Below are 144,179 nucleotides of genomic sequence, written 5' to 3' on the forward strand. Positions count from 1 at the left end.
AGAGTAAGTGACAGAGGCAGGGATCAAAGGAGCATTCTCTGGTGAGATCATGGGAGCACATGAATGGTATAAAGAACTAAGTCATTACCAGATAGAGAGCGAGCAAGCATTCCAGTCTAAAGGCCCTGAGGAGTTTGCTTAACATGTCCAAAATAAATAAATAAATAAATAAATAAATAAATAAATAGCAAAAATGAGCTGGGAAAAACATAGTAGAATTGTAGGCTGGGGCACCTGGGTGGCTCAGTCAGTTAAGCGTCCGACTTCGGCTCAGGTCATGATCTCGCGGTCCGTGAGTTCGAGCCCCCCGTCGGGCTCTGTGCTGACCGCTCAGAGCCTGGAGCCTGTTTCAGATTCTGTGTCTCCCTCTCTCTGACCCTCCCCCATTCATGCTCTGTCTCTCTCTGTCTCAAAAATAAATAAATGTTAAAAATAATTTTTAAAAAATGTAGGCTAATGAACTAAACTGAGTCTAGATTATGAGAGGTTTTGTACTCCATAATAAGCTTTATGTAGCTTAATTTTTCTTTATGTAGTTGATTAATCTCTCCCAGTGAAGAAAGCCAATTCATTGAAAACAGTTTCCTTAATCAGTGTTGTAAAGGGAATGAATTCATTAACTGGCTTGGTACCTAAACCAGATGATCATTAAATTCTTTCTAACCCTTGGTATTCTATTTCTTACGGGCCTTTTTATGGAGTCCAAATATGCAATCCTGTTTGTCAAGTAAGAGTTTTCATTAAATCTGCAATTTCAGTAGCCAGCATCACAGCATTTAGCACAGAGTCTGTGGTTCAGTACATCTGATTTCTGACTTGCAAGTGAAGACACTTTAAACAGATTTAGGACTATTAATATGGGCAGTTTTTAAAACTAATGCCTGTGGATTCATTTTAACTAAAAAGAAAACAAAAATTAGGTTTAGATTTTCTCTCTCTCTTTTAAATGTATTTCTCCATTCCCTTTGCTGTCCTCCTGGCAAAGCCAGAGGTTATGAAGCTCAGGATGAAAATTGCTGTAAATGAAACATGGGCAGAAAAGTTACCAAAAAGAATATTTTGCAGCTGCAAAAACACGTCTAGGCTTTTCTCTGACACGATGCTGCCTCTGCTCATAATGGGCTACTAGGTGACAGCATCCAAAAGCCCTCCAGGAGAAAGCCTGCTGGCAGCTTTGTTGAAATTTCCAGTAATTAGAAAAATTCTTCTCTCATCGAAAAATCATAGCTGAGACTCTTCACATTGAAAATACCAGGTGCTTAGACCAGGTAGACAAGCCATTGTAGCTAAGGGGTGATCGCTTGGGTCCAGGAACCAAAGTTGATGCCGGTGAAATACAGGAAACACTTTAGACGCATGGAATTAGTGGATTGCTGGGCTGCTGTGGAGATGTTCACTAGGTAATCCCATACAATGACTTGGGTTAAATAATCTGGAGGTTGGTCTAGATCAGCAGTTCTTGAACTTTGGCATATATCAGAATCAGCTGGTGGATTTGCTCAGCACAGCTATCTGGGCCCCACCCCTAGTCTTCTAGTCAGTAGGGAAGGGCTGGAGCTGGATAATTTGCATCTGTAATGAATTCCCAAGTGCTGCAGCTGCAGAATTAGAAGCTGCTGTTTGACAATCGCTAATCTAGAGACAATGACTTGAGGAATCGGAACTTTATCCTCAATGAAATAGATTTGCCTACTCAATCAACTAAATTTTATTTAATAGGAATTGGGAGGCTGAATGCTACAGTTACGTGCCTTCGTTCTAAGATTCTTCTATGGAAACCTGGACTCCAGACAAATGTTTTCTTAACAATATTATTTGTGATGGCTAATATTTATAGAGGCTTGGACTTACCAGGAAATTTATAGATCTGGAATTATTTAGTCCTCACAAAACTTCTAAGACTTAGGCAATATGATCCCAGTTTTGGATGAAAAAACAGCCTATTGTAGGTTAAGTGAATTGTATAAGATTAAAATGAAATGCCTGTTTGGTTCAGTTGATAGAGCACATGACTCTGGATCTTGGGGTTGTGAGTTGGAGGCCCATATTGGGGGTAGAGGTTACTTTAAACAATAAATAAATAAAATATATTTAAAAGAGCTACCAAGTGACAAAGAACGACAGCATTCAAATCTGGGTTCTACTCATTACTTTCCCTATAGCAGGGAATTTCATAATTTAATGTGCATATAAATCATCTGAGATCTTATTAAAATGCACACTCTGTTGATCGCATGATGAATACATAATGACCAAAAAGGTCAATATTGCTGCAATATTTTAAATGAATTTATATTATTCTAATCATAATATTGTTTATATAACTTTAAAAAGTGGTACATAAACAACATTCATTCCACCAAAACAAACTGTGTCTACCTCAGGTGAAGTTCAGTCCTTAAAAAAACTATGATCTTCCAATTATATAAGGCACATAAGTCATATAAACACAAAACACAATAAAACCTTATAATTTTCTTTTTTGTTTAACAGAAAATTGAATTCTATTTTACAACTGTCCTTATGTCTCAATATGCAATCAAAATAGCAATGGTACAAATTTCCTCTTGAAAGAATCATCAAGCAGCCCATCTTACTCTAGCTAAATAGACCATGCTTAAGTTTCAGTTATTTCTAATCAGGAGATTTTTTTTATATATAATTTTCTTCCATGAAATTACTTGAGGGCTACATTGTAGCCAGTTCTTTTAATACATCTCTCAAATATATTTTATTTAACTTTTCAACTTTTATTTTAAACCATAATATATCTCTTCCAATATTATCTCACAATATAGAAACAGGTTTTCTTTTTTTAATTTGAATATCTCAAAGAAATATCCAAAACTTGAAAATCAAAAGGGTGTCAAACTGAAACATACAAAAGATTTTTTAGGAGAATTACGTTTGCTGTTTATTAGTTGGCAAGACACCGGATACTGTGATATTATGTGTCAGCATATAGATTTCTGTTCAATAGAAAAACTAACCCAAAGTTAATCATTTGCTGTCTTATAGGATATTAACCTGTTTTGTATCAAGCTAGAGATTTTATGCTGACATTTCTTCTCTCAAAATGTCGATAAAGAGCCATCCTTCAAAATGATGTTTTAATCTGTTTGTAGCCATTTAATCGGCATTCTTATTAATTAATGAGTTGAATGAAATTTTTGACATGTGTTTATTCAATATTTGTATAAGTCCTATTTTTTAACTTTTTCAAAATTATACTTAAACAGTTTTGGAGGTTATTCACAAGATGCCCAAGTGGACTCATCTGCCAGAAAAAATTTCACTGTGCTGCCAGAGGACTGGAATTCATTCATCGCTCTTCAGGCCTAACCACATACTTTCTTGCTCTCGGAATCCCAAGTGGCAGCAGGACTTTACCTTTGATAACTCTCTGCTTTCTAGGTTCCCCTCCCCTCAATTTTATTTGCTTGCTTCTAGTTCTTGGCCAAGTCTATTAGGCTGTGCATTATCTAACTCACGGCTTGAGTTCCTTTTCCACGACCAGAGGCAAGGACCATGAACCATCAGACTTGCCTCGATGGCATAGCCAGGATGACAGAAGTCTATTCCATCAGGTGAAAGTAACAGAAAATCTGCTTTCTTAACTTTCTTCTGTTTGTTCGTTTTACTATATGTGAGCTCCAATCAATGACAAAAATATTTTTTGAACAATGGAAAATAGAACAGATCTGTGAGAATTGTGTTTTTTTCTTGACCTGTAACCAAGGTTGTAGAATTGAAGCTGAGAGCTGTCTGTGTGTCTGCAATTGAGAAAATCCCTTACCTCTCATTGTTTTAGTTTGAACTATTTTCCTACCTCTAGGGAATATTATTACCCTAGATTATAAAAATTCCCAAAGAAGTTCTGTGTTAATTGGTTGTTTTGAGAAAATTGCACACCATGTATTTCTAATATTTTCAGGACAATCATGAAACCAAACTTTTAATACTTTAAATATGCTAGCCTTTTAAGAAAAAAAAATTCTTGCAGAAATCATTAACTAGAAACATTTTTATATAAAAATTCAAGCTCACAAACTTAAAGTGAATCTTTGAACAAACAAGACTGGCTTTATAATTTTGCCTTAAAAAAGTAAATAAAGAGCTATATATAATTTTCTGACTTTATCGGCATGTGGTACCAAGCAAGGGCGCATTTTATTTTTTAATAGGATTTGGGTTTGTTATTTTATGAAGAAACTAGTTAATCTGGACTGCATACATTTTTTTTATACTGGTTTACTCTACAGAATATATCATGACTTCCACAGACTGCTTAGGATTCTGAAAAGAGAAAAGTAGTGTTCAATCAAATCGAATCATAATCCTGCCAATGTTTTTAGATCAACAATAATTTTGATCTACAGTGTGTCAGCTTAAATAAAAGCTTAACATCTTCAGTTACCCAAACTCATTAACAAATAATCTTTAGATAAATACTTGTTAAATAAGAGAGAATACTGAAGCCTGATCATATTAAAGAACTTGTCTAATCTGACTTCTTGAAGAAATTGCACAAGTGATATAGGCGGCTACAGGGAGTTGTGGAAGGTATGGTTGTGCTTTGCTAGACTGCCAGCAGCAACCTGTGTATACCAGACAGTATTCAGGGAACCATCTCCCAGTGTGGTCTGTGAATTAGAAGCCAGTTCATTTGGATCAGAGTATTTTTGACTATTCTAGAAGTAATCGTGGTAAAATAGTATAACTTTACGAGAGACATGGATACGTTTCTGTTTACCAAGTGAAAAACTGAGAGAAGTTTGTTTGACAACTAAAGTGTTTCATTATTCCAAAGTGGAAAAAAATATATGTGGCAAAGATAAGACCTGAATGAAGAAGTTGAAGAAGGTTTACAGAAATTTTATTTGTCCTAGGTTATCCTCATTATCTATAGATAATGGATGTGAAAAAAGCAATGAAATGTGTTAAATTTTTGCGTAAAAGTTGTCTTAGTTGATGGTCTTATTAAGATGTTTTTGAAGAGTGGTCTGCAAGTCTCCTACAGTGAGATGTTATGTTAATACAAAACCAGAATAGTTGTCTTTCTTGCTGTGAAAATAAAACCAATTTTGAAGTATTTTGTTTTCTTTTACCAATGCCGTTATTTATTTTGCTTGAAATCAGCTCAGGCAACAGAAATTCCATAACATATCCGAATAATTTTTGGTGCTATGCATTGATTTTGGCATGTCCTTGTTATTACAAACAAACAGACAAAAAGCAAAAGAAAGTAATAAAGGTTTCTTACTTCTGAAAGAACGAAGTTTTCTTATAATTAAGGAAACTTCTATATTTACTATGTGTTGTCACCTTAATTCATAGGTAGCTAAATATTGTTTCTGAGGTACATGTGACCATGTATACAAGTGTTTGAAAATTTTACTTTGACAATAAATACGCTAGCACCTATGCATTGTAACCACCTTGCAGAAGGTTCTCGATTGAATTTACTTGTGTACTGTAGGCCTCATTGTTTTCCATTGCTCAAGATCCACGTTGTGCTCAGTTGAGCTCAACAAGGATAGAAATGCCATCATTCTAAATTCCACCTCTGCCAGCTTTGATGTCCAAAAAAATTTGTAAGTATTTCTTTTCAAGTGATAGGTCAAATGGCATGCCCTGACTTGACATGATATAACCAAATACAGAAGTTAATGCAATAAGCTAGGAAACTTTGTTAAAACTGACATGTGAATTTAAGAGTTTATATTTGTCACAGAATGACTTACTTCTCTTAATCCTCCTCATTTTGGAGGATTAAGTCTTCTGAGAGCTGTAGATTTTTTAGAGTTTATAAGGGTTTTAAAGACTTTTTTAAAAAAATTAAGCACTACACACACATACAATTGTGTGTGTGTGTGTGTGTGTGTGTGTGTGTGTATTGATGTGTCTTCTTGGTTTATAAAGATATGAACCAACTCTTCACTGTCATTTTTTTCTGTGGAGTGGAGTTCGTGAATATGGAATTTTAGCCTTTGCCATCTCACTGTTGGCATTTTCACCCGAGACTTTTTTTTTTTTAACATGGATGCCTCCAGTGAAGGAATTACACTTTTTAGAAATATCCAAATTCCAACAAAGGAAAATCAATGTGCATAACATTTCCATGGATTTTTACCTATTCCCCTTGACAATGTGTCAATGGAAATAATGGAGATGATGATGGTCCATTTCTCTCAGCTCATTACTGTCAAATTATTTTCTACAATATTTAGTTTCCTTCCTCCATATTCCCATAGCAACAATTTAGAAGTACTGCTTCAGAATTAATTGCTTCATACTCATCCAGTGCAAATCGCTGGCCAGGAGTGGGAGTTCCCTCCTCTATGGAGCTGCCGACATTGAGGCTTTTCTTGCAAGCTGTGGCGAGCCATCTCGAGCCTAAAAAGAGCCACCACAGAAAGTGTTCTCTCAAGAGAGGAGAGCATGGCAGCTCCCAGGAAGTGGGCCCCCAGGGGGAAGCGTCTTTGCTGTGCCTGTGGGCCCCCTGTCACTTGCTTTTATTGGTGCTCAGTTCACCCAAGTGCTCATGTTGGTTTTCTCATTATTTTAAGCCATATATCCCAAAATAGCTTCTGGCATGCTGTCCTGAGCACAGAAGCTCATAAAAACTCAGCAAGAGGAGTATTGGCTGCATTATTCTTCTCTATATGACTGAAGCTTTAAAAAAGGAAAAAGAAGAGCCTGAGGTAGAAACTTGTGACAAGGCCTGGGGGCTGAAGATCTTAAAAATGAGGCCACATGCCTATAGTTAGTCCCTAGTCACTCAATGAGCAAGAATTCAGCTTACTTACCATGCAGGGTTAGAAGGTGCTGATCTAGTCCTCCCTTTCTGAGTGCTCCTACTCAGCATCCTGACCGCCCTCCGATCTCTGCTGAAGCCAGAGATCAATACAAAAAGTTCAAGAAGTTCATCCAGCACCAGTCAGACCCTTGTGTCAAATTTAAGCGCAACTGGCAGAAACCCAGAGGCACTGACAATAGGGTGCGCAGAAGATTCAAGAGCCAGATCTTGATGCCCAACATTGGTTAGGGGAGCAACACGAAAACAAAGCACATGCTGCCAGTGGTTTCCAGACGTTCCTAGTCCACGACGTCAAGGGATTTGAAGTATTGATAACGTGCAACCAATCGCACAGCAGAGGTTGTTCGCGTCTCCTCTAAGAACTGCAAGGCCATTGTGTAAAGAGCAGCCTAGCTGGCCATCAGAGTCACCAATCACAATGCCAGGCTGCTCAGCGAAGAAAATGAATAGGCAGACAGATTACGTGTTCATCGTGTTTGTGTTAATAAAACCATCAAACTACAAGAAGAAGAAGGAGAAGGAGGAGGAGGAGGAGGAGGAGGAGGAGGAGGAGGAGGAGGAGGAGGAGGAAGAGCAGCAGCAACAGCTGATCTAGAGCAGGCTTTAACCAGATAAAGAGCAGACCAAGAACTGGAAGTTGAGACATCTGGAATATTTTCTTTAATACTGGCAGTAGTTACCACGTGGTTTCCCTCCATTTAGCCCTTTTGGATATTCATTAAACTACCTGTTAAAAAGAAGGAGGAGGTGGACAAAGAGGGACGATTTGTCTAGAGAAACAGGTATAAAACTTTTAAAACGTGGTTAGTACAGAATACAAGTAAAATACATGCTGATTATTATCATGAAATACTTGGTAAGTTTCCTTCTTGATCTAAAATTTAATTTTCCAAAATGAGCACTGGGTGTTGTACGCAAGCCAATTTGACAATAAATTATATAAAAATAGGGGCGCCTGGGTGGCTTGGTCGGTTAAGCTCAGGTCATGATCTCACGGTCCGTGGGTTCGAGCCCTGTGTCGGGCTCTGTGCTGACAGCTCGGAGCCTGGAGCCTGTTTCAGATTCTGTGTCTCCCTCTCTCTGACCCTCCCCTGTTCATGCTCTGTCTCTCCCTGTCTCAAAAATAAATACAACGTTAAAAAAAAAAAATTTTAATAAATAAATAAAATAAAATAAAATGTCTTGGGGAGGGGCGCCTGGGTGGCTCAGTCGGTTAAGCGGCCGACTTCGGCTCAGGTCATGATCTCGCGGTCCGTGAGTTTGAGCCTCGCGTCGGGCTCTGTGCTGATGGCCCGGAGCCTGGAGCCTGCTTCCGGTTCTGTGTCTCCCTCTCTGTCTGCTCCTCCCCTGTTCATGCTCTGTCTCTCTCTGTCTCAAAAATAAATAAACGTTAAAAAAAAATTTTTTTTTAAATAAATTATATAAAAATAAATAAATAAAATTTAATTTTCCATAACTTCTGAGAAAGTATAAGTTGTCCATATATTTAAGGATCCAAGAGTAATATGCATGTGATGACTTAAAAAGGGAGACAAGACTATGCATTTCTGTGCTTAATTGAAAGAGAAACTCAGGAAAATCATCAAGAAGAAAAAACAAGCGGCTCCCACTTACCCCTCTCTCTGTTCTAAAATATCTCAGTTATCTCCACCTTTTCTTCCTCTGCTCCTGCAGAGGCATACAGGATCTTTCTCCTCGTCGAGGACATTCATTGCACCTGCACCCCAAACCCCACTTTCTCTGCCTTTCTCTAGACTAATGCTCCAAAATAAACATCTTTTCTTTGCGCATCACTAACTCTGCTTTTCTCCTAGTTCTTTCTCCCTGAATTAACAACAGTCTCAGGTCTCTCCTGAGCAACTGTGTTGATTTAAACTCTGCTACCACCAAGCCTGCCACCATTTCCTACAAAACTACCTGCTTATTTGTTGTGTGTCGTTTTAAGAATCTTGTGTGCCAAGAATCGCAGTTCTCTACAAATTCTGTTTTCTTTCTTTCTTTCTTTAGGTATGTTTTCTTGTGCGAAGTATGTTCTGTCAATGCAACTTTTTTATTTCCTTTTTTAAATATGCATAAAACCTTTAAAATGCACTATCCTGTGGACATTTATGTATTTAAGATTCACATAGTTTAGGATTAGTAATCTTTTTACTTTGCTTGCCGTTTTTTGTTTAACGCAATGTTATGCTTTTGGTGTCCGTCTATATACTGATCTATCTAACACAACTTGAATAGGTATATAAATCAAGTTAGCTACTCGTCTGCATAGAATCCTTCTTCTGAGTACATTATATTTTCTATAAAGACAAGAAACCCCCTGTTGTTTACATTGCTTTGCTACACTGCATTGACCATCCTCCTAGAGGTCACTGTGTGAATCTCAGCTATGTTCTCTGACAGGCATAATCCAAAAGTGGAATTGCTGAATCATGGGAGAAATAAGAACAATATTACTGCTTTCTGGAATGGTTACATCTGTAGATATTTCAGCATTGCTTGAGGGTCCTTGTTTATCACATGATCACATTTTCTAATATTGAGCCTTCTGACTGTTACCAGTAGAAAGTTAACAGGTATTTCCTTATCTGAATTTCCCTCTTTTCTGGCTACTAGTGACATTGGGCACTTACATATACATTAGTCTTTCAGATTTTTCTTCTCCAATTGTCTATTAAAATTTTTGGCCTAGTTTTCTATTGGACTTTATGCCTCTCTCGTCAGTTTAGAGGAGTTCCATGTATAATAGGTATATTAACCTCATGTTGGCTTTAGATATTAACTATATTTATGCAGTCTAACACTAATCCTTAAACTTTGTCTATGGCATTCTTAATTAAAAAGAAATTTCTCATTTTGATGAAGTCGAAGACACAAACAGATCCACAAAGAAAGCTTTCACTCACCCACTTCCAGTTTTCGATACAGCCAGTATTCAGTCGCCATTGTCTCCTGAGGTGATTTTCATAATGTCTGCATTCGTCTGCATTTGGGATTTATCATCCTTCTATTATTTCTTCCAAAATTCTAGGCACGAAAAGTGAACATTGTATGCTAGTTTGCTATCTTGTCCCCCAAATGTCTTAGGATCATAAGATTTACCATCTATTTTCCTTTCCTCTACATTATCTGAAATTAAAATTGAAATTGTTTTCTTACAGGGGCGCCTGGGTGGTTCAGTCGGTTAAGGGTCAGACTTTGGCTCCGGTCATGATCTCATGGTTCGTGGGTTGGAGCCCCATGTCGGGCTCTGGGCTGACAGCTCAGAGTCTGGAGCCTGCTTCAGATTCTGTGTCTCCCTCTCTTTCTGCCCCTCCCCTGCTCATGCTTCTTTCTCTCTTTCTCCCAAAATTAGAGATTAAAAAAAAAATTTTTAACTAAAAAAATAAATTGTTTTGTTACAGAACATCAACAATGTCAGAATTTCAGAACTTCCCAAGATTGAATAATACAAAATTTGGGTTGGCATTTGCTGCTATTTGACTACATACTCTCTTTCTAGTCAAGTGATCTATCTTCCTAGCTGTTTTTTTTGTTTGTTTGTTTTCCTCAACAAATAGCTTTCCTAAGCACTAGATATATGCACTGCTCTAAGTTTTGAACACAAGACAATTGTCTTTTTCCTTTTTCATTCTTTTGTCTAAAGACCTCAACTACTGCCATGCTTTCAAATTTCTCATTACATATAACTTTGAAATCTACATGTGTCATCCTAACCTCTTTCTTGAGCTTTAAATAGGTGTTCTATAATTTTTTAAATCACCCCCAATTAGATGACCTACTAGAAAGTTAAATATAAAATATCAAACACCTTTTCTATTCCTAGGTTTCTTATTTCTCTTGGAGTTCCTGTGATTCAGTTATCCACTTTTCAAATGTAATCATTTCGGTTTTTCTTCTCCATAAACCCATTAAGCAGAGAGCAGTCAAGAAGTAGAGACAATTTCCGTGTTTCTTCTGACACTTTTTTTTCCCACTGTATTGTTAGTTTAAACCCCTAGAGTAGGCTGTCTACTCATTCAGTAGCTGATGTATAACTTTGAAAATTAAATATTTTATTTAAATAGTTATGCATCCACGTGAAGAGATTTCTATGTACACTTTATCCAGTTTCCCCTAATGGTAACTTTTTTGCAAAACTGTAATTTGTACATTTGTTATAATTGATTAGCCTACATTGACACATCATCATCCTTCAAAGTCTTGAGTTTTCATTAGGGCTCACTTTTGGTGTTGTGCAATTATGAACCGCACCATGTACAAAGACATGTGTCCATCCATCATTGTAGCATTGTACAGAATAGTTTCACTGCGCTAAAAATTCTCTGTGCTCTGACTATTCATCCCTCCCTCCCACCTAACTCTTGGTAACCACTGATCTTTTTACTGTCTCTATCCTTTTGCCTTTTCCAGAATGACATAGATTTGAAATCATACAGTATGTCACCTTTCAGATTCACTTCTTTTACTTAGTAATATTCATTTAAGCTTTCTCCATTTCTTTCACGGCTTGATAGCTCATTTATTTATCTCATTTCTTTTCAACACCAAATAAAGTTCCATTGCCTAGATGTACTATAGTTTATTTACCCATTCATTAACTGAAGGATGTCATGATGGCTTCTAAGTTTTCGCAATTATGAATAAAGCTATAAACTGTAACTATAAAGCTATAAACATCCATGTGCAGGTTTTTTTGTGAACATAACTTTCCAACTCCTTTGAGTCAATACCACAGAGCATGTTGCTGCATCACATGAAAAGATACTGCCAAACTCTCTTCCAAAGTGGCTGTACCATTTTGCAATCCCAAGAGCAAAATGAATGAGAGTTCCTGTTGCTCCACACCCTCACTAGCATTTGATATTGTCAGTGTTTGGGTTTTGGCTGTTCTAATAGGTATTAGTCATATCTCACTGTAGTTTTAATCTGTAATTCCCTAATAATGTATGTATGGAGTATCTCTTCATATGCTTACTTGCCATCTGTGTATCTTCTTGTTCAGATCGTTTGCCCATTTATAATTCAGGCTATTTTTTTTCTTATCAATGAGTTTCAAAAGTCTTTGGATTTTAACTAACACTTATCAGATGGGTCTTTGTGAATATTTTCTTCAGGTCTGTGTACCGTCTTCTTTTTCCTTTGATGTGCCCTTTGGTGGAATAGTTTTTAATTTTAGTGAAATCTAGTTTATAGTTAATTTCTTTGATAGACTTTGCCTTCAGAATTTTATCTAACAAGGCATTATTATACTCAGTCATCTAGGTTTTCTCCTGTTATCTTCTGGGAATTTCATAGTTTTGCATTTTACTTCTAGGTCAATGACCCATTTGGAGTTAATTTTTGTGAAATGTGTAACATCTGTGTCTAGGTTTGCTCTGTGTGTGTGTGTGTGTGTGTGTGCGTGCATGCGTGTGTGTGTCCACTTGTTCCAGTATGTATGTTGCAGAGACGATCTTTGCTCTATATAATTGCCTTCGCTTCTTTGGCCAAGATCATTCGAATATATTTATATGTGAGTCTGTTTCTGGGTTCTCTTTTCTTTTCCACTGAGCTATTCCTCTACTCTTTAGCTAATACCACACTGTCTTCATTACTGTAGCTTTCTGGTAATTCTTGAAGTCTCTGGTAGTGTCAGTGTTCTGATTCCTTCAATATTGAATTTGTTCTTCTGGATCTTTTGCTTCTACATGTAAACTTTAGAATCAGTTTGTCGATATGCATAAAATAACTTGTTGGGATTTTGATTGGGACTTGGTTGAATCTATAATCAAGTTAGAAAGAGCTGATAGCTTGACAAAATTGAGCTTTCTTATCCATGAATATGCAATGCAACATCTTTCCATTTATTTAGTTCCTTGATATCTTTCATCAGAGATTTGCAGGTGTCCTCATATAGATCTTGTACATATTTTTGTTACTCTTTTATCTAAGTAATTAATGGGGTGGGCTGCTAACATAAATGCCATTGTGTTTTTAATATCAAATTTCACTTAGTCATTGATAGTATACAGGAAAGCACTGACTTTGTATATTAGCTTTGAATTCCGCAACCTTATTATAATTGTTTATTAATTCCAGAAGCTTTTATGCCAATTCTCTCAGATTTTCTATTTAGAAAACCATACTATTTGCACACAAATTTATTTCTTCCTTTCCAATCTGGGCATGACTTATTTCCTTTTTTCTTTTTCTTTTTCTTTTTTTTCATCTTAATGCATTACCTAGGATTCCTGTTATGATGTTGGAAAGGAGTGGTAAGAGGAGAAATTCTTGTTTTGATCCTGTTCTTAGCAGAAAAGCTTTAAGTTTTTCACCATTAAGCATGATGTTATTTGTAGGTTTTTATAGGTTTTCTTTATTGAATTTAAGAAATTCCATTATATTCCTAATTTGTTGAGAATTTATATCATAAATATGTGTTGGATTTTGTCAAACACTTTTTCTGCATCTATTGATATGATCATGTGTTTTTTCTTCTTTAGCTTCTATATGTGGTATATTACATTAATTGATTTTTGAATGCTGAATCAGGCTTGCCTACCTGGTATATATCTTACTTGGTCATGGCATGTAACTCTTTTCATACACTGTTGGATTCAATTTGTTAATATTTTGTTGAGGACTTTTGCATCTCATTCCTGGAAGATATTGGTCTATAGTTTTCTTCTATGTCTTTATCTGGGTTTTGTGTCAAGGAAATGCTTACCTCAGAATGAGTTAGGATGTATTCTATGCTCTGGGAGAGATTATAGAGAAGTGATATGATTTCTCCCTTAATGTTTGCTAGAATTCACCAGTAAGCTCATGTGGGCCCAGTGTTTTATGTTTGGAAAGGTTATTAATCATTGATTCAATTTCTTTAGTAAATATAGAACTAGACCTTGACCCTGTGTGAGTTTTGGCAGTTTGTGTCCTTCAAAGAATTGGTCCATTTCATCCAGTTTATCAAATTTGTGGACATAGACTTGTTCACAAAATTCTTTTATTAATCTTTTAATACCAATGGGATCTACAGTGATGTCTCCTTTTTCATTTCTAATATTAGCAGTTTGTGTCTCTCAGATTTTCTATTTAGAAAACCATACTATTTGCACACAAATTTATTTCTTCCTTTCCAATCTGGGCATGACTTATTTCCTTTTTTCTTTTTCTTTTTCTTTTTTTTCATCTTAATGCATTACCTAGGATTCCTGTTATGATGTTGGAAAGGAGTGGTAAGAGGAGAAATTCTTGTTTTGATCCTGTTCTTAGCAGAAAAGCTTTAAGTTAGCTTAAAAAAAAAGCTCTTAGTTAGCCTAACAAAAAGCTCATGCTTTTATTGATCTTTTCAAAGAATTGGCTTTTGGTTTTATTGATTTTCTTTATTGATTTCATGTTTAGTTTTACTGATTTCTGCTCTAATTTATATTATTTCCTTTTTACTTTTGCTTATTTTGGTTTTAATTTTTTCTTCTTTTTCTTGTTTCCAAATGTGGAAGCTTAGATTATGGATTTTAGATTTTCTTCTCTTCTAACATATTCACTCAATGTTATAAATTTTACTCTTATCATTTCTCTTATTGCCTATCCTGTCTCTCCAGTTTTGGAGGCAGTGGGTTGCCCTATGACCTCACTTCTTGACAGAACAGAAAGGGTTGTTGATTTTTCAGTTTGTTCAGTTCTTTACTTATTATTAATACAGAGTAAAGACTTCTACACTCCTTATATTCCAGATAGAAAACTGCAAGTCTATAACTTTTAACATATATACATTAACTTTTGTCTGTTGATTCCACCTTCGTATTTCCTCATTCTACCTGTCAAAATCCTGTCCAGATTTCATGGTTAATTTTAAAACATATCTATATGACAGTTGGTTAACAGAATTTTTTTTTTAATTTTTAAATTTGTATCTGGTACATTTTAAGACACTCTTTTATTCATTTTGGACTCCATAAAAAGCACACATGTAACTAAATATGTTTTAATATTAAGTGCTAGTTAAACAAATACTTCATAGAAGAGGTAGGATTTGAACTGGATCTGAAGAATCGTCAGAAACTGACCAAATGACCTATGTCAAACAAGTAGATTGTTTTGATGTCTTGGTAATCCTGTACTCAAAATGCAAATTTAAATAGGTTTTCTCTTATTTACCTGGGTGCTTTACAAAAGATATGAACACAATATGGTTGGTGAGCCAAATACATTTGCCACCTATTTTTTGTAAAAATTTAATTGGAATATAACCAGTCCCATTTATTTGCATATTTTTACTCCACAATGACAGAGCTGAGTATTTGGGCACAACATGGTATGACCTGTAAACCTGAAAATCGTTTATATCTTGCCCTTTATAGAATACTCACAAGGACCTCTGCTTTAAAAGTATAAAAGGGATATAGATTGAGAGCTTTTGGGGATCTAAAGAAAAGCAGAACAAAACAAACTGCAAGTTTTTAATAGTTTTCTCATCTATGCTAACCTAAATACTTTAAGACTTTGCTACTCAAAGTGTGATCCACTGAACAGCAGCATTGACAAAATCTGTTAATTCATTTAAAATGCAGAATCTGAAGCCCCATGCCCGTTCTACAGAAATAGAATCTGTATCTTAAAATGCAACTTATATGCACATACTAGTTTGAAAAATTGCACTTTAAAAGAGTGTCGATTGTTGAATCGGATTTCAAACCCAGACTTAAGCCACCTGCCTGACTGACTCTTGTTGCTACTACTTACTGTATGGCTTTCGATAAACGAATTAAATTCTCTGTGTCTTGACTCCCTCATCTGTAAAATGGGTTAATGTTGTCATACATCTCTCTTAGTATCATTGTGATGCTAAATGTTAGTATATATGAAACACTTAGAACAATGTTCTTAATATTTAATCTGGCGTACAAATATGGTCAATAAATCATTATTGTCATTATTATATTAGAAGCAATGACATATGCAATCTTTAGCTTTAAAATATCACTGAGAAGCTACTGATTTAGATCAATTAGCAAATTTTTGGCTAATTAATAATGCCTCAGAAGAAGTTAGTAGATACAGGTCTAAATCAATGCCTTTAATTTTTTTTTCAACAATAACCAACCAGCATGATTTTTTTTTCAACTTTCTTATGAATTTTCAATATTAGTTTTTCCAAAAGCTTATATCTGAGGTATATTTAATGGAGGAATGATAATATACCCAATTTTTCTTACTTAATTTTGACAAGGGAGAATGTTTCCAGAGTGTTTGCTTTCATCAGCCATAATCACTACCTTTCTGTAACATGTTCACATCTAATGTCACCTTGGCTGACAATAAATGGCCCCCACCTCAATTAGAACTGCTGAAGAACAATGCCCCCAAAAGTGACTGCTCTTGGGAAACTTCTAGAACATGTGTTTAGTTTACTTATAGGTTAAGAGGTTATTTCATGGACACCTGTAGATAGTTAAAAGGATAAGTAATTCAACCAGAAGCCATTTAAAATATAAACCCATGATTGACTGGGGATTTGGATGAGTCTTTACATCTGGAAGGAAGGAAAAGAAATGTACTCATTTTTGTGTGTGAAATAAATCAGCTTTTAAATCTGGGATCAGCAAAGAATTTGCTATATAGAAGAGAGAGTGCTAGCTAACACCATTTTCTTAGAACTGTCATGTTCAAATATATTATTTATTTGAATAATGTTCAACTTATGTTCCTGAAAATGTGGGCTTTATTTAAAACCACAAGATCTAAGGTGTGATATCTCAAAGGAGACATGTTTTTAAATTGTGTTGTTTTGAGGGAAGAAAGAGTAGATTTGGGGACACCAGGCATTTAAGGACCCTAATACGGTTTCTAGAATCACAGTGTCCAATATGATAGGAACTAGTTATATATGACTAGTTCAATTTCAGTTAAAAAATCACAATTCAATTCAATTCAATTAAAATTTTGCTCCTTAGGCACACTGGCTACATTCAAATGATCAGTAGCTACATGCAGCTAGTGACTTAATTTGGGGACAGCACAGAAACATTGCCATTATTTAAGAACATTCTACTGAACAATGCTGCTACAGAATATAGCAAAGAATATAAACATACAGACTTAAAATAATTTGTTTTGGAATAGGAAAGCCGCATTCACTGTATTAGAATTTAAAAGAGCATCTATCCTATTTTATAGAAAACTAAATAAATAGCAGGATGTTTGTTTAGACTATAACTTCATTGCATCAGTGTGAGATCTCAGATTCTGTGGAATAGTGACAGTAGACTTCTTATTTTCCTTGAAACTAAAGGCTTCTTCAGAATTTGGGGGGGATTTCTAATTTGACCTTGAACGTTGTAATAGAAATACCATAGACATTATTATTACATTATTACATGTTCATAGTGTTCAGCAACCTTGAGGTAAGTGGCAGGCCAGTGTTTTGGACTTTAGTTCCTATAGTTTGATTTAGATATTTGAAGGTAACTCAACTCAGCTAAAACTAGAATAATATCATCAGGGAAATAGGTATTGAAATCCAGTCTGATTTTTCAAAACATTCATTTGGCGACCAAAATAAAACAAAAGGATAATGAGTATATGGGTCAGATATAAGTCGTGTTATAGCTGGACTCCATTTTGGAGCAAACATGTTTTATTTTGGGTCTTCTTGGAAACAACCAGAATCAGGCAGGTGAGAAACAACAAGAAGCTCTCGTCCTCCTCTGTCTTCCTCTGCTGCATCCTTTTCCCGATCCTTCCAATCCACAGTCCTCCCGGGACATCCTGAGAAACTTTAGGATCAGAGCATCAGGAAGCCATGTTTGATACCTACCTGTTTTTTTAAAAAACGTGAACGTTTTACATATATGGGAGTTTCATGATGTCGCATAGCACTTAAGAATTCTTGTTCTCAATAATATGCTGTCTTGAAGAAAAGTCACTTTATCAAAGTCATTTGATCATGGAATGATCAAATTCTTCCATGACTTGGTGTGTTAGGACAATACATTAGACGTATTAATTATCTTTATGGCTACCCCCACCCATGCCGCAGAATGCATAATTTCTACTGCGGTGTGATGGTGATTTAATATCTAGCACTTTGTAGTTTACAAAATCCTTACAAAAGACATTTTTCTTTATCAAAGAAAAGGGGGAGGTGGAGGATGGGTAAGAAACCTTGTGGTCCTTATTAAAACATATTATCTTAAGTAAAAGCCATGAAAAATTGCTCAAGGAGACTTTTTCATCCACTGAGAATGGCCACAAAATATTGTGGCAAAGAAATATACTGTGTGATATTTGTACCTTTTGGCTAGCAATGACATTTTATACTCAATGGTTCAAAATGAATGCATAATAAAAATATAAAAACCCCTCAAAGACTTTCTTTGTTACCAGAATTACTATGGTTCACTTTTTAAACTTACCTGATGAATTAAGCTTGATCATGCTTAATTTCATTTTATTGACTTTTTTTTTTTTCAACCTCAACTGCTGATATTTACTGATAAGGCTGGTTCTATTTAGTCCAAAGAACAAACAAACCAAACAAAATATCAGAGTTAAATATATCCAGGATCAAATTGATTTGGGAATCTGCCATAATTGTCTAAAATAGCCCTAATTAGGGGCACCTGGATAGCTCAGTCCGTTAAACATCTGACTCTGGATTTCAGCTCAGGTCATGATCTCACAGTTCGTGGGTTTGAGCCCCTTGTCGGGCTCCGTACTATCAGCACGGAGCCTCCTTGGGATTCTGTCTCTCTCTCTCTGGCCCTCCCCCACTCATGCTCTATAAATAAATAAATAGATAGATAATAAATAAATAGATAAATATTTATTTATATATATATTATTTATTTATTTATATTTTATATATATTTTATTTATATATTTATATATATAGATAATATATATATATATTTATTTATATATATTTTATATATATTTTTATTTATATATATTTATATATATAAATAATATATATATTTTATTTATTTACATATATTTATTATTAATATAGATTAATATTAATATTAAATAGATAGATAATAAATAAATAAATAGATAAATAAACAAACATATAAAATTGTCCTAATTAGTCCAACAGAGAACACACCTGCAAAATTCCATTTAAAACATATGCGCCTAAAAAGGCACAGTAAAGGCAAGTTGAGGTTTCAACAACTTTGGATATGTGTTTGTGTACTCTTTACGCAGGCTGCTGCACCAAAATATGCTCCAGGCCAAATATCCTGAGGAAGACCTGTGCCAACTTAAAAGGGCAATGGAGTGACAGTGACTCCTATGGGTCACTGCCTACTGTAACTTCAACATTAATCACTGGCTTCTAGAATAAGAACAAGAAAGGGAGGATAAATGATAAACTTCTGCCATTTCTTATTAAAACTAGCAGAAACTTTTCTTCAGAATTCAATTCTTCTAGAATTCTTCAAAATTCTAGAATAAGGCAAAAGTCCTGCAAGTCCTTTCCACTTCTGAAAATATAAGAGCTCCACCTTGAGGCAAAATTATTTCATCATACTCAAGAGTTTCCATCTGAAATAGAAGGCTGTATCTGTGATGACCAGTGACCCCTGGAAAAATAGACAAATAAAAGAACTCTAAAATAACATGACGGATTTGGAAGCTCACCTTGGGTTCCCACTTTTGGTCAATAGGCATTAGTTCCCCAAGGAAAACAAATTACTGTAATCTTAATGGCCATTTTCAGACTGGAATTTCATTTGGCCAAATCGACGTTGATGAAATTGTATTTGAGGTTGTTCAAAAGGCAAACTAAAAATTTGAAAATCTTTTTACTCCTCTGGTCTCTACTGGTAAGAAAATAGCTAAATGGAACTCTCCCTAGAACCTCCTATTTATATCTTACTGTTGGCAAAATGTTTCTGCTTGAATGAGAAAGAAGGTGGAAGCCACAGATAAAATTCCATAATTCACTCACTTTCTGCAATTTAGCCTAAGGCTGTTTTGTTTTGTTTTGGTTTTGTTTTCATTTCTTTTTTTTTTTTTCATTTTGATCCACCTATCAAAGGTCACGCTTGAAGCTGGGGAAACTGAAATCTGCCCCAAGCAAAGAATAGAATAATTGTCACTACCTCACCTGTGCTTTTCTCCTGGTTACAAATATGCTGGGAAGCACTGCCACTGTGATTGGAACAAAATATTTTTCTATATTTTCTTGATTCTTTCATAACTTCATATAACGTATTTAACCAATTGGAATAGTTTGCACTTTTGTGCATGTGTGCACGAATGATACCATAAGCTAATTTTCTAGGTTAATAGCCAATTGGCCCCTCGCTGCTTGTGTTTAAGTGTTTGTTCCAGATATATGGGCAAGTTATTTATCATTTGTGTTGATCTTGTATTACTTTCCCCTCTTATGCATTGGAACATTTTTTCAGCAGGGTCGCCCAGATTGTTGAGGTAGACATTCATATCATCCACGGATAACGCTACTCTCTTCATCAATGTTGGAAATTGCTTTTTCCTAGAAAACCAAGGATTTATTACAGAGTATCCTTGATCTCAGGAAATTTTCACTGCTCTTACATCTCCCTTATGTACCAGGAGTCGAGATTCACTCTATTTTTGAGTCTCCGGTTAGTTTCCCAAGGAGCTACAAGTGCCCCAGGCACACTGCATGAGATTAGCATTCACTGGTACAGCTGAGCCTGCCATGGCCCTTGGGTGAATTAGCTTAGGGCCACTTATCCCAGTTTGCTGCTCACCAAGAGTGCATCTGGTCACAGTCCGGAAAGACTTGAAAAGGAAGAAAGGAAAGAGGAGGCAGCCTCTAGCACTAGAGCTCACACTTTCTTACTCTCCACTTACAGTCCAAGGGAGGCAGCTGCTTGCTGAGGAGGCAAGGCTCATAAGAAACTCACTCCCTTATGAAAGCTACTGCCCTCCAGCAGTTACATCCTCTCAAAGCACCCTTGTTCTTGCAGTCCATCCTTAACACCTTCTCCAGAGAGCCGTAGATGCTGTCTCAGAGACTGGGTAGATGAGGAAACTATTATATAAAGAGAAAAAGTAAAAACATTTTTGGTGAATATTCTCAAAATAAAGGAACAGGGAATATTTATTTTTTTAACGCTTATTTATTTTTGAGAGAGAGGGAGAGCACAGGGGAGGGGCAGAGAGAGAGAGGGAGACACAGATCTGAAACGGGCTCCAGGCTCTGAGCTGTCAGCACAGAGCCCGACGTGGGATTCGAACTCACAAACCGTGAGATCGTCACCTGAGCCAAAATGGGATGCTTCACCAACTGAGCCACCCAGCTGCCCTGGAAGAGGAAATATTTAAATAAACATCAAAGATGGGCTTCAATTTGAGAATAAGGGTGTTTTGAGCAGGAGCTCTTATAAGGGAGAAATTAATAAAACACATTTCTTTGGGATTGAGATCCATACTCTTATACCATATTAAAACGTGAGAATTCTTTTTTTTTTTTCCCTTCCCCTCCCCCATGGGTTTCTGTTAAAAAGAGGTTAGAGTGGGAGAGAGCCAAAGCATAAGAGACTGTTAAAAACTGAGAACAAACTGAGGGTTGATGGGGGGTGGGAGGGAGGGCAGGGTGGGTGATGGGTATTGAGGAGGGCACCTTTTGGGATGAGCACTGGGTGTTGTATGGAAACCAATTTGACAGTAAATTTCATATATTAAAAAATAAATAAATAAATAAATAAATTAAAAAAAAAAAAAGAAAAAAAAAGAAATAAAAAAATAAAAATAAAAAACGTGAGAATTCTATGGGAATATAAAATGCATTTATTTATTTATTTTTTATTTTTTTTAACGTTTATTTATTTTTGAGACAGAGAGAGACAGAGCATGAACGGGGGAGGGTCAGAGAGAGGGAGACACAGAATCTGAAACAGGCTCCAGGCTCCAAGCTGTCAGCACACAGAGCCCGACGGGGGGCTCGAACTCACGGACCTCGAGATCATGACCTGAGCCGAAGTCGGCCGCTTAACCGACTGAGCCACCCAGGCGCCCCTAAAATGCATTTAAACATATGGTGCATGCAGTCAGATTAAAACGTACTTTACAAAATATTGGGGCCTAGGTGGCTAGGTAGTTTAAGCGTCTAACTTCAGCTCAGGCCATGATCTCGCTGTTGGTTTCAGTCCTGCATCAGGATCTCTGCTGACAGCACTGAGCCCACTCCAGATTCTCTGTCCCCCTCTCTCTCTACCACTCCTCCACTTGTGCTCTCTGTCTCTCTCTCTGTCAAAAATAAATAAAACGTTAAAAAAAATTTTTTTGGAAGTCCTTTCCATTAAGATTTTTAGAAACCACCTTATAATGATGGCATTATTTGGAAATTGGGAAGAAGAACCATACATAATTTGGGATATTAGGAGAGATGGGCAAACCTACAATTCTTGGTTTCTTTGGACATAAAGAATGTAAAGGAGCCAAATCCTAGCTATTTTTTGAGATTAAAAACTAATGTGGCTCCAGGCAAGAAACCCATGTGTCTCAGGTTTTCTAGATGCAAAAAGAAGATAGTAAGTATAGCTGCCAGGTGACAAAATGTACAAAGTGATTAAAGACTCAGGGTTGAAAGATGCCGTTAAGGAAAGCATGTGTCAAGCCTCGATGCCTAACAAGGAGCCCGTGAGAATTCTTGATGGAAATGTGTACACTTCAGCTTTTTGCTTGATGCCAAATTAATATGTTTTATAAAACCTGAGAGACATTTGCCTCAAAGCAAAAATTCCTAAAAGGGTTTTTTTTTTTTTCTAATTATTTGTTAGCTTCAAAATAAACAGCTCTCCAAGCCCCTTCCCTGAAATGCAGTAACTTGGGTGGTATTTGTATATAAAAGAAGAAAAAAATGCAAGTCTTTGTGCTTTCTATATGGAACAGAGCCACATAAGAAATTTAAACTACATTTTTGATCTTCAGTAAATGAATATCCCTTTAAAAGGACTGAGGGGTGAGAGGGCAGTGTGGGAATGTGTCAGAGCAAATGACAGTGGCAGAAGGCGTGGCCCTTCCATGTTCTGGCTTAGTTGGTAGAATTTGTAGCACCAACATGAGGTAGAGCAGACAAGGACCAAAGGGGCCCAGGAAACAGACCTCATCAAGGACCATAAGAAAATTGAGGCCAGCAACTCTTTCTGGCTCCATGGCCAAACTCAGGATGTTGCTACCAATATTCCCCTCCATCTGAGGCTGCTCAGGGCTAATCCATTATGAGTTCTCCTTCAGAAACCAAGAAAACCCTTGCATTCCGACCCTTGCTTCAAACTATATCACTTATGTGTTGATTAGAGTTTAATTATTATTATTTTTTTAAATTTCCTGATGCTTTGACATGTTGGGGCCTTGCTAACCCTGGAAGGATGGCCCCTCCCAGGGTCAGCTAATTCCCAGAGATGGCAAACATTTGCCAGGAAGCTTGCTGTCCTGTGCAAACCAACAAATCCAGAGCTCATACCTCCAAACTACCTCCTGATCAGGCTTTTATAATCCTGGGCCACTACCCCTCCCTGCCCCCCGCCCCACCAATCACCCCAGGGCCAGGTACCAAACCACTAGCCACAGCCCTTTTACCCCACAGCCTGCTGAAATTATTCAAAATGGCTAATCCTAAACCTGTTTAGAACCACAACAAAGGTTTCGCCCACATCACACACACACACACACACACACACACACACACACACATCTTCTTTTACTGAGGCTCTGTTTTTATTACCCATTTTGCCTGACATCGTCACACTTTCAGATTTACAAAAATTTCACCTCTGCCACTTGAAAAGAATTCCTAACTTCTCTCAGCAGAGTTGTAACTTTCTCTTTGGAACCCTGCAATATAATATTAATGCCTTAGTGGTAGCATTTATACCGTTGAATTATGATTGCTTACTTCTCTGATCTTTTTTGCTGTAAGGACCACTGTGTTATTTCATTTGGGTATTCCTAATGTCTGGAACCTCTCCCCATTATTCATCGTGCTCACTAAATATTTATTGTGTGAGTTAAGTTTTTTAACCAGTAGAACCTTTCTTGATCGCCTTTGCTGAAAATGACATCCTCTTTTTGCAAAGTCCTGATCAATATCATTCCTTTGCCCATTGCTCACTGCGTGGAATATGTGTGACGTTCATATGCCACCTCCTAAACGAGGCTGTAAATTGCTGAGGTTAAAACACCACGCTTTGTGCATTTTTGCACCCCCACTACTGAGTCAAGTGTTTGCCAATAATGCTAACAGCTGGCTAAAGATTGCTCGCTTCTGTTTAGGTATAACTAGTAATTCAATGTTATTCACATTCTCTTTATTATAGAACAATAAATAAGCAAGAAAGCAATCTGCATAAATGCCCTGAAATAGAGATCATTGATTGCATTATGTAGGACCCTTTCGCATTATATTTCTCGGTCTCTTAAGGCATCCTTCAAACTCTTGGTTCTTTAAGTGTCAGCTGGGCTCTCTGAATATTAACTAAGGCCCATATGAAAACTTACAAAATAGGATTGTCTGTGACAGAAAAATGAGAAAACTAGTATCCACGTAAATAAATCATATTGTTCTGTTTAGGGAGACTCATCTAGGAGCAAGTGGGTGGCTCAGTTGGCTAAAAGTCCATCGCTTGATTTTGGCTGGGGTCCTGATCTCATGGTTAGTGAGATTAAGCCATGTGTCAGGCTCTGTGCTGACAGCATGGAGCCTGCTTGGGACTCTGTGTCTCCCTGTCTCTCTACCTGCCCCTCCCCTGCTCATTCACTGTCTCTCTCTCAAAATAAATAAATAAACATTTAAAAAAAAAAAAAGGAACACTTAGTCTACAAGGATTTTAAAGGCCCTACAATTTGTGCAAGAAATAAAAAAGGATCTTCTCGGAGAATTTGCTAGTATCTTGTGGAACCCAAGGACAAAAGCTACAGATGGGCTGAAATTAAGACATTATCAGAAACCAAAGGAATGTTTCATCTCTGTCTCTATTTCTTTGTCTCTGACTCTCTCTGGTCTCCTGGGGTTTTGTTTTGTTTTGTTTTGTTTTCTTTATCTGTTTCATTCTTTCCCCTGATCGCCTCTCCCTGTGTTTCATCAGTGTACCTGGCTCTAAAACACCACTCTGGCCCAGAAAGATGTATTACCTTTCAGTTCACAATGTGCATTCACATTGCTTTTGTGTCTCCACACAAAAGGGAGAAAACTGGGTCAGGCATGTTCACAAGTCCCTCAGGCTAGAGTAGAGGGTCGGATCCAGGCTATATCCAGGATTGCCTTCTGGACTGGGGACAGAACTCATTAGCAAGACCCAAAACTCTGGACTCCTCTCTGATTCCTTGTGTGTCCTTTCCACTCCTGATACAGATTGTGTAAATATCTGTGCCCTAATTTCCTTAAAAATATTATTAGAAGTATCTTAATAAAAAGGTATAATCTGTAAGCCATGGCTTATGAATAAATTCAGATTTTGGGTTAAGCATGCCCATTTGAGGCGCCATTTACAGAACCACTTCCTTATGCCCTGTCTCTTTCTTTTTCTCCACGGCCACACCGCTGCCTGTCACTTTGGCAAGCTGCACAAGCTTTGCTTTTCCGCTTTGGAGCTGTCACAAATCCCCTAACTAAAAGAATAGTTCTCTCACATAATTGAAAATAGACTTGCCAGAAATGAAACACTTTTGGAGACTTTGTGTCAGGGGTTTGTACCAGGTTTGGAGTCTAAGAGGAGGCTCTAAAGTTCAAATTTCGTTGTATCCTCATAAAAAGAGAGAGAGAGAGAGAGAGAGAGACTTGACAAGTGATAAAAGAGCATCCATAATATACGAATATTTTGGAAAGTGAGTAATTTGTTGTCATTTGAGAAGAATATTCCGATAGTATTAAAAGGAAGTAAACCTCACTGCTCACTTAGTAGAGAGGCCAGAATCCGAAACAATGACAACACCAAATGCGGACAGGGATACGGAGTGATGGGAGTATTACTCAGCACTAAATAGAAATGAACTGCCTAGCCATGAAAAAGCATGGAGGAACCTTGAATGCATATTACTGAGTGAAAGTAGCCAATCTGGAAAGACAAAACTATGTAGACAGTAAAAAGATCAGTGGTTGCTGGGGTGGTGTTGGGGGACATAAATGAATAGGCAGAGCACAGAGTATTTTTATGGCAGTGAAATTATTCTGTATGATATTAAAATGATGGGAATATGTCATTATACATTTGTCCAAAGCCATAGAATATATACCAATAAAATCTAAGGTAAACTATGGACTTTGGGTGATTATGATGTGTCAGTGTAGGTTCATTCGTGGTAAATAACAAAAAAAAAAATTAACATTCTCATGAGTGATGTGGATAATGAGGGAGGCTATGCATGAGTGGGTGAAGTAATATATGGGAAATCTCTGTATCCCCCTAACAATTTTCTTGTAACAAAGCTGTTCTCAAATAATAGTTTTTTAAAAAAGAAGTAAACCATAATTGTTGTAAGTGCCTAAATTTATCAACTACCCTAAATTATTTCTTTAGTTCAGATCAAGAATAAAGAAATGCAATCTACCCACCAGAATGCTCAAATTCTATTGAAAATGGGAAGTTTTAAATGGATAATTTGTTTCAAATTTTTCAATTTCCATATATTTTAGTTTCATTGTAAAACAGAGATGTCTTTTATTTTTAGGAGAGAGAGAGAGGGAGGGAGGGAGATAAAGTGTGTGTGTTTAGGAGAGGAGCAGATGGAGAGGGAGAGAGAGAATCTCAACAGGTTCCCCTCCCAGCAGGAAGCCCAACCCTGGGCTCAATCTCATGACTGTGAGATCATGACCTAAACAATCAAGAGTTGGATACTTAACTGACTGAGCCACCTAGGCACCCCAACAGAGATGTCTTTTAGCAAAAGATATCTTAGAAAGAAAGAAAGAAAGAAAGAAAGAAAGAAAGAAAGAAAGAAAGAAAGAAAGAAAATGAGTTTGACCCTTATTTTTGGTGTCTATAATAGGAAAAGCCAGTGATACAAACCACTGCATTACAATGCATTCACCTTTCCTTCATATGTAACAAGCAAAGAGTAGAGAGGACTGAGTCAATAATTGGTCAGAAACTTCCCTTTCATCAATACTTCAAAGGTATCTTGTCTTTCACTATGAATAAATCTGTTAGTAAAACTAAAACACTGTGAAGTTTAAGAGTAAAAACACCAAGATTGTTTGTAACCTGTCTTCTAGGTATTAAAGACTGAAATGGTACATTTAAATATAATTTTGAGTTAAAAGAAAAGGATTTATGTTTATTTCTGTAACAGATATCTATATAACTTGTGGTATAATCCATTTTACAGTTTATTAGCATGCATTAATGAAGACTTTTTAAATTTCATACAGCTGAATTGTCTCACATAAAATTATGAGCTTAACAGATGTTTTCTCTGGCACATTTGGACCGTTTTGCCCAACATTCTCCTCTGCTGATGAGTTGCTGTTTCTATTACAAGGAATGCTTTAAACATAATTGTAGTGCAGCTGTAGTCATAAATGGTTTTGATGGTGTTTAAGCTCCACAATACTTTAAGTGGCTTCTCAAGCCTCAATCAAGATGGTTTTAAGTGATTAAGTCAGTGTTTTGTAGATAATGATTTGTGTCTTAGAGATAATATTCAGTGGTCACCATATTGTAACTTTAAAAGATGTAAACTTTTGTATCATCGTGTAATTTTGTTTTACTACTAAAAACAAACTACTGAAATATGCAATTTGTTGAATTCAAAATGAGTACCAAAGTACTTTTTTAGGTGGAATCAGAGTGCATTTTAACTTATTAATTACATCAAATGCTCCAAATTTAGAACATCGTATCCTTACTTTCTTACTCCAAGGCCATCTGCCTATAGGACCCAGGTGCCCAGAACTACTTTCACCTTTACTGCCCTTGGCGCAACAATATCTGATGAGACCTCTTTGTCCCATTTCCTATCTTTATGTTAATTAAAGACTTTACTTTTGGGGCGCCTGGGTGGCTCAGTCGGTTGAGCGTCCGGCTTAGGCTCAGGTCATGATCTTGCAGTTCGTGAGTTTGAGCCCCGCGTCGGGCTCTGGGCTGACGGCTCAGAGCCTGGAGCCTGCTTCCGATTCTGTGTCTCCCTCTCTCTCTGACCCTCCCCCACTCATGCTCTGTCTCTCTCTGTCTCAGAAATAAATAAACATTAAAAAAAGGTAAAAAAAAAAAAAAAGACTTTACTTTTTAGAGTATTGAAATGGTTCATTCTTTGCAATTGATGAACCCACACCAACATGCAATAATCACACAAAGTCCATAGCTTACCTTAGGGTTTACTCATGGTATTGTATATTCTATGGGTTTGTTTAAATGCACACTGCATGTATCCATCATTATAATACCAAACAGAGCATGTTCATGGCCTTAAAAGTAGTCTGTGCTCTACCTACTCATCCCCCCCAACACTACCCACGGAGACCACTGATCTTTTTACTGTCCACATAATTTTACCTTTTCCACAATGATAGTTGGAATCATGCAGTGGGTAGCCTTCTCAGATGGGCTTCTTTCCCTCTGCAATATGCATTCAAGGTTCCTTCATGTTTTTTTCATGGCTAGGTAGCTCATGTCTTTTTAGGGCTGAATAGTATTCCCTTGTCTGAATGTACCACAGTTTACCTATGGACCTACTGAAGGTCACCTTAGTGGCTTCCAGTTTGGGCAATTATGAATAAAGCTGTAATAAATATCTGTGTGCAACTTTTTGGGTGGACACAAGTTTTCAAGTCCTATAGCTAAATACCAAGGAGTGTGACTGCTGGATCATGTGATAAGAGAACATAGAGATTTGTAAGAAACTGCCAAACTGTCTCCCAAAATGACTGCATCACTCTACATTCCCACCAGCAAGGACGAGAGTTTCTGTTGCTCCCTGTCCTTGTCAGCATTTGGTGTTGTCAGTGTTTTGGATTTTGGCCATTCTAATAGGTCTATAGTGCTATTTGCATTATCTTGATGACATATAAAGTGGACCATCTTTTCATAGGCTTGTTTGCTATTTGTATATCCTTAGTGAGGTATCTGTGAAGGTCGTTGACCCATTTTCTATATGGGTTATTTCTATTCTTATTGATGAGTTTGAATAGTTCTTGGTATATTGTGGATAACAGTCATTTACCAGATGTTTCCTTTACACATATTTTCTTTCACTCTGTAACTTGTCTTCTCACTCTGGTGACAGTGTGTTTAGCAAAGCATAAGTGTATAACACTTTAATGACATCCAGCATATCAGCTATTTCTTTGAGATTGTGCCTTTGTGTTGTAGCTACAAAGTCATTGCCATATTTAAGGCCATCTATGTAGATTGTTTGATGACATATGCAGCCATAGTAGTGATACAATTAGTAACGTGAGTACCAATCACTTAGGCTTTACACATTCTTGTCAGTGGGTTTCCAATAATAAGCTACTTAAAGAGTAATGCTATGTCATCAATAGGGCTCATCAGCTTACTCTCACATTTCCCTCCAGATTTTGATATGGGGAAGCATAGAATTTTCTTATATCATACTTCATAATCACTTTCCAAAAAGAAAGGCAAATAGAGAAAAAGCAGATAACAAAGCACACGGTTGTTTCCTGTGGTCATTTTCAGACCACAGTTTAAAACAAAACAGGGGTGCCTGGATGGCTCGGACAGTTAGTGGTCAATGCTTGATTTTGGTTCAGGTCATGATCCTAGGGTTGTGAGATCAAGCCTGGCATCGGGGCCTGTGCTAAGCTTAGAGTCTGCTTGAGATTCTTTCTCTCTCTCCTTCTCTCTCTCCCCCTCTCTCTTAAAATAAATAAATAAACATTAAAAAATAAAAACAAAAGAAAATATGAAACAACCTTCAAGCCAATAGAAAAGCATACTTGAATTTTCAGTTTGGCTTTCAGTACTCTGATGCTTATGTTAAGAAAAAAAAAAGCATGAAATAATCCCTTTGATAATACCAGTTACCCTTTAAAATGAACCTAACAGGGGCGCCTGTGTGGCTCAGTTGGTTAAACGTCTGACTTCGGCTCAGGTCACGATCTCGCGGTCCGTGAGTTCGAGCCCCGCGTCGGACTCTGGGCTGATGGCTCAGACCCTGGAGCCTGCCTCCAATTCTGTGTCTCCCTCTCTCTCTGCCCCTCCCCCGTTCATGCTCTGTCTCTCTCTGTCTCAAAAATAAATAAACGTTAAAAATTTTTTTTAAAAAATAAAATGAACCTAACAGGAGATAGAAATTCACTTTATTCTCTCACTTACTCCTCCAAAAAGAGATAAAGCTGGGGCACCTGGGTGGCTCAGTCAGTTAAGCATCCAACTCTTGGTTTTGGCTCAGGTCATAATCTCACGGTTTCATGAGTCTGAGCCCTGCATCGAGTGCTGGAAGTGTGGAGCCTGCTTGGGATTCTCTCTCTCTCTCTTTCTCTCTCTCTCTCTCTCTCTCCTTCTTTCTCTGTACCCCCCATTTATGCTCTCTCTGTCTTCCATAAATAAATAAATAAATAAATAAATAAATAAATAAAAAGAAAGAGTAAAAGTTCATTATATATAAGAGGCAACAGTGCAATGGTTGGAATATACAGCAAAACCCTGGATTATGAGCAACCTGTTCTGTGAATGTTCCACAAGATGGGCAAACATTTCTAATAATAATTTTAACTTGATACACAAGTGATGTCTCGCAGTAAGAGTAGTATGTGACACAAAATGTCACACAATCATAACGGAGCCAATGGTTCTTCTCCCTCTCTCTCTTTCTCTCTCTCTCTCTCTCTCTCTCTCTCTCTCTCTGAGGGATTGTGGGTGATCATCTCCCATGCTCCGATGCTCAGGCTGTGGTGTTTGGCAGAAATCAGTGATTTTTTTCAGAATGTCGGAACTGCTCATGACTGGCACTAGTGGATTTTTTGTCACTTCAAAGCACCTTTGGAGAGTCCCTTGCTTTTCCACACAAGAGTAAGCTCAGGAATGCTTTGCTTCATTCTAGGTCAGGCTGCCTGCAGATATAGACCCTTTCCTCTGCTGCCTTATTGCCCATTGCATTAAATACAGTATATGACAAGAGTTTAGTAATACTGTACTGTAGTCAGCATCCATGGGAGCATATACAATGGCCCCCATGCAGAAAAAGATTCCATTGGAGGCACCTAGGTAGCTTAGATGGTTGAGCATCTAACTTCTGCTCAGGTCATGACCTCACGGCTGGTGAGTTTGAGCCCCACATTGAGCTCTGTGCTGACAGGTCAGAGCCCAGAAGCCTGTTTCAGATTCTGTGTCTCCCTCTCTTTTTGCCCCTTCCCTGCTTGCACTCTATCTCTCTCTCAGAAGTAAATAAACACACACACACACACACACACACACACACAAAAGGAATGCTTTGCTTCATTCTAGGTCAGGCTGCCTGCAGATATAGACCCTCTCCTCTGCTGACTTACTGTCAGTTACATTAAGTTACAATATATGACAAGGGCTTATTAATATTGTACTGTAGTCAACATCCATGGGAGTGTATACAATGACCCCCATGCAGAAAAAGATTCAATTGAGCCGATAGCAGTGATCCCATTAGTGATACTGAAAGTTGTCCTTCTCAATAACGCTCCTCTCTCTTATCTCATTCACACGGGTCAAGAAGGTTTTCAAATGTAAATGCAGGTTAATCTCTTTATTTTTCTTCATATGTTGTATTTTATTCATTATTTTGTATTATATTACAGTATTGTAATCATTTTTATATGAATATTGTTAGGCTGTAGAATGAATCATTTGAGTTTCCATTATTTCTTATGGGGAAATTCACTTTGATATACAAGTGCTTTGGATTACAAACTTGCTTCTGGAATGAATTATGCTTGCAAACCAAGGTTTTACTGTATTTTAATTGGCTTTAATGATGTAACCTGAAAATAAATGTCAGTGCCTTCTTCTTCAGGTTTCATTTTTAATGCATCTTAATCTTACATTTAATTTGCATTCTTTAATAAGTATATATAATATGGAAACTTGTTTGAGAGTGGTCTGGTATGTTGGAAAGGAGGCAGTGTTGGAGCAGAAAGGCCTGGGTGAATCTTGCACCTCTTTTCCTGATGTCCAGATCCTAGAATCTTACCCAGCTTCCTACTGCCCATTTCTTCCATGTCTGCAATGGCGGAATCACAAAGCTGTGGCAGAGGCCTTATGTTAATTAAGTGAGCTAATACCTGTCAAGCACCTCACACAGTGACTAGCACATTTGATAAATACTAATTTTCTACTTGGGTGTTTTGTTTCTTGGGACCTAAGTGGAAGCTTTCTTTGAAGTTGACTCGTATGGATGAAATATGGATTATTAATTCAGAAACCTAAATGTGTCAACATTAAAGTAACAAAGACCTATAAACTTCTAACGATTAAGAGTTTGAGGACATTTTTTATCAGTCAGTCTATGAACGATCTTTCTTTCAGTTAACAAAGTATGTATTCTTAGACCTCAGGCTTTAAAGCTGAAGGTTCTAGTATCTTAGAAAATGCAGCAAACAATTACTAAACTTAACCCACCTGAAAGCTACGTTTCCAGGCTTCATTAGTTAACCTTGCTCCATTGCAATCATAGAATCACATTCTAACAGCAGGCCCTCAGCTTTTATCAAAGATCACAATTACAAAATTGCCATAAAACACACACACACACACACAACAACAACAACAATAATAACAAAACAAACAAAGAACTACTTCTGTCAAAGATAGTGCTCACTGGGCTCATTCCATGTTCCTTGGTTAAGGACTCAAGGGAAAACTCCCTTACATTTTGGAACTTAGAAAATTAATCTCTTTTAAAACAGTAGCAAGCCTCTTTGATCAGGTAGTTATTATTGTATAAACCATGTGTCTGTTATTACTCTTAGCTGCCAGTAAGTTTAGACCTCATTTTAGTAAGTTATAGTAAATACATACTAGAGTAAGCCTGGGTCATTGATCATTCACGTTCTCTTTATTATAGACTTTTGAAAAAGTAAATATCCTCTTCAATATTATAGATAATAATTTGAAATTTGCCTTTTCAAAGCGTGAATATTAGATAGATGTTGGAAGTTGGTTCTTCAGCTGAATTCTAGACGGAATTGGAAGCTACTTAACTCTCTCATTCCAAGGAAGGCATGACTCACATTGTCATTCAGAATACTCTAATCTCATGATTACAATGTTTATAGCTGGCGAAATCTGATCATTATTTTGTGGCCCAGGGAAAGTAATGTAATCTTTTTATAACTTTTCACTTTGGTCTGTCAAGTTTCTATCAGGAGGTACTTATATATGGTAGAAGCTATGGCATTTGGTCAAATTAAGTCACTTTCAACTTCCCAAAACAAGATCCCAGAATAGAGGGAAAAATGGACTTTAAAATTATGAAATATATATCCCCAAGCATAAGGTGAGAATAATTTTAAACAAATCAAAAGACAATTTTTACAAGAATTCTAACCACAAGATCTGTGTTTAGTCAAGAAGTCTTCAGATAAAATGTGCTACTATCTACTTCTCTGCCCAGAATTTGTGTAAAAAGAGAAAAAGTGTTTTAATAGCAAAAAAACCAAATATTTAGTAAAGCTAGAGACAGATACAATTTTTAAACTCAAAAAATATGTGGGAAGGTTTGCAAAAGCAGCGAAAATAGCGCAGAAGTGATTCAAGAGGAAGTAAAGGTAAAACATTGTGGACAATGGCTGAAAGCAGATCTCAGCATGTGCCAGTAGAAAATGGATTTCTTGAAAGTAAAGATCTAATCCTACATGACACAGTCATATGTATTCTTTGCAATAATGCAGGAAGGAAGTATTGGATCAGGGGATTGGAAGATGTCTTCTAGGCACAGCTTTTATTCAGAGGCAAAAGAGGCCAGGCAGCATGAAGAATTACCAAGAAAACCACTTCTGTAGGCAGCCGTGTGACTCTGACAGAGCACGTGGAGGCCTTTACACTGTCCAGTCCAGACGGCTACGCTTGTCCCTCACTCTCCATAGGAATCTCTAACTGGTGGCTGGTTCTGTGAAAGGCAACTTATTTAAGGGTAGATTTAAAAACATCATCTGACATAACCTCCAAAATACCAAGAGGAGAAAAAACTGGAAAAGAGAAAAAAAATGAGAAATTATAATAAAAATTGACTTAAAAAAAAAAGAAAAAAAGAAAAAAAATTGCCAGGAAGCCAGTTTAAAAAAAAAAAAAAAAAAAAAAAAAACAACTCTGTCCAAATAGTTTGGCATGAATTAAAACATCTTGATGCATTGATTATGCTAAATGAAGAAGACCATTGCTCAGAAACACAAAAACTCCAGAAGGTGGTATAAAGAAAACAGGAGAAATTGAAGCATGGGCTGGTAGTCTCAGGGGAAAAAAAGGAAGAAAAATAAAGCATAACAAAAATAACGTTGATATTGTAAGAACATAAAAAACAATAGATTTTATTGAAAACACAGTAAAGGACATTGGGTCTGGAAATGAAAATAATAAAATGAAGTGGGAAAACATATTTAGAAAGAATATGATATATGTAAAAGATAGGCAAGAGAGATCCAACATAAATATAGTTTAAGCCCCAAAGCAAGCATAGAAATAGAAAAAAATAAATAGTCAGAGACTAGGAAAAACAATATTATTTACAAAAATAGGGTGGTAATAGACAAAAAAGAAAAAAAAAGGAAAATGAAATATGCTATTTTAACTTTATTCATAGTAGGGAACTAATAGAGATTATCCCTAACAACCCAACATTTAAGAGAAAGGTATCGTTATAAAGAACAATAATAAAAAAGCAAAATGTTTCAAAGCAGAGTAAAAACCTTTCAAAACAGAAGAAAACATACAAACACAGAGCAAAGAAATAGACCACAAAGCAAAATGCTTTCAATAGCTATATGCAGGGAACCATAAAATAACACAAAAGATCAAATATGATTCATATTAATAAATGTGAACAGCTTAACTCTCCTATTAAGATTTTAAAAAGATGTTTAAGTCTGATAACCAAGCAAAATTTAACTTTATGCTATACACAAATCTCATGAAAATTGGTCATATACTGAGCCACAAAGAACATCTAAATAAATTTAAAAAGAAGTAAAACATAGCCCCAAAATACTTCCTAATCACAATTCAATAAAACAGAGGTCCCTGCGTGATTCAGTCAATTAAGTTTCAACTCTTGGTTTCAGCTCAGGTCACAATCTCACAGTTTGGTGAGTTTGAGCCCCACATTGGGCTCTGCATTGGCAGCGTGGGGTCTGCTTGGAATTCTCTCTCTCTCCCTCTTTCTTTGCCCCTCCCCTGCTTGTGCTGTCTCAGTCTCTTTCAAAATAAATAAATAAAAGAAAATTCAATAAAACAAAAAAAAATTAACAGAATCATAAAATAAAATGCCTCTTCCATCATAAAACTTAAGAAATCTTTCTTAGATACTGGTTCAAAGAAAAAGATGTAAGTTTCTAAATGCAATAATAATGAAAATATCAAAACCTATGAGATTTAACTAAAAGAGTGCTTTCATTGAAAAATTCATAGGGGTATCTGGGTGGTTCAGTTGGTTAAGCATCCAACTCTTGGTTTCAGCTCAGGTCATGAGCTCACGGTTCTGGGTTCAAGCCCTGCAATGGGCTCTCACTGACATCACGGAGCCTACTTGAGATTCTCTTTCCCCCTATCTCTCTACTCCTCTGCTCTCTCACTCTCTCTCTCTCTAAAAGTAAATAAATAAACTTAAAAAAAAAAAGAAAAGTTCAGAGTTTATATACTTAACATTAATAAAAAAGAGTGAGCACAAATTATTTAACCTGATTCACCTGAAGAAAAAAAGGGAAGGGATTAATAACATTATAAATATAACTAGAATATATCATGAAACTTAAAAACATGTATGAGAACAGAAAAATCTGGATAAACAAATAAACAATAATAAAGAATTAATAGTAATATTATGAGATGTCTAATCATTAAAAATGAAGGTAGAGCAAGTAGATGAAATAAGGTGATGAGTGAAATATATACATAAAATCTAACAAAATTAAAATTATCCAAGGTCACTATCTCCCTCTCCACACAAACAGTGCAAATGGCAACAAATCATGTGAATTATTGAAACAGGATATTTTCACCATTGTGATAATCATTGGGCTAAAATTAGGTCTTCAAAGTCCTCAAAACATTTGTCATTTTTATGGTTTTATGTACACAGAATGTGATGTGTGATTCTTTGCACACTGACATTCCTAAGCACGTCAGAGCTATAAGAGAATCTCAGTGTTTTGGGCACAAAAATGTCGTCACTTATACAGAAAATGACTTGGGGGAAATAAATGGGCGCGTTTAAAAAATAATAGTGTAATTTAATTTACGCAGAAACAGACATTGTTTCAGGTTAAGTTATTCATAGGGATAAATCAATATAAACATTGAAGTGATTTCAACTTATGATGAATGACTTTGTTCTTCATCCACTGTTTAATATCCATAGTTTTGCATTTTGATATCACTCCCTTTCTAAGAGAAGGGCATTAAAATAATGAGAAGGCAATGTCATCCGTTTCATACATAAGCTGAGAACTCAAATACGCATTCAAAGCCAGATTTCTTACAGTAGTCACCAGGCCCTATATGAGGTGCCCACCTCCTTCCCCCAGCCCAGCCGTCTACCTCCGTGACACTATCCCCGGATAGTGAGATCTCTTACTGTTCACTCTGCTGTAGGCTCTCTGGTCTCAATCTTCCTTCTAACATGGCAGGTGAGTTCCTCCCATGGAGCTTTTGTACTTGCTGTTTTTGCTACCTAAAATTGTCTTCCCAATATTTTCAGAGATCATATTTTAGCACCTTCAAGCTTGGGTTGAAATCTCAATTTTTTTTTCATGAGATACAGTAATAATCATATTTAAAAGTTTGACACACACACCCACAGCTCCCCATTCCCCACCCATCCTCCACACCCACCCAGGCACTACCTATTTAATTTTTCTGCCCCACTTCCCAACACTTAGCATCAGCTGGTATACTTATTTCATTCATGTATTTGTTTAATCCCTCATAAGTTCTTGGGTTTTACCTTTTCCATGTCCTGATTTATTCCCAAAGGTTTTAATGGCATGTAGCACGCATTCAACAAATATTTATTGAGTAGACGAATTAAACACTAGATAAACAGATGAATGTTCCTACCAGAGCACCTTCATGAAAGTTCTACTTTCTGGTTATTATATTCTCAGTGCTATACTCTCAATGATTTTGAAAATATATTCAGGGGCTCCTGGGTGGCTCTGATGTTAAGCATCTGACTCTTGATTTCAGCTCAGGTCGTGATCTCACAGTTCCTGGGATACAGCCCCACCTTCCGCTTTCCACTGGGCCCAGAGCCTGCTTAAGATTTTCTCTCTCTCCCTCTGCCCACCCCCCGCCCCCACTCACACACATGTTTTCTCTCGGAAAAAAAAAAAAAAAAAAGTTATAAAATATACTCATAGGGGCGCCTGGGTGGCTCATCGGTTGAGTGTCCAACTTCAGCTCAGGTCATGATCTTGAGGTCTTTGAGTTCGAACCCCGCCTCCGGCTCTGTGCTGACAGCTCGCAGCCTGGAGCCTGCTTCGGATTCTGTGTCTCCCTCTCTCTCTGCCCCTCCCCCACTCATACTCTGTCTCTGTATGTCTCAAAAATAAATAGACATTAATTTTTTTTAAATAGATGCATATTTTACAGGAAAATGTCCACATTAATATATTCTATACTTCTTTGATTTATTAATTGCATTAAATTTTTACTAAGTTATAAAAGCCACTAATAAAATAATACAGCTTTCAAGGTGAATTACTCAATATTTATGAACTATAAGTTTTTCTGTGGTCTGCCCGTCCCAAGACGCTGGAAAAAAAAATAGTGACTTCCAGACCTCAAAGAGCTCATAGTCTGGCTATAAGACTATGTCCTTCAATACATACTTTCTGAGAGCCTTCTAAAAAATGAAACACCTCTTTAATTTGTGTACCTTCATTTAAAGAATGTATGATAAGAAAGGGATGTATAGTGTATTTAAGGAATCCCTATTAAAAATATATCTTTTTAGTGACCTAGAACATTAAAGTAATGATACTTTAACTGAATGGATTTCTAAATTTTAAAATATATTAAGTGAAATACAGGAAATATGGCAAATGTTTATATATGTTACATAAGAACATTTAATATAAAGCTAAATCTGTATATTCCTATAGCAATTTCAATGGCCTTTAATCATTAGGAAAATCTGTATTGATGAAAAACCCGCATAATGTGTTTGTTCAAAATATAATTGATCCCTTATGTGTTGTATTAATAATAAAAATTATAATCCCTGAAGTATATTCTATGAATTCCTTGGAAATAGAACCTTTCTATTCTATTATTAAATATGAAACATCCTCCATATTTCAAAATATCTTTAAATAATCAAGACATCAAATACATACTTGAAATTTACTATATTTGGGAGGAGATTTTCAAATCTATTGGAACTATGAGCTTACAAAATACAGTGAATCTTCTTTTTTCTTGAATACTTTTCTCCCTTTCAAAAAGAAACAATGCAGGGACACCTGGGTGGTTCAGTCAGTTAAGCTTCTGACTTTGATTCAGATGGTGTTCTCATACTTCGTGAGTTCGAGTCCTGCATTGGGCTCTGTGCTGACAGCTCAGACCATGGAACCCGCTTCAGGTTCTGTGTCTCCCTCTCTCTCTACCCCTCCCCTGCTTGCACTCTGTCTCTCTGTCTCAAAAATAAATAAACATTAAAAAATTTTTTAAAAAGAAACAATGCATACATACAAATAAACCCTTCAAAACATAATTTCACTTATTTCTTTTTTTATATTTATTTATTTTTCCATTCAAAATTTTTACTTAAAAAATTTTCAATCCTGGAAATATTGCAATAAGTTAAAATAAATTCTCAAATTATTTACCCAAATTCATCACTTTTTCATATTTGCTAAATTCGGTGTGTGTGTGTGTTTGTGTGTGTGTGTGTGTGTGTGTGTGTGTGTGTGCGCACGTCCATCTAGCTATAAATTAAAGCTTTCGAATGACTTGAAGACATAATGACACATGACACTTTGCCCCTAAATATTTGACAGGACATCCTTAATAAAATAAAATGAAAATATCACACTCAGGCAATTTAACATAAATATAACAATATTATGTAATATGCTAATTTCCCTATTCAAATTTCTCTAATTCTTCAAATAATGACTTGTATGACAGCTTTTTCGTTCAGTTAAGAATCCATTGAAAGAACATCCATTGATTACATTTAGATATCATGTCTCTTTAATCTCCTTTAATCTAGAACAGGGTCTACCTTTTTATGGTTTTCATAATATTGATGTTTTTGAAGGTTTCGAGCAGCAGGTTGGCAGAATTTCCCACACTTTGCATACTTTTGATTGTTCACTTAGCAAGAGATTCAAGTTAAACATATCATCAGGATTACTACATAGGTGATGCAAGACATGGTTACCTCAATACAGTTGACAGCAGATGTTGTTTGAGCGCTTATTTTGTGAAAATCGAGTGCTCTGAGAATTCTATGTGGTTCTGGTACTGTCTTCACCTGCCTTCTGTAAACTCACAGCTTCTTAGGAGCCTTGCAGCAAGTGAACAGCTAGGCAACCAAAAAAGGTCCAACCAGCAGTGATAAATGCTGAAGGAAATTTCTTCCCGCTTGAAGGAAAATGATCTCCGAAAATAGAATCACCCCATAAGCCAAGTGTTCTAATAACCACAGAATTGCACCTGTTGCTACTATCACATTTTAAGAGCATTTTTCCCTGTTATCCCAGACTGCATGCTTGGTAGCTGCACCCAAGATTAGGAAGCAGAAAGTTTACTGTATAACCGTGCTCATCTTCTCTCTAGTTCACTTACCTTTGTTACTTATTTTACACGTTCCATAAACCTCACAGAATGTAGGTTTGTCATGTGGGTTCAAGTCTTGTTTCTATCTTCATCTTCTTTTCAGAGCTCCCCGTCCCCTTCCATCTTAGACCAGGAAAGGGCAAGGATTCCATAACAACAAAAATAGCATGACCCAGACGGTCTATCCCATCATTCGGCAGTATTTGTTAAGCACATATTATAAACTAGATCCTTCTCCAGCAAAGTGAATACAAAAGTGAACAATCGTTCCCTACTTTGTTGGGAGTCCATATTATGAGGGGTGGAAATGAGGCAATCGGTAAACAAATAAATTAAAAGTATTAGGAGGAACATCAGCAAAATGGAGGAAGAACAAGTCACTGCCATCATGACCCCAACAGAAACACTGATGAAACAACAGTATTTAGAGTATAGTACCAGTATGAGAACTCCGGATTCCAGTTAAGAACACCTTAGAAAAGCCCAAAACTTGGGGCGCCTGGGTGGCTCAGTCGGTTGAGCGCCCGATTTCGGCTCAGGTCATGATCTCGTGGTCTGTGAGTTCAAGCCCCACATCAGGCTCTGTGCTGACAGCTCAGAGCCTGGAGCCTGTTTTGGATTCTGTGTCTCCCTCTCTCTCTCTGCCCCTCCCCTGTTCATGCTCTGTCTCTCTCTGTCTCAAAAATAAATAAACGTTAAAAAATTTTTTTTTTTTTTTAAAAAGAAAAGCCCCAAACCATGCAATCTCTTAGAAATGGGTAAGGGGAATGGTTTCACTTTATCTGTGTCAGACTCTCCCACAAATTGCCACAAGCTCAGTGCTCAGAGAGATCCATCGAGCCCACAATTGCTCCCTTGGTAGAGAGAATGACTGAAGCATCTATCTAATATCCCAGCCTCTGCGGACACTGCTCAAGAGATCTACTTCTGGCTCACCTCGTTCAGAGCACTGAAGCAGCTGGTATAATGAGAAAGCCTGGGGACAACTCAAAATGAGGAAAAGGGACAGGAGCTCTCAGCCACTTGCATGGTGTTGGGAGATGCTACGCAACCTTGAGACTTGTCCTTCAGGAAGAAGGGAGAGAGTTGGAGCTCAGGCCCAGGCTCCCAGCACTCTATGTTCTTTCTTGTGGAAGAGGGGAAAGTGCCTTACAGCAGTCAGAACAGCTGGGGAGCTTGGGGAAGTCATACCAACCGGAAACTCCTCCACTGGGAGGGACAAAGGGAGTGGAGTATGCACAACCCCAGAAAACTTTTGAAAAGCTCCCAAAATTTCTAGCTGGGCTGATTGGCCATGTTTTTCCTTCCTCTAAAATCAGTCTGAAAAGACTGGAGGAGATGGCCGCTTCTTCAAATGGGCAGACAACAGGATACTATAAGGAACACAAAAAATCAGGGAAATAGAATACTGTCAAAGGAGCAAAACAGATTTCCAGTAACTAGCCCTAAAGAAATCGATAATCATGAATTCTCTGACAAAGAATTCAAAATAATTGGTTTAAAGAAACTCAGTTGAGTTAACAAGAGAACACAGACCAGTAACAAAGTCAAGAAGATGATACTTAAACAAAATCAACAAAGGTATAGAACCCATAAAAAAAAAAAAAAAAGCCAAACAGAAATTCCTGAACTGAAAAATACAGTAACTGAAATGCAAAGGAAACAATCACCAAAATGAAAAAGTGGCTTATGGAATGGGAGAAAATATTTGCAAACCATGTATCCAATAGTAGGTTAATTCTCAAAACATATAAGGAACTCCTGCAACTCAATAGCAAAAATACACATAGCTTGGTTAAAAATGGACAAAGGGAAAAAAAAAAAAAAAAAGGTTAGAGTGGGAGAGAGCCAAAGCATAAGAGACTTAAAAACTGAGAACAAACTGAGGGTTGATGGAGGGTGGGAGGGAGGGGAGGGCAGGTGATGGGCATTGAAGAGGGCATCTTTTGGGATGAGCACTGGGTGTTGTATGGAAACCAATTTGACAATAATTTCATATATTAAAAAAAATGAACAAAGGACTTGCACCGACATTTCTTTAAAATTTTTATTTTTAACGTTTATTTATTTTTGAGACAGAGAGAGACAGAGCATGAACAGGGGAGGGGCAGAGAGAGAGGGAGACACAGAATCTGAAACAGGTTCCAGGCTCTGAGCAGTCAGCACAGAGCCCGACGCGGGGCTCGAACTCACGGACCGTGAGATCATGACCTGAGCCGAAGTCGGACGCTTAACCGACCAAGCCACCCAGGCACCCCGCACCGACATTTCTTTAAAGGAGACATGCAAATGGCCAACAAGCATGTGAAAAGATCTTCAACACCATTATCAGAAAATTGCATATCAAGACTCTAATGAAATGCCACCTCATCACTGTCAGGATGGCTATCATTAAAAAGAAATTAAGTGTTGGCAAGATTGGGAAGAAAGTGAAAGTGGAACGCTTGTATGCTGTTGGCAAGAATGTAAAGTGGTGCAGCAGCTATGGAGAGAAAATAGTATAAAGCTTCCTCCAAACATTAAAAATAAAACTACCATATGATCTAGCAATCCTACTTCTAGGTATATATCTGAAAGATTTGAAATCAGGATATTGAAAAGATATTTGCACTCTTGCGTTCATTGTGGCACTATTCATAACAACCATGGCAGGGAAACAGCCCTGATGTCCAACAACCGATGAATGGATAAAGAAAATGTTGCATATACATACAATGGGATATCATCCAGCTTTAAAAGAAAGAAAATCCTGCCATCTGCTACAACATGGATTAACCTAGAACAATATGCTAAGTGAAATAAGCCAGTCACAGAAGGACAAATACTGCATGAGTCCACTTACATAAGGTATCTAATGTAGTCAAAACTATAGAAACAGAGAATAAAATAGAAGTTTCCAGGGACTGGGTGGTGGGAGAAATGGAGAGCTGTTTTCAGCAGGTATAAAATTTCAGTTGTGCTAGATGAATAAATTCTAGAGTTCTGCTCTACAATACAGTGCCTATAATTAACAGTATGATATTGTGCACTTCTAAACTTATCAAGAGGATATATCTTTTGGGATTAAATGTTCTTACTAACACACACACACTTATACACACACACACCCCTGCACACACACGCACACAAAGGGACCCAAGAAGCTATGGGAGATCACAGATATGTCTATTACCTTGATTATGGTAATAGCATCACAGTTGTGTGCAGATGTCCCAAACCATCAAATTGTACACCCTAAATATAAGCAGTTCTTTGCTCATCAATAGTACCTCAATAAGGTTGTTAAAAGACAATATTCAATGATGATAAATGCTACAAACATTTTTTTAAAGAATGATATGGGGGCATCTGGTGAGTCAATTAGTTGAGCGGCGACTTCAGCTCAGGTCACGATCTCACGACTTGTGAGTTTGAGCCCCACGTCGGGCTCAGTGCTGACAGTTCAGAGCTTGGAGCCTGCTTTGGATTCTGTGTCTCCTTCTCTCTCTGCCCTTCCTAGCTGGCCATCCTAGCTTCATCTAGAATATAGACAAGAAGAAACAAAGCAGAATCGTGAACAGTTCAATTCCAAACAAGATTCCTTCAACAGATCTTTATTTTTTTTAATGTTTATTCATTTTTGAGAGACAGAGAGAGACAGAGTACGAGCAGGGTAGGGGCAGAGAGACAGGGAGGCACAGAATCCGAAGCAGGCTCCAGGGTCTGAACTGTCAGCACAGAGCCTGACGCGGGGTTTGAACACATGAACCGTGAGATCACGAGCTAGGCCGAAGTCAGATATTTTACCGACTGAGCCACCCAGGCATCCTCAACATATCTTTAAAATAGCAAGTAAAAATGGAGAGGGAGTTGCTCCAAATGGTTGTAAAAATACAGGAAAGGTTTATGAGCACCCAAATGTTATTAATCTATTGGAAGAGAGGAGTCATTCCAAAGCATCAGCGCTCTAGTCATCATTCTTTCATTCATTCATTCATTCATTCATTCATCTATTCTAGTTACATTTATGGGGTTCTCACTATACCAACATGGAGAGAGAAACTGGGCATGGACCCTGTTTTTAAAGAATTTACAATCTTCCAACAGAGACAGAAGACAATAATCCTTGATAACACCGCAGAGTAAGAAGTGTTACACAGAGGTAGGCAGACAGTGCTCTGGAAATAAAAAGAAGAAAACCAGAGTTGAGGCACCTAACTCCTCTTGTGGTGCTCAAGGAAGACCAGGTAAAAAAGACATTTGTTATACCTGAGCTGGCTCTCTGAGGATAGTGAGTATGACAAGAAAGACCTTAAATGGTGGAGACTCTGAATGTGCAAAAAATATAGAACAAACCTATATGTTTATATACACATGATTGTGTCGTATCAGTATCATATCATGTCACATTGTATTACATAGATCAGGTGGAAAGAAGAAAAAGTGTATGGTTTATATAAGCTAAGGAATCTAAATATCATCTTGAGAATGACAGATTGATAGAATGATGAAGAAGTCTGAGCAAAAATGTAACCTGATTCGATTGCATTTTAAAATAATGGAGAGTTGCTGATGGATTTGAAGGTAATGAAAGAGGTGATCTGCACAGATCTTGGTGCAGGGGTGAGAGGGAAAGGTCCAGGAGGACCCCACACCCACATTCCTGATTTGGGGCTTGGAAAGTTGGGAGCATTCACGAGGGGGAATAGAAGCAGGCGTTTGAAGGGAAATGATTGAGTAACCTCTTCTTTTCTACTTTCCATTCCTGTTCTTAGAATTAAACAAAAGAACAACAGATACCTCTTATTGTTAGTATAGACATACTAGCCTGCATTTTACTTATTTCCCAAAAACAAAATAGTCAGAAAAAGAAATAAAAGATGTTGAGAAGCATTGTTTTAAGGGAATGATGGTTTTCCAGCTTGGAACATTGAAAGGTGAACTGGTCTCCAGGGAATCATGCTCACTTTACTGCGGCATAAACAAGGCTGCCACTAAAACAGTTTAGGAGGAAGGTGGCAAAGCGTCTTAATTCACCTCTAGTTTGTCTGCTATGGAGAGTTACAGCCCGATATTTCTGCTGTAGCTGAATAAATCGTTAAACAAAATCCTGAGAACAGATTGAAAATTACAGACAGCTTATAATCAAAGAAGAAATCAGATAGTGAATGGTGCTACCCAGTTAAACACACACGCGCGCGCGCACACACACACACACACACACACACACTGGAGCACATCTGCAGCCTTTCTGAGCCACCTGCCAGCCTCTGGGCTACTTCCACGAGGGCCTGGAGAATAGGGATGCAGCTTGAATGAGAAGCAAGCAAATTAGTACTGTGCAAATTAAAGTTGGATACTGCAGTCACACCAAACAGAGGCATGGGGAGAGGTGCTATGAACGCTACCCATCTCATTTATGTGTTCTCTCCCTGGGGGGAGAAGGAACAGAGTGAGATGAGGCGGGGCTTGATTCAGAACAAGACGACTCCATGCCCTCCTGCCTCATCTGTTCAAGGCAACTCACTCCTCCCTCTTCTACTACCCTGAGATTTCATTCCAAGAGACTGTTAGGCAGAGGTGGAACCCCCTTTTGGCAGAATCTGGGGGATGAGGGTTTCATGTCCTCAAGATGGTGCCACCAGCATTTCTCCCTACTGGTTGCTTGCTAGGATGATTCAGCAAAATGGCCCTGGCCTTACTTTTTATTACCTTAAGTTGTGCAGAATTGTAGGTCTCCTCTTGGGGTTCATGGTGAGACACATTAATAGTATAAAGTAATGATATTTAAATGTGATAGAAAGTTTCAACTTCACAGAAAGCCTATTTTATGAGTGTAAGTCTCATTTCATGGCACATATCATCTCAACTAGGACAGAGGAAATAGACCCTTGAGTATCAGTTTGAGATGATGAATTCAATATGTGATAGACAAAGCAAACGGCTTACTTAACACCACCGTCTATAGCAGGTCAAGGGTTAAAACCCCAGGCCTCTGAGTCAGAGCTAAGATGTGTTTTATTCTTAGTTAAATTACACTAAAAAAAAGGGAAATCTTTGCTGTTCTGTGAAAACCTCCTTCTGTTGGCAAAACATGTTGCAAGATGTCAGACAGCATAAACACCAGAGGGAGATGTGTTCTTGACCCATTCTGCTGTTAGCAAGTGTCAAACATGTCTTTCAGCAGAATAATTATAAGGTTATAGTCCACGGATAGTCATTTGTGAATAATGTGCACCTGCTGACTAGAATCTGGGATTTAAAAAGTTCATCCACTTTGTGAAAACAGAAACTTTCGCTTCAACATGAAAATAGAGACAAAGGGACACTTTAACACTTGTTTTAAAATATTCTAGTTTGCTATTAATAGCCTAGTTAGAGGAGAAGCCCCATGACCATTCTGCAATGAATTCTATGAATTTAAATGTCTCTAAGGAAAGCTCAAAAATGAAAAAAGAAAACATAATTTAATAATACCAATTCAATTAGCAGTTGTAACACAGTCTAATTTATCGGAAAAGCCAGAGGCTATAATTGCATGATCCCTTAGAAAAAGCACACCACATCATATCCTCTCTTCTTTTATTTGTATTCAGATCACAGAGTGACTATATTTAGATTTTCACATACAATGTTTTAACCAAATGTCCCTGAAAAGGTAACTAGAAAGACAATTTCACATCAAATAGTCGTATTCAAACTTCAATCAGAGCATATTAAAGAGAGGATTTCTTTCCAAGTAGGATGTTACAGGGGTTCATTGTCTGCTAGGAAAGGCTACACATGAAAAGACTATGTGATTTATGCTGAAATAAATCCTATCATTCCATACAGACCAGGAGGCCACAGTTGCTATGGTAACTGCTTACTTACAAGACCAGTTACACATAGTAATTTCCTAGCTTTTTGAAATCCAATCAATGTAGCATCCATGTATCCTTTTTGAATGACATGCTTACATGCTTGGTGTTCCCCAAAAAAGGAAAGATCCATTATTTGCAAGTAACTTTGCTGATCTTTGATTTTTCCATATTCTTATAACCTCACTGATACCTTATTTTAATTTGTATCAACCATGAGACAAATCAACTACAGGCAATCAGAAATGAGCTTTTCTACAAGGCTACTATAAGTGAGCTTTTCTACAAGGTACTATAAAGTACCTCGAATAAGCTTTATCGTTTTCTGCTAAAGATTGTATGCACACATTTCTTGCTTAGTGATTCTTTAAATGCTGTCTCGTTTTTTAAGAAATGGCCCTAGGGGCGCCTGGGTGGCGCAGTCGGTTAAGCGTCCGACTTCAGCCAGGTCACGATCTCGCGGTCCGTGAGTTCGAGCCCCGCATCAGGCTCTGGGCTGATGGCTCGGAGCCTGGAGCCTGCTTCCGATTCTGTGTCTCCCTCTCTGCCCCTCCCCCGTTCATGCTCTGTCTCTCTCTGTCCCAAAAATAAATAAAAAAAACGTTGGAAAAAAAAAAATTAAAAAAAAAAAAAAAAAAAGAAATGGCCCTAGGGCAAAAGGTGGGGGAGAATCAACAATTTGTTTTAATAGCTTCTGAAGTCTATGTGTGGGGGGGAAAAAAAAAAAGTATGTGTGCATGAGGAGTGTTACTCCATAAAGTAGAATTCAGAAGTAGATTAGAATAAAATGTTAAATTCACTGTCGGTGCTAATTTTTCACTTCACATTCAGAGACTGCCTACCCTGTGTCAGGCACTGTCCTAGGCACTGGGGATAGGGCCTAAGCAAATCCCAGTGCTGTAGTCATTGGATTTATATGCCACCCGAGGATATGAGCAGTGGGAATGAGTCCTCCCCCCACTCCTGCAAGTTCTCAGAGTAGTCGAAGAGTAGACTTTGGAACTAAACCAAACCTATGAATCCTCCTTTTATCCTGTAATTATGTGATTTGGAGCAAGTTAATTTAGCTCTCTGACTTTCCACTCTTCTATTTTCAAAATGGATTATGTGTTCATGTGAGTTTATTGGGAGGATAATGTATGATAAAATACATAAGAGCGTAGAATGTAGTTATTTCTCAGCAACTGTTTGCGAAATCTGCTTCTTTCTATAAAAGGCAAAACTGCTGTGAAATTGTCTTGCCTTTATCCTAGAAATTCGGAAAAGCAGACAATCAGAAAAAGGGATAATTCCTAGGAAAGAGATCACTGTGGCTTACATTGGAAAAGAAATTAAAGAACATATTCCCCGTAGCAGCATTGCACGGTCCTGAGAAGTAGCCGGTAAAAACCCGAAATAGCCAGCTATAGATAGAAATATACCAACAGGAGAAGCAGTTTAAAGGTATGCAGTTATATGTAAAGGACTTAACACGCAACTGGCAAATAATAAATATCCAAAAAAGTTATTATATATGTTATACAAGTACATAAACGTAGGGGCGCCTGGGTGGTTCAGTCTATTAGGCGTCTGACTCTTGATTTTGCTCAGGTCATGATCTCACTGTGCATGGGTTTGAGCCCTACATCAGGCTCTGCATTGACAGCAAGAAGCCTGCTTGGGATTCTCTCTCTTCCTGTCTCTCTCTCTCTCTCTGCCCCTCCCATGCACACTCGCTCTGAAGATAAATAAACTTGAAAAAACTGTCAAGTCTTGGGGTACCTGGGTGACTCAGTCAGTTAAGTGTCAGGTCACAATCTCACCATCAGTGAGTTTGAGCCCCGTGTTAGACTCTGTGCTGACAGCTCAGAGCCTAGAGCCTGCTTTGGATTCTGTCTCCTTCTCTCTGCCTCTTCCCACTCACACTCTGTCTCTGTCTCTGTCTCTGTCTCTCTCTCTCAAAAATAAACAAACATTAAAAAAATTTTTAACAATAAAAAATAAATTAAAAATTGGGGCGCCTGGGTGGCTCAGTCGGTTGGGCGGCCGACTTCGGCTCAGGTCATGATCTTGCGGTCCGTGAGTTCGAGCCCCGTGTCAGGCTCTGTGCTGATAGCTCAGAGCCTGGAGCCTGTTTCGGATTCTGTGTCTCCCTCTCTCTGACCCTCCCCCGTTCATGCTCTGTCTCTCTCTGTCTCAAAAATAAATAAATGTTAAAAAAAATTGTTTTTAATAAAAAAAAATAATAAATTAAAAATTTAAAAACCTCTCAAATCTTTTAAAATAGATATTGTATCATATGGAAGTTATGTTATATCAATCATACAATGTGCTAAATATCTTAATATATAATCTCACTTAATCCACACAATAATTATGTGGTTCATACTTCATAAAAGAGAATTTTTAATTCAGAAAAATTAAACTGAATGTTCAAGGTTACACTAAGAAGTGAAGAGTTAAAATATAGGCCAAGAAAAAATAATGAGTAATAATACAGGATGGAAAGAAAGTCTCCGTGATTAATACAATATTAATATTAAGAAAAACTATCCTACCCAGTACAAAATATATTTTTTTAATATGGATCACAATGGAGCACAGTTAAGGACCACTGAATGACAGCGATATAAAGGAGGATCCAAGGAGACTATGCCAAAGGCAATTTCCTTGGCCACAAGAAAGACTTGTCAGTAAGATAAGGTTGGAAGTTAACATCACTATTCTCTATTTGTAATTTGACCACATACATAACCACTATTAAATTCATTCTATTCATTCTCAGTGCTATTTAAATCACTACAAAATTGTGGGGTTTTTCAAACAACTTTTTGAAATAATGTTGGGAGGGGTGTGTGGGTGGCTCAGTGAGTTGATCATCTGACTTGGTTTTGGCGCAGGTCATGATCCCAGAGTCATGGGATCAAGTCCCACGTTTGTGCTCCATACTGAGAGCAGAACATGCTTAAGATTCTCTCTCTCTCTCTCTCTCTCTCTCTCTCTCTCTTCCTCTGTCCCTCTCCCCAACTCATGCTCTCTCTCTCTCTGCATTTCTCTCTCTAAAATAAAAAAATGAAATGAAATGAAATGAAATGAAATGAAATGAAATGAAATGATGAAATGAAATGATATGATATGAAATGATGTTGAGATGAGATTCATGAACCCAATGGACCTTAAATGACAATAGTAGTCAGAATTCAAGTACTCCCTGAGGGACAGACCAGGCTAGTAATTGCTATTATATATAGAATGATGCTTCAACCAAGCCTATTGTCTTTTTATTTCTGTATTTCACTACTAATTATGTTTGAGTCTTGTAAGTATCCATAGGTTTTCAAGTTTATTTAAAATGCATCACATCTCCCCAGACTTTTTCAGCTTATATCTAAATACTGCCTAATATAAGACTTGAACAGCGTGAGTCTATATTTTTCATGTGAATTTGTGTTAAAGAACCAACTTAATGACTCAAAATCACTGCAATATTGAGTACATAAATTTTATATCCTAATTAAAATTAGTATTCAGAACCTATCAAATAACATGGTTATTTTTTTTTTTACCAACAGTGAAAGTTTACAGATTCAAAACTCAATAAAATTAATGATTTTATGGTGAAAAATCAGCTTAATTAGCAATGAACTTCAATAGATTAACAGCTGGCTTCTAACAGAAATAAGTAGGTGAGAAGGCAGTAGGGTACAGATTCAAGGTGAAAAAAAAAAAAAGAATGTCATACAAGAATCTTATGTCCAGCAATGTTATCCTTTAAAAATGAAGGAGAAATTAGTACATCCCCAGATAAGCAAAAACTGAGAATTCTTTACTAGTTGACCTACCCTACAAGATATACTAAAAGGGATTCCTTTAGGTGGAAATCAAAGGACGCTAGAAAGAAACTCAAATATACCTAAGTAAATAAATAGCATTGGTAAAGGTAATGAAGAAATAAAGGAAGCACCAAGGAAGGTAACTATATAAATAATATGCTGTATAAAGGACAGTATAAATGTAACATGATTTTTAAGTGGGCAAAGGATTTGAATAGACATTTTTCTAAGAAGTTATAGAAAATGGCCAAATAATACATGAAACCATGCTCAGCATCACATCTTTAGGGAAATGTGAATACAAACTACAAGGAGATACCATTCTTAGCCAGAGGGAAATAAAAAAAGATAAACAATATAACAAGTGTTGTCAAGATGTGAAAAAAAGGAACACCTTGCTTCATCGCTGATGGGTACATAAAACTGTGCAGTCACTTTGGAAAACATTTTGCCAGTTCCTCAAGATGTTAAAAATAAAGTTTCTATATGACCCATGAATTCTAATGCTATATTCAAGAAAAATACAAATATATGTTCGTATGAAACTTATATGCAAATGTCCAAAGAAGCATTATTCTAAATGGGCAGAAAGAAGAAACACCCCACATATCTATCAACTAGTGAATGACTGAACAGATGTATTTGGCAGTAAAAGGATGTTACATTGATGTTTGATACAATATGGATGAACTTTGAAAAAAATTCCTCAAAGAAGCCTGTCGCAAAATGCTACAAATTGCATGATTTCATTTTTATGATATATCCAGAAAAGACAAATCCATAGTGACAGAAAGTAGGCTATTGATTGCCAAGGGCTGAGAGAAGGAAGGAATGGGATGTGACTGGTAATAAAGTGATGGTAAACATAGAATTACATAGTGGTAATGGTTGCGTAACTCTATGGATATATTTTCAAAATCACTAAATTTTAAAAAATCACTAAATTGTGCACTTCAAATAAGCTAATTTTATGGTAGGCCAACGTCTTTGTTACTCCTCTCTCCATTAGTGCTGACTTCCACTTTGTTCCCATTGACTCTGCAGCCACTCCACCTAAGAAGTTACATGATTAGGATGTTCAAAGGAAGGGAGATGTTCAACTGAATCATCGGTATAGTATTTCGATATTCAATATTTTTGCATCTGTATGCAAAAAATAAAACCAGAAAGAAAGCTTGGGAGCAAAGACTCGAATCTATTGTGTGTGGTCCTCATAGATTAATATGATTTTCTTCGACTGTTTATCATTTCTTATTGTTTCGGAATCACCACATTCTCTAGATTGGATTCGTTCATATCTCTCTGTGATAAATATAATATTTCATGGAATCATACTGATAAGAAGTAATCAAGACACTGAGACGAGGAAAGGGAATTATCCTTTGCTAGGACCGGAATGTCATCCCATGCAATCCTCTAAAGACCTAGGTGGTAGGCATTAGTATTCTAACTTCATATGAATGAAAACTCTCTGACTCAGAGGGTCATAAGAGCACATGGCTAATAGATGGCAGAATAAGAAGGCATAGTTTCTGCCCTTGAAACTAATATCTTTACAACACATGCATGCTCCAAAATTTTCTTGATAAGAGAAAAATAGATTTGTCTAAATTGCAAAACTGATACTCTTTCTACTACACAGTGCTGCTTTACTTTGAACGAACTATGACAGCAAGAAGAAAGTATATTATAGTGCCAAGGACAAGTTAAAATATCATTAATATCTTAGATGTTAAGATTCAGATCAAAAGTGTTGAGAAAGTCATGCAGATATGCACCAGATTCTTTAAATTGGAACACCATAGGGTTAAGTCATTGCGGCTGGAGGTAAACTAGTTTCCTAGTTTCCATTGCCTCACATGACAAACTTCATTACAAATTTCAGATCTATCTCTTATTAGCTATGTGACTTGGGGCTTAACACTCCAAAGACTCCATTTCCTCGCAGGACTGGTGCAAGATTTTGATTAAATGTTTATGAAGTATTTTTTTCTCTGTCAGACACATATTGGGGTCTCATTAAGAGGAATTCCTTTCCTCTCTCCTTATTTTCTTTGCCCTCCTTAAAATATAAGTACTTCTGGGAAGTATGGAGCACTAAACAAATTTTAATAAGATATGAATTCTCACATATATTACCTCTTAACGGTGAGGGGTATTAAAAGTTATAAAGGCTTTAGCTCCTTAAGTGGAGACAGAGTGAGAGGGTGGAGGGGAGAGAAAGAGACAGAGAGACAGAGACAGAAAGAGAGAAAGGGTCAAGAATTATGCAGCATAAATGGAGGGCAAACAGAGTACGGAATACCTCAATTTAGATTGTAGGGTATCGGGGGATACCTCTTCTTTTGAAGAAATATGTCTTATTCATGCCTTCAAGACCTCATCAAATCTTTGTTTCTTCTTTTGTAAAAACAGGAACTAATGCTGACTCTGGAAAACCAGAGATTAGAGTACATACCCTACCTAAAATATTGAAATTAAATATAAATAGATAACTATAACTATGCTGATCAGGAGAAACAATTTTATGTGTGGAGAGAAGGAACTGCAATGTGTCTTCCAGCTCATGCATATGTCATATACTCTGTGTTGTTTAGCCCCTAATGAGACGCGTACCTATAACAGTATGTAGCATTATTAACATGCTCACCTATTCACTCTGTGTTAACTAACCATCTAGTTAATATAAAGCCCTGAGCTATCCTGGGGTAGATGGCAATAGTAGAGAGTAAAGAGATTCATAAAATACTGTTTTTACCCTTAAGGAGCTAATGCTCCAATAGATATAAAATGCCTTATCACGACCTCTTTATGACAATTGCCGAGTCCAGTTTAATTTTAGGCTGAGAATTACAACCATGAGATATAGACCACATTTGTACAGTTCTTCAGTTGAGCCTAAATTCTGTGGCCAGATCCACACTTCAGGCTTTTAAAAATTGCTATTTCTATTTAGTATGAAGTTGTCTGTGTCCTTTGTATTTAGGAAAAATGTTTTCTTAATTAATAAAAGAAAAATAAAACTCAAAACATCACTTTAAGATATCGACATGGAGTTTATGTAACTCACCAGAAGTAAAAATTCTTTGCTACAGGGGTGCTGGGTAGCTCAGTCAGTTAAGCATCCGATTTCGGGTCAGGTCATGATCTCGCAGTTCGTGAGTTCGAGTCCTACGTCTGGCTCTGTGCTGACAGGTTAGAGCTTGGAGTCTGCTTCGGCTTCTGTGTCTCCCTCTCTTTCTGTCTCCGCCCCTCCCCAGCTTGTGCTCTGTCTCTCTCTCTGTCTCTCAAAAATAAATAAACATTAAAATTTTTTTTGAAAATTAAAAAAAATAAATAAATAAAAACCTCTTTGCTACGAAAGACCTCCCCCAGCACCCAGAGAGAGCACCAGCCAAGAGAATTGGTTGGAAGATGGTAAGGCTCACACGTGTCATGTTGATCAAGAACTTACAGACCAAGGGAACTTTCTCCAGAAGAATACCTAAAAAGTTTTAAAGTAAAAACAAGCAAATAAACAACAAAACATAATAAAAAAAAATTCTTCCTGGAAAATTCTAAGAAAGTTAGGTAACAGAAAGAATTTGGCTTGAACTTCAGCATTCTCATTTTATTAGTCTAATCTTCTGTAATGAAATAGTTTTCTGAAATGATGATTTTTTTTTCTCTTTGGAGAAAAAAATCACAAGTGCAGTTAAGTTATATATATGAGATCCTTGACTAAAAATCTACTGGATTCTTCAAAGTGATTGGAAAATTATTTCAGGCTACTTAATTTCAGAGAACGGAGTTTATAGTTTTTCCAACTTAAAAATAATTTGGTTGACTTATGACTTTTTAGGTTAAACTGTCAGCTCTCATCAGATGAGTTTGCTACCTTTAAATTCAACCGGAGGGGATTTTTTTGTCAAAATATTTGCTATTAAGTAGTTCTGGTGAAGGAGAGATGATAGGGTACATTTTTTCTTCTGATAATACATGGAAAAAAGAACCAGGGAAGAGAAACACAATGCAAAACAAAAAACAAACAAAACAAAGATAAAACAGTGTACAAAGCACATGATTCACCACCTTTTAGTTGTAGATTAATAAATTCCTTAGGGGAACTGTTTTCAATATAAGCCCTTTTTATCATTAAATATTAAAATTTTAAAGAAACTTTCCAAGGCACCTTGAATTTTCATTAAAATGTTTCAAATTGATGACATATATTAAGCTATCAATACACAAACACTAATGCTGTTTAAAACAAAATCTAGCAATTGTTTTGAAACCTTTGGAGTAATAAAAAGAGAAAAAAAGAACCATAATACAAAGTACTGCCACATTCTAAGTGCTATGAACTGAAAGTAAAATAAAAATGCAAGTGTCTGTAGTGAGTATCTTGAGGTTCAACTAGCCTTAGTATATAGCCAAGGTTCTAGCTATTTGGCAATTAATTTCTAACCTAGCTCCATTAATTTATTTACTGAAATTCTGCTCTCAAAACAAATCCTCCTTCCATCTCAAGGTACAAGAGAGGGTGTTATCCCATGTTGTCTCATAACCTTTCTTTACCTCCTTATATCCTACCTGGCTTCTGACTCACTGAAATAATGCCCGTTGGCTCCCAGTAAGTTTTCATAATGCTGCTGGTTTGTCAGTGCAGTTGCCCTGATAACTGAGAATCTATAGATCTATAGTGTTCCTGTCTCCAAAGCAAGGGCTCTCTCTGCCCCAAATCTTGAAACTGTAGGCGGGACCTAACAGTGAGAAAAACTTATAAACAAACTTTTAAGAGGTTGTGGTCATTTACAAATGCTAAAGGACAGCTCTTTGGCAGCTATCTTTTGTGAGAAAATTAGATACATTTGAAACCTTAATATGTACATGTGAACTGTTAAAGACTAACTCTCATGGAATTTGCACCCTCGATTTCAATATGGGAAAGGAAAAAATTACTAATTCACAGCAGATACTACAATAAAATTCTAAAATATCCTCAATTTCAGATTAAAATTAATAGGAATTTGCTAAAGCTATTCCATATTGCTCTACTTTTTTCTTCTAAAATTTATTTTAATTGTGGTGAACTATACGTGACATAAAATTTAACATTTTTATCATTTTTAAGCGTATTGTCCTGTGATGTTGGGTCCATTCACAATATTGTGCAATCATTACTGCTATCCATTTCTAGAATGGGTTTTTTTATTATCCCAAACTAAAACTCTTTGTCCATTAAATAGTATCTCCTCATTCTTTACTCCCTCCAGCCCCTAGAAACCTCTAACATACTTTCTTCTCTATGAATTGCTTTTCCTAGGTACCCGGGATAAGAAGAATCATACAATATTTGGACTTTTGTGACTGTCTTATTTTATATAGAACAATGTTTCCAAAGTCATTCATGTTGTAGCATGTTTCAGAATTTCACTTATTTAGCCTTTATTAAGGCTAAATAATATTCCATTGTGTGTACATATCACACGTTGCCTATTCACTCATTTGTTGATGCACATTTGTGTTTGCACCATGTTGCTTGATGTTAGGCAAGAAGAGTTTATCAGGATGGTACAATTATCTTTCATCTTGTAGCCCTCCCCTCTCTCCCCACAACCCTTTCACAGAGGACCCTGGAGGAAGTATAGTCACCCTGCACACCCTAGCATAGGCCAGAATGTTCCTTTCACTGCTAAGTCACTTGTATGGCAACTTATGAGTAGAACAGAGGCTTATATAACTTGCCTCCCCCCCCATTTCTTCTTCTGTGCCACTAATGAGTGGACCTGCTTCCTGCTTCTAACCTGCTTCTTAGAAAACATTTCCACCAAAGTTGTTCAGCAGATGCAACTTAAATCTTGTATCTTTCTTCTAAACTTTGACTCAGTAAGGTCAATCTTTTATTTTACATCCTTTCAATCACATAAAGGATCTTTGATAACTTCTGACCCTTAATAAAATTGAAAAAATTGGAGTTTGCTCTGCCTTAGTTAATTGCATTTGTACCATCTCCAATTGCTGATCAAAAGAAAATGAAGTTCTGTATTTTGCTGCACTCCAAATTAAGAAAATATAATTCTAACATAAGTAGTGAGAGTTATCTTCCCTGATTCAGAATACAAATGATGGTTAAGAAATTTTCTTTGTAACTTATGCCTTCCACCAAAAAAGACTCCTCTCTAATCCATTTTCAGATACAGGATTTCTAAAGTACAGCAGCTATAACTCTGAATACCTAAGATTCCAAATTGTGTCTGCCCATCTTGACACTGTGAGCATACACTTCAACCCTGCAAAGGTAGTTTACTCAAAGGATAGGACATATATTATTTGTGGTCTAAAGTCTGTCATAAGAATTACCACTTTGGGCATTGGTCAAGTGATTGTCGGAACTTCCCTTAAGATCTTTTCTCCCTCCTTCTTTTGTAATATTTCAAATTAATTAACGAAATAGAGCACTATAAAAATATACAAGTTATACTCACAGAACTGAAGAGGTCATTCTGAATCCATGATGGTCCAAGTTACTGAGATTTCTATCTTTTTTTTTTTAAGTTCATTTTTTTTATTTATTGAGAGAGAGAGAGACCACGTGAGGGAGAGGCATAGAGAGAATCCCGATGCGGGGCTCGATCTCAAAAAAGATCAGAGCCAAAACCAAGAGTCAGACGCTTAACCAACTGAGCCACCCAGGTGCCCCAATATGTACTTTTTATATTTGTTCTAGGATTAATCTTTAAACTGCTTCTAAAACTACTATGAAAATTATCTTTTTTTTCTTTGGTTTGCTTGTAATTCTGCTCCCTAACATCTGAACTCTTTGTTCTGTTTCTAGGGACTGAGATTTGGGGAAGAACAAATGCTTTCCAAAACAAACAAACAAACAAAAATATCTAGACACTTGCTTTATTGAATGATAGGAATAGGGCATGGACAATTAACACAGTCTTGATCCATCAGATGGTGCTGGATAGGTGACCTTACCTAAACAAATCATGAAGTTTTAGAATTCACTGTGGCATAAGCAATATCTATTTTTTCACGATGGTGCCCAGCATCCAACTATGGTGCCAGTAGCCTTTCACTGGTGCCATCTATTGCTCAGTAGCAGAGTTGGTCCCAAAACCAGTGTTCCTTAGTGATGGTTTTGCCCACACAGTTGTCCTTGCCTTTTGCCTATTTTTGAGACCTCACAATAAGTTATTCTTACATTTAAGTAAATCAGACTCAGTTTCCCCTGTTTGCCAAAAGAATCCTGACAGTGAAGACAGGATTGTCCTCCTCAATACTACCAAAAGTCATTACTTAAAGGTTAACTATTTCATAAAGCCCTTTCTAACCACTCTCTTTTGAAACTGTATACTTAGAACCCATGAATGCCTACAGCATTTACTTGTGAAACATCGTTCTACAAATGTACATGGGGAGTCTTTATGGCAAATTTAATATAAATCAAAACCTAGAAGGACTGGTAGGATTTTGACAACTGAGACAACATAATCAGGGACAAATAGAATAAGACTATATATTAGAGTAAGGGTTCCCTAAGAAATTGATCTTTTTATATGAAGAGATTTATTATAAGGAATTGGTTCACACAAGTATGGAGACCGAAAAGCCAAAGATTGTGGTCAATAAGCTGGAGACCCAGGAAAGCCAACATGTACTTGCAGGCTGAGTGCCAAGTCCTAAAAACAAGAACTGATGAAAAAAGTTCGAATATGAAGGCCAGAAAAGACCCAACTCTGGCAGGAGGACTTTCCCCTTATTCATTGAAAGGTCAGCCTTTTTGTTCTAATAAAGCCTTCAAATGGAATGAGGCCCACCCACATCGGGGACAACAATCTGCTTTACTCAGGCTACTGATTCAGGTGTTAATCTCATGCAAAAATGCCCTCAGGAACACACCCAATATAACGTTGACCAAGTATCTAGGCACCCTGTGTCACGGTCAAGTAGACACATAAAGTGAATCATCACAGAGCATGTTGAAAGGACAGGATCTGTTCAGGTAAGATTTAGCATTTTGTGTGTCTGAGAAGAATGGAAGTGGGGAAGCTTCTGCCTCAACTGAGAAATGAGTGCCAGGAATTAGTGCTGGGAAAGGAGATGTTGTTTAATTTGTTTCTTGTTCATAAAATGCTAGAGCCAAAAGATGAAGAAAGATCAGTGAAATAGAACCCTGGAGAAGAATAGCAAAAGACAAATTTGTGGCAGTTTAGGGTCATTTGTACAGCATAAGGGTGGGAGAAAAGAAAAGCAAAGAAGTCATAAGGCAAAACTGAAATAGAGTGGAAAATCAGACTAGGTGTATATATGTACATATTTTATTCTCTGCACATGTATTTTTATCATACTTTAGATTCACATGAAATAAAATAGCTTAACCATTCACATAGAACTCTTTCATAAAACAATAAGTATGGTTCAAAAATACAATCAAACAAAAGGCAAAACTTCTGAGGTTAATGTAATCACGGTCGTGAGCTTGAATATCTTGCTAAACAGGGAATCCTGGGTACTCAAGTTCTGACTGCTTCCTGCTTTGAAAAAGGGATTTTCTGTTTTGTCTTGTTTTGGTTTGTTTGTTTGTTTTAGATTCAGGCCTTGTTATTCTCTCCAAATCTCTCCTTTTCCCCAACTTCCTTCTCCTTAGAAGACAAAACTTCAGCCTGAAGAAGAGAGGCGGAAAAGAAGCCAATTGTCAATTGCTTTATGTCCAAATCTGCATTATTCCTAAGTATGTAACAGCAGGATTTTCTTATCCTAAATAAATACTTCACACACACACACACACACACACACACAATGTATTTATTTAAAAACAGGAAAAATATTTATTTTTGTCTTTTATACTCAAAGATGCTTGAATCTTAACTGAATTCACATATCACAACTCATTCTTTCCTTAAAATGAAAGGATACCAACACAAAATGTAGTTTTTCTTAAACCAGTGGTTTGAAAGCTGTCGTGGTTCAATCACTTCTGAAGAAACTGTTTTATCAATTTCTTTAGTCAATATGCATGGCAATGATCAGAGACGTCATTTTATTCAAAATGAGCCATATATTCCATATGATAACATTCAGGAAATATTCACTGAATTATTTTAAAGCGAGTGCAGAGCTTCTATTGAAAAAAAGCAATATTTCCAACATCCTTTATAGCTTCATAGCAAGAAATATGAATGCACAGGCAATCCTTGTGGAATATAGTAGTTTAAGAATTGCAGTTATTATCAGAGATTCCCTCTTTGAGAAGCAGCAAAATAATTGTGCTTAGGTGCTCTAGACTCTAGAACAAGACTGATTGCCAATCTTAACCTCATGGCCTAAACTTTCTCATCTATAAAATGTGGCTAAGTACCTGTTCTAAGGACATATATATATATATATATATATATATATATATATTTGAGGATTAGCATTAGAGGATATATATATGTGTGGGTGTGTTTATTTTTCTTCTTTTTCTTAGAATTATAAATTATGCTATGACCAAAACTTATTGCTAAACTTCTACATATAGCCTTAATACTTTCTTACAATAGAATACAATCTGTGTAACTGTCACGATTACATTTCTGTTAGGGGAACATAATAGATGAATTTCAAATAAAAATGTTGCCATCTCGGGACACCTGGGTTGCTCAGTCGGTCAAGTGACTGACTCTTGATTTCAGCTCAGGTGATGATTTCACAGTTGGTGAACTTCAGCCCCACATCAGGCTCTGTACTGACGGCGTGGGGCCTGCTTGGGATTTTCTCTCTCCCTCTCTCTGTCTCTGCCCCTCCCATGCTCATGCTCTCTCTGTCTCCAAATAAATAAAAGTTAAGAAATAATTAAAAAATGAATCAAAGTGTGTCATCTCCACAGCAGTCTGTCCAACAGAGCTTTCAGGGATCATGGAAATGTTCTGCCCTGTGCAAGCCATGGGCCACTAGTTGCATGTGGTCAGGAAGCACTTTAAAGTGTAACTAGTGTGAGGGCGCTTGGGTGGCTCAGCCGGTTAAGCGTCTGACTTCAGCTCAGGTCACGATCTTGCGGTTCGTGAGTTCGAGCCCCGCGTCGGGCTCTGGGCTGATGGCTCAGAGCCTGGAGCCTGCTTCGGATTCTGTGTCTCCCTCTCTCTCTGCCCCTCCCCCCGTTCATGCTCTGTCTCTCTCTGTCCCAAAAATAAATAAAAAAGGTTGAAAAAAAAATTTTTTTAAAAATGTAACTAGTGTGACTGAAGAACTGCATTTTTAAGCTTATTTCATTTTACTTTTATTTTGAATTTAGCCACACGTGGCTAGCGCCTATCCTCTTTGATAGTAAAGCTTGAGAGGGTTGTTTAAAAAGGAAGTACATTAAGGAAAAGCGCTATGTCGGCTAGCTAAATTATTCAGAGATCGATTAGCTGTTCTGTAGAAAACTTCACAAAGAATGGACTACGTCAGCCTTAAAACAGATGCTTGGAAATGTTATTCATTTTCGTGACATTTAGTATATTAAAAGTTTTCTAAAAGGCTGTGAGGATAACAATTAGGAATTAGTACCGTTTAACTTAACTTAAAACTTAAAAACTTTAAGTTTTAAAAACTTTTAAAAAGCTCTGTTTTTCTAAAACAACTTAAAAACTCCAAAATGTTATATAATAGCTTCAAAATATTGATTTTTTTTTCAAAATATGTATCCATAGATTTTTTTTTTAATCAGTTTTACAGATGATGCAAAAACCTCTGTGATAAGAATTATGCATTACTGGAGATTTCTTTCAATCTACATATATACTACTTTGTAACTGCTTTGATATCTGTTTTGATATCTAAAAGAAAATGTATCCTTATACCATGACTATTATAATTAAAAGACCTAGTCAAAAGATAAGTAAGAAAACCTGGTGGATATTAGGTAATTGGAAGGCTAATATAATTCCATCACTAACTAGTTCTTGATGTGCTACAATAGTATTTTACTATCACCTAGTGGAAAATCAAGGTCAACAATATTTTAGACAATGTAAATAAGGTGACCATATAGAAATGTAGGTTACTTTTTGATATTTCATGATAGAAACTGTTTCTCTAATACAGGAAGGAAAAGCCTTGGATCTGTAGACTGGGATATATTTACAGACAGTCTACAAGTGAGGGCTTATTTTTTTTTTCTTTTATTATGAAATTTATTGTCAAATTGGTTTCTATACAACTGGGAGGGCTTATTTTTTTACCCCTGGTTAATTTTAACACGTTGTAGATCTGAGAATGCTACAGTACTTGTTTCTTTCCCACCTACTTTTTAGCATTGATTAGAGTAAATAACTAGTAGAAAATAAATGTGTCATCGCAAAAAAAAACAAAAACAAAAACAAATGTTGGTAAGTTCTCAAAATGTTTTACCTAGTATTAATACAATGAACAAAAAATATAATAGTTCATGTGCATAATTGCTCAGAGTTTATGGACTGAGTTGATGTTAGCCACAGTAACGTTCTTTTTTTCACAAATGATACACCTTGGAGCAGTCACTTTCTCACCATGCAAACAACGTATCAAACTACAGAATGCCAACTGAAAGCAGTTATAAAGAGTAAAAGAGGCTAAACAAACAAAAACTTAATTTAAAAATTTTATTGAATAAATAATAAGAGAGGCCATATATAAAAGAAATTCAATGATACAGCACACCTAAACAATGGAAGCTGAAAGAGAATTACATATTCAAAGTGCTGAAAATAAATGACTGGTCTATAATTTTATATATACTCAAAACATTATTAATGAATGAGAATTAAAATGTTTTCAGGTTGAAAATAAAAGTTAATATTTTTTATCTAAAACAGTTTCTCATTACTAATCTTTGAAAAGATCATTTTGATAGTTAAAAAGTTGGACCCAGAAATAAAAGTAAGAGTTTCCAGAATATATTATTTTCTTTTTTCTTTTTTTTTATTTTTTTAATATATGAAATTTATTGTCAAATTGGTTTCCATACAACACCGAGTGCTCATCCCAAAATGTGCCCTCCTCAATACCCATCCCCCACCCTCCCCTCCCTCCCACCCCCCATCAACCCTCAGTTTGTTCTCAGTTTTTAAGAGTCTCTTATGCTTTGGCTCTCTCCCACTCTAACCTCTTTTTTTTTTTTTTTCCTTCCCCTCCCCCATGGGTTTCTGTTAAGTTTCTCAGGATCCACATAAGAGTGAAACCATATGGCATCTGTCTTTCTCTGTATGGCTTATTTCACTTAGCATCACACTCTCCAGTTCCATCCACGTTGCTACAAAGGCCATATTTCATTCTTTCTCATTGCCACGTAGTATTCCATTGTGTATATAAACCACAATTCCTTTATCCATTCATCAGTTGATGGACATTTAGGCTCTTTCCATAATTTGGCTATTGTTGAGAGTGCTGCTATAAACATTGGGGTACAAGTGCCCCTATGCATCAGCACTCCTGTATCCCTTGTTATTTTCAAGCAGTATGAAAAATTTACAAACATTAGCCATGGATCATTCTATAACCTTAGAGTTAGAGAAAATCTAACAAGTTCCAAACAGTTGAAATCATACAGACTGTATTTCCTTTTCGTAAAACTTTTAATGTTTGATTCTTTCTTGAGACAGAGACAGAGCATGAGCAGGGGAGGGGCAGAGAGAGAGGGAGACACAGAATCCAAAGCAGGCTTCAGGCTCTGAGCTGTCAGCACGGAGCCCAACGCCAGACTTGAACCCACGAACCATGAGATCATGACTTGAGCTGAAGTTGGACACTTAACCGACTGAGCCACCCAGGCGCCCCCAGACTGTATTTCTTTATCACAATGTAAATTTATTGGAAATTACCACAAATGGAAATATAATTCAAATTGTCAAACGGTATATTAAAAGGTGCTCATCGTCACTCACCATTAGGAAAATGCATATCAAAACCACGATGAGATATCATCTCACACCAATTACAGTGGCTACTATATTTTTTTTAAGGGTGTGGACCAATTGGAGCCCTTCTACACTGTGTGGGAACATAAAATGATTCCGTTGATATGAAAATTAGTATGGAGGCTCCTCAAAAAAATTAAAACTAGAACTACCCTGTGATCCACCAATATCACTTCTGAGTATATGCCCAAAATAATTGAAATAAGGATCTCAAAAAGATCTATGTGCTCTCATGTGTATTGCAGCACTATTCACAATAGTCATCAACAGGTGAGTGGATAAAGAAAACATAGTATATACATACAATGGGATGTTTTTTTTTTTGTTTTTTTTTGTTTTTTTTTAATTTTTGGGACAGAGAGAGACAGAGCATGAACGGGAGAGGGGCAGAGAGAGAGGGAGACACAGAATCGGAAACAGGCTCCAAGCCATCAGCCCAGAGCCTGACGCGGGGCTCGAACTCACGGACCGCGAGATCGTGACCTGGCTGAAGTCGGACGCTTAACCGACTGCGCCACCCAGGCGCCCCACAATGGGATGTTTTTAAAAAGAAAAAAGATATGCCATTAACAACAACTTGAATGAATCTTGCGGACATTATGCTAAGTGAAATAACCCAGTCACAGAAGGAATACTGCTTGATTCCACTTATATAAAGTACCTGAGGAATCAAACTTACAAAAGCAGAGAATGGAATAGTATTTTCTCCTTGTTGAATGAAACCCAGACTTTGCCTAGATCTAGGTAAAGCTATGCTAATTCTTACAATACTTAAAGCAGGAATGTCTTAAGCCGGTATTTATGGGACCAAGGGTTCTATGGATAGATGCAGAGTGAGTGAGCTTTATTTTCCCTAACTTTTAATTATAGTGTAGCATTTCCTTCCATCATGAAGGTAGCCTACAAATTATTTATGTACTAGCAGTGACCCCAACCTCAGAAATTAGATATTTTATATCTAATTATAGATATAATTACATATTTTATATTCCACCACAGTTGCCTTAGGTATCTTAAAATAGAGTTTGTGATAATCAGTTCTCCAAAATTATGATAGCTACTGCTATATCTTGTTATTTAATTTGCAAAACAGCAAAGGGATTAGGACAAACAGATTAGAGAATAGAGTAACGAAGTAGAATAGAAAGAGAAACAATGATCTGTGACATGGAACTATACATAAGAGGTAGCAGTAAGAGGGAAATAGGGGAACCCATTAAGAAATCGTGCTGGGTAGGGTGCCTGAGTGGTTCAGTTGGTTAAGCATCTGACCTCAGCTCAGGTCTGGCAGTTACTGGGTCTGAGGCCACCTCAGGCTCTGTGCTGACAGCTTGGAGCCTGAAGCCTGCTTCAGATTCTGTGTCTCCCTCTCTCTGCCCCTCCCTCACTTGGGTTGTCTCTCTCTAAAACAAATAAACATTAAAAGAAAAAAAAAAAAAAAGAAATTATGCTGGTCAGGGCACATGGATGGCTCAGTTAGTTAAGCAGCCAACTTGATTTTGACTCAGGTCATGATCTCACTGTTGGTGAGTTCAAGCCCCAGATCAGGCTCTGCACTCACTGCACAGAGCCTGCTTTGGATACTTTCTCCCTCTTTCTGCCCCTCTCTTGTTGATGTGCTCCTGGATACTCTCTCTCTCTCTCTCTCTCTCTCAAAAATAATGCACACAAAAATATTTTTAAAAAGAAGAGATCATGCAGGAATATGATTACCCTTATGGAGAACAAAATCGATTTGATCCCTACCACATACCAAGTATAAAAATAAATTCCAGATCAAGTTCAATTAAAAACTTTAAAAATTTTGTAATAAAAGATGGGAGAATATTTTTATGAACATTAAAGTGTGAAAAGATTTCTTAAATAAGATTCATAAACACAAACAATAACATTCCTAATGCATCTTGTCATAGTAAAATGAAAATTCATTTCCTCAAGTAACAGTATAGACAGAGTGAAAAACGGGCCAAAGATTTTGTAATACATAAAACTTCAGACTTATTATTATTTATGATAAATAAGTCAATCTTATGACTCAATGAGAAAAAGCACAATTAGAAAAGAATTCACAGAAGGAAACTAAATGTTCAGTAAACATGAAAATACGTTCAATTTCACTAGTAGTCAAGAAAAATGTCCATTAAAATAAGAACAATGTTGCACTCACCAGAATGGAGACGTTGGTAAGTGTCATAATAAAATGTGTGCATGAGAAGGTGGAACAATAGAATCTGTTGGATAAAACAACTAAATAAATATAATATCAAGATGGGTGATGATGAAGTTAAAATCTAAGATTCTTGTATTGCTTGGAAAGGTATTAAGATATTAAGATATTGTTTGATTTTAGACTTGGTTAAGTTAAATATTTATGGTAGAAGTAATAATACATTCACCAAAAGAATAGAAAGCGAATGTGTAAATTTCCAAGATAATAATGGAAAGAAAAATGGAATGAAAGAACTTCCAACCACTCCCTCAAAAAGTAAAGAAGCATTAAAAAATTAGAACAAATCGATGGACAAACTAGGATGATTAAAACATAATTTTAAAGGTATTGGTGTTATTTTTTATTTACTTATTTTGAGAGACAGAGAGAGAAAGAGCATAAGCAGGGGAGGGGCAGAGCGAGAGACAGAGAGAAAGAGAATCCCAGGCAGGCTTCACACTGTCAGCCCAACATAGGGTTCCATCCCACTAAACATGAGATGTGCTGACAGCTCAGAGCCTGGAGCCTGCTTCAGATTCTGTGTCTTCCTCTCTCTCTGGCCCTCCCCCACTCGGGCTCTGTCTCTCTCTGTCTCTCAAAAATAAAATGAAAAAAAAACTTTAGAAGTATGAGACATCGTCACTGACCTCAAGTATGTCTCAACAAGTAAGGACTTGTTGCTTGTCTGATGATGGTTTTAGAGCAAATAATCCTGCATAATGTGAGGGGGAGTAAAGAATACAGAACAGCAAAAGTCTCTTTCAATTCTAATACATTTGTCTTTTTTTCTCTCTCTTGCATACACAGCCTATAGCTTGAAAGCCAAGGTTCTAAAACGTTATCTATATAACCATCAGTTGGAAAGTTGCTGAAAATGCTGATTTTTTTACCCTCCCCACCCCAGAGATTCTGATTCAGACTTGGGTTGGAAGGAATGCTGAGCAGTGAATTCTCAACAAGTAACAATGAATTAACAAATCCTAGCTGGGAAACTGAAAGGAAATTGTTTATAATTTCTATCATAGACATCTCTATTTAAAATTGTTTATTGACAATCCATCTGCCTATGATTATGTGTTTAGTTTTGCACGAACATCTTAAATTTGTGATGTCAAATATATATGGATACAGGAAACATTTTTATGAAAAGCTTAACTTCTTTCCCAAAGAGTTTGTGAGAAATTGGGAAAGAGTGGTTTGTTGTTTTTTTTTTTTAAATTTCTTTTGATGTCTTTAACTTCAAAATGAAGTTTCTCTTACTAGAAAGAAATTGGGATGTTCTGGGCTTGAATCCTCAATAACTTGGAGGGCCTGTATGCTCAACTCTGAATTATTTAAGGTCATCGCAGTCCCCAAATAGGATGAATCACATAGATTTCATAAAAACACAGAACTTCTCTGCCTTAGGCTGGGTGATTATCATTCTCGACATCTTGCTCACTGACAGACACAGAGGCAGTCTTTGAATATCCCTTGCCCTTTCCCACCCCGGTGGGAAGGTGCCCTGTTCCACCCCGTGTCCTGTTCATGCTCCTTCCACATCCTCAACCGTATCTGTATTTCTGTGCTCGCATTTATGTGTTATTTTTCATGACTCACTCTGATTGATGTCTTCAAATGTTTGCCTCCTTAATAAAATCCTACACCTTCTATTATAACTGTCATCTTTTTAGCATTATCCTCCCTCACTAACCTGAAAGCTCCTCAAAGGTGGGACTCTATAATATCCGTGTATGTAACCTCAATATTAGGTTTAGTAGGCTCTCGGCACCCACTAGGTGAACGAGTTAAAATTGAAAGGGAACAGTGATGCTATTGAAATACCACAGTGGATCCTCCAACAACCCTTTGCTAATTGTTCATCAAATATTTGCTAAGCAACTGCATGTGCCACACTCTATTCTAACCGCTAGTGGTCTAACCATAAACGAAATGAAGAAAATCACCTAGCTTCCTGGAATTCTCTTTCAAGTTGAAAAAGATAAGCAATAAACAAATGAATACGTAAAATACAGAATACGTTTGATGGTAATAGGCACCATGGAAAAATAAAGTAGGGAAGAGGGACAGAAAGTGTAGAAGTAATACAATCAAAGATGGCCTCACAAAAGGAAGTATATTTGAGGAGAAAACTGAAAAAAAAAACAAGTGAACAAGGAGTCTATCTAGCGGAAAAGACTGAGGTATTTAGAACAGTAAGCACAAAGACTCTCTGTCAAGATTGCCACTAGTGTTTTTGGGAGTCAGCTGGGAGGCTGGTGAATTGGAACAGAGTAGGAAACAAGAAAAGTCAAAGAAGATGACCTCCAAGGTAATATATAGAAATTTAGGAGAACTTTTAAGTTTCATTCTGAATGAGATGAAAAGCCTTGAAAGTGTTTAGGGCAGAAGAATAATATAAGCTGACTTTTTACCAGGGTTACTCTGTCTTCTCTACTGAGAAAAGATCCAAGGGAGAAAAGTCACTGACCAGATTAAGCAAGAAGAAATGATTATAAATATCCAGGAAAAAGAAGACAATGGTTGAGGTTAAGAATAATAACTATGGTAGAACCAGATTCTGGATGTAGGTTGGTTTATTTCTGAACGGGATGTGGGGAGTAAGAGAAAGAGTTAGAGATGAAATCAAACTTTTTTACACAAGCAACTGGCAAAACAATGTTGACATTTACTGAGCTGGGCAAGGCACAGGGACAACCAACCTGTTTCAAGGGAGAGTTCATTTTCGCACATGTTGAGATTAGATGCCGAATAAATAGAGTCACCAGTCTTGGCTCTTGGAAGATAAGATACCTTTGGGAGTCATTGGCATATCAACATTACTTAAAAACATGGGATCAAGACTTAGGAATGAGTCTAAATAGAATGAGAAATTTAAGAACTGAACCCTATTATCAAACCAACATTCATAGATTTGGTAGATGAGGAGAAGGCAGAAAAGATGACTGGGAAAGTAGGAAGTAACCAGGAAAGTGTGACGTCTTAGACCAAGAAGAGAAATCAGTATGTCCAAAGACACCGATTAAGTGTGCTGAGTTCTGAAAAGTACAAGGTGTAAGCAGCGGGCAATCATTGAAGACTCAGACAAGAGCAGTTATCAAGAGAGGCAGGACCAAAAATGTGACCAAAGAAGACTTCAAAGGACACGGGAGGAGAAATTGGAGACAGCAAGTAGACATGACTTCTGGGAAGAGTTTTGCTATAAATTAAAGGAATGAAATATGGTGGTAGTTAGAATAAGTAATGAGTAAACACTTTTGGTTTTGTTTGTTTTGTTTTAAGAAGGAAGATAAATAGTACATACATATATATGAGGACAAAGATGTAACAGAGAGAGAAACATGATGATGCATCAGAGAGAAGGAAGAACCGCCGCTAGGGCGTTCTTAAGTAGGCGAGTAGGAAGGGATGGGACCATAGAGGGAGGTGCTGCCCTATTCTAGAAGGGCAGACAGTAGACTCACTACAAGAAGAGGGAAGGAAGAGCAAATACGCCAGATGCAGTACATGGGTAGATGTAACAGAATGAGCTTATGTATGATCTCTGATTGCTTCTTGTTTCTCCGTGAAATAGAAATTAAGCTCATCAACTCTGAGAGTGAGGATGATGAAAGAGGCGTTGAAGATTTCAGAAGAGAAGAGAAACTATAAAATAGCTAATTAGGAGAGTTGAAGAGTGAACATAGCGAAATATAGCAAGGCGGTGGCACAGGGTAAGGGGTTCACCCGAGATTAGTGATCATAAATTTAAAGTGAGCCTAGTTAGCTTGAATGTGTGTTTTTCCTCTAACCATGGTCGCCTTTGTGAAAGGAAGTGTAGGGTAGACAGAGGGTTGAATTTAACAGCAGTGAAGTGGTTACAATGAAACAGAAGAGGAGCAAAGGAATACTGTGTATGCCAGTGAGTTCATCATTAGCCCCACCATTCTGGCTGGAACCTACAAGGCTTGTTGAAAAATACAAATTCAGAACCTGTGTTCACCTTTCATACCTTCACTGAGAATACACTATATATAGCTACGATTTATTTTTTACTTTGCCTAGTCCAAAGGGATTTCTTTGCATATCCTTTTTTATTCAGAAACAAGTGCTAATAAAAGAAAATTATGCTTTATTGCTACATAAGAAGAGAGATAAGTAATGGAAAACAATAATTGCTAAATTCTGAAGCAGAAGCAGAAGAAATAAAGATCAATGGAAGTACATTGTTTAAAATGCACCCCAAAACAGACTCTTGAGATCATACAAAGGAAATGGAGATTGATATTTAGTATCTATTTAAAATTGAAAACGGTAGCTGCAGATAAGAAACTATAAAGTATTAACAATACAATTGTGTTGCTATAATCAGCAAACTGCTATAATTAGGATCGACGCAAAATTCACAGATGAATCCACATGTCAAATATTGTCATTTTTCAGGGAAAAAAAATGCCATTAAATGATGTAAAAATAAACACATAACATCCAAAAAGAAATTGTTCTATCCCATAAAGATACTAGCTCTTCATCACCATCATTAAAATGTGTTAATACCATCTGTTCATTCAGAGGATCATGAAAATTTACATAATATGATGAAATAATGCTTGAGTCTACATGTGGATTATAAGCCTGGCAATAAAAAAAAATAGCTGGCTCAGTATGTGAATATTTGTACAACATTCAATAATAATTAGTTTCTAATTTGCTGCTTATTTCTATGACAGCTGATAATAATACTTGGTAGGATCGTGTAGCCAACCAGATTCACCTTCATGGTTGTATATATCCCCACAATCCCCCTTTCACCACCATGTCTATCTCACCTCCCAACCTGTCAAAACTAACATATATACATCACCTAATTGTACGTTTCTTGAGCAATTTGCAAAAGCATATCATTTATATTTTTGTGACTTCAGGTGGTCTACCCTAGTTCCTTTTTTTTTTTTTTTGAAATTTTTAAAGTTTATTTATTTATTTAGAGAGAGAAAGAGAGTGGTGGGGGGAGCAAAGAGAGAGGGAGAGAGAGTCCCAAGCAGGTTCTGTGCTGTCAGCACAGAGCTGGATACGAAGCTCGAACTCACAAACCGTGAGATCATAATCTGAGTAAAGATCAAGAGTCAGACGCTTAGCCGACTGAGCCACCCAGGCACCCCACATAGTTCTTTTCCTAAAGAGGGCAGCAGCCTGCACCTAATTTATACCTGATCAAGCTAACCTATACCAACCTACCACCTTATAGCTACATCACCTTATACCTCCATCAATATGCATGGAACCCAATTCAGAGTTAATGTTTTGTTTTGTTTTTTTTTTCTAGTTTTCAGATTTAGGTAGGTGGCTCATATAGGCTAAATTGAGTTCCCCCCAAGTTCTTATGTTCAAGTCCTAACTCCTAGTACCTGACAATGAGACTGTATTTGGAGACCTTAAAGAAGTTAAGAAGTTAAAATAAAGTTATTACAATGGGCCCTAACCCAATATGATGGATGTCCTAAAAAGGGACACAGACATGTATGTACACAGGAAAGGCTTAATTAACCATCTGGAAGCCAACACGAGAAGCCTCAGAAGAAACCAACACTAGCGATACCTTGTTCTTAGACTTCTAGCCTCCGCAATGTGAGATAATACATTTCTGTTGTTGAAGCTACCAAGTCTGACATTTTGTTATGACGACCCTAGCAAACTAATGCAGTTGTCAGCGTAAGTTTGGTTATTTTGGTTATGTTTTTAGTGGATTTATATTGTGCAACCATTACCATCATCCAGTTTTAGAACTTTTCTAGAAAACCACAAAATTTCCTCATGCTCATTTATAGGCAATATCCTTTCCCATTTTCATCCTTAGGCATATCCAATCTGATTTCTGTTTCAGTAGATTTACCTTTTCTGGAAATTTCATAGAAGTTGACTTACACAAGTAATCTTGTGTATGGTTTCCTTCTGTAAGTTTCATTGTTGTGCCTTTTAAATATGAGTCTATGATCTATTTATATTAAATTTGTATGTATAGTGTGAGTGAGAGAGGTAAATTCAGGGTGTGTGTGTGATTGTGTTCGTGTTGCATACGTGTATATCAGTATCTTATTGTCCCAGCACATTTGTTGAAAGTCTATCATTCTCCCAACTAAATTCCATTGGCATTTTTGATGAAAATCAATTGACCAAAAATTTATGAGTGCCTTTTTGGATTCTCTGTTCTATTCTCTTCATCTTTAATAAACATTAATAAATAATAAATTATCGTAATAAATTATGTAATCAATCATTATGTTATTAATAAATAATAAACATAATATAACGTCTTGATTAGTGTACTTTATAGTAAGTTTTGAATTCAGATACTATAATTATATCCACCAACTTTATTCTTCTTCAAAATTGTTTTGCCGTTATAGTTCCTTTGCATTTCTATGTGAATATTAGGATTACCTTGCCGATTTCTTTACAAAAAAAAACTAAAACAACAAAATTGTGCTGGAATTTTGACAGTGAATACATGGGCTCCACCAATCAATTTAGGGAAAACTATCACTTGCAAAATATCACCTTTTAATCTTGAACTTGAACTTGAATCTTAATAATGAACTTGGTATGCCTTTTCATACATTTAGGTATTCTTTCATTTTTCTCAGAGTGTTTGGTAGTTTGCATGGTAAAAGTCTTGTACAGCTTTTATTGAATTTATTCATAGATTTTTAGTTTTTGTGCTGTGATTTGAAATATTTTAGTAGTTTTTTTTCATTGTTTATTGCTACTCTACAAACCAAATTGATTTAAGTATGTTGATCTTTCACCTTAAAACATTGATAAGTTTATTAATCATTTCTAGAAGTTTTTTTTTTTTTTTGTACATTCTTTGAAGTTTTCTACATTTGGGATCAGATCAACTGTGAATAAAGACAGTGGAACTTCTTCCTTTCCAATCTGTGTACTCTAATTTTTTCTTGCCTTATTGTCTTATTCTACTAGCTTGACCATACAGTACAATGTTGAATAGAAGTGGTGAGAGTAGATACTCATTCCTTGTTACTGATGTTAGGGGAAAAACATTCAGTCTTTCACCATTAAATATGATGTGAGCTGTGAGTTTTTGGTAAATGCTATTTAGCAAGCCGAAAAAGTTTCCTTCTATTCCTAGTTTTTAAGGAAAGTTTATCATTAATGATAAACACTAACATATGCTTCTCTGCACCTGTTTGATATGACCATATTATTAATGTTCATATGATTCAATATTACTAATAATGACCCATTTTATTTACATAGTATATTACATTGGTTGATTTTTCAGATGTTAATCCAATCTTATTTTTCTGGGATAAATCTCTGTGGTCATTACATATAACATATGTACGTTATATATGTTTGTGGTGTATAATCCTACGAATTTGTTAATGTTTTGCCTCTGTGTTGATGTGGCATATTAGGCCTTAGTTTTCTTTCCTTGCAATACCTTTGGTTTTGGTGTTAAGATGATACTGACCTCATAGCATGACTTAGAAAGTGATTTCCTCTCTTATTTTTTAAGAGTTTGTATAGGATGGATATTATTTTTCCTTTACATATTTGATAGAATTCAGGAAAAAAATATTTGGACCTTAGCTTTTTGTGTGGGTAATATTTGACTATTAATTCAGTGTCTTTACTAGTCATTGGTCTAGTTGGAGTTTTGAATTCCTCTTGGGTCAGGTTTAGCAGTTTATGCCTTTCTTTTCTTTTCTTTCTTTCTTTTTTTTTTTCGTGTTTATTTATTTTTGAGAGAGAGACAGAGGACAAGTGGGGGAGGGGCAGAGAGAGAGGGAGACACAGAATCCAAAGCAGGCTCCAGACTGAGCTGTCAGCACAGCTCCGATGTGGGGCTTGACCTCACGAACCGCCACCCAGGCACCCCAGTTTATGTCTTTCTAAGAAGATGTCCATTTCATCTATGTTCTCTGACTTGAAACATTAGTTTTAAAGATATTTTTTCAACATGAAACTACTCATAAAGTTTCCTTAAAACCATTTTGATTACTTTAAGGTCAATAGTAATGCATTCTATTTCATTCTTAATTTTGGTAACCTGTCTTCCCTTTTATCTTAGTGAGCTTAATTAGAGGTTTGCCAATCTTGTTGAAACCTAAAAAATACCTTAGGTTTTGCTGATTTTCTCTGTATTTCTGTTTTTATTTCACTGGTTTCTGCTGTAATCTTTATTATTTATTTTTCCCCATTTTGGGTTTTGCTTGCTTTTTCTTCTCCAGTTTATTAAGGTAGAAGATTAGGCTATTAATTTAATATAGTTTTTCTTTTCTCTTATACATGTTTAGAGCTATAACTCTTTCTCTAAGCATTGTTTTGAATGTTTTCCGTAAATTTTAGTATGCTATGTTTTTGATTTTAGTTCATCTCAAAATATTTTCTAAATTTCCTGTGATGCCTTCTTTGGCCTATCAACTATGTAGAATTTCTAACATTTAAAGTATATGTAAATATTTGAGAATTTCTCTAATTACTTTGTATTTGACTTCTGATTTAATTCTATTGTGATCAGTGGACAGACTTTGTTTTATTTCAGTCCTTTTAAATTTATTAAGACTTGTCTTATGGCCCAGTATATGTTTTATCCCAGAGAATGTTCCATGCACTGTTGAAAAATAATGTATTCTGTTGGTGTTCAGCAGAATGTTCCAGATTTCAGAGAGATCAGGTTGATGCTCTTGTTTTGCATCTGCTATATCCTTGTTAACTTGTAACTCGCCTACCAATTAATGAAAAAAACTATTGAAATCTATTGACAGATTATTTTTCTATATTTTTTGTGTTTTTAATCATGAAATATATTTTTTGCATTTTTTATATTTTTTTTCTTTTTTTGCATTACATGTAGATGTATAAGTGTGATATATTTCTAATGTATTTACCTCTTTTATGATGCCATGTCCCTTTATAGCATTGCTTGTCTTTTCTTTTCTTTCTTCTTTAATGTTTATTCATTTTTGAGAAAAAGAGAGAGAACGTGAGCAGGGAAGGGGAAGAAAGAGAGAGAGAGACATGGAATCAGAAGCAGGCTCCGTGCTGTCAGCACAAAGCCCAACACAGGGCTGAAACCCACAAACCGTGAAATCATGACCTGAGCCGAAGTTGGACACGCAACAGACTGAGCCACCCAGGTGCCCCAACATTGCTTGTCTTAATGTCTATTACACCTGATATTACTATAACCACACAAATTCTCTATTTGTAAATGTTTGCATTGTGTTAGCTTCTTTATCTTTATACTTTGAAACTATTTGTGCTTCTTCATCCAAATTATGTCTCTTGTAGACAGCATATGGTCAGATTACTTTCTTTTTTTTTTAAATTTTTTTTTTCAACGTTTTTTATTTATTTTTGGGACAGAGAGAGACAGAGCATGAACGGGGGAGGGGCAGAGAGAGAGGGAGACACAGAATCGGAAACAGGCTCCAGGCTCCGAGCCATCAGCCCAGAGCCCGACGCGGGGCTCGAACTCACGGACCGCGAGATCGTGACCTGGCTGAAGTCGGACGCTTAACCGACTGCGCCACCCAGGCGCCCCTGGTCAGATTACTTTCTTACCAGGTGTGACTATTGCTGTCTTTTTATAGCATATATTCTATTGACATTTTCTGCAACTTTATGTTTGACATTTAGCTATTTTGTCTGTATATTTCATGTCTATATTGCATCACCATGTTTTATTTAATGTCATATTTTCTGTTAACCATTTCTATATTGTACCATTTTAATTCTTGTTTTTCTAAACTTACTTTTTGAGTAATTTTCTTATTTTAGGGGTGAAAATAGACATGTTAACTGACTGCAATCCACTTAGAGTTAATATTGACTTAATTTCAATAAAATACAGCAACTTTGTTCCAATATAACTCCATATCTTCCGTCCTCCTTTGTGTTATTATTATCATATATACTACATTCGTATGTTTATTTATTATAAACAGCGATAAAATATTACAGGTTTTGCTTTATGTCTATTTCTGATCTTTAAAGAAATTAAGAGAAGAAATAAAAATATACAGACTAGTGCAGGAGTATAAAAGTATAAACTTATTATTTTTTATTTTAAGTCACTCTCCCAATTTGGTGTCAGGCAGGTAAGTAGTTATCCTAGAGGAGATTAGTTCATCACATCAAGCTAAGATGCACAACAAAACATCAGGCCTGAAGAAGGGCAAGAAAGGAATAGATAAACCAGACATATAGGGCATGAAATAAGCTGTAAATCCATCAGTGTATTTCCTGTCTCAACAAGACTTTGCTAAAGGATCTCGGATTGAATCTACAAGTAGAGAACTTCAGTAGACCTGTATACAAGAAGCTGGAGAAGGCACTTTTTGAAAAGACTAACTGGTTAAACTTCATTTAATAAATCATGAAAACATAGAGTATATATCAATCTGGCATTGCCTTTTAATATAATTTTGTGCTATAGTTGTCAACATTTATTTATACTTTATGAATCCTTTCTATATACAGTGTCTAAACAAAGATTTGCTTTGTAAAAATATAAAAAGGTCAGTATAAGATGAAGGCTAAGTGCTCTGAAGGTCCAGGATCTTCCCACGTGGAATAGTAACCTCTTCATCAGCATGTGATGCTTCTATAAGCCTTTTTGAAACAAAAATTGACAAGTACTGATTTCAAGAAAATTTTTACTTAATAGATGCAGAAATCTATTTCTTACCCAGGCAGTTTTTCCAAAAAAATAGCATTGCTAGTCAACGGAAACCCTGGAAATATAATTCTTAAATCACAGTGTATTCAATGTTTTTTTCTATATACTCTAACATCAATTAAACACAACACAAAATACCGACCAATAGGCATTTTTGATATTTAACATACAAAATTCACATTGGGGACAGTGGAATATCAGTGTTGCTGGCAAAATTTAGTGTAAGTATAAAGGTCAATAAATATTGGTAACAAAAAAAAAACACTTAGACATTACTTTGACAAACTACAATTAAGAAATTTAGAAATATTTCTTGCACTTTTCTCTCAGATCTCATTTTACTACTAATGGTATTATAGAATGAGAATTACCAAAACTATTTTATGTGATTCTACAATGCCTGAGTATGTTAAGATATACAGGAGAAGCTCCTGGCCATAATTGATTCATTACCTTTTTGGGATGTATCTACAAGATGGGATATTTCCCACTTGTCTATCTTTGTGCCTGGTCATACATGTGATGTAAGCAGGCATGTTTTTAAGTATTTTATGACACAGCTCTGTAAAAAAGGAAATAACATTATATACCATATGATTTTACTTATATGTGGAATATAAAAAAAAAAAAAAAACAAAGAAACAAACAAAGCAGAAACAGACTCATAAATACAACAAACTGATGGTTGCCAGAAGGAAAAGGAAGAGGGATGGGAAATGGGTGATGGGGAGTGGGAGATACAAGCTTCCAATTATGCAACGAGTAAGTCATGGGGGTGAAAGTCACAGTACAGAGAATATAGTCAATGGTATTGTACGGTATTGTACGGCATTGTACGGTAGCCATGTTTGTGGTGAGCATATCATAACATACAGATTTGTCCAATCACTATGTTGTGCACTTGAAACTAATATAACATTGTGTGTCAAGTATACTTCAATTAAAAAAAAATACTGATCCTTCTTATTATTGACAGAACTGATAAGCTTGAATATAAACTAAAAAATAAATAAGCTATCTTTCCAGCACATGGTTGTTTGACCTTGTGGTAAAAATGAAGATTAAGAGAAAAATGAAATGATTAAATTTTACTAACTAGATGGATGGCAGCAATAGGCATAAATTTGAAAAACCCCTTGTCCTGGCTCTATCATTATTTCCAGTTCTTGAAGAACAGTTTCTAAATTATGTTTTAAGTATACAAAGGTGGTATATGGAAAATGATTTTTAATGTCAGCAATAAAAAGTGCATGCAAATAACATACCTTGTTAATATTACCTTGTAAAAACCAATCAGTCAGCCAATCAATCAATCAATCCTTGGTAGAAAGAATAGATTGGCCGTTGGGTAAAGAGTAATGCTTTTCTAAAATCTATATCATCTCCAGTGACGTGTGTAACTTTTCAAAGTACTTACATAAATAATAACTGATGTAAACGATGATTATTATATAATAGTACTAAAGGAAGCTCTAAATCATGATCTGGTCCAATCTGTTGGACCAAAATATTGGTCCAATCTGTTTCTGTATATTTGCTAGCAACATATTGATTATAAAATTATAAAAGTGATAAGATGCTATGACCATTTTCCATAATTCCAGCACAATTTCACATTTTAAGAATTAAAGTTAGTATTTTAGCAATCAACAATTGTCTTTGAAATACCCATTTAAAAAGTCAAGTGGATAAGCCATAGATTTTTGGATTCTGCTTTCAGACTTGTGACTAAATTAGACCTAACAGAGAATTTATGATATTCTCACAAAGGAGAAGAGGACCTTAGGGTTTACTTGTTCACATTCTTCTTTTCCCAAATGAAGTAAATACTGGCACAGTTTGCCACTTTACCATAAGATTCTTTTGAAATGGAACATATAAGCTATTCTTTGAAAATGCACAAAGGAAATTGAAAGTAAAAGCAAGGACTTTTCTAAATGTTCTTGCAGGGTTCCTGCTGGTAGAGAAATGATTTTCATAATATGTATGAAGTTTATATTTCTCTTAGGGATATTCTGCTTTGGAGAGAGTAAAAGAAATCACATCAGTGAAAAATTACAAAATAAAAACTGGTTGGAAACATCCAGGAGAAATAGCAATAGTTTTAAATTCTACCAAAATTAAAATTTAGGGATTTTGTTTTCCTTCCTTCCTTCCTTCCTTCCTTCCTTCCTTCCTTCCTTCCTTCCTGGCTTTCTTTTATTTTAAAATTCGTACCACAAGATCAAAATAGCATACAGGATGAACCACAGGTAACTCTATTTAAAAATGTAAGGGTAAAAAAGAAAAATAGGCTACCGTTTATTATAGACTTGAGCAGGAGACATATTGCAGCTAAGAAAATGTCACAATTTTTCATGTCAAAATAACAAAGAGAGATAACATATTATAGATTTAATTGTAAAAGTCAATCACATATAAAATCTAAGGATTATGAGAGGCACACACAGGTCATCATTAAAGTATATATAATAATCACACAAGTATGACTAGTGACTGATCACTATGGGTCTTAGAAAGATTAGAAATACCGCATGGAAATCTAAGCAAGAGATGTATAAATGCATAACTAAAAGAAATTTGTTGGAAATCAAACTGTCCTGTGGACTTATATAATTATGTCAGAAATAATTATCTGGTTCCTATAATCTTTTGTGTGAAATAATTATCTTCCTACAATTTTTTCTCTTCTTCAGACACATAATAATACCAATTACTATTACTAAATTAATAGCTATGATAAATTTGTAAATTAAATTAACTACTTACATATACTTATTTAAAAAACAGCAACTTCCTTTTTAAGTACTCATTTGTAAATTTCTTCAAAATGTAAAATTTCTTCAAAAATTTTTGAAATAAAAACCATTCAAAAGTAATAAGTTCCCTGGTCATTTCAGATAAATAAATAAAAGGCCTTTCCCTTTTGAGCTTCCATAACAATTTATCTGTATCATCCTAATGGTTCTGAACAGTATCTTATTCAATTACAGACATACATATACACATATATATACATATACATGTATATATACATATATATTTATATATTTAAGTTTATAAAGAGTTTATAAGAGAGAAAGAGAGCACCTGCACAGGAGGGGCAGAGAGAGAGAGAGAGAAAGAGATTGGGAGAGAATCCCGAGAAATCTCCATGCTATGAGTGCAGAGCCCAAAGCAGGGCTCAGTATCACGAACTGTGAGATCACGACCTAAGCCGAAACCAAAGTCGGATGCTCAACCGACTGAACACCCAGGTGCCCCTGAATTATATATTTTTAACATGTCTTATGTCTTCAAATGTACTATATGAACTAATTTAAGACAGAGACCATGTGTTTTTTTTTAATAATTTCTCCCATATTAGTAGATATCCCAAAGAAAAGAAATGTCTAAAAAATACTTGTGACTGAATGTCTTCTAATTTATTGGCTCTGAAGTTGTGATTTTTCAGTATTGTGATACTTTGGACATTTGTTAAAAAATAAAATACAGTAGGGGTGCCTGGGTGCTTAGTCAGTTGAGCGTTAGTCCCTTGATCTCAGCTCGGGTCTTGATCTCAGGGTCATGAGTTCAAGCCCCCTGTCAGACTCCATGCTGAGTGTAAAGCCTACTTTAAAAAAATTAAAAAATAAAAATAAAAAATAATTTTATGAAATAAAATACATTATAAAACTTATTGTCCAAATTTATCAATTTATAGACAAAACCACTGTCCACCTGTTCCTAATTCCAGGAAAGGTAGCAAAAAAAGAAAAAAAAATTATGAAATTTGACATTTCAGAGGAACCCAAGGAAATATATCTAACAGATGAAATAACAAATAAATTAATATCATAAAAGCCATAAAAGGCAATTTGGTAAATGTATATCTTCTCTATAATGGCTTTTAGTCTTATAGGAATAATATTCTAGATTTATATTTTATATGGTAATTTAAAAAATTTAAGACACCATAGTTTCTAAATATTAGTGACAGTTTGGCTCATAGATACAGAATAAGTACCTTGTTTTAAAGATTCATCATCCAATGGTGCCTGGGTGGCTCAGTCGGTTAAGCATCTGACTTTGGCTCAGGTCATGATCTTGCGGTCTGTGAGTTCTAGCCCCGCGTCAGGCTCTGTGCTGACAGCTCAGAGCCTGAAGTCTGCTTCGGATTCTGTGTCTCCTGTCTCTCTGCCCACCCGGCCCCACTTCACGGTCTGTCTCTGTCTCTCAAAAATAAATAAACATTAAAAAAATTTAAAAAATAAAGATTCATAATCCAAAACCTGAATGGTTTTGTGTTATTATACAAATCCTTACCTGGCATAATGCATTTCTTGAAACTACAAACTGAATCGTATTATTTAACGGGTACCCTTTCTCCAACTTTGAATATTTCTGAAGTCTAGAGGTATATTTGGGTAAATACAGAAACAAATTAAAGCATCTATTCCTGAAGTCCTGGTCATTTTTTAATAAATTACACCACCAAGGAGATTCTGCATTGAAAATTTAGCAGTATTGACTCTTTTGTCACATTGGTGGAAATTACAGTAGCAAAAGAAAATAAACAGAGATAAAATATTCTCCCATATGCTGGAGAAACTCCAGGAGATGCTGGAATGAATAGATGCCTGTTGTGCCTTGTCCAGATTCACTCATTCACTATCTGTGGTTCATGTTACTTGCTCTTGGGTCACACAGACATCCCCCTTCTTTGAGACAACACTCTTGGCTTACAAGATCCCACTTCCATGGAAGGTTATTTTCCCTTCCTTTCCCTGTGTATAGCCCACAGCAAAAACTGACAAGGTATTATAAAAGACTGGCCCCCTATGCTGCAAGGGAAGACACCCTATGGGGTGACTTATGTGCATCAGGCCAAGTCTAGACTTTGCCTGAAATCACATTCTTGCTGGGCTCTCTCCAGTTCTCTACTATGCTTCCCCTTCTCCTTAGAGAAGGAAGGAAAAAACAAAACAAAAAACCCTAACTAATTTAAGTCAATTTCACTCTCTGTTTCTGGGGACTCTGACCTAAGACAGCTATTTTCAAAAGTAGTCCTGAGAAGCCGTTCTCAGTGAATTTTCCCCTCACCAGCCTTACACAGATCTAACACCCTCGGGATCCACGTTGGCACATGCTTTCTAGGTCCTTCCGTATTCGTCAAGTCCTCTAATTCCTTGTAGGCTATTTCGTCCTGGCTTTGGGCTTGTAATCCCCAATTTGGACCATGCTGCCTCTTGACTCTAATTGTCAGATTGGAGAAAAGGGCTCATATGGTAAGAAGGGGCTGCTTCTGGTGAAGAATAGAACTCAAGATAATTTGGGGGTTCAAGATTCTGAGATCTGTCACCCTAAATGTGTCCATCTCTGATTGTGGGTCCTATTCTTCTCCCATCATGGCTCTGATTTGGCACAGAAGATCTGCTAAGTCAGCACATTTTAGTCTTCTTTGCAGATCTGTCCCCCTTACAATCATACCGTCGCCCAGATTTTCAGTCAAGTCTGCCGGAAGCTGTCAAAAATAAGAGGGTGTCTAAAGCTGCCAGAAGGCATCTGACTTTCAGAACTGTCCTGGATGAAAACAGACTCTCCCAAGCCTAGTGTTCTCTTTTTGTAATTTCTTGATTGGCACCAAAGGTGTTCATCTTATGTTACAATTCTTATAATTGTCCCCATGTTAATGAAGTGCCACAACCATTTGATCTCCCGATACTCGCTTCCTATTTGTACTTACTCTCAATGAAACAGAAGTGAAAGTTTAATGCTGGTGCAGCTGCTTTCCCAGAGCTATTGTCCCTCTTTACCACCCACAATGGATGACTTCTGATAGGGGAGTGATCTAACTCCAGTCCCGAGGATTTGTTTTCTAGAACCATCCCACATAATAATTGTATTAATCCATATTTTCTGACTTAAAAGCAGAACTTGGAAGTAAAGATGAAAATTCTGGTCCTCAATTTAGGAGGGGCAGGTCTGAAAAGAAAACAAACAATGAAAGTTTAAAAAAAAAGTAAAACAAAGTAACGCAATGTGTTACTACATTGGCCACCACATAACCATCAGCCTGCACGACCACCAGCCATTAAGAGAGATGCATACATACAGTCACTAACAAGATGAGTTCTCTAGGAGCGCCTGGATGGTTCAGTCAGTTGAGTGTCCAACTTCGCCTCAGGTCAGGATCTTGAGGTCTGTGGGTTCTAGCCCTGTGTCCGGCTCTATGCTGACAGCTCCCAGCCTGGAGCCTGCTTTGGATTCTGTGTCTCCCTCTCTCTCTGCCTCTCTCCCACTCACTTTCTCTCTCTCTCTCTCTCTCTCTCTCTCACAAAAAAAAAAAAAAAAAATTGTAAAATGAGTTCTCTCCACACCTGTGTCATCCCTAGAAGGATTTCCAGCAGGATCCAAGTGTACTACTCTCTAAGTGTCTTTCTGCCAAAGAGAAAAGACATGGGGAATGTATCTGCTCACCTCCCTCCTGTTTCCCATTGTCCAAGGTTTCACTCAAGGGTACAAACAGCTCTGCATTGGCCACACTATCTGTCCTCTTCAGGGGTAACTCCAGAAGCTCATTCGGGGACATCACAGAGCAGAGAAAGGTATTAGTATGTCACCTGGCTCAAAACTTCTATTCACGAAGATTTTGATATGTTAACTTTTGATAGTATCGTCACAGTTACAATAAATAAATATTTATTACATTTTCATAAAATGTACATATTGAAAGTGATCTTTTATTTTTTTTAATTTTTAAATTTCTTTTTATGGTTTATTTATTTTTGACAGAGTGTGAGCAGGGGAAGGGCAGAGAGAGAGGGAGGCACAGACTCTGAAGCAGGCTCCAAGCTCTGAACAAGCGTTCAGCACAGAGCCCGATGCAGGGCTCAAACCCATGAACAGTGAGATCATGACCTGAGCCCAAGTCAGCCACTTAACCAACTGAGCCACCCAGGCACCCTCATTTTTTTTTTCCTTTTCAGAAAAGAGGGAGTTATAAGAAGTCAATAGTTCAACATGTACATTTGTGGGGGGGTTTAGAAGATTTTATTTTTAAGTAATCTCTACACCAAGTGTGGGGCTCAAGCTCACAAACCGTGAGGTCATAACCCAAGCCAAAGTTGGATGCCTAACTGACTGAGCTACCCAAGTGCCCCTGAAAGTGATCATTTATTAAACACAAACATTTAAATATGCTGTATGTTATGAACTGAACTGTGTTCCCCCAAAATCATACCTTGAAACTTTAACCCCAGTGTGACTATATTTGGGATAGGGCCAAGGAAGTTAAAGTTAAATGAAGTCATGGGGTGGAGCCCTAATTTAATACGACTGGTGTCCCTATAAGAAAAGGAGGAGACAGCAGGGATGTACACGCACAGAGAAAAAAACCGTATGAGGAAATAGTGACAAGACAGCCATCCACATGACAAAGGAAGGCCTTAGGAGACACCAAGTCTGCTGGCACCTTGACCTTGGACTGTGGGAAAATATATTAGTGCTGTTTAAGCCATCCAGCCTGTGGTATTTTGTTGTGGGAGCCCTAGCAAACTAATACATTGTATAACATGTATTGTCTTTTGTTTTGGTTTTTCTCCACTTTCTTCTATTCATCTTCAGAGATTTGTTTTTCTAAATGGACGTCATCCATCCACTGAAGACCTCTACATTTTTTTTGTTGTTACTGAATATTCTCCATGACATTTAGGGACCAAAAGATTAACAGATTTGTTTGGGAAAAATTGACAAATTTGTCAGTTTCCTTGTCTACAGTACCTGTGTATTTTGTTTCAAACTTGGAGTCTGAAGTATTTAGGCCACTAAGATCAATTAGCAATGTTTCCTGACAGCAAGTAAAATATTGTCTAATGGCAAATCTCCCAGCACAGAGATAAAATCAAGAATTAAGTCTTACAGAATGCTGAAGCCCTAAAGGTAGACGACAGAGCTAAGAACTTCATACCTACACATGTCTCATTTTTTAAGTTAAGAATAAGATACAATGTAATATTTAAAGATTGAAAATAATTACATATAATCACATCATAAAAAGGGACTTGTATTTTTGCCCTTTCTCTTCAAGATTTAGAATGACTATGTATTTAATTATTTGTTAACATTGAATGATTGTTATCTTGTACTCAGTTTCTTCATGGTCAATTATAAAGCCTTTCATTATTTCTGAGCATTGTATTAATCATATTTATTGGTGTCATATTGTTTCTTGATGTTCGTTTGCCATAATTTAATCTGTATTTTTCATGGCTACTAAAGTAATATACGTTTACCATAAATGTTTCTTCTTTTGGGAAATGCACTCTGTCTGCTTATCTCTTGGGAACTTGGATTTCTTATAAATGTCATTGAATCATTTAAATAGTCTGGGACTAATTCAGTTACTTAAATATTTGATATAATATTTCCCAAATGCTATTAGTCTTTTAAAAGGCATCCAGGAATTTCTCTTATAAATGTTGGAGGTTTTTGTAATGTTACTTAAAACTTATTTTGTAAAATATTGATCTAATATAAATTTTCAATATGTCAGTCTTTGTGACTGTGTTATGGCTTCAATATAATTATATTATAATAATAATAAATTTATTATTCTTTTCTTAATTGGATCAACAATCTAACACTGAATTATGAAACGTATATTCCCCACTTTATTATTATTATTATCATTTTTACTGTAAAATTAGGATCCGACTTATTTTGTAAATTGTTTTTAATTAAAAACCAAAAACTTGATTAATAAGGTCTAAAGAAATAAATTAAGGTACATCTATACAAAACATAATATAGCCACTAAAAAGAAAGACATAGATCTAATTATGCTGTTTTAAAACGATTTCCAACAATTTGAGTCACATAGCAAGATGTAAGTTAGTATATAGGATCTTTTATGTTAAAAAGTTAAAACATTGATGTTTTAGCATATTAATTTTCTCAATCATACACAAGAAATAATTAACATTATTTACCTGTGGGAAGGGAAGTTTATTCAGGAATATAACTGGTTAGCAGAACTTTATTTTCCATCTTACAGACTTCTTAGGGGACACAAATCACACAGTGACTCTGCCTAGAATTTTCTCAAATCAGTACATGAACTAAGGATAACAGAGATCTTTACTATAACCAGTAGTTCAATTTCAGATTAGAGACATCTATCCTCCATTTATTCTATTCTCCTTGTGACTCCATATGAATTTGTAACATTATTTAACCCATGGGCAGAGGTTTTATAGAGGGTAAATACAGAATAGAATCTAATTTCTATAATACCCCAAAATATAAGAATTTGGAGTATGCAATCTTTGAACTTGGATGTTCCTTAAATTGTCTACACGTTAATTCAGAAAAAGTGACATGTGCTCAGAAAGATTCCTTTTTTTATGTTTTTCAACGGTTGTGCTGCCCTACTTTAACCTCTGGGCTGAGACTTTTTTTTTTTTAACCTAAAAAAAATTTTTTTAACATTTATTTATTTTTGAGACAGAGAGACAGAGTGCAAGCGGAGGGAGGAGCAGAGAGAGAGGGAGACACAGAATCTAAAGCAGGCTGCAGGGTCTGAGCTGTCCCTCAGCTCAAACTCAGGAACAGCGAGATCATGACCTGAGCCTTAATTCAGATGCCCAACTGGCTGAACCACACAAGCGCCCCTAGGCTGAGCCTTTCCTAACAACAAAGTTCATCCACAAGTGTTTCATGTGTCTCTCCCAAAGATGCCATTCCTGTAGCCATGACAAATGTGTTAGGTACCATACCATAGTGAGGAAAATGGATTTGTCCCTATTCTGTACTGTCACCTAAGACCAGAAGCAACACTACTCATGAAAATTTCGCAAAAACACTTGAAAGAAAAATACAAGCCCTTCTCATTTCTGACATCTTGTCAGTAGCTGCTCACACTAAACCACCCATACCTCTGAATCAGCAAGCAAGGATTTACAGTTACAGGAGAATCTCAGTCCATACCTACAGAAAAGTACCGCCCATTACATCGTCCTCATTTCCATTTTACCCTCTGGGGTAGTTTGCCACCTAGAACCTTTGCTTTTTGTTTGAATAATTAAAGGCTTTTCTTGGGCGGTTTTTCCAGAACAAGGCAGTTCTCAATATAGTGTATATAAGCCTCACAGCTAGGGAAGCAGCTTTATCATAAAGATTTTCCAACTGAGATTTTTTCCCCTCCAGCCAAAATTTAACTAAGATCACCAGGTGCAGTTACCCAGAATATGCCCCCATTCAATCAGGTTCTGCAAAAAAAGAAAAAAAAAAGGAAAAAGGAAAGAAAGAAAGAAAGAAAGAAAGAAAGAAAGAAAGAAAGAAAGAAAGAAAGAAAAAGAAAGAAAGAAAGAAAGAAAAGAAAAGGAAAAGGAAAACAAAAATTCTTCCCAACCCTTGGCATGAGGATAAAAGTTTAGTACCTTAGTCACATTTGCAGATAGTCTATTGACACTTTCCAAATCTTGCTGAAACAATCATGGCCTTTGCATTGTTTAACTTATAAAGATTTCAGACATTTATTGCTACATAATTAACATACCTTGTATTTAAAGTAAATATGACCTTTGCTCCGCTATATTTTCTGGCTCAATTTCCTTGGTCTACAGAAATAAATGCACTTGATTTTTTTTTTAATCAGGTTAGTTATGGAACTCAATAACTTATATTAATAGTATCAGTTTTTGACAGATTCCTTCAGTTTTCAATCATAGGAGATAAGGACAAAAAAAGGAAAGAAAAGAAGAGAAGAAAGGAGAAAATAAAAGAAAAGAAAAGAAAAGAAAAGAAAGGAAAAGAAAGGAAAAGAAAAAAGAAAAGAAAAACACCTATTAGTGTTCACAGCCACATCAAACCCAGCCTATTGTCCCACTAGATCTCAGGATATTTTTTCTTTGCCTGTTCTCCTGAGACTCTAATGCTTATAAAGACCATAAGTAAAATTCAGAATTGAAAGAAGAAAAGTTACACTGTTCTTCACAATTAAAAAATGACATGGAGTAGCTTTTGGTGGGGATACAAAAACCAACATATAATTAAAGAGATAGAAAGAAAAGAGTTTAAAGAAACAGTTTCTGCCGGGGCTTATCTTGATAAAAAAGATTGTGCAGCAAGTCCATGATGAAGACTTTTAGGTCATTTATGCTTCCTGTGATACATTTTTGAAAGACTCCCAGACAATTTAAATTCCTAAATTTTTATTTTACATAAGTAGTACAATACTAATAGTATATCTATTTTGTTACTAATCTTTGATATTACAAAGAGTAAGTAAATTATGGATATATAATTTTCATTTGTGTTCTTATTTTTATAGAAAAATGCATAGAAGTAATATTGCTAGGTCAGAGGATTCATTCATTTCAATTTGTTTTTAAAGTTTTTTTATTTTTGAGAGAGAGAGCAGATGCAGGGAAAGTACATGGGGTTGGGTAGGGGGGGACAGAGGATCCTAAGCAGGCTCCATGCTGACAGCAGTGAGCCCAATGTGAGGCTCGAACCCACGAACCTCAAGACTATGACCTGAGCCAAAGCCCACTCTCAACTGACTGAGCCACCCAGGTACCCCTCATTTCAACTTTGATAGAAAATGCCAAATTGTTTTCTCTGGGAACAATTTATCTGACTACCAATGATATATAAGAATGTTCATGAAATTGGTTCATGATCAATTTCATCAATAGAGAATACTTTCCATCGGAGAAATATGTCAATATGATGGTTTAAAAAAAATGTTTTGTTTTCTTTTTTGTAAAGGCTGAATTTTTATTTCTTTTATTATAATTAAGGATTAATATTAAATTATATCAAAGATTCTTTTCTTTTGTGTGAAATGTCTGTTCATATCTTCTGACTACTTTTTAATGAGGCTGTTGGTATTCTCATAATCTTGACTACTTAAAATTTATCCTAAAGACTTAAGAAACTATTTTCTGTAAGAAAATTAATAGCCCTTATGAATCTAGATGCAAAACTTCTCATCAAAATACTAGCAAAACAAATTCAATTGCATTTTTAAAAGGTTATTATACACTATGACCCTGACATTGATCCCAGTAATGAAATGCTAGTTCAGCCTAAAAAGCCAATCAATGTAATATACGATGTGAATAAAATTAAAAGAAGAAAAAAACACATGCTCATTTCAATTGACACAGAAAAAGCAAGGGTGCCTGTCTACACCACTACTATTCAATATTGTCTGGAAGTTCTAGCTGAAGCAGATAGGCAAGAAAAAGAAAGAGAAGTCATCCAAATTGGAAAAGAAGTAAAACAATCTCCATTCAAAGATGACATGAATATAGATGGATAGATAGATAGATAGATATATCATATATGATACATATATGATATATCTATGCCTAAAGAACCCACACCAAAACTATCAAAGCTAATAGAAAAATTCAGAAAATTTGTAAGGTACAAGACTGACACACAAAAACAGTTGTGCTTCTATACACCATAAATGAACATTTAAAAGGAAATTAATAAAATGAATCCATTTTTAATAACATCCAAAAAAAATTATCTGGGAATAATTTTAATCAAGCGAGTAAAAGACACTCAAAATTATAAAACATTTTTGGAAAAAATTAAATAAGATCTAAATAAATGGAAAGACATGAGGGCAATACTCCCAAAGCAATCCATATGTTTAATGTAATTCCTACCAATTTTTTTTTGACAGAAATGGAAAAAAACAATCCTCAAATTCATATGGACTTTGCAGAGAGCCTCTAATAGCCAAAACAATATTGCAAAAAAAAAATAACAAAGTTGAAAAACTCACACTTCTCCCTTTCAAAACTTACTGCAAATCTACAGTAATCAAAACCTTGTGGTACCAGCATAAGAACAGACATGTAAGCCAATGGATTAGAAATGAGAGTCCAGAAGTAAACCCATTCATCTGTAGCCACTTGATTTTTGACGATTTCCAAGATTATTAAATGGAGAAAGAGTAGTCATCATTCAACAAATGAAGTGGGAAGAATTGGATATCTATAGGCAAACAAAAGAAGTTGGGTGCCAGCATATGCCTTACACAAAAGTTAACTCAAAATGGATCAATTATCTAAATATAAGAACTAAACTCATGAAATTCTTAGAAAAAATATAGCAGTGTATCTTCCTGACTTTAGATTTGGTAATGCATTATCAAGGAGGTGAAAAAGAAAACCTACAGAAAGGAAGAAATGTTTGCAAAATATATATCTGATAAGGGTCTGTCTAGTATCCAGAATATATGAAGAACTCTTACATCTCAATAAGAAAATGACAGCCTGATTCTTAAATGGCCAAAATAGACAATAGAATGAGCAAAAGGGATTTGAATAGACATTTTTAAAAACAAACAAACAAAAAAATCACAGACACACACACACACACACACACACACACACACACACACAAAGGACCAAATGTATATGAAAAGTTGTTCAATATTATTAGTCATTATGGAAATAAAACCACAATGAGGTACCACTCATATTAGGATGTCTAGAAGCAAATAAATGGAAAATTACAAGTCTTGGCAAGGATGTAGATAAATTAGATACCTCATAACTGCTGATGGGAATGTAAAATGGTCCAGTCATGGTGGAAAACAGTTTGGCAATTCCTCAAAAAAAAACTTAAGAACAGAATACCATATGACCCAACAATTGCACTCCTAAGTACATATGCCAAAAATTAAAAACAAGTACTTAAACAGATACATACGCACATGTTCATAGCAGCACTATTCACAATAGCTAGAAGGTGCAAGCAACTCAAATGTGGATCAATAAATTATTAGATGAACAAATTATAGTATATACAAACAACGGTATATTACTCGCTGATAAAAAGGAATGAAACACTAAAGCATGCTACAATGTGGATGAACGTCAAAAACATATGTAAGTGAAAGAGTCCAGCCAGACATAGTCAATATTCTATGACCCCAGTAATATGAAATATCCACAACAGGTAAAACCATAGAAACGGATCACAGACTGATGGTTCCAGAGAATGGGAGCATGGAGGATGGGGAGTAATTTAATGAGTGTACAGTAATTTGGGGGAGTAATTTAATGAGCGTAGAATCATTTTTGGGAGTAATTTAATGAGTGTAGAATCATTTTGGGGTGGTGAAAATGTTTCGGAACTAAATAGAGGCGGTAGTTGCACATCTTTACGAATGCACTGAAATGTTCACTTTAAAACGGTTACATATTTTGGGGTGCCTGGGTGGCTCAGTTGGTTAAGCATCCGACTCCAGCTCAGGTCATGATCTTGTGGTTTGTGAGTTCAAGCTCCATAAGGGGCTCTGTGCTGACAGCACAGAGCCTGGAGTCTGCTTCGGATTCTGTGTCTCCCTCTCTCTCTCTCTGTTCCTCCCCAGCTCACACTCTATCTCTGTCTCTCTCTCAAAAATAAATAAAGATTTTTAAAAATTAAAACAGTTATATATTTTATGTAAATTTTGTCGCAATAAAAAAAGACTCATGTTCAAAGTTCCTTCTTATAACTATAGTAAATAAATTTTTTTTCTTGCTTAAGCTTACCCTAAAAAGTGCTACTTTTCTAATAAGATCTATCCCTCTACATTTATGGAATTTTGATATAATTTCATTTTTAAGAGTTCATTCTATTGGTCTGAGACTACCAATAACCTAGCAAAAGAAAAAAGAAAAAAAGAAAGAAAAGGGAAGGGAAGGGAAGGGAAGAAAAGAAAAGGAAAGAAGAGAAGAGAACAGAACAGAAAAGAAAAAAAGAAAAGAAATGAAAAGAAAGAAAAGAAAAGAAAGAAAAGAAAAGAAAAGAAAAGGAAAGAAAAGAAAAGAAAAGAAAAGAAAAGAAAAGAAAAGAAAAGAAAAGAAAACAAGAAGGAGAAAACTTCACATATGCAAGTGCTAAGATTTCTCTTGTTTTTTTGCTCTGTTCCTCTATTAGATATAATGAATTGGCTGAAAAAGAAAATAAAAGCAATTATAAGAATACCAACTAAATGCTTTTTAGCTTTCTGTCACTTTGGCAGGTCTTTCTTATGATATTCCCTTCCCAATAAAGGCCTTAGTTCAATTTGCTGAAAGGAAGAAAAGCCATACATATATCATCGCCTTTATTCAAAGATCTTTAAATAAACACCTTTTAGTAATAATTTTAAAATGACAAAAACAACTAAAACAATAAATGATTTGTTTTCTTTGCCAATTTGGTAGAGTGAAAATGCATAAAAAGACGCACCAAACTGTTAGAACATGTACCTTTTGTTTTGTAATGAACAAATCTTGATTACCAGCAAGAATAATCAACTTTAAACCTGCTAGTTAACACTTGCAATTATTTTATTTTTATTTCTTTTTATTTATGGCAGATCCAGCAATCTGTCAAGGAACAAGGATAAAGAGTAGTTTGCCCTTGGCAGTTTTACTATTCTTTTCACTGAGGGATCTCCCATGCACTTGACCTGCATTATTCAACTTCACAACACCAATTCTGATGTACTTTCAAGGATAACAGTTCTCTCAGCAGAGGAATAATTGATATATTTATGAATTGTCTTCCTGATTAATTGCAAAAAGTAGCAGTCGGCTTAACTAAGAGATTCTGTCCTTTTAACAGACCAGGTTTTGGCAGAGTAATATGACGGCACCCAGACAACTAGATTTTTGAAAACCGCGTCCTACCCAACTCCCTCTAGGCTCTCCCAGCCACCTTCCCCGCCCCCCCGCCCCCCATTTATTAATGTTGCCATCTCGAGTTTAAAATATCAGGTACTGCAAATATTTTACTCCAACCTCCAAATTCTCATCTCTGTTTCTCACCTCCCTAAAACACTCTGACCTCTACTTTTACCAATTCCCATTCTAACCTACACACAGTAGGATGATCCGTGATCCTTGAACCTGAATTCCCACCACAACATATGCCTCTAATTTTTCCATCTCAGCCTTTCTTTGATAGTCTATTTTTTTAAATATCTTAAAAATGTTGCTCTGTCTCTCTCTGTCTCAAAAATAAATAAAAACATTAAAAAAAATTAGTGGCGCCTGGGTGGCTCAGTCGGTTAAGTGTCCGACTTCAGCTCAGGACATGATCTCACAGTCTGTGAGTTCGAGCCTGGTGTCGGGCTCTGTGCGGACCGCTCAGACCCTGGAGCCTGCTTCGGATTCTGTGTCTCCCTCTGTCTCTGCCCCTCCCCTGCTCATGCTGTCTCTCTCTGTCTCAAAAATAAACAAAAACATTAAAAAAATAGATAAATACCTTAAAATGCTTAACAATAAATAATAGTTACATTTTCTTGTCTTTCACATTGTACGCTTTAACAACTGCTTACTATTCTTTTCTATGGATACATTTTAATCAAGCAATCTGTATCCCACTGATAAACACTTTGGTTATTTCTGAGATTTTGCCCATACAAACAATATTAGGATGAGAAAAAAATGTATCTATATGTATGTAGGAGACAATGTAAATATATTTAGAAGTGGAATTAATGAACCAAGGCAAATTCCATTTTAAGGTATAATAAATATTGTCACCTGTCCACTATATTGTTCCAATTTTTAACCACATCAACACTGTTGGAGAAGCATAAATGTGGAGTTTCAGACATGACACATATATTGCTGGGGTAAAAGCTAGAGTGAGAAGCTAGAAGATAGACTATGATAAGTAGTTTAGATAAATAGTCATAGACTATGAAATAGACTATGATAAAATGATATATGTATAAATACATGAGACATAGTATATATACTCATAAAGACATTGAAAATTTCTGAAAGGCAAACTCAAAACTGGCCACAAACTGGGAATGAGTCATGGATAGGAGAGTGTGGGATCATTGGCTCTTAAAATCATATAGTACTATTTTCTATAATTTTTCTTTGTTTTTATAAACTTACCAAAAAAGAAGAATATCTAGAGGTTAGTGTTCAACTACTGTCGTTACAATGTCCTATTGTCAGCTATTGTCCTGCTCAGCTCCATGAATTCACGTCGTGTTTTCCCCCTTCCTTAGTTTTCCTTCCTCTGCCCAAATTCTAGGCAAACCTTTCTACATAATTCAGCTCAATTCTCACATCTCCCATGCACTTTTCTCTAAGAATAACTGCCCTCCATGAACTACTCAATCTAAACACTTACCCCATTCAGGATACATAACATAGATCTTATCCTAATAATACAATGTATATTGCTCATTATCTCATCTTAGTTGGCTACAGGATAGTAATTTCCCTTAGAAGGATGCCTGGATCAGCAACTTAAGTTGCTTCACATCCTGTGTAGAGTGGGTGCCCAGTAAATGTTTATTAATTCATACTTTAGGAAGTAAAATCACTTTGACTACTCAGAGTACTTCTGTATTTATAAGGTTTGCTTTGTTGTCAGCCATTTTCCTCAGACAAAAGGTTGATCATTCATCTTTTTTAACATGATTTTCTCTGTTCAAAAATGGAGGCTACACTAGTGATTAGCTTCAAAAGTTTAAGTCAACTTAATGATAGTGTCCCTGATACACGAATTCTTCTTTCTTCTAGCCATTTCCCCCATCTTTATACATTAAATGTACTATTAATAGAACTCATAGTATGTCTTTTCATGCTTTGAATGGCTCTTACGCTGGCCTGAGCATTGAAGTGGTTTCCTCTAGCACTGTAAAAGCTTTTCTCCTTTTTTCCTGGTCCTCTCATCTTTTTCTTTAAAGCCAATGCGATGGCCTCCCATTGTGCTGCTATGTTTATTCCAATAGTCATACAAGAACAATCAACAGGATAAAAGAAAACACATCATATGAAATTTTGCTTTAAGTTTAAAGAGCATGTCTGGGCACTCACAAAAGAAATACCTCTCCCAATGGAAAAACACATTTATTATCTTCTTTCTGAGGCTTTCCTCTAATAGAACTTAGAGTTTGAGCCGTAGCCGTTATTTCTGTTACCATTCTGAGTATTGCATTGCCACAAATCTTAATATATAACCAGGCCTATGAAAATCTAAGGAGCCTATTCATTTGGGCCTAATATTCACATATTTTCCTGCATGCTTTCTGTTTCCATTGAAGATAATTAGAGTCCGTGGAAATACATACACACATTCAAAGTAGAAAGACTTAAAGACCGGGACTTTATCCATGGCAATGGAGCTAGTAACAACTATTGGAGCACGATGTTCACCAATCCATCATAACTGTTTTGCACAATTATTCGTTTGGGTTAGCACAAAAAAAACATATATACATAGATAGGTTTAATAAGTTTTATCAATTAATAGAGTCAAATAAATTAAAACTTTTACCAACAAATACTACTCCCTCATCGAACTATATTAAATATATAACCTCAGAGTAAGATATAAATGCTTATGTTGAATAAATTTAACTTCAGGAAAAAGCTATTTTATATTTTTGCATTATGCCACAGACTGGTGAGTACTTCAACAGTGGTTAGCAGACCAAGATTTAAAAACCTCTGACCTGGATCAACTCTTGCCAATAAGGAAATAAACCCAGCACTTACGAAGAACTTACTCCCAAAAGGTCATGGGATTTGTTAATGGACTGTTAAGGAATTAAACTCAGATTTCCTTTGTCAGAGACGAAGGCACTAGCATGCGTGTTGATGCCTTTTTAATGTTAAGACTCAACTTGCCTTTTTCATTAACAAAAGTACTCTTTTGATGGTTAAGTAATTTTGATGATTAAGTGAATTTCCAGAGGTTGATTTTATTTCCAGAAAACCTGTGATTAAGGCTATCGTTGCAACAAAAGATTTTGCCTTGTCAGCAGTAACAATCCTGTTGGCTTTTGGAACGGCGAAGGTCAAATACCTTCCCTATACCTTGTGTAGCTATGAACGACAAGTACTTATAAATGTCTGGAGAAAACTTCTTTTGTCATCTATCTAGATGTCACTTTGGAAAATTCTTATCATCTAAAATCAAAAGAATGGGTCATGCGTCCTGTGGCTATATAATTTGTTATCACAAATCAGGATACCTTGAGAGTGAAAGAAGGTGCTATTAATAATTATCCCAGAACAACAGGGGCAAACCAGAATGATCCCACATAAATTGGGACTCATCATCACCTTAATAACATTTTCCATGGAGTTTTCAAATTAAATTCCACATTTGAATAAATAAATGATACTAGATATTTCTGTGTCATGGGTTTGGCAAAAAGATGAGCTTATCAATAAATCATTTGACAACGTGTATGGCAATGGTTAGTGTGGTTTTTGCAGTGTTCAAAAATAAAACACAAGAAATATATATATTTTTTAATTTTTTAAAGTTTATTTATTTTTAGACAGAAAGAGAGAGAGAGAGAGAAAGAAAGCAAGCAGCAGAGGGGCAGAGAGAGTGGAGAGAGAGAATACCAAGCAGGCTCTGCACTGTCAGCACAGGGCCTGATGTGGGGCTTGACCTCACGAACCGTGAGATCATGACCTGAACTGAGTCAGATGCTTTACCCACTAAGCCACCCAGGAGCCTCAGAAATAATCTTTTAAAAAATTATTTTATTCATTCTATTAGGGTTGTTGGCTCATGTATCTTTTTCATAAATTCAAAGAAAAAGGCTTTAGTTTTCACAAACATACTTTATTCAAAATTTTTTACATTAACCCATCTGATGTGCTATCTTCATATATATTTAAAACCCTAGGCAATAGGTTATTTTCTACAATGATATGTGAAATGATATAATAATAAAGTCATCACATGACTCAGTGTCTTTTCCAAGGCATGTGGAACAATAGGTGAAAAGAAAAAGAGACGAAAGAAAATGTTGACATAAAAACTCACATTATCGTCCTTGAAGACATTTTTAAAAGAGTATAATGTTAAGAATAAAAATATTCATAAACTGAGAATTCAGTGAATCCAGTAAAATGCTAACTTTTGTCAGTATACTTCAATGCCTCTCTTCTCTGGAGTTGAAAAACTTTAGTCAGAACTTCGACATTTCTTGGTTGTAACATACTTTGCAAAAAGAGTGACTAAACAAATATTTACATTGAGTTAAATGCTCCCAGGGCCTACTACATTTGGTACTGCATGTACCATGAAAAGCATAAGAGAATTTAGTAAATTATTTTCCTTTTTATTTTCCCTATCTATTTTCCTTCCTTTAAAGTAGGCACTTAAGTTCTCATAGGATACCGAGAGGCCAGCATAGAGGACACTGTGACCAGCAATTGGGAAAGTCAAAGACCTGTCCTGGAAGCACCCACAAAAAGCTGGATCAAAATAGGCCCAAGATGGTAGATGTCATGACAGGAATCCCTTGGCCAAATTAGAAGAAAAAGCTCAAAATCTTCCTTCCCACCCCAAGTTATAAATATTCCTCCTGCTAGTTAACAACTATTGAGTGAGAAGATAGTAACCCAACCTCTCTCTTTTTTTCTTTTTTTTTTTATGTTTTTATTTTATTTTTGAGAGAGAGAGAGAGAGAGCACGAGCAGGGAAGGGGCAGAGAGAAAGGGAGACACAGAATCCGAAGCAGCCTCTAGGCTCTGAGCTGTTGGCACAGAGCCTGACATGGGGCTTGAATTCATCAACGGTGAGATCATGACCTGAGCAGAAGTTGGACACCCAACCGACTGAGCCACCAAGGCGCCCCCTCTCTCTCTCTTGAACTTGTCCACTATCAAATCTCAAGGGTGTACTTTTCACTGTAATAAACTTTCTACTTGTGTTGCTCATCCACTGCGTTGCATGTATGTCCTTGAATTCTTTCTCAAGACAAGACAAAGAATCCTTGGCTACTCCTTTGGCACAGGCTGTGTTGAGACCTTAGGGCCTGAGGTAATCACCAGTTCACCCAGCAACCCTTCCTTCCTTCCTTCCTTTTTTCCTTCCTTCCTTCTTTCCTTCCTTCCTTCCTTCTTTCCTTCCTTCCTTTTTTCCTTCCTTCCTTCCTTCCTTCCTATTTTTTTTTAACTAAAATCATTCCCAAGGTGTAAACAATTCTTTCTGTGAAATTGTCATGTCTTCAGTGTAAAAGTCAGTTTTCAGAATACTTGCTTGAGATGCTAGTCACATATTGTGGGTCCCCAATATTTGATGAAACTTTCTACTGTCAATCACAGCTGAGGTTTAAAATGTGACTCTGAGATTCTGTATAATGAATATGGAATGTGAATTTGATGAGTCTTTCTGCAGTACACCACATGAATTTTTAAATTTCCCTTTAGAAACAGAAAAAAAAAAAAAGCCAGCATCTTCCATCCTAGTGCTAAATATCAGAAACTGACACAGACATGATTCCTCATATTTAACAAATACATTATGATTTGAAGTGACTCTCACCACTAAGCATACAGTCATTCCAAAGACCTAGAAGTCTAACAAAAACTGAACACTGCCCACGCCAAATCAACATCTCACATAATCAGACGAGATTACTATTCAAAAGCGTGTTGTTATTTATTATTTAATAAGCACAGCATTTACAAGTTCGTGTGAAAATATAGATTACTTGCAGCATCGTGTTAGGATAAGTGGTTAACCATTAGGAGAAGAAAAATGTTAGAACTACAGTATGATTGTACATTAAAAAAATCGGAGTATTAGAAAAAGTCTACATGAATAGGTGATGATGGAAATTTGTGTTGCGAAAGGTCTTTCTAAATATGATTACTAAGTCAGAAAATATGATCAATAGAAGTTAATCTTTTTTTTTATTTTTTAAAGCTTATTTGTTTATTGAGAGAGAGAGAGAGAGAGAAAGAATGAGCAGGGGAGGGTCAGAGAGGAAGGGAGAGAGAGAATCCCAAGCAGACTCCATGCTGATGTGGGGTTCAAAATCACCAACCATGATATCATGACCTGAGCAGAAATAAAGAGTCAGATACTGAACCTACTGAACTACTCAGGCACCCCTGATTCTTTCTCATGTTAATTATTAGTAAATACATATTCCCATATGTGGGGGCATATATATATATATATATATATAGCCATCAGAGTCACCAAACCCAATGCCAATCTGCAAAGCAAAGAAACATGTACATGTTGTATTTGTGTTGAAAAACACCACAGAAACTCTGCCCCTCTAAAATATGTATCAGTAATATAGTACATTTCAGTATTACACACACATATATTTTTAAACCTATAAATTAAGCTTATACTTTCCTGGGAAAACGTTTTCACTATTACATTTTTATTTCCTGCATATCATTATAATCTAGAATTTGGGAGCTAAATCATTATCAATTTTTTTAAATTGCATACTTTCAAAATAGAATTCGAATTTTTGAAGAAATTCATGACCTACAGAAATATTGTAATGAATTCCTATATGCCCTTTGGAATAAGCAGAATAATGCCCCCGGCCCCAGATGTCTATACATTAATTCCCATAACCTGTAAATATGTTATCTTACATGGCAAAAGGGATGATGTAGATTGGTTAACATAAAGATCTTGAGATGGGGAGATTATCCTGGGTCACCCAGGTGAGCCCAGTGCAATCACAAAGGTTCTCATAAGAGGACGACAGGAGGGTCAAACCCAGAGAGAGATTTGAAGATGATGCTGTTAACTCTGATGATGGAGAAAGAGACTATTAGCTCAGGAATGCAAGTGGCCTCTAGAAATTAGAAATGGTGAGAGAATAGATTTCCCCCAAAGCCTCCAAAAGGAATGCAGTCTTGTTACCACATTATGGTTACAAAATTACCATTTTCTAATTTCATTTCATTTTAGTTCATATTCTCACTATAAAGGAGATTTGTTTAATAGAAAGAAAAAAAAAGTTCAGATTGCAATTCCAGTTCTTGCTAGGGAGGAGCTTCCCCCACCAACAAGGGATTCTCTGACACCAGCTAGGTGTCCTACAATTCAACTCAATTCTGACATTATCTAACTGGAGACAGCTTCCTATTCCAAAGGTTGAGGGCTCAATCCATAAGATTCTCCTCAATCCCCTCTACTTCAGACCCTAAATGCAAAATCAGATTATCATCAGTGCTTCTGACAAATTGGCTATGGACTAGAGATTCCCACACCCTCCTCCTCGGGTTCAATTATTTTGTTACAATAGCTCATAGAACTCAGAGAAACATTTTACTTACTAGATCACCAGTGTATCATAAAGGGATATAACACAAGAACAGCCAGAGGGAAGACTTACATAAAGCAAGGAATGGAGAAAGGGCATGGAGATTTCACGTCCTCTCCATGAGTGCCACTGTCCTCAAATTTCCTAGAAACTCTTCTAACCCGTCCTTTTGGGTTTTCATGGAGGTTTTATTAGATGGTAGCAACTGATGAAATCATTGGCCATTGGCAATCTACTTTCACCCTTCCCCTCCTCCCTGGAAGTCAAGGGGTGGGACTGACAGTTACAACACTCCAATCACAGGATTTTTCATCCTGGCAATTAAATTCCCCTCTTAGGTGACCAAACTACAGCACATTAACACAACAAAAGACCTAATCTCCCCCACCAAGTAGGACATTCCAAAGGTTTCAGAGGCTCTGAGCTAGAAATGAGACTAAGACCAAATATATATTTATCATATATAACCATAGTATTACTTTTGAACTTTTTATAGATTTTTATAGTAATAGATTTTATAATCTGTTGCTGTCATTCATTTTTATGCTCAGATTTCCTTAGACTTAGCCAAAGGAAGCCTGTCAAATTGGTCTCTGTACCATCAAGACAAAGAGGTCTTCCTCTTACCATCTTGAGGCTTCTTCTTAAAGGGAAGCCTTTAAGTTCTTTCCTATTTTCTGACACAACAGTATGCTGTAGATTCAATTTGTGCTTTCTCTGTTATGGCCCTGGAATCAGACATTCTCATGAAGAACTCTGACACTTTTTTAAATTTTATTTTACTGGGTTTTGAGTAGGAAATGTCGTTTAGCAAGAAAGGTCTGGATTAGTAGGTGTGCTCATTTTCATTAGGTTGGTGTTATTTCCAGGCCCTTTTAGAGATCAGGGTTAGGAAACAGAGGGCTTTTTTTTTTTTTTTTTTTTCTATTAAGGTTTTTTTTCTACTGAGGTGTTTGTATTTTTTTTCTTTTAAAATCTGTTAAGTGCAGTGAATTACAGTTTGAAATTTTCTGACGCGTAACTACTTTTCCATCCTGCATCAAAGCCAATTTGACCATTACATATTGGTTTATTTAGATATCACTGATACGTTTTGGCTAACATTAATAGATTGAACATTTTTGTATCAGTTATTTGCCAGTCTCAACTGTTTTGTGCTCTTATTTACAGTCCTTGTGTGTTGACATATAAAGCAATGCTAGAAGCATTATACAAATGAGGAAGAGTTCCTCGTTGTTCTAGTCTTTAGGAGAGTTTGTATTAGAATGAAATTATCTTTTAACAGAGTATGTAATAGAATTCCCTTTTTAAACCATGGGAGACAGCTGTTTGAATTTAAGACAAATACTACTTTTAGTTAAACCTTAATGGTTTTCTATTTTTTATTCTTGGATTCAGTTTTAACTTATTATTTTTAAAGAATGAATAATTTTGCACACATTTTCAAGAAGTACACCTGTTCCACAGAACGTTCCAAAGGAAAAGGTGTGTCTTTGAGGCTTTTGCATCTTCTATTCTATTTTATTAATATTTGTTCTTCTCTTTACTATTGACCTATACTTATCGATTTTATTGCTCATTTTCAAACCACTGAGTTGGAAGCTTAAATTTAAAGTTAATTAAATTCTTTAACTTTTATTATTGCTTCTTTTCTATGTGCTATAATGTCAGAAATTAATTTCAACCACTTCAGCCTACATAGTGTAATACCACAAATATCCTAATTTAAGTTAAACTCTAAGAGGAATCAAATGATTCCAATAACTAAAGCGTACAGCAGGGGTGTTTTTCTGTATTTTGCTTAAAAAAGATATTTAAAAATACGAAATTTAACATAAAACATTTATCACAACTAAAAAGAGTACTAGAACATCATTTTGCTCTTAGACAGATTTTATAAAACGTTTCTATGCCTTATTGTTGTTTGGATTTATAGATTTGCTTTTAAAGTATTATTTGGTACTTTGTATTACAAAAATTACTAGTAGCAAGGTTATAAGAAAGAAGCCTCCTTATACCTTTAACTCTAAAAGTTGTTAGCTCCAACAACAAAAAGTCATGACCGCGGGTAGTCACATTGGCCAGTAACGGTTCAAAAATTAATACAAACATTTAGACAATACACATCTAAGAATATTGAAATTTACTTAGTACATCTATTTCTGAGATGGTTGTGTTAAACCTCACTATTTTAGTGGATTCATCTGTTTTACCTTTTACTTCTGTCAATTTTTTCATTTACATATTTTGAAGCTGTTATTAGATGCATAAAGGTTTAATATTTTCAAGCCTTCCTATTCTGCTTATAATTTTTATTCATGGTGATTTATTCAGACATGTTTCACCATCTTATTTTGTACTTTGTATTTGCTTTTGCTTCCCTGCATTTCTTTTCTTTACTTTTATTTTCAGTTGGGTTGATTGATTTTGTGTTTGTCTGTTTCACATTTTCTGTTATTACTCTGGTAATTACACTTTTTATTTCTGGGCTTTAATTAGATATTTTACAGATATTTTACTGGATTTTTCATGTCTATTTAATTTAGCCAAGTCCACATTAGTCATTTGCTTTATATTCCTCCTCTTGAGCAAAATACAGCCTCAAAAATCTTCTGATTCTGCAACTTTTTTACCTAGCCCTCAAATCAGGGCTTTTTTTTTTTTTTTTCTTCCTAGAGGGTTTTGCTTTTTGTCATATGTTTGTAATTCTTGATTATGAACACACGTTCTGTAGGTATTTTGTATGGGAATTTTGGAGGCTAATTTTTGTTTTTAAGAGAGAGAATGTGAGTGGGGTGAAAAGAGAAGAGAGAGAGAGAATCCCAAGCAATCTTCTCACTCAGCACAGAAACCAATGTGTGGCTTGATCCTACGACCCTGGAATCCTAACTGAGCCAAAATTAACAGTGATGCTCAACTGACTGAGCCACCCAGGCGCCCTGAAGGTAATTTTAGAGTGATTACCTATTTTATTTGTTATTATATATTTTTATATCAACTCATATAAATCTAATCATTTGTATAAGTAGAATGAGTATTATACTGTGTTCAACCATTTCCTTCTTTATAAACATGTAAGTTTCCCCAGATTTTTATATATTTCAAACAGTGCTGTAATACATATACATTATATATATATATATATATATGTATTTTATGTAATACACATTTACATATACACATTTACATATGTATATATCACTAAATATAGAACTAATTTTAACAGATGGGGAAGTACTGGACTATAATCAAAAAGAAGTAGACAATTAAATCAACGTAGAAGTAGACACTAGTTTTCATAATTAGCCTCGTGGGTTTCAGTTATTTACTAAAACCCTTTGAACTATATTGTTAATTTTAAAATGATATTTTTAAACTCTCCAAGATGACAAATGAGTTTCATTTTACCTACACAATTGCTGCCTAGAATGCTCTATTGATGAAAGTCTAAAGTCACATGTTGCCACATTGGCGAACGTGCTAGAAAATGAGAAAGTGGTGGTACGTACAGTATGTATTTGGCATCCAGTTCCAACTTACCATCTTATGACTATAACTTAAAGGATGATATGAAGTCTGAACTATTTTATGAGGATCATTTAAGGGAACTAGTATGTTTGGTTTCAGAAACATATTATTTCAAATATTTGACTTGGGTTTCTCCATAAGACGACTAAAATAAGTTGTTTGAACTGTCAGATTCTGACTTCAAAAAAGTCAGCATTTTCTAGCAATGAGTGTTTTAATAACGAAACAAGATGCTCCCTCATTGGATTTATTCATAAGAAGCTAGATTACTGTTGAGGATGTTTTAGAAAGAAGTCATGTAAGTGGGAATGCAAGCTGCTGCAGCCATTCTGGAAAACAGTATGGAGGTTCCTCAAAAAACTAAAAATAGAACTACCCTATGACCCAGCAATTGCACTACTAGGCATTTATCCATGTGTTCGAAGGAACACATGCACCCCCATGTTTAGAGCAGCATTATCTAACAATAGCCAAAGTATGGAAAGGGCCCAAATGTCCATCGATGGATGAATGGATAAAGAAGATGCGGTATATATATACAATGGAGTATTACTCGACAATCAAAAAGAATGAAATCTTGCCATTTGCAACTACGTGGATGGCACTGGAGGGTATTATGCTATGTGAAATTTGTCAGTTAGAGAAAGATAAATATCATATGACTTCACTTATATGAGGACTTTAAGAGACAAAACAGATGAACATAAGGGAAGGGAAACAAAAATGATATAAAAACAGGGAGGGGGACAAAACAGAAGAGACTCATAAATAGGAGACCAAACTGAGGGTTACTGGAGGGGTTGTGGGAGGGGGATGGGCTAAATGGATAAGGGGCACTAAGGAATCTACTCCTGAAATCATTGTTGCACTATATGCTAACTAATTTGGATGTAAATTTTAAAAAATAAAAAAATTAAATTAAAAAAAGAAAAGAAGTCATGTATAGATGATAGAGGAAATAATATTTACTATGTGTGAGACACCACGACAATCATTTTCATGTATGTAACATTATAGTTGATGATTAGAATAAATTCTCACACGTGGTAGACATGAAATTAATTATGCCAATCACACTAAAGTAAAAGAGAGTTGATGGTCAATCTGAAGAGACTAGTCCTGAATGCACTTCAGACTAATCTATCCCAGAGAGTAAGCCAACTTCAGTTAATTCACATACATCTTTCAGTGAATGTTCTGTTAGAATTTCCAATGTAAACTTAATTTCAAAACCTTGTCTGCCATACCACAAGCAGAGGGAAAAGTCATGAAGTAAAACAAAGTCAGCCATCAGCTTTAGTACATTTCTTTTATTCTACAATTGTTTTAAGTCACTTAGTGAAAAAACTTCAGCAAAAGAAAAATACGTACTAGGAAAAAATGGTATAAAGTGCTAAAAAATTTTGCAAAGCACTGAAGTTTTGATATTTTAAAGTAAATATTATTCATGTTACATAAAAACACTGGATATAATTTTTATCACAAATACAAGTGGATCTCATCTTAAGATTCTTTTCTTTTTTTTTTTTTTTAATATTTATTTATTTTTGAGACAGGGAGAGACAGAGCATGAACGGGGGAGGGGCAGAGAGAGAGGGAGACACAGAATCTGAAACAGGCTCCAGGCTCTGAGCTGTCAGCCCAGAGCCCGACGCGGGGCTCGAACTCACAGACCGCGAGATCATGACCTGAGCCGAAGTCGGATGCTTCCCAGGCACCCCAAGATTATTTTCTTAATACAACATCAAGAGATTCTAAATCTCAGAAAAATATAAAAGAAACCACAAATTTTAACCTGGCCTAGAGAATTTTGAGAAGATAAATAATCTTTTTACAGAAACTTGAATGATTATTCTCAGGCCAGATTTTAGGAGAGAGAAATTGCAAAATTGTTACCCAGTCTGGAAGTATGGCCATTTTAGGGGCAGAAGAGTGATAAAAGAAAATATTATTTCTAACAATGTGGTGAGGTTAGAATGGAGTGATAGCTTTACTACAGTATTTTCCTGAAAACCATTTTTATCTAAGCCTTACTGTCCTGATTATTATAACCTTTTGTCATGAACCTCACCATCACTTCATCCCTGTCTAATTTACACATAAAAACAAAAACAAAAACGAAAAACCTACTGACGTTGTTTTATTGGCCCACTGATTAAAAACCAGAGTACTTCTCATTTTATCCTATAGGGACCCACAATCTGGGTATGTAAAGTTGCTATAAAAATGTTTTAACTTAGGGGCACCTGGGAGGATCGGTCAGTTAAGTGTCTGACTCTTGGTTTTGGCTCAGGCAATGATCTCATGGTTCGTGAGATTGAGCCCCTGCTCTGTTAGCATGGAGACTGCTTGGGATTTTCCGTCTCTCTCTTTCTGCCTCTCTCTCTCAAAATAAATAAATAAACTTTTAAAATATTATTTAAAATAGTAGGAAGAAAGCTTTATCTGGACACAATATTATGAAGTTACCAGAGGTTATCTTTATTTTCCTTCTCCTCGACTCGCATTTGTCTTGTCTTTCCTTTTTGTCTTTTTTCCTTTTCTTTAATGTTTATTTTTAAGAGATGGAGCGAGAATGGGGGAAGGGCAGAGAGAAAGGGAGACATAGAATCCCAAGCAGGCATCAGGCTCCGAGCTGTCAGCAGAGCCCCATGTGGGGCGTGAACTCACAACCTGAGCCGAAGTTGGATAGTTAACCGACTGAGGCACTCAGGCGCCCTTGTCTTCTCTTCTTCTATTCTTTCCCCTTGTTCCATGCCATTTCAAAACATAATAAACTTTCTTTCAGCTCTGCATTTCTCTTGTCTAACCTGCAGTGTGGTTTTAAAAGAAAGAAGTTTCTAAATATTAGAAGATTATTAATGGTTAATGTCAATTAGGCATATTTGCGAAATGGGAAATGTCATCCACAAAACACCACTTCTCAATAAGGACAAGTGAGTTACCCAGAGATGAGGAGAAGAAATTTGGATTCAGGAAATAGGGAAAATATTTAAATAAATACTTTGGTGTCATTTCCAAAAAGAAAACAAACACAAAACTTTTGAATGTCTTTCTAAATGATACTCTAAATTAGTATGCAAAGAGTAACATAAATTTAGCTCCTAATTATAGTAAAATGCCAGTTTTTCAAACATCTAGTCTCCACACTTATATGTACACACACACACATACACATATCAGGTAAATTTTATTCATTATCTATTATGTTGATTTTTTTTAATACAAGAGGTCTTTCTTGTTTTCAATTTCTTTCTTTTCTTTCATTCCTTTGTATGAATTTGATGTGTGTGTTAAAAATTTTAATTCTCTTCTTTTTTTTTTTAATTTTTTTTATTTTTCTTTTTCAACGTTTTTTATTTATTTTTGGGACAGAGAGAGACAGAGCATGGAGGGGGGAGGGGCAGAGAGAGAGGGAGACACAGAATCGGAAACAGGCTCCAGGCTCCGAGCCATCAGCCCAGAGCCTGACGCGGGTCCGTGAGGACCACGAGATCGTGACCTGGCTGAAGTTGGACGCTTAACCGACTGCGCCACCCAGGCGCCCCTTAATTCTCTTCTTATTACAAATCCTATCTAGTGCTTTCCTCCACACCCCCAATAAAATGTACTATTTCATTTACCTTTATTCCTCTTGGCCATGTTACCGGTTTTTTCCTTTGTTTGCTTAGCTTTGATTTCCAATTCATGTTTAAAAGCAGACTTCTGGGGTGCCATGCCTGGGTAGCTGTGTGCATTCCCTTGGCTAGGACATCCCTGAGAATCTAGACTCTGAAAGCCCCCGGGTCTCTGTTCAGCAGCCCCTTTTAGAATAAGCAGGGGTGGGTGAACCTGTCTTCAGAAAAGTATCCTTCAAAATACCACCTGTTTCTCCAGGGTTCTGGTATCTGCCTGGCGGGATAGTTTTCTCCAATTAATTCTTTCCGTTTCTTTAAAGAGAGGTTGTCTAGAATTGGTTTGCTTGTTGCTAGGGGAAAATACTGCACTTCCTGATTTCCGTGGGTTCAGAGCTGGGGCAGTGTCAGGTAGCCAACTTTCAGGGCTCAGCTTCTTAAACTGGTTTCTTCATCATCTTTCTACCTTTGGGCAATTTATGGAATTATCAAATATCCCTGCTCTCCAGGTCTTTTAAGGTCATCTTACTTGGGCATTAGGGGTGAAGAGAAGCCAGTTACCCAAAAATGTTGAGTAGTAGCTATTTGTATTTCTGTCTGTATCATATTTGCAAGTATTCTCACTTTTAGAACAATGAATTGAGGAACACATGATCTCACTGAATCTCTGTAATGTCATCTTTTACCAAGAAATAGAATAAGAGTAAATGCACTTTCTCAATGTGCAGAAGTCAGCATAGAATAGATTCGAATTCAGAGAAAATGTGATCTGGATTGTAGCCTCACCATGAACTGTGTCTTTGGGGAAGATGTCTAATATCTCTGAAGTAATGCTTACTTTGCAGGGACGCGCAGAAATAATAATAATTAAAAAAAAAAAAAACCTCTGAAGCATGTGCGATGTGTAGGAATGTCTGGGTTAGAACAATAAGTGCTTGGCTAACACTGATAAAGGTATGAGTATAAGCATGGATGTAAATAGGTACAGAAACAGGGATATAGAGGGATTACTAAGTGCCAGGCACTGACTAGTAGGCCCTGACAATAAAATAGAAAGAAAGAAAGACATGTTTTCTGCCCTCAGAAAGCTCTCAGATAATTAATAAGTAAGCAATTGCAGTCAACTGCGGTACTAACATAGGACAAGTAGATGTTTGTTTTTAAAGTTTGTACTTTAATGTGGTGAAACGTTGTTTTCAGTAAACCTTTCCAGAAAATTCTTCCAGTGCTGTTTAGCCATTAGAAAGACATCCGTCTGCCTACTTGTGAGCTGTAATACCTCATGGGGCTTATCAATTCAGCAGAGTCAGGCTGAATCATTTATTAAATTAGAAAGCTACAAAGAGAACGCCCAGTGTGAGTCAGAGAGAGCTGTTGCCAACTCCAGAGTTGCCCGCTGGCTCTTTGAGGCTTTGGTGAACTCGTGTCCCGGCGTGGGAGGGCCAAGACAAAGGAGACAGACGCAGGGGACATTTAAACACTACAATTCAATTATTTTCACTTATGGCCCTCCATGGCTTTTTCTGGTGTTAAGGCCAATCTGCAGTGATGTTTCCTTCTGCCGCAGAGAATGTGATGTCAAATCAAGAAATTTAAGCAAAAGAAACCCGAAGCTACTTCTGTTTCACCCACAGGGTCGGCCCTAGCACAAGAACAGGAGCCTTTCTCTTCCTTTCCTATTTTCTCATAGTTCCCTTTTGAGATATGCCCCAAATCTGACAATGTCTCACCTTGTGGTGTTCTTTGTGGTTCGTTACATTAGGAGTTACAATCTCTTCCTGAGAGACTGGTCTGATTCTGAACAGCATCTGTATACTAGGCATGTATGGAGAGCTACTGGAGAAAATTCAATATGGTCAAAATGGAGTTGGGAATTAAGATGATTGGGAGATAATAGTTTTTAGAACAGCACCAAGAAAGGCAAATTACCTGGATGGAAAATGGAGAGATTCACCCTGTTTGAATGGATATTGAAACTAAGTAAGCATAGACCCTGCTTTAAAAAAAATAATTACAGGGGCACCTGGGTGGCTCAGTCGGTTAAGTGTCCGACTTCAGCTCGGGTCACGATCTCGCAGTCCGTGAGTTCGAGCCCTGCGTTGGGCTCTGGGCTGATGGCTCAGAGCCTGGAGCCTGCTTCCGATTCTGTGTCTCCCTCTCTCTCTGCCCCTCCCCCCTCCATGCTCTGTCTCTCTCTCTGTCTCAAAAATAAATAAACGTTAAAAAAATTAAAAAAAAATAATTACAGCATAAAGCAATACAAAAAGAAATAGCTAGAAAGCTTTCCGTAAGAACAAAAATAATAATTTCAATTTAAAAAATGGCAAATGTACCTGAGAATGGCTTTCCGCAGATAATAAAAACTCTCACCACATGGGTTTCATTCCTAAACGTTTACTGTCTTCTCAGGCCTGGTATCTAAAGCCATTCCCGAGTCTGCACATAGAAATGGCAGCTGAAGTGCTTGTCCATGCTGCCAATCTAATAACATCTTCTACAGTCCTCTGGTAGCATCAGTGGTTTTAATTTTTTTTTTTTAATCTCTAAATCTTTGAATTATTGTGATCGTTTGAATCACCAACCAATAATTTTAATAAAATAATGTATTGATTTCTGTCAAAAAAAAAAAACACATAGTTTTAGTTTTCAACTATCAGATGCTTTGTACATTTTTTTTGAAAGCAGACTATCGTATTACTACCTATAAATTATGATCAAATTCAGCCTAGGGAGATGGCTGGTTTTGCCCCATGCCCTGTGCCTCCTTCTCTACCGTTCAGTTTTGTTTCCTTTGAGATTGTCCTGTTTCACAAGTATGGTCTTCAGCTTAGAACCACTCTTGAGCAGGGGCGCCTGTGTGGCTCGGTGGGTTGGCCATCCAACTTCGGCTCAAGTCATGATCTCACAGCTGGTTTGTGAGCGCGAGCCCCATGTCAGGCTCAACCGAGGCTGACAGCCCGGATCCTGGAACCTTGTTGAGATTCTGTGTCTGCCTCTCTCTCATTCTCTCCCCTGCTCGCTCGCTCTCTCTCACTCTCTCAAAAATAAATAAACATTTCAAAAAATCATTAAAAATAACCGCTCACCCTTTGAGCAGATTTTACATCTTTGCCTTGTAGACCTTGTTGACATCCACACAGCCTTTCCAGATGTTGTTGAGTTGCGATGACAGCACCACCTTCCCACCAGATTCTGTCCGTCAGCAAATTAGCAAAAGAGTAGGTATAGGGGCGCCTGGGTGGCTCGGTCGGTTAAGCGTCTGACTTCGGCTCAGGTCACGATCTCGCGGTCCGTGGGTTCGAGCCCCGCGTCGGGCTCTGAGCTGACCGCTCAGAGCCTGGAGCCTGTTTCAGATTCTGTGTCTCCCTCTCTCTGTGACCCTCCCCCGTTCATGCTCTCTCTCTGTCTCAAAAATAAATAAACGTTAAAAAAAAATTAAAAAAAATTAAAAAAAAGAGTAGGTATGAAAAAACTTGGGAGTTCTCTTTACTCAGGTCCACAAGACCAGTGGTTTTCTTGTCTAATAGCAATATTTTTGTGAGTGATGTGTAATAGTTTAGCTTTACCAATGAGAGAAGTTAATTTCCCGCAAAGAAAACCTTATTCACCAAAATTTCATGGCGTCTAGCTTAGTCATGAGGGGGAAGAGCAGTTTCTATTTCTCAGAGGCTTCTAAGAGGGTCTTCAGTCAGCAACCAGGTTTTTGAAAAGTGATTGTTGTGAGCAAATTGAAGTATTGAAACTGTGGAAGCCTATTTATGCAGTGCGTGATGATTCTTCCCTTCTGCCACCTTAAATCTTCTGCCTGCTTGCGTGATCTGATGTTTAGGAGATAAAGGAATGGAGAGTGAAGTTTTAATATGTCAATACAATATTGAGTGGAATGCAGCTGTCCACAATGTCTCAGAAGTAGAGGCAAAGAAAAAAGCAAGAAGTAGCCGTGGAAAGTATGGGCGTCTGGATGGCTCAATTAAGCCTCTGACTTCGGCTCAGGTTACAATCTCCTGGTTCATGCTGACAGCTCAGAGCCTAGAGCCTGCTTTGAATTCTTTGTCTCCCTCTCTCTCTCTTCCCCTGCCCTGCCCTATCTCTCTCTCAAAAATAATAAACATTAAAAAAAGTTTAGAACCTCAGCAGTACAAATGCATACCATAGAGAATATAAGCAGTGACCCTGAGTGTCCCCGAGCTATGGATCAGAGACCCTACAATCTAGGTCCCTTTGGCTATGTCTTCTACTACGACTGGTCTTGAAATTATGCAGAGTAGTACATGGAACAAAACCATTTTCGTCTTAGGCTTTAGTATAAAATGTATATAATATGGTCCTATTTTATATGTGTATAGAATATATTAATATATATTTAAAATATAATTTATCTTATACATACACACGCATGTACATAAACATAAAGACAGTTCACTTAAAAGATTTAGCACAACCTACTCCTCATTATAAGAGGCCATGGGGGCAAAGACAATTAAGTTCTATTTTTCTTTTTTTTTTTTAATGTTTATTTATTTACTTATTTTGAGAGAGAGAAGGAGTGAGAGAGCACGCGTGGGGGAGGGGCAGAGAAAGAGGAAGAAAGAGCATCCCAAGCAGGCTTTGCACTGTCAGCAAAGAGTCAGACTCAGGGCTTCACCTCAGGAACCTTGAGATCATGACCTGAGCTGAAATCAAGAGTCCGACGCTTACCTGTGGCGCCCCAAGATCCGTTTTCCCAATGCTGTGTTTCTCTGAACAGAAGTCTTTCATTGAGACTGTCGGTGTTTCCCCATTTAATTAAAAGTGAAAACTGATCTTCCCATGAAGAGATCTTAGAGAACATATACTTGGTTATTTCGCTTGACGTGAAGTTGCTGACAACTGCTCATATCTACTGTCCCTGATCTTCTTCCCTGCCAGTCAGTGCTATGAAAGGCTCTACAGTTCCTGGAAGTAAATACAGATGTTCTCACTTACTTTGCACCTGCTGCAGCTATCGACTTGTTCCCTTGCACTACCCTTAAATTATTCCCTAAGGTCAGAAAAACATCAGACACATTTTTATTCAATATTATGAGTGAAATAAGGAGATGTTTGGGGAGAATAAGGAAATGGCTTGGAGGTGGTAGAGAGGAGACTCTCGCCTTTAATCGCTAATTAGAGTGGTCTATAAACATGAACTATTGAATGACTTGTTGGAATTTTGTTTTATAGCCTGAGTATTTATACTTTTATTGGCTACGACAAACACCTGGGGTATAAAAGACCCTTTGCTTTCATGTAATAAGAAAAAAAAATAGTTTTCTTGTTATTATTGAATGTTAATGACAACCTGATAGATTGGATACGGCAAATGAACGGTCCAAGCTTAATTTAATGTTAAGCAAATGAATGTATATCCCAGATATCTGCGCTGTGCCATTGAAATTAAATCAAAAGCTCGTCATAATAAACAGCGCCAGTGCAAATCAGAAAACCAGAGAAGCCTTTCCACAGAGTAAGCTGTCTCATAGATGATTTCTGTTATAAAGACACTACTTTGAGGAAGGTCCAACTCTCTTTTATTCTTTGATATATAAAATACTTGTTAATGTCATCTGGGAGTTCCCAGGTTCATGAAACAAGTTTAGAAAATGGTCCTTGTGAAGTTGTAGGTTTATATTAGGGTTTCTAACGTTCCGGGCAACATAAAAACATAGTCTTACATCAGTCAGTATTTGATTACTTTTTGTATAAGATGGGACAGGAATTCAAGTAGTACTTTTAAAACATTAGAGTTTGCATTCAGAACAAGAGAGACGGTCTTAGCTGTCTGAAATACTGTGGCTATTTAGTTTGAGTGTCTGTATATGCCAGTTATGGTCACTACTTCAAGACCACATATTATGATTAAATCAAAGAATTCCCGTGCCCAAAAAATGTTTTCCCTGTAAGAGGTTGTGGATGATGTAACATTACCAACAGTTATTGCTACTGAAATAAATTCAAAGTTAATAGTGGTGAATCAGAAATTTTATCAATATATGAAGGACTTCATCGATTGAAATGCTACCTATATCCACATATCCTTACAGATAGAGACAAGAAGGAACAAAAGTCTCCACCAATATAAGAGGAGGAGACTGGGAATCAGAGAGAGAGAGAGAAATGCTCATTATCAATGGCTTTTTATATAAGAGGAAAATGTCTTTGTTCCTATTCTCAGAGAATCATGTACCCGGCGTAGCTTAGTTTAAAAAATGGGCATACTTGGTAGACAGCATTCAAGATGCTTTCAGAAGGACCAGGCGAAATCTTAATCCTTTTTTTTTTTTTTTAATTTTTTTTTTTCAACGTTTTTTATTTATTTTGGGGACAGAGAGACACAGAGCATGAACGGGGGAGGGGCAGAGAGAGAGGGAGACACAGAATCGGAAACAGGCTCCAGGCTCCGAGCCATCAGCCCAGAGCCCGACGCGGGGCTCGAACTCACGGACCGCGAGATCGTGACCTGGCTGAAGTTGGACGCTTAACCGACTGCGCCACCCAGGCGCCCCAATCCTTTTTTTTTTTAATTGGCTGAATAATTTTTGTCTTTAGAAGCCGGAGGGATACTTTTGTTTGGCACTCCAGGTCTAGGGAGCCTGATGGCCCTGGTTTTCCCCTCACTCTCCCAGTATTAACCCTGGAAGTCCTACATCGTGAGACACTCCTCAGTCCTGGGCAAAGCAGGGCAGCTGGTCACTTTTCCAGAATATCTCCATATTGACCTCAAATGGCAAATGGGAAGTACCCAGATGCAGCTCAACAAGGGGCTCCAATCAGGCACCTAGGTTTCCTCTTGTCACTCTTACTTTGTAGGTGACCTTGAACACTTTTTTTTTAATCTTTCTGAGGTTCAATTTCATCATCTGTAAAAGGGAGATAGTACCCAACCTAGTAGTTACAGCAGTACTGAAATAATGTACATGGAGTAGTAGGCACATACTAGGTTTGAAATAAATGGTCTTTTCATTTTCTACTTAAACTATAGCTACAACATAAACGATATTCTCAGGAGAAGGAATGGCAAAATCAGGCTTAATACAAAAGTGGTTTGAAACCATAATATATCAATGCATCCTCCCTCAAGTAAATACATAGGGAATAAAATCACATGAAATCGGCCTTCTTTCCCAGTCACCCAGCATAAACAGAAAACAGGATGAGTGGCTAGATCTGATATGGTTAAGTCATGCTGATGCTAAGTGCTGACACTTCCCATCACTAGAGGGACCGTTCCTTTTACTGAGGATTTCATGTTTAAAACATAAAAACAAAATAAAGATGTATCACAGCCATGCCACAGTGATTCATGCCAGATATTTTTTTCCTCCATTTTCTTTTTAACGGGAGAGATAAGAGAAGGAAGCAGGGAGGACAGTGTGAAGCAGCCTACAGTACCTCTATCCTGATCTTTGAACTGGGACGAAAAATCCAAATATGCAATAGAGGAATGGATTTAAGAGGCATAGTTCCCTTTATTCTAAGAGATGCACATTAATGATTGCCAGCTGGAAAGGAAGAAAGGGAGCATTGGCATTTTACTCTGAGAGTCAAAAAGAATAATCTATGGTATGGTATAAAAATGATTCTACCTTTTTATTAGGTCAGGTGTTCCCTGTGAACCCCTTCCTAATGATAACTTGTTTCCATAGGGATTGCATATTGACTAAGTTCTATGAGCTCTCTGCTCATTTTTATCTTCTCACAATATCTGTGAACAAAAACAAAGTAGCTTTTGTACTAACAGGACAAGTTTGAACCTACATATGTTAGGCTTTTGTACGCTTTTGTTTGGAAAGTTTCAGCTGGTTCCCAATGTACAGGAATCACTACAGTCAGTAAATACATGGGTGAAAGGGGGGAAGCAACTGTATGTGCTGAGAGGGAAATCAATAGTAAGAACAGAGAATTGTTTAGATAGAATACCATGACTTTGTATTTTTAAAATAGATGCTAACTTCAAAAAGCTGACAATAATTAGGGTTTTTTTTACTAGTCTTTCTTGAATATTTTTAACAAATGCTATTTTTCTAAATCCACATCTTCTCCTTTATTGAAAATCAGAAGAGGTTCTGCACATCTCTTTCTTCAAGAAAAATATCAGTGGAGTCTGAAAATTATCAGTTTGGTTGTTTATTTAACATTTTGAGTAGGAATTGTACTGCTACGGGGAATCTTACTATTTTTTGTGTCTTTAGTCATCTATTTTGTGTCCTAGGAAAACTCTACACAAAATTATGATCTTGTGCCTGCTAATATGAATAGAGCTTATAACATAATCCATAAAGAGTATTATAAATTAGTTCTTAGATGGGGCACCTGGGTGGCTCAATTGGTTAAATGTGTAGCTCTTCATTTCAGCTCAGGTCATGATCTCATGGTTCATGAGTTTGAGCCCCACATCGGGCTCTGCACTGACAGTGTGGAGCCTGCTTGAGATTCTCTCTCTCTCCCTCTCTCTCTGCCCCTCCCCCATTCTCTCTTTTTCTCTCTCAAAAATATATAAATAGACTTAAAAAAAATAAAATTAAATTAACCCTTAGATATTACCAATAAGTATATTACAAGAGCTAGTATAGTATCATCCCATTATATTACCTTGGAACATAGTATTTATTTCATTAATTATTGACATTTGCATAAATTTTAACATTAGCCACATTCTTGACTGTGATCATCAGTGGTTACCTTATTGGGGGCCTTTTTGTTACTTTAAACTCACATTAAATACTTGAGGTGCTTTACTGTCCATGGGAAATAGTCCATAACTCCTTGAATCCTTAGATCAGCCCTATGAGTCTAACACACCTGGCCCCTGAATTTTCGCCATTAACAAAAATTTAGTGCCGTACCTAGTCAAAAGATAAAAATGAATCGGCTCTTTTCATACTTTCCAAGATTAATAAGCTAACGTGTTGTGGATTTAACAAAATATCTATTTCCTTTGAGTTGCAATGGTTAAACGGCATAGCGCATACAAGGTTGCTCTAACAAAAAGAATATAATACATGCCCTTATATTTTTCACGGCAGAAAACAAACTTTGAAAGACATAATTCAGCTATCTTTTTCTAAGGAACATAGAACCCGAGCAGGAGAGTTCTGTGGATGGAAGAACTCCTAATGTCCTGCAGTGTTCCACAGTGGGAGCATGAGTAGTACCAAGAGTGGAGAAATCCTCCGATGTGCAACGTATTTGGAACAGTACAGAATATTGGCATGCTGACTCCACCCACCATATGCAAATAGTGCCTTCCAGACACCATTGTACAACAATCAGCTTCCTCCCCATCACACACATATATACGTATATCCACACAGTCTTAGAGAACCACTGTAATCTTATCTAATATTCCATCAGGGCAATTGAAAATGTCCCTTCAGACTGTATATACTCATAACTTGAATTCCAATTTTAATTATGTTAATGTATTTTGCTGAATATATTTTGCTATCTGTGTCTTTATTCCTCCAGCCAATAAATCTGTACTATTTCTATTCACATAGACTTGAAGTTTAAAAACATAAATCATATAAGCATATCTCATCATTAAAATAGAACTCTAATATGGGTCATCAATGACAAAGCAATTATAATGGACTACTGAAGAGTAAAATGAAAACTTCTCTGCTTCTAAAGCAATACCCCTATTTATGTGTGGCTCATCTATCCTGGTAGGGCTGGAAATTTCTGAGCTGCTACTTAAGTCAAGTCTGTTTCATCTCTGTCAGCTATGAGTCATTCTTTTCTTAAATGACTAGACAGAATCCTAGAATTAGAGCACTCTAGGGGCAACATGGTGTTTAGAGATCACCTGTTTCCAGTTCTTCTTAAACAAATTGAAATAGTAAGAGAGGCAAAGAAATTAAAACAGTAAATAATATCCTTGGGGGAAAAAATGAGATTTGATGATAATAACAGTGCAATGACCAGAGGCATTATTAGAGAAAAGATTTGTAGGGAGTGGGCATTCCATCAGACCTTGTAGTTGCGATGATCTAAACACGAGGCTAACGTAGGAGCCATATCCTACGGCTTCAAGAATCACCCTGATGGACAGGGGTTTTCCACTACTATATAAAAAGCCATGTTCCTCCAAGTTTTGTCAGAATAGTATCTAGAATAGAGCCAGCTCACCACAGCGAGATTAGTGGATGGGAGGTCTTATTTAAAAAACAAATTTCTGAGGCGCCTGAGGTTCAGTCAGTTAAGTCGTCTGACTCTTGATTTTGCCTCAAGTCATGATCTCAGGGTCCTGAGATGGAACCCCATGTGGGATTCTGCGCCATCAATACAGAACCATCTTGGGATTCTCTCTCCTTCTCTCTTTGCCCCTCTTCCACTCTCTCTTGATGTTGCCTTATAGTTGTGCCTATAAAAATGGAAATGACTATTATGTGCAACCACCATGCAAACCAGCAATTGCACCTTTGGGCATTTATCCCAGAAAAGTGAAGATGCATTTATAGAAAAACAAATGTTCAGAGCAGCTTTGTGTTCATGATCCCCCAAAACTGGATACAACTCATATGTCATTCAATGAGCAAATGGTTAAAAACAAAAACAGAAACAAAAACTGTAGTACTATCATACCATGGAATACTACTGTGCAATGAAAAAGAAAAAACCAATTGAAACACACATCAACCTTGATGGATCTTCAGAGAAATATGCTGTGTGAAAAACAGCCAATCTCAAGACTGTGTATCATATGATTACCTTTATACAATATTCTCGAAATGACAAACTTATAGAAATGGAGCACAGATTGGTATTTTTCAGGGGTAAAGGATGAGGGTGAGGTGAGCAGGAAGGAAGTGGGTGTGGCTACAGAAGGGCAGCTGGTGGAATGCCTCTGGTGATGTATCCTGACTGCATCAATTTCAATTTCCTGGTTGTGATAATGTACTATCATTTTACAAAGTGCTACCATTGGGGGAAACTGGGTAAAGGGTGCATGAGACCTCTCTGTTATTTCTTACAATTGCATATAAATCTATAATTCAGCAAGTTAGTTTTTTTTTTAATTTTGGTTAAAACACTAAAAAATTAAACTCAGAGAAAATATCTTAAACCAATGCCCAGGGAATTAGATGCATGTCATATATAATTTTAAATTAAGAGCATGGAGAATATCATCATTCAGTCATATGAATTCAACTTCCAGATGAACAAGTGTACAGAATTATTATACTGCTTAATGATTGTTAACGCTAGTTGAGCCTCTGATCCATGTCTCTTGGGCCAGAACAAAAGAGAGAATTGTTCTAATTACGAACTATTGCTAAATATTCTTTCATTGGAAGCAAATTCAGGTGAAATAGTAGTTTTCTAAATGTCTCACTCGTGCATGGAAACATTTCTGAAATTGTCACCGAAAGGTACGTTTATTACTGTGATGTTGGATGTGCCACTATATCAATAATCTGTTCGGTGTGTGACATTGTTCGGTGTGAGACATTGAGTCTCAATGCGAAAGTCTCTTTCACCAACCAAAGTATATAAAAAAAAAAAATATTTCTCTTTGCTACTATAAGGTAGAGGACACCAATAAGGCATAATGTAAGTTGACAGCTGAGAGTGAAATGGAGCTCAACGGAGACCAAGATATATGGCCTTAGACCCCAAAGACTCACTATAAGTGTCAGGTCTTTACAAATAGAGAAAATTTAGTTCTGAGGGAAGGGGCACACATTACAGAAATGGTCCGAAGAAGCAACCTTCTGAGCCGAGTCACTGGAGCAGCTGTACAAGCAGAGACTGAACTGTACGAACCTTCATCTAAGAAAGAGATCTGCCGGCACATACTAGCACGGGGAAAACTTGTTCATAGAGGTGAAGAGCAACTGAGTAGAACTAATCTCTCCAACATACCCGGCTCACAATTTTTCAATGAAGAGAAATAAAAAGCTTCTATCAGAATTCCCAGTATATCACTTGTATGCAAATTATGCATGTATTAATCATATAGTTTCATAAAACTGAGTAGGGTATGTTTTATTTCTGTTTTTTTTTTTTTTAATTTTGTAAATGTTTATTTGTTTTTGAGAGAGAGAGACACGCACAGGGTGTGAGTTGGGGAGGGGCAGAGAGAGAGAGAAGGAGTTCCAGAGTCTGAAGCAGGCTCCAGGCTCTGAGCTATCAGCACAGAGCCCAATGTGGGGTTCGAACCCTGGAACTGCAAGATCATGACCTGAGCTGAAGTCTGAGACTTAACTGACTGTGCTCAGCAAGGCACCCCGAATATACTTCATTTCTAAAATCAAGATTTCTCAGAGCTCAACACATCTTTTCTAATGTCCACAAGGTACCGAGTTAAAAAATAAGACACAGTCCAGGTGTTGTTTGAAGACATGTGGGAGACAGGATGCCAAATAACAATCTCAGTTAAGATTATGAAAAAAAACAAAACTGAGTAGTATGCCTTAAAAAGGGCTTCCTTCATAGCACTCATTAACAGCTGTTTATTCTACAGGATACACTATTAAGGTAAAAACTGCGTTAATAAAAAAGTTAGCTTTTTTTAAGGAAAACCTATTCCACATGCCTCAGAAAGAATATGTATATATTCCTTAATATTATACATATCATATCATATATAAAATTGCATATATCCAATAAGCTTTGGGGAACAAATCAGGTTCCCACATAACTAATGTCTTTTCATCAACGCTTTGTCATTTAGAATTCTTAAGTCCAAAATGAAACACCACCACATGCGTCAAGCCATTCACACTCCAGTGAGATGGATACATGTATTTTCTGACATTTGGGGGGGACCAGATTGATAGATAAGTTAAACTGCAAATGAGGGAATACGTAACTATTTAAACAACCACATCCAAAGGATGCTAAGTTATATTCAAGTGTGAAGTTGAGAAGAGTCCACACAACACAGTTCTAGAGACAGAATGATGAACTCCACATTTTCTAGATCAGTCTTGTGCAAAGAAACACTGATGCCGCATTTGATTTCAGAGTATCACAGTTACAATCCCAGAAAAGGAGTGGGAATGGAGCTAAAACACACAAGAAAGAAAGAAAGAAAGAAAGAAAGAAAGAAAGAAAGAAAGAAAGAAAGAAAGAAAGAAAGAAAGAAAAGGAAAAGGGAAAAGAGAAAGAGAAAAGAAAAAGAAAAAGAAAAAAAAGAAAAAGAAAAAGAAAAAGAAAAAGAAAAAAGAAAGAGAAAGAGAAAAACAAAAAGAAAAAGAGAAAAAGAGAAAGAGAAAGAGAAAAGAAAAAGAAAAAGAAAAGAAAAAGAAGAAAAAGAAAAAGAAAGAAAGAGAAAAAGAAAAAGAAAAAGAAAGAAAGAACGGGATAAAAATTGAAGTAAAATGTTTAAAAGTCTCAAGAGTTTTAATAGTAACCTAAATAAATAACAACAATACAACAATAGCGTTACCTGGCCAGCAAAATAGTTAAAGTAACCTTAGACTAAAGTAATGGGAATAACACCCCAAAACAAAGGTAAGATTAGCTTCAGATTTCTAAGTGTACGATATTCTTCCCTGGTTAGAAGCTGTATGGAGTTTCGAGTTTAAGAGAAAAATGGAAGAATTGAAGAGCATTAAAAGAAAATCGAGGGGCTCCAAAACATGCCTTATGGATCACGATCAAAGGGGCCAAGATGCTGGCCCAAGGAAGAGATGATGTCAGGGAAGAGAGGTTTAGTTCTTCCAACATATGAACTTTTCTCTTGTACAGTGAGGCCTGGTGGGTGGCAATGAAGTTGGATCAGCATAATCTGAAAGCACTCACAGTCAGTGCTTCCCAAAGAATAAATGGCTTTGGTTTGTGCAATAAATTCTCAATTACTGTGTGTTCAAGAGAACTCTAAGCAACCACGTAGCAAATATATTCTACGGCGTGTTCAAGCACTAGATGAATAGCTGTATTACGTGAGAGTAAGGGATCTAATAGTTTGCAATAGCCCTGGGTATGTGTCTGGTAATTGTCACTTCAAGGAACTGTATTATACATGTGTTTATTACTTGCATGTTCTTTGTCTCCCATAGGAATGCGAGATCCATTAGGACAGGAGCCGGGCTGTTCTTACTCATCACTGAACTGCCGTGCCTGGGAACTAGCTGGTACTCAGTGAATGCTGTTGAATAAATGTTGGCATTCCTTTTAACCTTCAAACATCCCTGTGAAGTAGACACCGCCGTCCTCAAATTCACAATGGTGAAAATTAGATCCACTGAGCGATAATAACTTGACCAAGCGGCTCAGACCGAACTTGCTTTCACTCCCAAACCCAGGCTTGTTTCTACATTTTGAAATTTGGGGGAAGGAAAAAAAGCAAAGGAAAAACAATAGGTAAATAAGTGGTGTGTTGCGGTGTAGAATGTCCCTCTCTACTTCCCTGTGTCTCTTGTTGCCATGGTTCCCTCTATTAGCGTGCCCGCGAATGGTGGCTTAGCTATTGATCCAACTAGTGAACTAAAATCAGGTAACGTTTTCAAATAAATTAGAGCTTAGAAGGCGATCTATTTATACCTGCAGTTATATTTCTTTACTCCTTTCAATTTTCACACGCGATAAAGGGAATAAGAACAAGATTCTACTTCGGAATGTATATGCCATGCTAGCAAATGTCAGTTTTATTAACCTTGGCATGTAGTGCAATACTGAGTAAACAGCAATGCCTGTGTCTTTAGAGGTAGCTTATGCAAAACACTTGATGCAGTACCATACCTTTGCATTGGGAACAAAAAAGATGAGACATTTATTCTTTTTATTGCTTTCGTCATTCAATATAGGGCTTTAACCCAGCGGTTCAGAACCTTCAGGTCAAATAGCAGAATATAAATTAAAATAGCACAATTTATGAGGAAACAACATATATTTTGTGAATCTATATGCCTGCAGATTTCATTTCTTCACCAAAAAAACAAAACAATAACTTAACATCACAGCACATTAAATCTAGAAAGAAAACTAAAACTATGAACTTCATCATCTTATAGTTGTGGAAAGTTTGGACCCAGGGAGTTTCAATGATTTGTAGTGCGTAGCAAGTTTGTGGCAGATTGGAAACAAAACAGAAGTCTCTTAGCTTCCATTCTGTTTTTTTTTTTTTTTCCTACCAAAGCATCCTGCTTCTTATCTTCTAGTGATGCCCAAAAATTCACTGAAAAAGAACTAGAACACATTATTTCTTCTCACAATGCAACCCTTGTATAACAGAACATTTAAAAACAAACTTTTTTCACTTTAACCAACAATATACACTAACAGAAATGAAATTATAGGAAGGAACTATATGGTGTTTATAGTTGATACGTCTTATGTGTTTAGATAGTTGGCTTCTAGAGTTGATACATGTCGTATTTTTTAAAGGTGGCTTCTCTCTTAGTGGAAAATATCTCACACGTGTTTGAGTAGACTCCCTCACACACGCACACACACATACAGACACACAAGCACATGTGACAAGAGAAGTGCACAGCAAAGCTATTACTAATTTTTTAATGACAAATGGGAGCACAGAGGTCTTTGATCTTTGCATGCCATCCACATGACAGACTGGTATTTAATGTAGTTCAGGAAAGTAAAGCAAATCAAAGTAAAACATTTTTAATTAGTGGTTTAACTACGTGATTAATGATGGCTTTTTAAAGCAAATGCCTGTACCAGTAAATGAAAAACTCATTATTTCTAAAAGCTGGTTTCTTCTACTTAATGACCTCTTCTAATAGGCAGATAAATTGAACCACAACGTATGAAACCTATTAGCCTGAACATTTTCACAGGGAACAAAATTGAATGTTGTGTTGCAGGTTGTTGATCGGTTAATCTGAAAGTAATGAAACAAACAACATTATACAAAGGCTTCTATTAAAATGGCATGCAACTAGCTTTTAAACAACCACACAACAGAGCTGACTCTTATTGGCACAACAGAATAATCTGCACTAAAATGAAAAGCACTCATAAAAAGATTAAATTAGTCTTTGAAAACACAATTCTGTTTGTGTTAATATGTTTTATTTATTTATTTGGGACAAATTTTGACCCTATTTGGAATGTCCAGAAAATAAAATTTATCCCAGAAAAGGAGGTTAAGTTAGTCTTTAAATATCCGGCTAAAAATACCGGCAGTATACAGAATTCAAAAGCAGGGTTCTCTTAAAATACATTAAAACAGTGACTTTGTCGGTAGAATATTGTACCAAAGACTTGGCCTCTAGGGTCATCTGAGCTATGTGTGATTCCAGCTTAGCAATTTCACAGATGAATGTCTTTGAATGTGGCCTGAACCTCACCGAACCTCAGTGGACTCATCTGTAAATTGGAGATAATAATATTACCTATTTTAAAGGGTTATTGTGAAGCATGAGATGATGTATGTAAAGCATTTAGCTCATATTAGTTATAGATGCTATTTTAATTGACCATAAATATTGTTAGACTGTATGCCAATAAAATGTGGTTAATACCTTCACCAATTATTTGTGATTACTACTATGTAAAGGGCGCCCAAACCAACGATGGTACTTCCTTGAAAACTTAACAAATGTCCCTTACGCTGTTTGTACAATTAAATTCTCAAAACAAAACACAAATATGACGGTTGACATCAGAGTTTTCCTGAGATGATCAAATACCATCCATGACAACAGAATTGGTGAGGACTATTTTTAAAATGCTTTAACCTGACCTTTTTGGGGGGAAGGGTATATATTTATTTAGGATGTGAGATTATTTATTGGTTGAACATAGTTTAACAGACTAGCAAACTTTTCATTGGAACTGGTTATTTTCATTCTAAAAAATGTGGCAAATACTCATATCCTTTCTCTCCTTCTGCCAAAATCAAACTCATTCTTCAAGGCATAAAAATGCTTTTATTTTTTTTTTTCAAAAAAAATATTTATGCCAAAGCCCACGCCAAATTATAGTGTTCTTTTTTCTCTGCTACAACAGTGAGTCTCTTGTATCCTTACTTGGCCATTCTTTCATTCTACTCCTACTATAACTGTCTTAATTGTGTAGACCACAGGCTGTGGTCTGAAATAACTTCTGAGTGGATCTCAAACCCATTAGAGATAACAAGGAGAGACATGACTTGGGTGGTATCTACTCTTCTAGTCTTCCCCTAAGCTCTTGTCTCCACTGCTCATACCCAGTTCATCACCACCCCCCTGGACTAGAATCTGTCTAGAAGGCTCTATTCCTGGCTCTCTATATATCTGTTCTCATCCTTTGGTTTCAGCTCAGAGGGTGACCCTCAACAGAGGCTTTCTCTGACCACACTTTCAAAGTGTCCACACCACCATCATCTCTCACCTGGACCAGGGCAAGAGCCTTGCCACTGGTATCCCGGTTGCCATTCTTGTCTTGCATCCTCACTATGAAATCAGTCAGAGCGATCATTTGAAAAATAAGTCAAGGAAAGATGGTGGCAGCTTCATAGTTTTTGAAGTTCCATAGTTCTCCCACAGAAACAGAAGAGAGAAAAAAAAAAAGGAGGAAGAGAAAATGAATCAAAGGATGAACAAATGGGGCTCCCTGGGTGGCTCAGTCAGTTAAGCTTCTGGCTCTTGCTTTCATCTCAGGTCTTGATCTCACGATTCTCGAAATCCCACCCTGGCCGGGTTCGGAGCTGGCAGCGTGAGGCCTGCTTGGGATTCTCTCTCTCCCTTTCTCTCTGCTCCTCCCCTAGCTCGTGCAGGCATGTGCGCTCTCTCTCTTAAAATAAATAAACAGTTTTTTTAAATGTCTTGGGCCACCTGGATGGCTCCATCGGTTAAGCATCCGACCTCAGCTCAGGTCATACTACTGCGGCTCATGAGTTGGAGGCCCACGTGGGGCTCTGTGCTGACAACTCAGAGCCTGGAGCCTGCTTCGGATTCTGTGCCTCCCTCTCTCTCTGCCCTTCCCCAACTCACTCTTTGTCTCTCTTTCTCTCAAAAATAAATAAAAACATTTAAAAAGCTAAAAAAAAAAATCTCTTTACGAGACATTTAAAAAAAAGCAGTAAGTAATGAGTTTGAAAACAAAGCGAAGAAATAAAATAAATACATATCTCTAAACTCTGGTTCTTTGAGCAAATAGCAAAGACGAGCAAAATGCGTACAAAAATGAAGAGAAAAATAACTATAGAATTATAGAAACGTATAAAATTATAAGATATTACCTCTTATTAGATTAAATACATGAAAAGTAAACAATCTTCAGGGCAGAAATGATCTTTCCCAACATTTCTGTAATGCATTTTTCATTAGGTAGAGAAATGACGTAAAAAGCTCAGGAGTTTACAATACATTTTTCATCTTCTGAAAAGGAGAAAATTATTTTCTGTGGGAACCTCAGGCATAAAGGGCCCCAAATGCTTTAAGCTCCTTTTGTCACTGCCACACAATAGCTAGCGTGCTCGTATCTTGCAGCGAAAATGCATCCACAAAAGGGAGCACAGATACAGGGAAGGCTGTGTAGGATACAGGGAGAAGATGCTCCCAGATCTCATAATCACAGCATTTTACCAGCAAAAAAGAGCAAAGCAAATTGTTCCTTAGTAATTAAGAAATAGCAACTCAGTATTAAAGAATTGACATTGAGTAAGAGTGTATTATCGCATATCACATTCTGTGATATAGTTACAAAAGTACTGAAAGAAAGGATAATCTGGTTGAAGTGAAACAAGAGGCATACAGAAGATGGATCCCTTTGAAACAAGGGTTAAGGGTCACTATGGCCCCCTAGAGGAGAGGCTGACATCAAACTCTCTCTATATCTTAATTAGTTTACTGTATAGGACTATGTATTGGGAAATATGCATAATTTCCATGCGAGAGAGTATATAAGTTAGGTCATTATTAACAAATGCCATGAATCAGCTCTTATAGATGGTTTCTTAAGGAACATCATGTCCCTCTGTGTATGCCATGCGTGATTTTGCTAGATTGAATACTTATCTAAGCCATGAGTCTGAGCCTCCCAGACCTTTATGTGGAACATAACTGACCAAGAACTTCACCTACTGTCCTCTGAAATGTATCACCTTACTTGTTTGCACCTGTGCCCTGCTTCCCACAGCCAGGTCCCTGCCGATGGCTGAGCACAGCGGGGATACCAGGCAAGTCTGTTCCTGAGAGAAATACCTCCTTTGATGCCAACTGCCTTGCTAACCCTTTCTCATACTGCACAGAAACAGAAAACTTCCACTCAACTTTCCTTCCCTCTCTCCTTCCCCGGGGGTTAGTTTTTCATGGTGGGCTGACCACTCTCAACTTTCTTTAGTGCTGGATAAATATTAATATTTTTATCTCTCAATTGAATTTAATCCATATTTATAAGTATCTTTATTGACAATAGATTACAAATTTTCTGCACACAATCTAGAGAAAGAATAACTTGAAGGAACATCTCACGCCTTGTGTATGGTATCCTGTTGTTTCTGGAAGAGGAAGTATACAAATAAATGTTGAATGAATGACCCCTGCATTTGAAGAGCAAACATTTAAGTACACAATTTGTAATATCTATATGACATTTTTAAATAGGAAATTGGTTAAAACAGTATGTTAACTTTTGGCAAAATGTATGCATCTGAAGTGGACGTGGGCATGACCTGAGTTATAAATAGGAAGACTTTCTTGTGTCATAAAATATACATAACAGAAAATTTACCATACTAACCAATTTCAAATGTACAATGTGGTGGAACACATCTACACTGTTATGCAACCATCATCACTCCTCATCTCCAGAAGTTTTTCATGATCCCGGCTTAAAACTCTGTACACATTAAACAATAACTCCCTATACTCCCCTCCCCTCAACCCCTGGTAAGCACGATTCTATTTCTGATCTCTATAAATTTAACTAGTCCAGGTACCTATGTAAGTGTAAGCATACAATATTTGTCCTTTTGTGTCTGGCTATTTCACTTAGTATAATTTTCAGTTTCACCCATGCTATAGTGTGTACCAGAACTTCATTCCTTGTTAAGACTGAATAATATTCCCTTGTATGTTTATACACATTTTGTTTTTCTATTCATCCATCGAAGGAAGGTTTGGGTTATCTCCACTTTTTGACCATGTTGCTATGAACATGGGTATACAAATATCTGCTCCAGTCTCTGTTTTCCATTATTGTGAGTAGGTACCTAGAAGTGGAATTATTGGATCATATGATAATTTTATGTTTAATTTTTGAGGAAATATCATACCTTTTTTTTCAATGACTGTACCATTTTACACTCCCACCAGCCATGCACAGGGTTACAATTTCTCCATATCCACATCAACACTTCTTTTCTTTATTTTGTTATAATGTTTTTATTAAGTGAACCCAACCCCCAACATGGGGCTCGAACTCATGACCCCTGAGATCAAGGGTCTCCTGCTCTACTGACTGAGCGATCCAGGCACCCCTGTCTGTTTGATTATTTTTAATGGCTATTCTGATGGATGCAAAGTGGTAACTCATTGTGGTTTCATTTGCATTTCCCTAATGACTAGTGTTGCTGTTCATCTTTTAACGTGTTTATTGCCTATTTGTTTATCCTCTTTGGAGAAACATCCGTTCAATCATTTTGCCCATTTTTTCACTGGGTTGTGTTGTTGTTGTCTATTTGTAGGAGGGTGTTATGTATTCTGGATATTAACCTTGTCAGACATATGATTTACCAATATATTCTCCCATTCTGTGGGTTGCCTTTTCACTCTGTTAATTATACCTTTTCACGCACAAAAGCTTTCGATTTTAATGAAGTTCAATTTATCTTGTTTTTCTCTTTTTTTTGCCTGTGCTTCTGGTGTCATATGTAAGAAATCATTACCAAATCCAATGGCATGAAGATTTTCCCCTATCTTTTCTACTAAGAGTTTTATACTTTAGCTCTTATGCTTTGGTCTTTGATCCATTTTGAGTTCATTTTTGTGTGTGGCATAAGGGTCCAACTTCATTTTTTTGCATTTAGATCTCCAGTTTTTCCAGTAGTGTGTGTTGAAAAGACTCATTTCCCCACTGAATGGTCTTGAATCATTTGAGCATATATGCAAAGATTTATTTCTGAGCTTTCTCTTCAGTTCTATTAGTCTATCTCTATGCCAGTATTATACTGTTTTAATTACTATAATTTTGTTCTAAGTTTTGAAATCAGGAAATGCATGACTTCCAAATTTGTTCTACTTTATCAAGATTATTTTGGTTATTCAAAGTCCTGGGAGATTCTATATGAATTTTAAGATGGATTTTTCTATTTTAGATCAATGTAGGTAGTATTATCAATTTAAAACCATGAAGACTTCTAGTTCATATATATGGACTGTCTTTCCACTTACATATGTTTTCTCTAGTTTCTCTCAGCAATGTTTTGGAGTTTTCAGTGATTAAGTCTTAAGCTTCTTTGATTAAGTTTTTCCTAAGTATTTTATTCTTTCTGATGGTATTGTAAATAGAATTGGTTTTCATAGCATTCTTTTTGAATTATTTATTGTTAGTGTACAGAAATGCAACTGATTTTTGTGTGTTGACTTTGTATCCTGCAACTTTGCTGAGTTCATTTATTAGCTCTAATATTTTCTGTGTGTGTGTGTGTGATGTTTAGGGTTTTCTAAGACCATGTCACCTGCGAAGAGAGATCATTTTATTTCTTCTTCTTCAATTTGGATGTTTTTTATCCCTTTACCTTGCCTATTTGCCCTGGGTAGGATGCCCAGTTCTATGTTGAATAGAAGTGGGGAGAGTGAGCATCTTTGTCTTGTCCCTGATCTTCAAGGAAAAGCTTTCCCCCCATCTCTCACCATTGAACATGATATTGGTTGTGGGTTTTTCATATGTGGACTTTATTATGCTGGTGTAGTTTTCTTATATTCCTAGTTCGTTGAATGTTCTTATCATGCACTTTGTCAAATGCTCTTTTGACATCATCAATTGAGATGGTCATGTGGTTTTCCTCCGTGTTAGTAATGTGGCTTATTACACTGATTGATTTTCACCTGCTGAACCATCTCTAAATTCCAGAAAAATGTTTCTGAGTCATGGTAAATAATCTTTTTCATACGCTGCTTAATTTGTTTTCTGGCATTTTGTTGAAGATTTCTACATCAATATTCATAAGGGATATTGGCCCGCACTTTTCTTTTCTTACAGTGTCTTTTGCTGGCAATGATAATGCTGGCCACACAGAATTGGGTCAGGAAGTTCTCTCTCTTTTTCAGTTTTGTGGAAGAATTTGAAAAGAAATAGAATTAATTCTTCTTTAAATGTTTGATAGAATTCCCCACGAAGCCATCTGGTCCAGTAAGACTTCGCAGTCCAAACGAAAACCTGGCAAGCCACTGATACTGTAACCCAACTATGCCGCAAGGGGAAGTAGTGATTTCTTGGTCGGCTTGGATCAAACAAAACATAGATAATTTGCTTACTTTGTTTTTTTTTTGTTTTTTGTTTTTTGTTTTTTCAACGTTTTTTATTTATTTTTGGGACAGAGAGAGACAAAGCATGAACAGGGGAGGGGCAGAGAGAGAGGGAGACACAGAATCGGAAACAGGCTCCAGGCTCCGAGCATCAGCCCAGAGCCTGACGCGGGGCTCGAACTCACGGACCGCGAGATCGTGACCTGGCTGAAGTCGGAGGCTTAACCGACTGCGCCACCCAGGCGCCCCGATAATTTGCTTACTTTGATGTGATGCTATACGGCAAAGCCTCCACTGTACATAATAAAGTTACGATCAGTTGGTGAATTAAAAAATATTGCCTAGTGAACCAATTCAGTGGCTTATTCTCACCATTAGCTTTGGAAGCCTAATTATGAGCATGCTTAAACTCACTGCACTTATAATGTTTCCCAACCCTTAGGAGTTGACTGAAGTGAAATGGGAGATAAAGCCATCTTTTCTCTAATAAAAGTAAAGTGCATTTTTCCCCATGTGGATCTCTATTTCTAAGCAATGGAATAGAATGATGTGATGCAATTAACTTTCTTTTCTATACAGATCGTGGCCTCAAAGCATTAGTTTCCCTACTTTTCCAGCTTTTAGGTAGCACAGATGAAACGATATTAGTTTATGGTTCTTAATATCTGGTTCAGTACCAGAGAACCTATATTTCCTTAGTGGTTTGGTCATACTTGCATTTTTATCGGCTATTCTGGGTCTCTATGTGGTCTCATAGAATAGCAAAATGATGTCCTACAGTAAATCCATAAATCTTTTAAGTTCCAGGGACTTAAGGAAAATATAAATTCCAGTATAAATAAAATGAATTTTCTAAATACATAAAAAGTAAGCATTACAAACATGAATGAAAATTAATTTGCTGAAGATGGGCTAATAAAGTTTTGTAAATGTCTATTTTCAATCATATCAATAACATTATTCTAGAAACACTCAAAGCTAATGTCTCTATTGTTTACTAAAGCAACAAAATTAAATATATTTCACTCAATTCTTACAAAATTTAAAGAGTACTGAAATTAAGTGTTAAAGACTCCTTAAAACTAAATAAATAACCAACACATTTGGTCAGCAGCATAGGCAATTAGTACTTAGGATTAGGGAACAGAAGTGACTTAACCAATTTGTTGTGTGTTTTATATTTGCATTTATAAACTGACAGTTGTCTACCTCTTTCCATGGTGTAGGTAGTCACACTTGTGACAGGTTCATGTGTCCCCATGAGTCTGTTCCACATTTTTCAGCCTGGTTCGTATTCCTGGCCATGGCTACATAAGTGCCACTTGAGCTTCTCGGTCATTGAAGCAAGAACGAAAGCATGGACCCATTTCTGCAAAAAGTCCCTAGAAACACACTCCCAGATGAGATCCTCGGAACTTGAGGCATCCTAGTGTTTCACACAAGTTGTGAAAACCTGTTTCAAATATTTTCACAACCAAGATGTATTTCATGGTTATTTTGTAATTACAAATTTTGTAATAATCACTTGACAAACTGCAAAGTCCGGGTGAACAGTCCCCACAAAACTGTCCCTATTTCATACACCAGCTGTGAGGCTGAGGGTCCCCAGGACCACTCTCATTTCAGAGCACCAGGCTATAAATTTGGGGGGGGGGGGAGTCCTCACAACTACCTTCAGGACTGATAATCTGTCAGAACTCACAGAATTCAGGAAAGTTATATATACTTATTATGTACATGCTTACTCTTATATATACTTACTATTACGATTTTATTAGAGCCAAAGGACGCAAACCAGAATCAGCCAAAATAAGAGACAAAGAGTGGAATCTGGGAAGATTCCAAATGTGAAGCTTTCTTGTCCTCAGAGACATGCACAGAGTATTGTCAACCCCGGAAGCTCACCAGAGCTCACTGTTCAGTTTTTATTAGGGTTTCATTATGTAATCATGGCTGATTAGATCATTGACCATGTGGTTGAATTCAATCTCCAGCTCCTGTCTCCCAGAAAGTTGAACTGATGTCACTTGACCCAAAGCCCCAACCCTCTGATCATATGGTTACTCCATCTTGAATGGCATGCTCCCATCCTGAATCATCTTATTAGCATAAACTATCAGGTGTGGTTTTAGAGGTCTCACGGTAAATCACAAAAACATGCCAACCACTCAGGAAGTTCCAAGACTTTAGAGGCTACTTCTCAGTAACTGGGGACTAAGGGCCCACTTATCTTTGCGCTGAAGGCAAACTTTTTAGCACACATTTCCCAATTTATAAAATGAGTTTCTTTTTTTAAATTTCTTTAATGTGTATTTATTTCTGAGGCGGGGGAGGGGCAGAGATAGACACACACACAGAATCCGAAGCAGGCTCCAGGCTCTGAGCTGTCGGCACAGAGTCCAATACGGGGCTTGAACTCACAGACTGCAAGATCATGCCCCAAGCCAAAGTCAGACGCTTAACCGACTGAGGCGCACACGCGGTCTTATAACATGAGTTTAATAATAGTACCTATTTTGGCGGTTTTTTAAAGGATTAGATGAAAATTCCATGCCACTTACTTGTTTTTTGTTTTATTTTTTTAAATGTTTTATTTATTTTTGAGACAGAGAGAGACAGAGCATGAGCACGGGAGGGGCAGAGAGACAGGGAGACATAGAATCTGAAGCAGGCTCCCCGGCTCCGAGATATCAGCACAGAGCCTGACGCGGGGCTCGAACCCACGGACCATGAGATCATGACCTGAGCCGAAGTTGGACGCCCAACTGACTGACCACCCAGGCGCCCCCCATACCACTTACTTGTATAGTTCCTGATAGACTCTTGAAAATGTTTTGTGTTGTGTTTTTTTTTTTTTACTATTGTAATTATGTTTTCTTTTCCTGCCAGTTTTAATTCATTTATTTCTTTGACAACTGCATGTAAGAGCTTTCACAGTTCTGTTCTCAGAATAAAGTGTGGGTAGTGCACAGATTTGCAAAGGGAGCTGTAGAAGCAATCTAGAAGTCGTTTTGAAGACTTGGCAAAGTCTAGCGTTAGCTGTTTTTCCCAAAGACAAATTAAGTGTGAAAATAAAATATGAAATAGTAATTTATAGTACTGAGTGAATTTGTTATTAGCACATCACCATCCCAAATAAAACTTAGAAAAACATGGGGTAATATTTCAAAAAACGATTGCTAGTTTCTCACAGAGAAAAACTGAAATTATTTTCTTTCATTTCTTCAAGCTATGAAAGAAAAATAGATTTTTTCATTTGTTAATTTCATGTCTTACGCTGCACTAAAACACGAAAATTAAGACTAGTATGTCCAGCTATGTTTGATCCCAAAGGCCATTTAGACTATGTGTCTGAGAAAAACAGCTACTTATCTAACGTGTCAACTTATCAAATGGGCAATGCTTTTGGGCAAATAAATGAAGAGTAAAAGAAATATATGAAGGCTATTAATTTCACAGATGAAACTAGTCTAACAAGTTCTCATTAACCTCTATACTGAAATGCTCTGTGAAATCAATTTGTATCCTGCCAGAACTGCATGTTTAATATTCTTTTTATAGTTTTAATTTGTTCTCTATCTTCTCTCCACGGACCTTGATATTAAAATTAGAAACTATACATCATCATTATAAGCCTAATCTTTAACTCTATCTGACTGTTGTTTACCTTTGCTAAAGTATAGAGTGACGTAGAGTAGATGAATAGAAAATGTATTTTTTAAATTTCCGTTGGTTTTATATATAACTGGTATATCTGACAATGTTCCCAGTGATTTTAAATGATGACTGTTACATTAATTGTGTCACATAATAAAAAAAATAAGTTAAAATGCTTTTTATTTGTCTTATGACTGCACATTACTAATGAATGCAAGAAAACCATTAATTTTAGATGCAATCATGTCAACATCAATCCACATAGTAGCCAGAGTCTGACTCAGAAATAATGTGGACACGGGTCTTCATTATGTATTCATAAATGTATGTTCTATTAACTGACAGTTTTCCATCTAGGGGTTAGTCCAATTTTTGTCCTTGGGTTGACACAATGTATACGATGAAACTGAAAAGAAGCCTATTGTTCTTTTTAGTATTTCCAAGACTGGCCTTACAATTTCATTTTAGCAAGTTCTCTGGGTGTGGCGAGTGTAATGAGTTATGTGTGGGAGTGAAAATCCACCGTGATCCGTAGATTGGTCAATTTCTCTTGTATCTCTGCCAAGTGTGGTTTCATGTATTTTAAGACTCAGAGACCGTAGAAGTTTTAATTTCTATACTAAACTCTATTAGACTTCAAATAATACAAGGAGCTTGAGCAATTTAACTATGATTTAGTTATCATGTATTTTAACTTTGCTTTCATTTCTTTTTGACTCTACAAGTCACTGTTTTAAGTACTCAATATTTATTTAAATATGTCCTCCTATTTACTACTTTGCTTGCTCATTATTGCTTCTTGCACATTAGACCTCTCAACTAGGATTAATTTGGGGATAGAAAGAAGCTGGAATATACTTTTTCCTTAAAGACTATTTGCAGCAAATGTCCTAGTTTTTGTTGATGTGCAAACGTCATTGTTAGTTTGCTCTTATGTCTAAAGATTGTTGGTATACAATTCTGTATTGTGTTCATCGTTATTATTGTGTCAGAGTTTTGAAGTATTATTCCACTGTCTTCTGGTTTCTGTTGAAAATTAGCTGACAGTCCAATTGATATTCCCTTGATTGTAATCAGTCAATTCCTTTTAAGAATTCTGTGTCTTTGGCGATCTGCACTTTAACTAGAATATATCTTTGTGCATGTAGCTATTAAGATAGGCTGGGCCACAGGTCCTCAACCTACTCAATCTAGTGACATTTGGGGCTGGATAATTCCTGGCTGTGGAGGGCATCTTTTATCTTGTAGGGTGCTTGGTAGAAATCCTTGGCCTCCACCCAATAGATGCCCGTAGCAACATCACCATCTCCCTCCCCAAATTGTGCATATCAAAAATGTAGCCAGATATTGGCAAATATCCCCAGAGGAACAAAATTGTTCCCCAAAGAGAAATGCTCAGCTAGTTGAAATTGCATAAAAACAAAACAAAACAAAAGAAACAAAAAACTTGGAAATATATCAGTAGATTATAGCAACAAATGTTTATATCTCAGTGAGGGTCCAGGTCCATTGTGGGTTGACTATGGCTTTTCTCCATGTCTTCCTTTGTCTGGGATCCAAGCTGAGACAAGCCTTTATTAGGGCATTTTCAATAATCATGGCAGAAGAGAAGGAATACGTGACAAAACATGCTATCTCTTAAGGCTTCAACTTTATTACTTTTTTATATGACATTTATTGTCAAATTGGTTTCCATACAACACCCAGTGCTCATCCCAACAGGTGCCCTCCTCAATGCCCATCACCCACTTCCCCTCCCCCCACCCCCATCAAACCCTCAGATTGTTCTCAGTATTTAAGAGTCTCTTATGGTTTGCCTCCTTCCCTTTCTGTAACGTTTTTTTTTTTCCCCCCTTCTCCTCCCCCATGGTCTTCTGTTGAGTTTCTCAGGATCCACATAAGAGTGAAAACATATGCTATTTGTCTTTCTCTGCCTGACTTATTTCACTTAGCATAACACTCTCCAGTTCCATCCACGTTGCTACAAATGGCCAGATTTCATTCTTTCTCATTGCCAAGTAGTATTCCATTGTATATATAAACCACATCTTCTTTATCCATTTTTCAGTTCGTGGACATTTAGGCTCTTTCCATAATTTGGCTATTGTTGAAAGTGCGGCTATAAACATTTGGGGTACAAGTGCCCCTATGCAACAGCACTCCTGTATCCCTTGGGTAAATTCCTAGCAGTGCTATTGCTGGGTCATAGGGTAGATCTATTTTTTGATTTTTTGAGGAACCTCCACACTGTTTTCCAGAGCAGCTGCACCAGTTTGCATTCCCACCAGCAGTGCACGAGGGTTCCCGTTTCTCCACATCCTCTCCAGCATCTCAAGTCTCCTGATTTGTTCATTTTAGCCCTTCTGACCGGCGTGAGGTGATATCTCAGTGTGGTTTTGATTTGTATTTCCCTGATGAGGAGCGACGTTGTGCATCATTTCGTGTGCCTGTTGGCCATCTGGATGTCTTCTTTAGGGAAGTGTCTATTCATGTCTTCTGTCCATTTCTTCACTGGATTGTTTGTTTTTCGGGTGTGGAGTTTGGTGAGTTCTTTATAGATTTTGGATACTAGCCCTTTATCCAATATGTCATTTGCAAATGTCTTTTCCCATTCCGTCGGTTGCCTTTTAGTTTTGTTGATTGTTTCCTTTGCAGTGCAGAAGCTTTTTATCTTGATGAGGTCCCAACAGTTCATTTTTGCTTTTAATTCCCTTGCTTAAGGCTTCAACTTCAAAGAGACTTAATGTCACTTCTACTTCCATTTCATTAACTACAGCAGGTTATATTGCCAAACTCAATAGAAATTGGATAGAGAAATGGTTTTCCTCCCTAGCAAGGAGCAGAAAACATTTGGGAATAATAATACAGTCTCATGCAATGTAGATAAACTTTTATTATTTGATTTCTTGGATCTGCAGATTATAATCTTCTTTCACCTCTAACATACTCTCAGTGTATCTTCAAATGTTCTCTCTCTTTACCATTCTTCTCTGATTCTGGAACTCTACTTAGTGGGATGTTAGACTTTCTGAAATCTCTTCGTAACAAACTCTTTTTTCTTTATATATGTTTACTCTTTGTACTGCATTGCAAATAATACCATTAAATGCATCTTATAGTTCATTCGTCTCTTTTCCAGCTGAGTTTAGTCTCCTACTCTCTTACTGACTACTCTTAAATTTTTAATGCGTGTATTTGACTTAATAAAGATGCACATTAATCAATATTTCTGTTTTCTTCCTAAATAACAAAGAATTTAGAATGCTTTAATCTATCCTCCATTGTAAGTTTTTCTTGGTATATGAGTTCCCTTTTGTATTTAAAACCTGAAATTTGTTTTTATAGTCATTAAACTGTTATTATATTTTATATATTACCAACTTCTTTTTTTTAATTATAGCTGTTTTCTGGGTCTAGTTTCTTTCTTAACAAATTCCATTCTTTAATGGTTCTTTCAGCAATGTTCTATGAGTAGCAAGGCACCCTCGTATCAAAAATCTTTATTTTATCCTCACTATTGAAGGATACTTTAGGTTGATAGCTATTTTCTCTCAGAGTATCATGATCATAATTTTTTTCCTGCACTCAAGTTTGGCTAATGTGATGTTTGCTGTCAAATCATAACCCCTGTGATTTATTGTCTATAATTTGTGATTTATCACTGCTCATTTTAATATTTTTATCTTCATCTTTGTTGTTCTTCAGTTTTTGCATAATATATCTCAGTGTCTTCTTATTGATCAGGACTTAAGTTGTTTCTACAATCCGAAAGATTATTTACCAGACTGAAAAAAATCCTCTATTTTGCTTCTTTCTTTTCATTTGTCTCTTCTTTAGAACTCCCTTTAGATAAATATTCCCTTTGTCTTAGTCTACCTTTGACAGCTCAACTTCTTTGTATTTTCAATCAGTTTTGGTTTTCTGGTTTTGTTTTTTCCATACTCAACCAACTAGAAGGGAAGACAGATTCTTAAGGAGCACACAGGGCATTTTAAAAGAAGCTATAAACAGGTGCCTGCTTAAATATGTAGAAACTAGGAGAAGTTTTCTGTATCATATAAACTATGAAAAAATCTTTTCAATGATGAAGGGCAAAAACAAAAATTTTTTTCAGATAAAAATGTAAAAGCAAACATTCCCAAATATCACCTGCAAATCACTTTGAGACTGCAGCAGATGAATGTTCTTCTGTTAAAACAAACAAACCAAAAATGTATGGGGTGCCTGGGTGGCTCAGTTGGTTAAGTGTCTGACTTCGGCTCAGGTCATGACTTCATGGTTTGTGGGTTCAAGCCCCGCGTCAGGCTCTGTGCTGTCGGTTCAGAGTCTGGAGCTGCTTCAGATTCTGTGTCTCCCTCTCTCTCTGCCCCTCGCCTGCTTGAGCTCTGTCACTCTCTTGACAAATAAATAAAAACATTTAAAAATTTTTTTAAAAACAACCAAAAAAAATGTATTCCATGTGTTTCTTCTTTAGTTAGTTAAGAAACATTCTTACACTGTAATGGTGAAGCAAAACACAGAGGTTTATAAAAGAAATGACCTAAGACTATAACTAAGCTTGGTGATTTTCCACCTAGTTTTATGACTTCTTACAGTTCTCTCATTATGTGCCCGCAATGAAGAAGGAAGCTATAACAAAAACGGTTTTGGAAAGTCCATTTGGTTCATCCCTGTGATAATTCCTGCAACAATCACCATCCTTCCAAACTTGGAGGCACCGGCCAAAATTATCTGCATCCTCCTCTGGTCCTTTCCTTTATAGCTTCGCTGCTCCACTCCTTATTCCTTTTGACCAAAACTTCTCCTTAGATCAGTCCCAGCTATCCTGCAGGAGGATTGCTTTCCCACCAACCAATAGAAAAATATGAACAAGTGTAAACCTTTGACCTTTAGTTCCGAAAACTAGCAAAAACAAGAACATTGTTCTCTGAGCCAAAAGAACTGAAATCGTTAGTGGCTAATGCTATGTGCAAGAGATGGAGACATGATCGAAGGGGGAGGGGGGGGGCACACGTGGAAAATTCAGTTCAGCTCAGCGACGACAAAGGTCAAGGTATTGTATGTGGATAAAAAACGCTGAGAACTGTAAAAGGTGTTCACTTCATGTGAAACGGTCTCCAAGCAAAACTGTCTGAATGCTCACTATAATAAATATGTTACCGAGCTTTTCACATATCTACAACTCATTCATCTTATCCTTCATGTTACCAAAAACTACAGCAAACATTAGTGGCAAGCTGTGGAGGTCAAGATCGCAAATTTCCCTATGCTAAACACACCTAACTGGGTTTAGAGCAGAAATACCCCTAAGGAAAAAAAGAGAGAAGGCTATGCTTCTATATAATGGACCATGTAATTAATGTTTCTAGACTCCAGAGAGAAGTAGCCTGAAATAAATTTTTCACCTTCCTATAATATCAAAAACGACCTTTCCAGCTATAAATGATCATTTTTCTCTTCTTTGGTTTGACAGGGGAAAAGCTGACCTTGAAAGCACATAAAGGATGCATTTATTCAGATTTAGATATCAGGATACTCTACTAACATTTAGTTGTTGTATTTTTTTTTCCTAGACTCGAGAAATAGACATGCCCTTGCCTCACAACAAAGAAAGGATCTAAGTAAGCATCATTTAAAATGATGTTGCATGAAAATACTGTCATTCATTACTTAGCTAGGTGAAAGCTGCAAATTCTGCTTTGCAGAACTAAAGTTGCCACAGAAATTATATCTTCATTCTACCTCTGTGTGTCGAGGAGTGCTCTGAGAGCTGGTTTCAGTGGGAGATAAGAATAACCCCAACTCATATGCTCTGAGTACAGATGACACAAAAACAGTCCTCAAGCCTGAGACTTCATCATCTCCATACCTCCCTGATTCAAGGAGAAGCCTGTGGCCCTTCCTCTGTCTCCCCTGCCCACTCGGACAGTCTTGTTGAGAAAGATGGAGGAGTAACCTTTCCTCCTATGGTCTCCCTAATAAATTGGAAAAGGTGTGGGAATGGGAAGAAACAGAAATCACATTCCACAGTCTTAGTCATCATAAACAGGATTGTGTAGGCAGAAGAAAAATAGGATTTCAGCAAATAGTCCTTTACTGGGCAAACACTATCCCAAGATAACCCCTTTCTAAACTGCTCAATTACATAAATCCAGGAATTTAAGAGAAACGAAAACATTAACACTGATTACAGCATCCCTAGAATATGTAACAAATTGTATACTGAAGTCCCCCTGAAGAATGCTATCTCTCTCATTGATACAGACAAGCCTGTAAAATAGCTTTGGTATTTTAATGCTTGTGCATTCTAAAGTTCCAGATGACAGCTGCATAGCCAACATTTGAAAGTGATCAGAAAGCTCATGCTACACAATGGTCACAGCTGGACCCATCGATCAAACTGTTTTGCTCAAATGAGACTCAGTGGTTGTTAGAGAATTAAACAGTGCATGTTCTGGACTTCAGAATTTTAGCCATGGGAGCTAGATCTGGAAGAAAGTAAAACTGGAAAGATTTCTCTGTTGCTTTAGCCTAAGCTGAAGATTTTTAAACTCCCGCATGATTCTAGGACATCTGCCAGTGTCTGCATCCAGAACTGTGCCCTAGAGTTGTTATCAGCTATACTGGTCACGAAAGTGGAGAGAGAGCATTTCAATGATTTGGATTGAATTAAAATATTAATAGTCACTTTTGTGAAAACAGAAGGTCGGTATGAGTAAGAATTTCTTCTTTCTTCCTGAGCAAGGTGCACGCTAAAGTAGAGTAGAAAAAGAAGCCCGTGGTTCCAGGGATCTCAAGTCCACTACTTCTACACTTAGGGACAATTTGTCCGATAAGATGATTTTCACTGAGAGATAAAGAAGCCCCGATTATAATGGTTCAAATGATGACATTATGTTGTAAAATTTGATATAAAAGCACTTCAATGCTAAGGTAGATCCAAGCTCAGTACAATCAGGGCTTCAGTTCTGTTCCCATGAAGCCACCTTGGCTCTGCATTCCTGCTCCCTTATTTTGTTTCCGGCTAACCCTTGTTAACACTACCTGTGTGCCAGACTTGGTTTAAGTGCCTTAGACATGTTTTTATTCATGTGCTCCTCACAACAGTCCTATAAGGTAGATCTTTTATCATGCAATTTTTTTTTTCAAATGAGAGGATTTTAGATTCATATTAACTCATACATCCTCAAAACGTCCCATGAAATAAGCATTGCCATTGCCCTTTTTACAGAGAAGGGAAACGAAGCCAACCGACTAGCACAAGTCTACACGGCTAGCCAGTGGCAAATTTGGAAATTGAAGGCAGCATTCAGACTCCAAAGTCCCTATTCTTAACCATTTGGCCATCTATCCTTGTTATCTCAAGATAACAAGGATATCCTTGTTATCTCGAGATAACAAGGATATCCTTGTTATCTCGAGATAACAAGGATATCCTTGATATCTCGAGATAACAAGGATATCCTTGATATCTCAAGAACAGAAGCTGCAGGAATTCTCTTCACGCATGATTATGTCTAAGGGCAGAGAAAGAGTTCGTTTTACTTTTAAGACCCCCCCCCACTTTGCCAGAGCCCCCCACCTCCCGGCAGTCTTTCACTCAGATATGTCTCCAGAGTTGCCACTCTATCATCATCAATCATCATCCAATTGCTATCTATCATCAGCAACTGGAACCAGATCCCCATGATGGGTTCACACTGTCATGGGCTCAATCCCCATGAGTGGCCCCATGGGGGTGGCGTGCAACCAGGCTCACCTGAAAGAAGCCTCCTGGAGAAGGAAAACTAGAACATGAGTGCTCAGCCTCAAGGACACAGGGGACAATGGATGTGGACTCAACCACCTTTCTGCTGCAGTGCCCACCTTAAGGTTAGGTACCAGGAATGTTGAAATATGGGTTGAGTATATCAAAACCCACCGTCCTTAGTCTTAGCCCTGTCTTTGGAATTTCAACTCATAAAGTCATTATGCCAGAGATATACCAGAAAAGAAAAATGCCTGGAGAAAATTCATCCCCCTTGAATACCTCTCACACCAGAAATTTATCCTTTCCTCTGACAAATGGCTGTTGAAAACTTTCTTTGTGCTGTTTTTCTGTCGCTAGAAACACAGTGGTAATCAAACAGATATATTCAGCTTTGTGAAGTTTGCATTGTAGTAGAGGAAAGACATGTAGTATGTCAATAAACATTGTAGTTGCAAGGTTAGAAACTAGAGAGTAATCAGAGTGAGGTGGGAGATATTTTAGGTAGGACGGTCAAGCAAAGCTTCTCAGAGAAAGGTGACATTTGGATAGTCTTAACGATACGGAAAGAAATGAAGAGTCTTGACGGTATTTAGCATCTGGGTTCTTTTTTTTTTTTTTTTTTAATGTCTACTTATTTTTGAGGGAGAGAGAGACAGAGCTTGAACAGAGGAGGGACAGAGAGAGAGAGAGAGTGCAAGAGAGAGAGAGATAGAGAGAGACAGAGACAGAGATAGAGAATCTGAAGCAGGCTCCAGGCTCTAAGATGTCAGCACAGAGCCCTATGCAGGGCTCAAACTCATGAGCCATGAGATCATGACCTGAGCCAAAGACAGATGCTTAACCAATGAGCCACCCAGGCACCCAAGGTTCTTTAAAAAAAAAAAAAAAAAAAAAAAAAAATTCCAATGTTTATTTATTTATTTTGAGAGAGAGAGAGACAGCAAAGGAGGGGCAGAGAGAGAGGGAAGGAGAGAGAATCCCAAGCAGGCTCCACGCCATCAGCAGAGCCCAACACAGGGTTCAATCTCACCGACCATGAGATCATGACCTGAGCCAATATCAAGAGTCGGACTCTTAACCAGCTGAGCCACCCAAGCTCCCCTAGCATCAGGGTTCCGAGGTCTGCCTATTTCACTTCAAATCTTAGCACTGCCACGCCCATGCACATTCCCCACAGTTTTGTGCTTCCAGTTCCTCAACTGTGAAACTGGAATAACTCATAGGTTTGTTGGGAGGCTTAAATTAGTTAATACATTTCACGGCGCCCAAGCTAGAGAGTGCCTGGGGCATTGTGAGTGCTCAGCAAATGTTAGCTGTTGTTATCATCTCAGAAATATTAGCCCAGGTACAAGTAACAGCAGGTTACCCTCAGTAGGAGTGATGCTAATGGGGAGTAGAAAACAAGGTGGAAAGAGTGGGGATGGGGAGCTAAGTGAACATGGGAGATCATGGCAGGAAATGAGGTCTTACAGGGAGCCAGGGACCAGACTGCTCCCATCAGTAACTCCTAATTCTGGATCCACAGGGAGATTACCTTTGGATGAAGTAAATCAGAATCTCCAAGAATGAAGCTCAGGTATTTGATGCTGAAGGTCAGCCAGAGAGGGAAATGAACTGATGTGAGTTTTGTATGTTAAAGAAAGAAACTTGAATTTTATTCTAAGAGAAAAGCTAAGTTATTGGAATGTTTGTTGTGCCCTGCCCACTTCCTCCCTCAGTCTTATTTCTGCATATCAGATTCTCAATGGTCTTTTAAGGACGTCACATTCTCTTAGATTAGAAGACTTCTATGACAAGCTCTCCTTCCTCTTGGGCCCTCCAGCGCTTTTCTTTACCTCCTGATAACATAGAATTTCACAGATTATGTTGTGTTCTGTATGTCTTTTATTCCCTACTAGAAGGCAAATTCTTCAGCAGCACAAACCATGTCTCCGAAAACAATTTCTTATACCTTCAGATACAAAGAAGTTTTTTTTAAAGAATGAACTTAAGGGCTTTGGTTAGAAACAACTGCTTAGACTAAAAGTGAGGTTATAACAAAGCCCCCATTGCTTTAACAAATCAGCTCATTTAACAAGCATCCAAATGTTAGGCACTAAAAAACAGAGATCAAATATGGTTTCATGAGGTTATAGCTATATGTTGAAATTGGGAACACATAGAATGTCATGATGCAATTAGAGACAGAAGGGCAAAGTCAGAATGCAAACTACAAGTTCTAAGTGTAATTTCTTCCAGCAAGTTAAGTGAAGTAACACACACATAAAGCACATAAAGTTTTAGGTTTCATATTATCATGGTACCCAAGAGCGATGAATTCTATTTTGGAGCAATTTCAAAGTATCAAGAAAAATCGTAGAAAAGATCCCTCAATTTAGACTGACTTACAACAGGACTGTCTGAAGGCCTAAGTGTGCATTATACATCACAGATAAAATCCTACCTACTTTTATGCACACAATTTATATGTATTTGTTAAATATCACTTGATTTTCAAGTGATGGACACCTGGTTTATCGTGAGATTACAAATAGATGACTACTGAAGAGAAAAGTAGACAAAGATACTTTCCGGTGCTCCTAAAGTATTTTGCAATGCAATAAAGAAGAAGAAATTAGGTTGTCTGTCTAACAAATAGAAGTGAACTCCATATGGAGCAAAGGCAGGCACTTTACATGGGAACTTACCTTGAACAGCAGTCTACAAACAAAATAAAAGTTAAAAATGGCCTTGTCAGTTCAGGGCTGGAAGAGCATTTAAATGTCTGGCCAACTCTAGTTCACATTGTGATATATAGTTCTCTTGGGTACCGACTGTCAAACTGAGTTAGTGTCAATGAAAGAAAATGGGAGATGGACTCTCAGATGTTCTCATTCAGCTAAAAAGAAAAATACAGTTCAAAGAGCTTTTACCCACTGAGCTTTTCAAATAACCACTCAGTAGGATGGACATCGTGCTTAGAAAAGAGGACTCATAGGAATACGAAGAGAACTTGATATCTATCATCATTTTTATAAAGTGAATCCAGGTGATTGCTTCTCAAAAGAGCGGATAGATAACCTCAAAAGAGTAAATAGGTGCTAAAGATAATGTAATCACCCAATTCACATGGCCACTCAACTGGTGAGGTGAATTTATTATAGATACTCTTAGGCAGCATTCATCTAACTCACTCTGCATCAATGAATTGATGCTTTCCATTCCCTCTTAATCCATACTGGCCAATGTTGGCTACAGCCTGTGACCTTCTCAACTTCACCTTCTACAGACATCAGGTCAGGAGTTGATACCAGGCCCTTAGAGTTGATAGCAGGGTCATTCAAGATAATCTAGGTGGGATGTTTGTAATTTTTTTCCTCTGGATACACAGCAAGACCTAGACACATTGTGTGTGGTGAAATGCGCATGTAAAACTTAGACTAAAATGTTCTTAAGTTTAACATTTACACAAACTGTGCTTTGCATATATTGCTCATTGATAACACGAAGTCACCTTGCATTTACTCAGTGTAAACATTGATACAGCATCTGGCAGTTAAATGTTTTCAGCTATCCCATTTTGGATGGTCCTCTGACCAACAGCATAATTTCAGAACATCTCCACCTTTGTCAATAAAGCAGGGTTGGTTTGTGAGATCTCCTCTTTTCCTGTATAAAAATAAAGTAGAAAACAAAAAAGTGCAGATGCTTGTCATAAGTAGAGTCTCAAAAACTTAACAAGGATGGATGGGATTATGTTGGCCATCTGCCTCAATGAGCCCACTCATCCGATCCTTACATTAGCCAACCATGAGTACAATTGTGAAAGCAGAACTCAAAATATAGGACATACACAACACTGGAAATACATCTTCAAAGTTCTACCTTGAAACTTCTAGATGTAATCAGAGGTTTTATTTACTTTTTTTCTTTTTCTTGTCTCTTGTGGAGACATTTGCATTAATTAAACCTCTCAATTTATGATATATTATTAGTAGTCTATAAAGTATTTTCTTTTCTTTTATTAAT

Source organism: Neofelis nebulosa, chromosome 3 (genome assembly GCF_028018385.1).
Source record: "Neofelis nebulosa isolate mNeoNeb1 chromosome 3, mNeoNeb1.pri, whole genome shotgun sequence".
Taxonomy (NCBI): Eukaryota; Metazoa; Chordata; class Mammalia; order Carnivora; family Felidae; genus Neofelis; species Neofelis nebulosa.